General features: G+C 49.6%; 6 protein-coding genes and 1 long non-coding RNA gene across 31 annotated transcripts in view; 1 reads left to right on the top strand and 6 right to left on the bottom strand.

Annotated features, from left to right (window-relative positions):
* Positions 1 to 16,374, bottom strand: part of EFHD1 (EF-hand domain family member D1) — a 51,431-nt gene extending 35,057 nt beyond the window's left edge. Inside the window, exon 1 of one of the 2 annotated variants that reach the window (XM_065526254.2) lies at positions 16,278 to 16,374. Coding sequence is in view for 1 of the 2 variants with exons in the window: in XM_045367914.3 (XP_045223849.1) it covers positions 15,650 to 15,939 (290 nt within the window). In the remaining variant the exon portion in view is untranslated. Of the gene's footprint in view, positions 1 to 15,649; positions 16,041 to 16,277 lie in introns of those variants that run through there. The other variant, XM_045367914.3, reaches the window with a different exon arrangement.
* A 3,998-nt stretch (positions 16,375 to 20,372) lies between these two features.
* Positions 20,373 to 42,141, bottom strand: LOC123567987 (uncharacterized). The gene is made up of 4 exons (XR_006691188.3): positions 41,977 to 42,141; positions 33,759 to 33,824; positions 21,827 to 21,992; positions 20,373 to 20,995 (listed from the first exon to the last, which is right to left on the bottom strand). It is a non-coding gene; the product is annotated as an uncharacterized lncRNA (long non-coding RNA).
* A 24,460-nt stretch (positions 42,142 to 66,601) lies between these two features.
* EIF4E2 (eukaryotic translation initiation factor 4E family member 2) lies at positions 66,602 to 98,750 on the bottom strand. 9 transcript variants are annotated; one of them, XM_005574629.5, is made up of 8 exons: positions 98,680 to 98,750; positions 92,858 to 92,972; positions 91,372 to 91,506; positions 85,553 to 85,657; positions 83,275 to 83,427; positions 83,042 to 83,178; positions 75,905 to 75,983; positions 66,602 to 69,257 (listed from the first exon to the last, which is right to left on the bottom strand). In XM_005574629.5, exons 1-7 carry the CDS (start codon positions 98,697 to 98,699, stop codon positions 75,938 to 75,940), a joined length of 711 nt encoding a protein of 236 aa, XP_005574686.1. In that variant the 5' UTR covers positions 98,700 to 98,750; the 3' UTR covers positions 66,602 to 69,257; positions 75,905 to 75,937. The 9 variants fall into 9 exon arrangements, with proteins under 9 accessions (XP_005574686.1, XP_073866628.1, XP_005574687.1 ...); XM_074010527.1 differs by lacking the exon at positions 98,680 to 98,750 and adding an exon at positions 98,206 to 98,357; XM_005574630.5 differs by lacking the exon at positions 75,905 to 75,983.
* Positions 98,751 to 98,866: 116 nt separating this feature from the next.
* On the top strand, positions 98,867 to 101,345 carry TIGD1 (tigger transposable element derived 1). The gene is given in 3 exon segments (XM_045367903.2): positions 98,867 to 99,039; positions 99,443 to 100,241; positions 100,243 to 101,345. Coding segments are annotated over 2 exon segments (1,776 nt in total). The 5' UTR covers positions 98,867 to 99,039; positions 99,443 to 99,530; the 3' UTR covers positions 101,308 to 101,345.
* A 2,134-nt stretch (positions 101,346 to 103,479) lies between these two features.
* Positions 103,480 to 109,984, bottom strand: CHRNG (cholinergic receptor nicotinic gamma subunit). 5 transcript variants are annotated; one of them, XM_005574625.5, is made up of 12 exons: positions 109,876 to 109,984; positions 109,547 to 109,686; positions 109,254 to 109,298; positions 108,968 to 109,077; positions 108,167 to 108,322; positions 107,166 to 107,263; positions 106,600 to 106,800; positions 106,295 to 106,409; positions 105,988 to 106,102; positions 105,121 to 105,331; positions 104,789 to 104,919; positions 103,480 to 104,172 (listed from the first exon to the last, which is right to left on the bottom strand). In XM_005574625.5, the coding sequence occupies exons 1-12, from the start codon at positions 109,928 to 109,930 to the stop codon at positions 103,999 to 104,001; spliced, it is 1,551 nt and encodes a 516-aa protein (XP_005574682.3). In that variant the 5' UTR covers positions 109,931 to 109,984; the 3' UTR covers positions 103,480 to 103,998. The 5 variants fall into 5 exon arrangements, with proteins under 5 accessions (XP_005574682.3, XP_073866626.1, XP_073866625.1 ...); XM_074010525.1 differs by lacking the exons at positions 103,480 to 104,172; positions 104,789 to 104,919; positions 105,988 to 106,102 and having other exon boundaries at positions 105,189 to 105,331; positions 106,600 to 106,923; XM_065526253.2 differs by lacking the exons at positions 103,480 to 104,172; positions 104,789 to 104,919; positions 105,121 to 105,331 and having other exon boundaries at positions 105,743 to 106,102; positions 106,600 to 106,923.
* Positions 109,985 to 113,114: 3,130 nt separating this feature from the next.
* On the bottom strand, positions 113,115 to 123,722 carry CHRND (cholinergic receptor nicotinic delta subunit). 11 transcript variants are annotated; one of them, XM_045367899.2, is made up of 13 exons: positions 123,451 to 123,722; positions 123,042 to 123,187; positions 122,278 to 122,322; positions 121,345 to 121,454; positions 121,060 to 121,215; positions 120,745 to 120,854; positions 119,603 to 119,803; positions 118,301 to 118,412; positions 118,107 to 118,221; positions 115,639 to 115,843; positions 115,436 to 115,554; positions 114,467 to 114,650; positions 113,115 to 113,397 (listed from the first exon to the last, which is right to left on the bottom strand). In XM_045367899.2, the coding sequence occupies exons 1-12, from the start codon at positions 123,539 to 123,541 to the stop codon at positions 114,468 to 114,470; spliced, it is 1,593 nt and encodes a 530-aa protein (XP_045223834.1). In that variant the 5' UTR covers positions 123,542 to 123,722; the 3' UTR covers positions 113,115 to 113,397; position 114,467. The 11 variants fall into 11 exon arrangements, with proteins under 11 accessions (XP_045223834.1, XP_045223833.2, XP_073866624.1 ...); XM_045367898.3 differs by having other exon boundaries at positions 113,115 to 113,400; positions 123,451 to 123,513; XM_074010523.1 differs by having other exon boundaries at positions 121,377 to 121,454; positions 123,451 to 123,513.
* Positions 123,723 to 124,011: 289 nt separating this feature from the next.
* Positions 124,012 to 129,312, bottom strand: PRSS56 (serine protease 56). Of its 2 annotated transcripts, none has more exons than XM_045367896.2 (13): positions 129,005 to 129,312; positions 128,280 to 128,387; positions 127,855 to 127,905; positions 127,561 to 127,750; positions 127,108 to 127,207; positions 126,861 to 127,020; positions 126,520 to 126,662; positions 126,144 to 126,306; positions 125,777 to 125,953; positions 125,519 to 125,683; positions 125,352 to 125,414; positions 124,878 to 124,984; positions 124,012 to 124,515 (listed from the first exon to the last, which is right to left on the bottom strand). In XM_045367896.2, the coding sequence occupies exons 1-13, from the start codon at positions 129,099 to 129,101 to the stop codon at positions 124,225 to 124,227; spliced, it is 1,815 nt and encodes a 604-aa protein (XP_045223831.2). In that variant the 5' UTR covers positions 129,102 to 129,312; the 3' UTR covers positions 124,012 to 124,224. The 2 variants fall into 2 exon arrangements, with proteins under 2 accessions (XP_045223831.2, XP_005574674.2); XM_005574617.4 differs by having other exon boundaries at positions 125,777 to 125,950.
* Between the last annotated feature and the right edge of the window lie 10,110 nt (positions 129,313 to 139,422).

The raw sequence follows: 139,422 nt of genomic DNA, 5'->3' as shown, positions 1-139,422 counted from the left end.
CCCCAGACCTGCTGAATCAGAGCCTGCATTTTCACAAGCCCCCCACATCACATTCAACGTGCCACACCCTGGGCATGTTCAAGGCAGAGAAGGGCGACAGAGACTACACCCACCGGCAGGTGGTCTTCTCAGGGGCCCTCCTGGGGTTAACCTGTGGGTGTCCCCAGCTGTGCCTATCTAGATGAGCCTCAGGGACTCCCTAAGGTCACTCCTCCCTACATCCCTGCCTGCAAGGTTCTCTGAGTTTCTAGCTTTCTCTGGTTGTGTGGGTCCTCCCCAGCTGTCAAATCACCTGCTCCTCCTTCCTACCCATCCAGCTGCGGGCTGGGAAACAGTCACTCCCAATGCTCTAGCTGCATGCAGAGTGAGGGTGGGCAGGCTCTGAAAAAGGGCCAGGGGACTCAGAGATACAAAAGCTTTGACCCAAAGTTTTCATCATCCAATCAAATCACTCATAGCCACTTTTGTCCAATGAGCTCCCAGCTCACCTTGTGCCCCAAACACTCGGCTTACGCACTCACTGCAGTGAGTGTGATAATAGCTCACTGCAGCCTCCAACTCCCAGGTTCAAGCAATCCTCCCGTCTCAGCCTCCTGCCTAGCTGGGACCACAGGTACATACCTCCCATGCCCAGATAGTTTTTCACGTTTTTGTAAAGACAGAGTTTTGCCACATTGCTCAAGCTGGTCTTGAACTCCTGGACTCAAGCAATCCTCTTGCCTCGGCCTCCCAAAGTGCCGGGACTACAGGAGTGAGCCACCTTGCCAGGTCTGCATAAAAGTTCTGATAGCAAGCCAGGCGCAGTGGTTCACGCCTGTAATCCCAGCACTTTGGGAGGCCAAGGCGGGTGGATCACCTGAGGTTAGGGGTTCAAGACCAGCCTGGCCAACCTGGTGAAACCCGTTTCTACTAAAAATACAAAAATTAGCCGGCCATGGTGGTGGGTGTCTGCAATCCCAGCTACTTGGGAGGCTAAGGAAGGAGAATCACTTGAACCTGGGAGGCGGAGGTTTCAGTAAGCCGAGATCACACCATTGCACTCCAGCCTGGGCGACAAGAGCAAAACTCCGTCTCAAAAAAAAAAAAAAAAAAAAAAGTTCTGATAGGAGAGTCCTGAGGGGCCAGGAAACTGGGTTGGAAGGGCCCCTGGAAACCTAGTTCTTCTGGCATTCCCAGGAGCCCTGTGGATATCAGGGAACAGATGTTCCCAAACAACACGGGGTTTCCACACTAGACTCCATTCATGCTATGCCTGGTGCAGTTCCAGCAGTGCCAAGGTCAGGGAAGGAAACGGCCAGTGGGAGGCCCCAATGAGGGGGTGTGCAGCGGCCCAGGGGGCACAGGTCTCAGAGCAGGCCAGGGCAGCAGCCCAACACAAGCAGACTACGGGGCACTCAGCCATCACCCCAAGTGGGAGACAAGGACACCCTGGGCTGCCACCCATGCAGCTCTCAACATTTCCTCTCCACCTACTGCTGCCAGGAGGACCTTTGCCTACGTTCCCCACTCCAGGCCCACACCACCTTAAACCCAGCAGCCCTCAGTGGAAAGAACACTGGGCTGGAACATGAGTGCCCTAATTAAGCCCATGACTGCATGCCGAGTGGTCACGAGGTCTTGTGCACAACCTGAGAAGGTGGTCACTTACCTTTTTCCAGGTCTCACTTACAGGTGTGTGCCCGTGTGGGTCAGTGGCTCTGCTGGAGGGAACCGCATAACCCCACTGAAGGCTCACATTACCTCCCACAGCCACGGGGAGCTGTGCAGCTCCTCTCAACAGTCATCAGGGCCTCAGTGCAGCTGCAGCCGGCAGAGCTCAGAGGCCTCCACAGAGGTCAAGGTGCCTACTCTGCCATGGCCCTGGGCCCAGCCCTGGGCCGGGCATGGGGACTGCAGGAAGCGGTTAGCCACTTTTGGCCATGAACATTCTGTCTCTGCTTTCCCAGGGAAAATCTGGAGCGGGAGGGAGCTTCATAAGAATCAGCAATAACCAGCAGGGCACAGTGGCTCACGCCTGTAATCCCAGCACTTTGCGGGACTGAGGTGGGTAGGGATCACCTGAGGTCAGGAGTTCAAGACCAGCCTGGCCAACATGGTGAAACCCTGTCTCTACTAAAAATACAAAAATTAGCTGGGCATGGTGGCATATGCCTGTAATCTCAGCTACTAGGAAGCTGAGGCAGGAGAACAGCTTGAACCCAGGAGGCAGAGGTTGCAGTGAGCCAAGATCATGCCACTGTACTCCAGCCTGGGCGACAGAGTGAAACACTGTCTCAAAAAAAAAAAGAAGAGAAAAGAAGAGAGAGAATCAGCAATAAATAGCAATAACAGACAATGGACAGACCTAAGTGTAATCAACTAGGAACTGCAGGGTTACAGGAGACAGGCTGTGGGGGCCATTCAGCTCAGTGAGTGCAAGGCCTGGGCGGGGGGAACCAGAGAGAGAGAAGACTGTAACAGCCGACTGGAGAGGGCCTTAAGGGTCCACATGAGGAGTCTAGACTTTTTTCCTTGGGCAATAGGGAGCTACTGAATGTTGTGTATTGCCCCACCCCAACTCAAAATAACTTCTGAAGAGGGAAGCAAGGTAATGAGATCTGGGCTCTGGTGAGGTCCATCCAGCTAAAACGTGTTGCACGGATGGGGGAGGCCAGGTCTGAGGCAGCTGCTACAGGCTCAGGGCAGGTGGTCCAACAGGGCCTGGAGGTCAGGCTGCCTGCAGAGACTGTGCCAGGCAAGGCCCTGCCTGGCTATGCAGGGGATGGTGTCAAGGAAGGCCAAGATTTGGAGGCTGGAAAACTGGGAGGTGGGAATGACATTAGTGAGACGGGCATGTGACACTGGACAAGAGTACAGGCCACTTGGGTTCATTCAAATCCCAGCTCTACAGCTTACAAGGTGTGTGACTTTAGGTGAGTGTCCTGGCTTCTGTGTGCCTCAGTTTCCTCATCTGTGAAATGCGGTCTGATATCGTACCCACTTTGGAGTGTCGTGAAGCATGAGTTCCCACGTGGAAATCGCTAAGCACAGCCCTGCACACAGTCGGCTCTGTCAGTGGGGCCCCTAGGTGGCATTAGGGACACCCAATGCTCCGTGAAGTCAGCCATCACAGGGTGGAGAGCACGAGGCATTTAGAGAGGAGGCAGAGAGCCTGTCAGCACCAAAGGCAAACAGGACAGCATCAGAGGCCAGCACTTCTCCAAGGCCGCAAGAGAGTTCGCTGGGTCCCCATGGGCAAAGAGTGAGGGCTGTCAGCATCCAGATGTTTTTGATCAGGGCTGTCCCAAGGCACAGTGGGTGCTCAGTGAGGGGTGCTGGGGAAACCTGGGGGTGGAGATGTCTAACCCGAAAGCTAGGATCAGCCACAGCCCTGTGGGGTGGGGGCCTCTGCTGTTTCACCACCCGGAAGGGGCAGAGTGGCTAGCCTTGGGCACAAGGCCATTTGTAAGTCCTGAACATCCTACTTCCTGAAAACCGGATCTGTGGCATAGGGCTGAGGGTGAGTCTGCCTTGGATGTGGACGCCCAGCCCGCTTCAGGGCTCTGCCTGGCCTGGAAGGAGGCTGCCGCTGTCACTGGCAACCCAGGTCTGAGCTCCAAAACCAAAGACTTTACCCTCATTCAGCAACGCAATCGGGCAGTAGGGTGTGCTAGGCTAAGACTAAAAAATAATAAAAGCAGGCCAGCATGGTGGCTCACACCTCTAATTTCAGCATTTTGGGAGGCTGAGGCAGGAGGATCACTTGAACCCAGGAGTTCAAGACCATCCTGGGCAACAAAGACCTATCTCTTAAAAGAAAAAAAAAAAAAAATTAAGCCAGGCGCAGTGGCTCACGCCTGTAATCCCAGCACTTTGGGAGGCCAAGACAGGTGGATCACGATGGCCTGGCCAAGATGGTGAAACCCCATCTCTACTAAAAATACAAAAAATTAACCAGGCATGGCAGTGGGTGCCCATAACCCCAGCTACCTGGGAGGCTGAGGCAGAGAATTGCTTGAACCCAGGAGGCGGAGATTGCAGTGAGCCGAGATCGCGCCATTGCATTCCAGCCTGGGCAACAGAGTGAGACTGTCTCAAAAATAAAAAATAAATAAAAGAAAGAAAAGAAAACCAGCCCAGAACACCCCCTAACACATGCTCACACATGACTTGTACAAAGGCCTCCAAGCCAACAGAAGGGCCCTTAGCCACAGAAGCCCAGGAGCCACTAAAGGAATGAGGACCATCAAGGCATGGCAACTCCCGGCCAAAGGTAGCAGCTGGAGCCTCTTCTAAGAGGAGACGAAATCAGAGGCATGGCACCCCCGATGAGAAAAAGAATAAAAGAGGTTTGGGGAGGGGGTCTGGGGAGACACAGGGTAGCAGCCAACAGTTTTCCAAGACAGTGAGCAGCCAGGAGGGTGAGGCGGAATGATCAGCCCTCCAAAGCCAGGGGGCGGGTCCACCATGTCAGGCGCTTTGGAGGGTGGAAGGGCGACAAGAGATGGAAGGGGGGGGTTCACTGAAAGCTGGCCTAGGGAGTGGTCGACACAGACAGCTCACCCATCACCAGATGCACACACAGCACCCCTAGCTGTGGGTCCACCCCCACAGGCAAGAGAAAAATCACAGGGAATCCCAGGGAAAATGACAGACGTTCCGCAGGAAAGACCTCTGCATTTGGTCTTCGGGAGCCCCCAGGAATGGACTGCTCCCTGCCTGGCCTCCAGAAACCAAGCCCGACATCAAAAGACCCTCCCGTGTACACAGAAACACAGATGAGCTGGGGTGGTAGCACGCCCTATAATCCCAGCTACTCCGGAGGCTGGGGGGGGGGGGGCGGGTCACTTGAACCCAGGAGGCGGAGGTTGCATTTTTGGAGGCTGAATCTTGCCACTGCACTCCAGCCTGGGTGACAGAGCAAGACTGCTTCAAACAACAACAACAACAACAACAACAACACAGATGGACATTGGGAGGCCAAGGTGGGTAGACTGCTTGAGCCCAGGAGTTTGAGACCAGCCTCGGCAACATGGTGAAACTCCATCTCTACTAAAAAAAAGAAAAAATTAGCCAGGTGTTGGGGTGGGAGGGACTCAGGCAGAAGGATGGCTTGAGCCCAGGAGGTGGAGGCTGCAGTGAGCCATGATCGCACCACTTCACTTCAGCCTGGATGATAGAGCAAGACCCTGTCTCAAAAAACAAAACAAACAAACAAAAACAAAACACACAGATGGACAGAAAAGAGCCATGGAACACCATTCGGTAAAAACTCACCTCTCCTTCCTCACTAACAGAGCCCTGTTTTGGCTCCACCCCTCAGGGAACAGAAACCACCCTGGATGGATGGGCCCGTGACCTAGTGCTGGGGATGGGGTGCTAGAGGCCGGCTTGGGGCACACACACAGGAAGATTTCCTCATCGTTTATGTTTTTCTTTCTATCTTTTTTCTTTCACTTCTAGCTGTCTACGCTCTAATTTCCTCATTGTTTAGAAGAACCGTAGGTCTTTCCTGCCTCTGGATTTTGTTGCAGCTGATGTGACTCGGGGAACCTCGCACCTTGCTACCTTGACGCCAGCACAGAGGGTGGCAGAGGACAGAGGACGGAACCCAAGTCCTGGATGACAGCAGCAACCAACCATTGCCCCAAGGCCACCCTTGTCCTCTGGATGCCCTCATCCATGAGATGATCCATTTCTTTATTCATTAGTGAGTTTGGGGCAGAGTTTTCCATCACTTGAGCCAAAGGCCTCCCAAGTAATACGGGCAGAACAGCAGAGATCGTCTCTTACAATCTTGTGTAAGAACATGTATCCAACCAGCTGGAGGGGACCCTCGGGAACAGCTGGAGGGGACCCTCGGGAACAGCTGGAGGGGACCCTCGGGAACAGAACAGCATCGGCTTCCACTCTCTGCTTCCTAAAGATCTTTACTGTTTTAAAGGAAATTTTAAATGGGGAATATTATAATTTGATAACGAAAAATAAGTTTTCCTTAAGTCATAAGATTCTTATCTCCCATTTCCCTCCAAACCAGTAGATCTCAAATTTTCCTGGGGTGAGGAGCCGTACACCCCCTTGAGAAGCAAGGTCTCCCAGCAGGTGTGACAGTGCGATTCCACACACAGTTGGTGAGAGTTCCAAGACCGGAGGTCAAGAGCTCCTGCTCCAAACACGGGGCTCAAGTAAGCAGATACCCAAGGCTAATTAACTTTTGTTTTTCATGTGTCTTTTTTTTTTTTTTTTTTTTTGAGACAGAGTCTCACTCTGTTGCCCAGGCTGGAGTGCAGTGCTACAATCTTGGCTCACTGCAACCTCTGCTTCCCAGGGTTCAAGTGATTCTCCTGCCTTAGCCTCCCAAGTAGCTGGGATTACAGGCGCCCGCCACCACACTCTGCTAAATTTGTATTTTTAGTAGAGACGGGGTGTCACTATGTTGGCCAGGCTGGTCTCAAGCTCCTGACCTTCTGATCCACCCACCTCGGCCTCCCAAAGTGCTGGGATTACAGGCGTGAGCCACCACTCCCGGCCTCATTTGTCTTTTTCATTGGGAGTTTTTAAGCTCAAACATACCAGGGACCACCTCTCAGGGGAAGCCGTAGGAAGGCAAGCCTTCCTAGGGTGGGGAGTATTACCCCGGACTCCGGCTGCGAGCACCAGCTGCCAGGCCTCCTTAGCCCGCAGAAGAAGCAGATGCAGGTCCTGCTCCTTCTCCAGTGCTAATCTTCCAAAAGCAGCTCTGGGGTCCTGGAACTCAGGCCTCACTACGCTGCCTACCCAACTGGGGGGACACCAGGCTTCCACTGTGTCCCCTCTGAACCTGAGGCCACTGATGGGAGGAAAGGCCAAGAAGTAAGAAAGGGGACAAATGAGACCAGGCTCTGGATTCAAGATTCTAAAGTGACTGCCTAGCATGGGGACTGGCTAACATCGGCATGCAGGCCAAATCATGCTCACCAACTGTTACAGGAACACAGCCATGCCAATCCATTTGCATATTGCCTGTGGCTGCTTTCATATCACAATGGCAGGCTGCAGAGGGACAACAGAAACCTTAGGGCCCAAAGCCAAACAGATGGATTATCTGGCCCTTTACAGAACAAGTTTGCCCACCCATGGCCTAGAAAGAAACTTGAAAGTCAGACAGCCCATCTCCTACCCTCCATAAGTTTTCGGCCCTTCCTAACTGCAAGCCTCTCACACCAGGGTGTCAGAGCACCTCTCTTTCAGTGAAACTCCAGAGAGTGCAGCTCACCACCTTGCAAGACCTTTCGTTCCATTTCTCAGTAACTCCGATCGTGGCCAGGTGCAGTGGCACATGCCTGTAACCAATACTTTGGGGGGCAGAGGCGGGCGGATCACTTGAGTCCAGGACCAGCCTGGGCAACATGGCAAAACCCTGTCTCTACAAAAAAATACAAAAATTAGCCAGGCGTGGTGGTCGTGCCTGTAATCCCAGTTACTCAGGAGGCTAAGGTGGGAGGATCACTTGAGCCCGGGAGGCAGAGGTTGCTGTGGGCCAAGATTGTGCCACTGCACTCCAGCCTGGGAGACAGAGAGAGAACCTGTTTCAAAAAATAATAATAATAGTACTAACTCCCACCATGAGAAGGCTCTTGCTTCCCGACAGCTGCAGCTTCCTTTCCTTGAGCCCTCACTGCCCTCCTTCTGCCATCCAAGGTCAAGCACTCACCACCCAGATCAAGTTCTCAGCCCCCATTCTCTGTCTCCAGGAGGTTCATCCCGAAGGCCTTCGCTGCCACCTCCACCCAGGGCCTGAATCCCTTCACAGTCCTCGGTGGCTGCTCCTCCATGGCTGTGCCCAGAACGACCAGGAGCCCCTGCTTTGAACGCAGCAGCCTGAGGTCAGAGTGTCCCCAACCCCCACATCCTCTCAGGGTCTGCTCAGCTACTGGAGTGTCCTGTATGTAGGTGGTGGGTGGCTTCTCGGGGAGTGACATCCCTCCCGGCCAAACAGCATCATGTTACATCCAGCTTGCTGTCAGCATTTGTTGAGCTTCTCAAGGGCCAAGACCCTTCCAGATTATACAAGTATGTATAATCTGGCACCCAGCAGGTGCTTAGTTAAATGAATGAAAAAATGAATGCATGAATGAATAGCTCACAGCAGGCTGGAAAGGGGCATGGTGATCATCGTCATCATCATCATGATATGGTACCATAGGAGTACACACTAGCAGACGTATAGACAGTGCTGGCCAGAGGAGCCCAGAGCTGGGAACACTGGAGGAGACTTAAGTGGACTCTTAGGTCATTTGGCCCATCTTTAGAGACCCACTAGCTCAGCCACAATATGAACCCATGCATAACGTAGCCCCATGCCAATCAAAGTCCCTGTAGGTCAGTGGAAGAAGTATTCCTGTTTACCAGTTGGACTGCGGGTACCACAGAACCTCTGCAGCCTTGGAACATGGAAGGCCATGTCTCGGCAGGTCACTGACCACAGGTCAGGTTTCATCTTGCTGGGAATGGAGAATCATGGTCCATGCGCCAATAACTCAAAGTGTGTCCCCTGCCAAGAAGCGTCTAGGATTTAGGATCAATGATGCCCTTTGGCCACCAACAGTCAGGGAACACAGAAGCAGGAGGAGGCTATAGAGGTGTGTTCTGGGAGGGCTGTAAAATGTGGAGGAGGCCAAGGGCAGTGAGTCATGACAGGTGGGTCCACGACAGCCCCACCTGAAGAGTGGCTGTGGGAGTGAGCTAGTGTGTGAGCACGCAGGAAGGCATGTGTGAGTGTGTGAGGTTGCACATGATATACAGAGGTTTGTGAAGCCTAAAGCTAAAGACAAACGTGTGCCAAGCCCAGATGTCAGTGCCCTGAGGGTGTGCTGGGCTCCTAACTAAGATGAACATCAATTGTGGACAGCCTGGCACCCTCTAGCTCCCAAGACCTGATCTGTGGACTCTTAGGCCATTTGGCACATCTTTGGAGACCCACTAGCTCAGCCACACCATGAACCCATGCAGAACATAGCCCAATGCCAATCAAACACCCTGTAGGTCAATGGAAGAAGTATTCCTGTATACTAGTTGGTCCAGGGTGTACCACGGAGCTGAGGGTATAAAGTTAGTTTGGTTGGTATGCAACATTTAAGGAAGAGAGAGTGTGTGTGTGTTATGTCTGGCCAGGTGAAGTAGCCCATGCCTATGATCCCAGCACTTTGAGACAGGAGAATCACCTGAGCCTAGGAGTTCGAGACCAGCCTAGGCAACATGGCAAGACCCTGTCTTGAGAAAAGAAAAAGAAAAAAAAAAGTTAGAGTCTCCTGGACCTTACAGCTTTGAAATTAGGCACTTTTTAATAATCTTGCAAGGAAGAAGGGGGAAAGGACTTTTCTCTTTTTGTATAATGTAAGACTTTCATAACTGTTTTCATCACTCAACTTCACATTCCCATTATTTAAACTCTCATAAAATTCAATGGCTCGTAACAAGGATGGTGGAACAGACATCCCAGGGAGAGGGAGGTGGGGAGCGAGGAAGGAGGAGGAAGAGGGAACTCCCTACAAAGATGAACCCACCAGCAACTGTGGAAGCTCCTTCCAGCTCCTCCTACATGGGTTAATCATGCGTACCGGCAAGGAAAAGCAGCCAGCACTTAAACCAGTCTGAGACACAGTTCCAAGTCATGGGGTCTTTCTGCCAGAGACTAAGACCGAAAACAGAAGGCTGACCTAAAGCTCTCCTCCAGAATTCAGACAAACCCTAGGTCCTCTTACCCTACCCCCCAATTCAGAATTGTCAAATGTGCAAACTCCAGTGCAGGTGAGAAAATTTCCCATGTAAGGTGATCACTGTTGACTGAAGCTACAGCCAGGACAGGTCAGTACCTCTTGCCTTTCTCCAAGGAAAAAGAAAGCACTTAACTTCTTCCTTTTATTTCCATCCATCTTTCCCATTTCTAGAGTCAATTCACTTAAAAGATTAGGATGCCAGTATGCAGGCAGCCTCACCTCTACCTCCCCAGGAAGCCTCCCCAAGAGGCTCACTTTACCTCTTTGGAAAATTCCCAGCCTTCCAAATCTACACCCACTTCTCCCTCCTTTAGAGACAAGACTAAGGAGGAGAAAAAGAAACTGGGAGACAAGAAGGGACGAGAAATGACGGATTCCACGACAGCCTCACCTTTTTGGGATTCACTGGTGTCTTGGTAATGCGGAACTCTGGCACTGGCAGGATATCCATGACATCACCGTTTCAGATTCTTAAGAAAAAGACAGCTTTCCCATAGCCAAATGTTCCTCTTCCCACCCTCTCTTTGGGGAATTGAAACACAAGCTTTTAGTATGCTGCAAAAACCTCGCAGCTGCATTTTAAGATGTTGCATTGGGGTTCTGCCTTTAAGTGGCTGCCCTCATTGCCTCCCTTTGAAAGAGGCCTCCAGATAAGTCCAGCGTAATTAAAATTTCCTGTCTAACCTTGACTGCTCCACCAGCTCACGTTACACTGTAGAGTCAGTTTCTTCTGGGCCTTCTCATTCTTTTAAAATCAGGCCACTATTCTCTTGGCTCAGGCTATCCAGTAACAGGCTTGGAAATGGAGAGGGAACTTTCTCCGGCCGGGCTGATGATGCCTCTGGCTTCCCACACTCATTAGAAAACCCTCTTTCTTCTACAACACACCATTTAGAAGCCAGCCTCATTTGTTAGGTCCTAAGGACCCAAAGACAAAGGATACCACTCCAAGAACCCAACAAACTCAGAGGCTGGGAAGGATCCAGTTTTTTTAAGCCTTGAAAATGTAAGAAATCCCTAAGCCAAATACTTTTAAATAGGAAAATCAAATTTAAACGATCAAAGCATGTCTCCCAGTATCTGTATGAATCTTTCTAGCCCCAAACAAAAAGACTGGGTGTACTTTGTACTGGTCTAATCAGGTTACACACTGTAAGGGGCCCAATGAACTAAGGCGACATCAGAACGTGAATCTAGAAACTGCTTAAAAGTGAAATTCTTAAGCCAGGCGCAGTGGCTCACGCGTGTAATTCTAACACTTTGGGAGACTGAGGCCAGTGGATTATTTGAGGTCAGGCGTTCAAGACCAGGCTGGCCAACATGGTGAAACCCCGTTTCTACTAAAAATACAAAAATTACCCAGGCATAGTGGCGCGCACCTACAGCTACTCAGGAGGCCGAGGCAGGAGAATTGCTTGAACCCGGGAGGTGGAAGTTGCAGTGAGCCAAGGTCGTGCCACTGTACTCTAGCCTGGGTGGCAAGTGAGACTCCATCTCAAAAAAAAAAAAAAATTGAAATTCTTGCTGAAAATAGGCGTGTTTCTGGCATGAAGAGGGGTGTTGTGTGGGTTCTGTTGGTTTTGTTTTTTGTTTTGTTTTGTTTTTTTGAGACAAAGTTTCATGCTTGTTGCCCTGGCTGGAGTGCAATGGCATGATCTCGGTTCACTGTAACCTCCACCTCCTGGGTTCAAGCGATTCTCTTGCCTCAGTTTCCCATGTAGCTGGGATTACAGACGCCTGCCACCATGCCTGGCTAATTTTGTACTTTTAGTAGAGACAGGGTTTCAGTATGTTGACCAGGCTGGTCTCGAACTCCTGACCTCAGGTGATCCACCCACCTCGGCCTCCCAAAGTGCTGGGATTACAGGTGTGAGGCCCGTGCCTGGCCAGTTTTGTTTTTATAGTTAGGTAGTGAATCCACTTGAATCAGAGTTGTGCATTGGGAAGACATCCTTTTTCTGACAGGGGTGGGAGTCATACTGGCTTTGGATAAATCTGAGATTCTGACCTCCCTAAATCCAGAAGCTTCCTTGGATGAGGCTCCAGAGATGGTGCTCAAGCTCTGGGCAGCATTTCTCACTCCCTACTCTCAGCTGAGTAGTGCCCCCAACCCCACCCCATCCCCCGCCAAAATTCATGTCTACCCAGAACATCAGAATGTGACCTTATCAGGAAATAGGGTCTTTAGAGATTTAAAAGTTAAATTAAGATGAGGTCATACTGGATTGGGGGGGGTCCTAAATCCAGTGACTGGGATCCTTACAAGAAGGCCATGTGAGCCGGGCGCCATGGCTCATGCCTGTAATCCCAGCACTTTGGGAGGCCGAGGTGGGCAGATCATGAGGTGAGGAGATCGAGACCGTTCTGGCTAACACGTTGAAACACCGTCTCTACTAAAAATACAAAAAAATTAGCCGGGCGTGGTGGCGGGCACCTGTAGTCCCAGCTGCTTGGGAGGTTGAGGCAGGAGAATGGTGTGAACCTGGGAGGTGGAGCTTGCAGTGAGCCAAGATAGAGCCACTGCGCTCCAGCCTGGATGATAGAGCGAGACTGTCTCAAAAAAAAAAAAAAAAAAACAAAAAAACAAAAAAAAAACCATGTGAAGACACAGAAACACACACAGGGAGAGCACCAGGAGCTCAGGGTAGCAGAGATTAGGGTGATGCGTCCATACCACAAGGAACACCAAGGATTCTGGCAACCACCAGAAGCCAGGAGACAGGCACAGAAGGGGTCTTGGCTGGAGCCTCAAGGGCAGCACAGCCCCGCTGACAGCTTGGTTTCAGACTTGTCAGACTTCTGGTTTCCAGAACTACGAGAGGATACACTTCTGTTGTTTTATGCTACCCAGTTTGTGGCATTTCATTCAGGCAGCTCTAAGAAATGAACAACCTGATCCAGTAGCAGAGGAGCTAACAAGTTCCTTCCACAGAACGCAGAAGGGCAAAGCACACAGTCCCCCACGGGGACCCGGAAATCACCAAGAGGCCAGGTCACCACTCCACAGCTCAAACTGTGGGCTAAATCAGGTTCAAAGGATAAAGTGGACTCAGCAAAGTGAATTATTAAACAAAAAAGAACAACACAAAATGTGCACTTTTTTTATTTTTTTGAGACGGAGTCTCACTCTATTGCCTAGGTTAGAGTGCAATGATGTGATCTCAGCTCACTGCAACCTCCACCTCCTGGGTTTAAGCGATTCTTCTGCCTCAGCCTCCTGAGTAGCTGGGATTACAGGCACACGGCACCATGCCCAGTTAATTTTTGTATTTTTAGTAGAGATGGGGTTTCACCATGTTGATCAGGCTGGTCTCAAACTCCTGACCTTGTGATCTGCCCGCCTCAGCCCCCCAAAGCGCTGGGATTACAGGTGTGAGCCACCACGCCCAGCCAAATGTGCAGATTTACCCAATTTACAGATAGGTGATAATCCAAAAATTAGTGGCTAAAATCTACTGGGTCTTCACCATAGGCTAAAACATGGAGCTAAATGCATCACGTACATGAATTAATTTAATCCCCACAATAACCCCACATGGCAGGTCCTATGCTTTCCCATTTGACAGAAGGGAAAACTGATGGCACAGAGCTTTTAAATAAGAGGCCCAAGGAACCTTCCAGGTAGCAAGTGGTGGGGCTGGGGTTTGAACCCAGGAAGCCTGCCTCCAAGTGCTCGCTTTTCATAGCCTCACAAGACTGCTGCTGCAATGAGTAAAATCTGGAAGGTAATCCAATAGAAAACAAATTGGTGTGTTACATTTTCTTTAGTGTTTTTTAACATTCTTACGTTATTAATTTAAGCTGTTGTGGCCACACCGCCACCACCAAGGATGAGCCATCTGAGAATGGGGACAACGCAGAGAGGAAGGTGGCTTAACAGAAAGAGAAACTAAGCACTGATGGCAGCACCTAAGCTCCTAGATCCAGCCATACCTGAAGCTAGTGATGGCTTTTTGGTTTCCTCAGCCAAATTATTCCCCTTTCGTTTATGCCAATTTTGGTTGCAAGTGACAGAAAACTCAACCTAGAAAGAAATACCAAGTATTGGTTGAACTGTTAGCTCTGCTGGGATCCCAGGCCACACACTGCCTTCCCCTTAGCTTTTTTTTTCCCCCCTTGAGACAGAATCTCCCTCTGTCACCCTGGTTGGAGTGCAATAGTGTGATCTCCACTCACTGCAACCTCTGCCTCCCGGGTTCAAGCAATTCTCCTGCCTCAGTCTCCGAGTAGCTGGGACTACAGGCACGCGCCACCACTCCTGGCTAATTCTTGTATTTTTAGTAGAGATGGGGTTTCACCATGCTGGCCAGGCTGGTCTCGAACTCCTGACCCCAGGTGATCCGCCGGCCTTGGCCTCCCAAAGTTCTGAGATTACAGCCATAAGCCACTGTGCCCGGTTCCCCTTTGCTTGATCCTGGTCCAGTACCGTTTTGCTCACAAATGCCACCTTGCTTCATCTCCCAAGACCCTCCGAGCGTATGGGCTCTTTTTATCCCTCTTAGATAGCCAACTACAAGTTGATCTTTCCAAAGATTGTTTTGCAGGAAAAACAAAAGAAGCCTGAGTGGCCACAAGACAACTTGAAGATAAAGGTCCCTCCCCAAGATGCCCTGAATCTAGCTGGATTGGGAGGAACTGGTAAGGCCTGGGAGCAGCCCGGCCAGGGCAGTCTTCCCATGAAAGGCATTACCCCAGAGAAATCAAAGGGGCTCCAACAAGGCTTGCTTCACCCATTACTTTTCCATTTTCGCCCCGGTCGCATTCTTTAGCCCCACTCGGCCTTCCTGAATTGTCCAAACTAGACCCAGAAAACGCCACAGATCAGTGCCTGGAAGCCAGACAAAGAAACCAGGGTGTCAGGGAGGCAGAGGAGGCGGAGGCTCCCAGGTGCCGGCTCTGCAGACCTCTGTGCAGGGGCAGCGGAGGCTCAGGCGACGCAGCGCCAGCCACAGCGCCTTTAAATAGAACCTCCACGCGGAGGGCAAACACATTCCATGCGCTTTTAAAAACGCCCAAGCATGACCTGGCCGGCGGCCTCAGCTCCCCCAGGCATTTTTCCGGTCTCGGCTCAATTCTGGAAATATTAATAGCTCGGTTAAGAGCTTACCGGGTGCAAAATACTTTTCGGCCTTAAAAGGCAGGGACCGTTACTGCTCCCACTCTCCAGATGAGGAAACTGAGATCCAAGGAGGTTCCAGGCCGACGAGGTGGATTAGTGGGTCTCTATGGCCTGCCTCTGGCTCAGTGTCTCCCCAGGTGGGCGGCTCCCCGCACACTGGGGCTCACAGAGCAGGACTGAACGACCCCCTCCGGACCGGTGCCAGCGGCTAAGTTCGGTTCCCATGACCCCCCCAGGAGGCTCCCGGGCCGCGCTTGCTCCAAGAAAGTCCTGAATCTCTTACAACGAGTTTACCAAACTCCCCGTTCTCAGGCTCCCGCTGGTTCATCAAACCCCGCGCTGCAGCCAAGGATTAACTTTCCCCTTTTGTTTTAAAAGATAAAAGGCCAACATGGGCTAATTTTTCCCTTGGGGGATACGGTGAAAGCTGGCAGGTGAGGCGCAGCGACGGCTCCCTTTCCTCGAAGTTGCTTTCGGAGCAAATCTCCGGACCGGCGGGTGGAGGGGGCGGGACTAGCGGTTGGGGTTGGGGGACCTGGAACTGGGGCCCGCCGGTTGCCGAGAACTTTTGGGCTCCTTCCCGGAGAGCTCCTGCTCCCGGTGTCCCCCCGTCCAGCCCCGTCCCCCCACCCGCCGAGATAGACCCAAGCGCGCAAGATCTGGCTGCATTGGGCCAAATGCTACCTGCATCCCGAGACCCCTCCCCACCCAAACCGGGCCCGGGACTTCGGGCCAGAAAGCCTCCCGCTCCCAACCTGATCCCGGGGACGAAGGGAGCGCAGCGGGAGCTCACAGTTTGAACATGCTCTCCAGGTCCTTGATGAGGCGGCGGCTGAACTCTGGGAACTCCGTGTAGGGGTTGAAGACCCTGCAGCGCCGGGGTCGCGCGGCGCCCTCGTTAATATCCAGCCGCCGACTCAGCTGGGCGCTCAGCTCCGCGTCGGCGCTGGCCGTGGGCGCACGGGCTGGGGGCTCGGACTCCGGGGCTGGGGCGCCGAGGGGAGCCAGCTGGGGGCCGCTCTCCTCGGCCTCCTCACGCCGCAGCCGGCGCTCCAGCTTGCGCGCCAGCTCCTCGCTGGCCATGGCGGCGGATCGCAGGACGCGGGGACGCGGGGACGCGGGACGGGGCGCAGGGAGCTGGCGGGCGGCGCGCTCCTCGCAGTCTCGAGGTTCTACACCACTTCGCCAAGGCGGCGAGGACCCGGCGGTTGGGAGGGACTGAGGATGGGCAGGCGGGGCGGGCGGGGCGGAGCTGCGGCTTTAAGGAGGCGCCAGGGCTCAGGGACCGCCAGCCTGGTGGGAGGAGGCCACCGGTGTCTGCGCGTCCCGGAGACCCCGACCTGCTTCCTCTCCCCGCGGCTCAGGGCGGGAGGCTGGCCGTCCCCCCGGGACCAGGCAGGGACCCTCGGGTCAACTCCGACCTTGCTGCCCCTGTCCGCTCCGGGGAAAATCGTAGCGGGAAAAAGCGTCTCCACCGTTCAGGCGGTTCCTTTCTCGTCCCCCAGCAGTAACCCAACTGGAAGCGCTCGCGGCCTGGGACAGGCTGGGTGGGGGAGGCGAGGGCCCCCGAGCGACACCCACGCGTCCCCCGCGTCTGGGAGTGGTGCCCACCCTCCTCGGGGTCAAGGAGTGGCAGGCGCCCGCCCGGAGCTCGGGGCGGGGGAGCTGCTTTTCAAACACTCATTGAAACGAAATGTTTCCAAAACATGCTAAAAATACTAAAAACAAATAAGCAAACAAAAAAGAGGGAGAGCAAAGGAGCAGAAAAAACTCCCGTTTTCCCTGGAGGCAGGAGAGCAGCGCAGCTTCAGGGACTCGGGGTTTTTTGCGTGAAACCCACAAGAAAGAGAAGAAACCTGGCGCGGGGACTCACACCAGCAATCCCAATACTTGGGGAGGCCAGGGTGGCGGGATCTTTTGAGCCCAGGAGTTCGAGACCAGACTGGGCAACATAGTTAGACTGTCTCTACAAAAAACTTAAAGAAATCAGCCAGGCGTAGTGGCGCTTGTCTGTAGTCCCAGGTACTCAGGAGGCTGAAGTGGGAGGATAGCTTGAGTCTGGGAGGTCGAGGCTGCAGCGAGCCATGGTCAGGCCACCGCACTCCAGCCTGGGCGACAGAGTGAGACCCTGGCTCTAAAAATAAACGAAGAAGAAGGAGGGGGAAGGGAGGAAAAAAGAAAGGAGAGAGAGAAAAACAGCTTGAAAATTAAATCAGCATTTTTAACAAGAGGGTAAAAACATACAGTCGTCATTCTCCCCAAGGAAGGCTGATGCCGCTGTTACATCAGCCAAGCACTGAGAATCTTGTAAACACGGGTCTGTCCCCGCTTAAGAACGACGCTGCTTTGACCCACCGGGGGCTGATGACTGGGGCGAGTCAGCGACCTGCTGGACTGTGGTCGTCTGAGACCCAGGGACCAGCGTTTGGCATGCGAGTGCAGGGCATGCGGGGGACCTGGGTTAAAATGTTATTTTTAAAAAGTGATAAAGGAAAATACTTTTTTAAAATAAAAGTTTAAAAATCTTTATTTAACATTCATACTGAACAACTTGACTTGGTACGGAGAATACGGGTTTTACACATGCAATTGCAATGGGAGAACCCTGCAAATACATCACAGGGCGCTACACTTCCTGACCTGGTGGTGGTGACTAGGAGGTTGCCTTTGTTGTCACATCTGTTTTGATCACTTTATGTGACATATTTCAGGGAAAAAAGGTCAAAAATTTTTTGTAATTAAAATTTGTTTAATTTTATATTTTAAAAACTTTTTTTTTTTTTTGAGATGGAGTTTAACTCTTGTTTCCTAGTCTGGAGTGCAATGGCATGATCTCGGCTCACTGCAGCCCCTGCCTCCTGGATTCAAGTGATTCTCCTGCCTCAGCCTCCTGAGTAGCTGGGATTACAGGTGCCCACCACTGCACCTGGCTAATGTTTTGTATTTTTGGTAGAAACAGGGTTTTGCCATGTTGGCTAGGCTGGTCATGAACTCCTAGCCTCAGATGATCCTCCCACCTCGGCTCCCAAAGTGCTGGCATTACAGACATGAGCCACCACACCCGGTTGGTTTTGTTCTTTTTTTTTTAATTTTCGTATTCCATTGAGCTCTTCTCAAGAAAAAAAAGTTCAAAATTCTTAATAGTCTTTATCAGCAAGAAACTTTGCAGCTGGGCGCCGTGGCTCCCACCTGTAATCCCAGCACTTTGGGAGGCAGAGGCAGGTGCATCACTTGAGCCCAGGGGTTTGAGACCAGCTTGGGCAACATGGCAAAACTTTGGCAAAACTTTGTCTACAAAAAATGCAAAAAAAAAAAAAAAAAATTAGCTGCATGTGGTAGTGTGCACCTGTAGTCCCAGCTATCTGGGATCACTTGGGCCTAGGAGGTGGAGGCTGCAGTGAACCATGATCATGCCACTGCACTCTAGCCTGGGTGATAGAGTAAGACCTTGTCTGAAAGAGAGGGAGAAAGAGAGAGAAATTTTGCTTGAGTAGGTAATACAATTTTTTTTTTTTTTTTTTTGAGACGGAGTTTCACTCTTGTTGCCCAGGCTGGAGTGTATGGTGCGATCTTGGCTCACTGAAACCTCCGCCTCCCAGGTTCAAGCGATTCTCCTGCCTCAGCCTCCCAAGTAGCTGGGATTACAGGCACCCACCACCACGCCCAGCTAATTTTTTGTATTTTTAGTAGAGACAGGGTTTCACCATGTTGGCCAGGCTGATTTTGAACTCCTGGCCCCAAGCAATCCACCTGTCTCGGCTTCCCAAAGTGCTAGGATTACAGGCGTGAGCTACTGTGCCCAGCCGGTAATACAATTTTTAAACCATTTTTTACATGCTGAAATTTACAACAGTTCATGTTAAAAAATCTAACAGCTCTTCCTATTTATGAATATAATGTTGAACATTTTTTTAATTAAAAATGACTTTTTTTTCCTTTTCTTTCTTTCTTTTTTAATTTAAATAGAGATGAGATCTCTCTATGTTGTCGATCTTGTCTGCCTAGGCTCCCAAAGTGCTGGGATTACAGGGGTGAGCCACGGTGCCCTGCCTTGAAGATTCTGAAATTAATAAGAGTGGATTGTGAACAACATTTCACTTTTTCATGGAAGTGTTTCCAAATGAGGGAGCGCTTTAAGTTAATGAGCTTGCATAATGTGAGCAGTCACCTGGTGCCTCTCAAAAGGCACATCACCTGCGAGGGGCAAAGACTGAGGGCTGTGTCCACCAGGCAGCCAGCCCGGATAGAATGCCCTCTGAGCTGTGTCCCACCCCTGAGGGAAAATAGCAGAGGCCCACAGTATTCACCAGGCAACACCTGGCCACCCTTCGGAATGAAGTGTTAGTATCTCACTAGTGACCATTCCAGGTGGTCACTGTTACGGCCACATCTCAAAGCCTGTTCTCCTTCTCCTCTTCTCCAGTGTCCAGTCGGGCACCTGACAAAGACTCAAACATGCTTGGTGGGCTGGCTGTGGTGGCTCACACCTGTAATCCCAGCACTTTGGGAGGCTGAGGCAGTCAGATCACTTGAGGTCAGGAGTTCAAGACCAGCCTGGCCAATATGGTGACAACCCACCTCTACTAAAAACACAAAAATTAGCTGGGCATGGTGGCATGTGCCTGTAATCCCAGCTACCTGGGAGGCAGAGGTGGGAGAATCACTTGAACCTGGGAGGTGGAGATTGCAGTGAGCCAAGATCAAGCCATTGCACTCCAGCCTGGGCGACAGAGACCCTGTCTCAAACAAACAAACAAACAAACAAACAAAAAACATGCTTGGTGAATGATGGGCCAATATCAATCTTACTGTGCAAATATGACCCATGTTTTGTAAAACAAATGTCTATCTATGGGGGAAAAAAAACTAAAGGGGGCAAATTATTAACAGTTGTAAATGCTAAGAGTCCAGATAATTTTCATTTCCATTTTTTAAAATTCTCATTTGTGTCCAGGCACGGTGGCTCACGCCTGTAATCCCAGCACTTTAGGACGCCGAGGTGGGTGGATCACCTGAGGTCAGGAGTTCGAGACCAGCCTGGCTAACATGGTGAAACCCCATCTCTACTAAAAATACAAACGTTAGCCCGGTGTGGTGGCATGCACCTGTAGTCCCAGGTACTTGGGAGGCTGAGGCAGAAGAATTGCTTGAACCCAGGAGGCAGAGGTTGCAGTGAGCCGAGATGGCACCACTGCACTCCAGCCTGGGAGACAGAGTGAGACTCCATCTAAAAAAAAAAAAATTCATTTTTTTTGAATTTCCTACCATGAACATATCAAACTGTTATCAGAAAATGAAAGTTCTTGTCTACTGTGGAGAAGAGCGGAGGGCGGATGTTTTTGCTGTAGAGCAGCTGAAAATGTTTTGTCTGTGTCATCCCATGAGCTCATTTATTTCACTAACATTCTGGGGTGGCCACAGGAGGTTCTGCCTTTCCCAGGGAAAATAAAATCATTGTTTTCTCTCCAAGACTTCTTGTTCAGTTCTATTGCTGTGTAACAAACCATCCCTGAATGTAGCGGCTTCAAACATTTATTTTGCTCACAGATGTCCAATTTGGGCAGAGTTTTGTGGGGAAATCTCTGCTCTAATACACTTATAAAAAGCAGGGGGCTGCGCTAAGGCTGGAGGCAAGAACCACCTTCAGACTCCCTCCCTCACGTGTCCTAGGATCCGTGCTGGCTCCAGCTGGGCCCTTCACTGGAGCTGTTGGTTGGAACACCCACATGTGGCCTCTCCATGTGGCCTGGGCTTCCTCACAACGTGGTCACTGGGCTCCAAGGGTGGGCTTTCCAAGAAGAAGAGTCCGGTAGCAGCTGTATCACCTTTTGTGATGTAGCCTCAGAAGTCACATAGCTGAACTCTATCGGCCAAGCCAGTGACAAAGGGGAGGGACCGTAGTTCAAGGAGAGGGATCATAGACCCCTACCTCTCCAGGGAGAAATTGTGGCCATTTTTGGATATTATAATCTGCCTGCCCGCCCTCTGAAAATCCCTGCAGAATTGAGTCGGAATGGGGATTTGAGTCTCAAATCCCTGCAGAATTGAGTCCATTTCTGTGGCATCTGGACAAGAAAAGATTTCTCTTTCAGCCCTGATGGGTCAGTACAGGCCTCTGAGTCCTGTGGGAAAGTCTGACCTGCAAGGCACAAAGAAGTCAGAGTGAACTAAATTCCAGAAAGGGACGAGCAGAACCCCGGGCTGCTTTCATCCCCGGAGGTATTCCCTCCCACTTGTTTTTGGATTGTCAACTTATTTCTTGAACAAGTCAAAATTTCAGGATTTTGATTTGTTTTAGAGCAAAGGGTTTTGACTTTTATAAACATTGTTAAGCACTTCATGTCATGGCTGGGTGCAGTGGCTCATGTGTGTAATCCCAGCACTTTGGGAGGTCAAGGCAGGTGGATCATTTGAGGTCAGGAGTTTGAGACCAGCCTGGCCAATATGGTGAAACCTCGTCTCTCCTAAAAATACAAAACTTAGCTGGGCATGATGGCAGGTGCCTGTAATCCCAGCTACTCAGGAGCCTGAGGCAGGAGAATCACTTGAACCTGGGAGGCAGAGGTTGCAGTGAGCTGAGGTCACACCATTGCACTCCAGCCTGGGCAGCAGAGTGAGACTCCATCTCAAGTAAATAAATAAATAAATAAATGTAAATAAATAAAACATTGTTAAGCACTTCATTTTGGTGCAGAGTTTTCTTTTCATGTTTCTTCCTGCGGTGCCTCTTTAAATTGTAAATATTCTGACATTAGATAGTGATGATGGTTTTACAACTCTGGAAATACACCAAAAACCACTGAATTGTGCACTTCAAAATGATGACTTTTACAAAAACAAAACAAAACAAAAAAGGATCAGTTTTATGATAAGTGAATTATATCTCCATAAATCTTAGTTTAAAAATATAATAATAAGCCATTATATATTAACATAAATAATATTGATAAGAAGAGAGGCACTGTTTTACCTTTTTTCAAATGTCTTTTGCAAATGTCTTCTACATCTGGCTTAGTAGAAGATAGTTGGATATCGCATCTGCTTCTGCATTTGATTTGCTGCAATTTGTTTTGCTTGAAGTATGTGAAGAAAATCCAATCTTCCACAGATCGCTGGAAATACAGTTGGATATATAGCTGAAAGAAGGGAGGTGTCATTTAATAGGCTTTTCAGATAACGGTGGCTATTCTTCTTTGATATGACAGCAAAGCTCAGACAAGTGGGGGTTTCTTGAGGTTTAGTTGCAATGTGGACACTGAAAGTACATGAACAAACTTTACATACTCTGTTTCAGAAAAATCTGTTGCTCTGTCTTGCACATTTAAGATCCATAACCTATGCAAATTTTTGTACCATTGGCTGTGTTGACACATTTTACTTACACAGTATTAAAGTTTTCCAAAATTCTAGTCTATTTTTTCCTGTTTGTGTGTGTTTTTTTTTTTTTCGCTCTGCCGCCCAGGCTGGAGTGCAATGGCCAGATCTCAGCTCACTGCAAGCTCCGCCTCCCAGGTTCACGCCATTCTCCTGCCTCAGCCTCCCAAGTAGCTGGGACTACAGGCACCCGCCACTACACCCGGCTAGTTTTTTTTTTGTATTTTTTAGTAGAGACGGGGTTTCACCGTGTTAGCCAGGATGGTCTCGATCTCCTGACCTCGTGATCCGCCCGTCTCGGCCTCCCAAAGTGCTGGGATTACAGGCTTGAGCCACCGCGCCCGGCCCTGTTTGTGTTTTTTTAAGACAGGGTTTCATTCTGTCACAAAGATTAGACTACAATGGCATGATCATAGCTCACTGCAGCCTCAAACTCCAGGGGTTAAGTGATCCTCCTACCTCAGCCTCCCTAGTAGCTGGGACTACAGGTGTGTGCCACCACAACTAGCTACTTAAATATATATAGAGAGAGAGAGAGAAAGAGAGACGGGATCTCACTATGTTGCCCAGGCAGGTCTTGAACTTGGGGCTCAGGTGATCCTCCTGCCTTCACCTCCCAAAGTGCTGAGATTACAGGCAAGAGGCATCATGCTCGGCCCAAAATTCTAGTTTTTCTTTGAAGCTCACATTTTATTGTTATTAGAAAGTACTATCAATTGTTTACCTTGAAGTGACAGGCTCACTTTGTTCATTGTTCTAGAAAGTGTCTCTGAATGCCCAGCTGTGAATAGCCATGGATTGTCAGCTGTGCTTCCAGGCAAAACTGATGTTCCCTGAAAGGGAAGCTAGTTCAGCTCATAAACAACAGCACACATGCTTTTCTCAGGATGAGTAATGGACTTTGATCTGCAGCCCAAGGGCTTTCTGTTCACTTTCCATCCATTACACCAAATATTAAAAAGGTGTGTACATAAGGATCAAAATTTATAAATTAATTAACTGATTTTAGACAAGGTATGGCTCCGTCACCCAGGCTGGAGTGCAGTAGCTCAATCTCGGCTCACTGCAACCTCCAGCTCCCAGGTTCAAGCAATTCTCAGGCCTCAGCTTCCAGAGTAGCTGGGATTATAGGCATGCACTACCACGCCCAGCTATTTTTTTTTATTTTTTGTAGAGACGAGGTTTCGCCATGTTGGCCAGGCTGGTCTTGAACTCCTGATGTCAAGTGATCCGCCTGCCTTGGCCTCCCAAAGTGCTGGGATTACAAGCATGAGCCAACATACCCAGCCTCAAAATTTAATAAAATTAAAAACTATTTTCCTGCTTCATTGAGGGTATATTTTTTTTCTTTTTTTGGACACAAGGTCTTGTTCTGTCACCCAGCCTGGAGTGCAGTGTTGTGATCATGGCTCACTGCAGCCTCAACTTCCCAGGATCAAGCAGTCCTCCTACCTTAGCCTCCCAAGTAGCTGGGACTACAGACATGCCACCATGCACCTGTCTAATTTTTGTATTTTTGTAGAGACATGGTCTTGCCATGTTGCCTAGGTTGATCTGGAACCTTGAGCTCAAGCAATCCTCCCGCCTCAGCCTCCCAAAATGCTGGGATTACAGGTGTGAGTCACCACACCCAACCTCAAGGACATTCTTAAATGCAATTAATTTTTTTTAAAATGAGGAGTGTATGATGGCGAAGAACACAATAACTCCTGGTACAGTTTGATGCCACTGCCTTAATTCAGGCTGAGGCGATGTCAGGTTACCCACCATTCCTTCTGCATCATGGGTACAAATGTCAACACATTGAAAAAGGCAAATACTGTCTTAGTCTTATGAAAATAGTTCTCAGAGGTACGTGGAGCACTTTGAGGAATCACTAATCTTATTTCTTTTATTGGCAGCTGAGTATTTTGTTCTCTGTGTGTAGCATACATTAACTAACCTGTCCTTGTTGGTGGACATTCAAGGTCATTCCTATCTTTTATTACCCACAGAGTATTGCAAAGAACAGGGGGTGGACTCCCATCCTAAGCGGCTTTTGGGTTGGAAGTTGAAAAATCTCATATATTCAGGCGTGCATCCATTGCTTCAATCAACAAATAGAAAGCTGCGTACAGTGGCTTGCCATGCACTTTGGGAGGCCAATGTGGGCGGACTGCTTGAGCCTAGGAGTTCAAGACCAGCCCTGGTCAACATAGCGAGATCTCATCTCTGCCAAAAAAAAAAAAAAAAAAAAAAAAGTTTAAATTCGCCAGGCATGGTGGTACATTCCTTTAGTCCCAGCTACTCCAGAGGCTGAGGTGGGAGGATTGCTTGAGCCTAAAAGATCGAAGCCCCAGTGATGTGTGATTGCACCACTGCACTCCAGCACAGTGCAGTGGTGGAGTGACACAGTGAGTCCTTGTCTCCAAAAAACAAACAAACAAGTATGAACCCAGTACCAGCAAAATAATACAAAATCCCTGCCCACATTCTAATGGCGGAAATGGATAGTCAACAAGATAAATAAAAATCTATCTTAGTTGATAAGCACTAAGATAAAAATAAGTCAGAAAAGCGTTTAAGGGAAGTCTGTCGGGAGTGATGGGGCACGTTGTAATTTTAGGTAAAATGACCAGGAGGGGCATCATGGAGTAGCTGACATTTAAATCATGACCAGCAGAAAGTGAGGGGGTCTAACAGCGAATTGAGGGCTACAACAGAAACAATAGAGGCTGTAGGCGTGGAATTCCTCACTTTTTTTTGCCAGCCTCTTCTGACAATTGTGTCCTTTCCTCTAATTCTTTCCCTATAGATGTTTCTAGATAGCCCTCAATGACTTCACCTTTTCTCCAGGGATGTCTCCGCAAGGGCAAGTTTCAAGCCTTTGTTTACGTTTGGGAAACACTTACACAACTTTCCCCGGCTTGGCTGCTAGTGCCCAGTGGATAGCCCCAGGCACTAGCTAAATGGATTTCTCCCCATCTCTTTTATTAGCCAGATTGTGTAAATGAATCCCAGCAAGCCAGACACAAAGGTACCCCCTGGCAGAGGCCCTGGAACCCCTGTGTTGGCACAGCTGCCGGAGAAATTCCTGGCAGAGAATCAGAGAATCAGGCATCAAGAACGGGGGAGTTTTTAAACCTCAGACTCCAGGCGCCAGGCCTAGACCCACAGGCTCCAACCCCCAGGTGAGGCCTGGTTCCCAAAGCCCCCTGTGGCTCCTGTCATCCATGTCTGTGGTCTGGGGGGCAAGCTGGGGCCGGGGGACTTTAGGGACTTGCTAGGGAGCACCCCCAGGGGGCCGATTAGTTCAGACCTGAGTTCCCTGGGTAGGCTCAGCTGCCCACAGGCTCAGAGAATCAAGAGACCAACAAAGGATTCCAAAAGAAAGAAAATATCAGTCTTATTCCTCACCCGACAGGAGCGGCAAAAATCCTACAGGGCTGGAGGGAGGGAGAGCAGACCCCACCCCCACAGCCCTGGGCATGGCTATCAGAAGACAACCTGCCTGGCCCCATCTTGTCCCCACCCATGCCCTTCAGGGGCTGGCACTGCCCTAGGAAGCTCCATCCTCCCAGCCGTCTGTCCCGACATCCGGTCAGTCAACTCTTGGTTCCAGCCCCTGGGGTGATTCTGCTCTCTCCTCCCCTTCTCTGCAGAGGCCTGCACACAGCTCTCACCTGGAGGGAACACAGGAGGCAACGCTTTCCTCTGAAGGAGCTCAGCCCTCTGCCCACCTGTCCTCCCCTCACTCACACAGGCAGGAAGGACTGGTCCAAGACAGTGCTGTCCAACAGAAATAGAATGAGCTATTTCTTTTCTTTTCTTTTTTTTTTTTTTAAGACAGAGACTCACTCTGTCGCCCAGGCTGGAGTGCAATGGCATAATCTTGACTCACTCACAACCTCTGCCTCTCGAGTTCAAGCAATTCTCCTGTCTCTGCCTCCTGAGAAGCTGGGATTACAGGCACCTGCCACCACTCCTGGCTAATTTTTGCATTTTTAGTAGAGATGGGGTTTCGCTGTGTTGGCCAGGCTGGTCTCAAACTCCTGGCCTCAGGTGATCCACCCACCTTGGCCTCCCAAAGTGCTGGGATTACAGGCATGAGCCATCACACCTGGCCTTAGAATAAGCAATTTCATTTGTAATTTTGAATTGAAAATTTTCTGGGCCAGGTGCCATGGCTCACACCAGTAATCCCAGCACTTTGGGAGACTGAAGTGGGAGGATGGATTGAGTCTAGGAGTTTGAGACAAGCCTGGGCAACATAGTGAGACCCCATCTCTACAAAAAATTAAAAATTAGCCAGGTGTGGTGGCACACACCTGTAGTCCCAACTACTCGGGAGGCCAAAGTGGGAGGATTACTTGAGCCCAGGAGGTCGAGGCTGCAGTGAGCCCTGATCGTGCCTTGCACTCCAGCGTGGGCAACAGAGCAAGACCCTATCTCAAAAAAAAAAAAAAAAAAAAAAAGAAAGAAAGAAAAGAAAAAAGAAAAAAGAAAAATTTTCTAGTGGCCACATGCTTTTAAAAGTAAAGGAAGAAAAATAAAACAGGTGAAATTAATTTTAATAACATTTCATTTAATCTAATCTATGTCCAACATCCCTACATGTAATCAGTATAAAAATATTAACGAGATATTTTACATTACTTTATTTCATGCCAAGGTTTTGTAATGTAGGGTGTATTTTACACTTGCTGCTCATCTCAGTCAGACTGTCCACATTTCAAGCACCTGATAGCCACGTGCAGCTGGTGGCAACCTCGTGGAATAGCTCAGGCCCAGAAGGCAAACCGGAGCAGCTGCTGCCTCTCCTTCAACCCTCATTGGAGAGGACATCCCACCACCGAGCAGCTCTGCTCAGGCTTCATCTCTGGCCACCACTACTTCTCCTCTGAAACCTGCCCCCCTCGTTACTCCCTCCCTTCCCGCCAAGGTGTTCAGATTCACAAAAATCTGAGCCAGGCTCCAGGGATGCTAGGCCTAGGGTCTAAATAAATGAAACCCACCAGTTCCAGTTCCCAGATGTCTTCCTCCCCACCCCACCCCCGGCGAAATGGAGCCTCGCTCTCATCGCCCAGGCTGGAGTGCAGTGGTGTGATCTCGGCTCACTGCAACCTCTGCCTCCCGGGTTCAAGTGATTCTCCTGCCTCAGCCTCAAGAGTAGCTGGGACATGGTGGTGCACACCACCATGCCTGGATAATTTTTGTACTTTTAGTAGAGATGGGGTTTCACCATGTTGGCCAGGCTGGTCTGGAACTCCTGACCTCAGGTGATCTGCCCACCTCGGCCTCCCAAAGTGTTGGGATTACAGGTGTAAGCCACCGTGCCTGGCCCCAGATGTCTTTTATTGTTCAAGTCTGGGTCCTGGGCAGCAGGAATTTCATGGTAGTGGGTAGGGCTGCCTACCCTTTGTAGAGAGGGGTCACGTCCAAAGTTAAAAGGTTTGCCTCGTGCTAGGCACCTGCTGATGGGAGCATTTCTTAAGGAAGTTTGGGGAGATGATACTTCATTTAATTCCCCAAATTCTCTGACAATTTTAATATACAGCACAGGACAAATTAACCTTTTGAGTTCTGGTAATAATAAACTATCCTGGCTTTTCCCTTTAGACACAACCAGGAGCCCTCTGTCATGGGCACAGAATCATATAAATCATAGAAATCCTGGCTCTGTCACTCAGAGGCTATGTGACTTGGAGTAAGTTACTTAACTTCTTTGAACTTCAATTTCCCCGTATATGCAATAGAAATAATGCCAACCGGGCCAGGCACAGTAGCTCACGCCTGTAATCCCAGCACTTTGGGAGGCCAAGGCAGGTGGATCACCTGAGGTCAGGAGTTTGAGACCAGCCTGGCCAACATGGTGAAACCCTGTCTGTACTGAAAATACAAAATTAGCCAGGCGTGGTGGCAGGTGCCCGTAATCCCAGCTACTCGGGAGGCTGAGGCAGGGGAATCGCTTGAACCTGGGAGGTGGAGGTTGCAGTGAGCTGAGATTGTGTCACCAGACTCCAGCCTGGGTGACAGAGTGAGACTCCATCTCCAAGAGAAAAATAAAAAAAGAAAGAAAAAATGAAAGAATACCAACAACAAGACTTAGAAGGATGTTGTGACGATCGATGGCCTGTAAAGCAGTTAGCTGTTCAGTGAATGGCACTCTGCTGTGTCCCGGTTGCTACGGGCTCAGCACAGGTGGTGGCTGAGGCTGGGGATGGGGGAAATTGGTTCCAGCCACTAGGGATCCTCTGTGTACCCCTTTCATATCTGCAGGCACAGACTAAGCCAGTTTTGGAGGAAGCGCCTTGCAGCCTTCACCCACATCCCTGCTATGCAGACAGCCACTCAGCCCTTCATGATTTCAAAAGCCCACAGCAGTCAGGGTGGTTTGGAAACAGCAGGGAGCCATATTGCTGCCTGACAATGACTTCCATTTTGATTTTTGGGAAACCTTGGCCTTAGCAACTGCTTCCATTCAAAATTGGCTGTGTGGTTCAGCTCTTCCTCCCCTTCATTCCTTGCCATCCTTGCCCCTCCCTCTTAGAGAACTCTGACACTCCCTCACCCAGTCCCAAATTCCTCCTATATTCCTAAGAAAATTCCCCCCCAGAACGCGGAACCCAGGTCCTCAGCCTTTGTAAGAATTTGGCTGCTGCTTGGGAATTATGGCCTGTGACATCCTTAGACAAAGGCCCAGTGGGTGTGGAGACGAGCAGGGACGGTTTGACTTTTTCAGAATCTCCAGCAAAACATTCACCTACTTACAGTTTCAGTTAAGAGCAGTCTGTTCCAAGAAAGTGTATTTCAAGATTTAATTTAATTATGTACACTTAGAGAAGGTATCTTCAATAAACGTATCAAAGTATCCAGAATCTTAAAGGAAAGGGAAGCTCTTACAAAACAATAATAAGGCCTGGGCAACATAGCAAGACCCTGTCTCTACCAAAAAAATCAGCCAGGAGTGATGGCACACACGTGTAGTCCCAGCTACTCAGGAGGCTGAGGCAGGAGGATTGCTTAAGCCCAGGAGTCCAAGACTGTGATGAGCTATGATTGCACCACTATGCTCCAGCCTGGGAGACAGAGAGAGACCCTGTCTCTTAAAAAAAAAAAAAAAAAAAAAAAGATATCATTATGCTAATTAGCAAATCAAGTTTAGGTTATTGATAAAGCTATGGATCACAGAAAGACTTGTATTAGCCACATCTGGAGTGAGACCCTGCTGATATGATAGTGGCTGATACCCCTGGAGCCTATGCATTCTCTTGTTTTTTAATATATATTTTTTTATTTTAATTGAGTCAGGGATCTTGCTCTGTTGCCCAGGCTGGAGTGCAGTGGCCTGATCATAGGATCATAGCTCAATGCAGCCTTGAACTCCTGGGCTCAAGTGATCCTCCCACCTCAGCCTCCTGAGTCTCTGGCATTACAGTTCCAGACCACCGCACCAGGCTCCAATTCACCATTTTGATGTGTACAATTCAGTGGCATCCAGAGTTTTTCTAGTGTTGCGCAACCACCACCTCTTTCTAGTTTCAAAACTTTTTCATCATTCCAGAAAAATACCAAGTACTTCCTTAAGAAATCACTCTTGACGGTGGCTCCCGCCTGTAATCCCAGCACTTTGGGAGGCTGAGCCAGGTGGATCACCTGAGGTCAGGAGTTCCAGATCAGCCTGGCCAATATGGCAAAACCCCGTCTCTAATAAAAGTACAAAACTTATACGGGCATGGTGGCGGGCACCTGTAGTCCCAGTTACTCTTGAGGCTGAGGCAGGAGTATCCCTTGAACCCGGGAGGCAGAGGTTGCAGTGAGCCGAGATCACGCCACTGCACTCCAGCCTGGGTGACAGAGAGAGACTCCATCTCAAATAAATAAATAAATTAAATTAAATTGGTTTATTTATCTTTCTACTGTTGAGTTATAAGGGTTTTTAGAATATATTCTTTTTTTTTTTTTTTTTTTTTAGACCAAGTCTCGTTCTGCTATACAGGCTAGAGTGCAGTGGTGCAATCTCGGCTCACTGTAACCTCTGCCTCCCAGATTCAAGCAATTCTCCTGCCTCAGCCTCCAGAGTAGCTGGGATTACAGGTGCCTACCACTACATCTGGCTAAATTTTTGATTTTTTATAGAGATGGTCATGCCTGGTCTTGAACTCCTGACCTCAGGTGATCCACCTGCCTCGGCCTCCCAAAGTGCTGGGATTACAGGCATGAGTCACCATGCCCAACCCTAGCAGCATTCTTGATACATACTGAGTTAAGGGGTAAGTAACCGGCATACACATAACATTTCACTGTTGATGCTGAAGTTTGTTAAAGTACCTACATTGCAGTAAAGAAGCAATTCATAAAAGTGGTGACTTTGTCACTTCTGAGACTAGGTGATAAAAGGCCACATGGCCTTGCCTGATGGGGACACTTGTTTTGGAACTCTGAACCACCTCGAACGGAATCTGACTGCTTGGAGGCTGCCATGCTGAAAGTGCCACATGGAGGGCTCCAGTCAACAGGCCCAGAAGAGCCCGTCCTTGGGCCATCCCCGCCCAGGTGCCACACACGTGAGTAAAAGCGTGGTCTTGGAAGTAGATTATCTGTCTCCAGTCCTTCCAGCCCTAGTCACTAGGGTCACCTCCGGATGAGGCCTCAGACATCCTAGTGCAGAGAGGAGCAACCTTGCCTGTGCCCAAACTTCTGACCAGGGAACACAGAAACATCACACAGTGGTGGTGGCTGCTTTATGCCACTAAGTTTTTGGTTTTTGGTTTTTTGTTTTTTGTTTTAATTTATGGTAAATTACAGGTAAAATTTACCATCTTAACCATTTTTAGGTGTACATTTCAGCAGTGTTAAGTACATCCACATGACTGTGCAACAGATCTCCAGAGCTTTTTTATCTTGTAAAATTGAAATTCTTACCCATTAAATACCCACTCTCCATCCCCCCTTCCCAGCCCTAGGCAACCACCGTTCTACTTCTGTCTCTCTGAATTTGACTACTTTAGGGACCTCGTATAAGTGGCATCATGCGGCCAGGCATGGTGGCTCATGCCTGTAATCCCAGCACTTTGGGAGGCCAAGGTGGGTGGATCACCTGAGGTCAGGAGTTCAAGACCAGCTTGACCAATATGGTGAAACCCCATCTCTACTAAAAATACAAAAATTAGCTAGGCGTGGTGGCGTGTGCCTGTAATCCCAGATACTCGGGAGGCTGAGACAGGAGAATTGCTTGAACCTGGGAGGCAGAGGTGGCCGTGAGCCGAGATTGCACCATTGCAATCCAGCCTGGGCGACAGAGCAAGACTCTGTCTCAAAAGAAAAAAAAAGGTGATATCGTGCAGTGTTTGTCCTTTTGTGACGGGCTTACTTCACTGAGCATGTCTCAAGGTTCATCCACGTTGTCTCAGGTGTCAGAATTTCCTCCTGTCGAAGGCTGAATAACACTGCGTTTTCTCTATACTCCCTGTTTGATTTCTCCATTCATCTGTCGACAGACACTTGGATGGTTTCCACCTTTTGGCTGTGTGAGTGATTCGGCTATAAACACGGCACGCCACTAAAATTTTGATTCTAGGTGTTGTTATACCACAACAAATGGCTGGAACAATGTTGCGCCTCAATAAAAATGTATTTTAGGGGCTGGGCGCGGTGGCTCACACCTATAATCCCAGCACTTTGGGAGGCCGAGGTGGGCGGGTCACCTAAGGTCGGGAGTTCAAGACCAGCCTGACCAACATGAAGAAACCCCATCTCTACTAAAAATACAAAATTAGCCAGGCGTGATGGTGAATGCCTGTAATCCCAGCTACTCAGGAGACTGAGGCAGGAGAATCACTTGAACCCGGGAAGTGGAGGTTGTGGTGAGCTGAGAATGCACCATTATACTCCAGCCTGGGCAACAAGAGTGAAACCCCATCTCAAAAAAAAAAAAAAAAAGGAAAAGAAAATGTATTTTTAAAATGACTATACTATGTTTTAAAAAGTGTTCCTCAGCAAAGCCTTCCTTCAAAGGTCAGGCGACCTGCAGACTCTCAGGGAATGCAGCCTCATGATCTCTTGAAGAAACAAAGCCCCTCTGTGCCTGACAGTACCATCCAGAGGTCAGTCCACATAAACAAGAGCAGGCAGGGAAAAGTGCAGAAGGTCGAGGTGAGCACCAAATCTATTTAAAAGTAAAGGCAAAAGAGGAGGGAGAATTATGGTTACTCTGGTGCATATATACAGTATCAACCTTGACCTTCTAAGAAAAAATATGTAAATATATATACATACTATAGTTGACCCTTGAACAATGCAGGGGTTTAGGGGTGGCCCCAACAGTAAAAAATCCAAATATGACTTTTCATTCCCCAGCAGTTAACTACTAACAGCCTGCTATTGACAGAAGTCTTGCCTATAGTGTAAACAGTCAGTTAACACATATTTTGAGCTGTGAGTGGTGGGGGGTGCATGTAGTCCCCTCCACCTGGGAGACTAAGGTGGGAGGATTGCTTGAGCCCAGGAGGTGGAGACTGCAGTGAGCTATAGTCCTGCCACAGCAACTCCAGCCTGGCTGTCAAAGAGTAGCTGGAATTACAGGCATGCACCACCACGCCCGGCTAATTTTGTATTTTTAGTAGAGATGGGGTTTCTCCATGTTGGTCAGGCTGGTCTTGAACTCCCGACCTCAGGTGATCCGCCCACCTCGGCCTCCCAAAGTGCTGGGATTACAGGTGTGAACCACTGCGCCCGGCCCCTAAAATACATTTTTATTGAGGCGCAACATTGTTCCAGCCATTTGTTGTGGTATAACAACACCTAGAATCAAAATTTTAGTGGCGTGCCGTGTTCATAGCCGAATCACTCACACAGCCAAAAGGTGGAAACCATCCAAGTGTCTGTCGACAGATGAATGGAGAAATCAAACACGGGGTATAGAGAAAACGCAGTGTTATTCAGCCTTCGACAGGAGGAAATTCTGACACCTGAGACAACGTGGATGAACCATGAGACATGCTCAGTGAAATAAATACAAATCATTTTTTTTTTGAGACAGGGTCTCACTCTGTCACTCAGACTGGAGTGCAGTGGCACAATCCCGGCTCACTGCAGCCTTCGTCTCCTGGGCTCAAGTGATCCTCCTGCCTCAGCCTCTCAAGTAGCTGGGACTACAGGTGTGCACCACCATACCTGGCTAACTTTTGTATTTTTTGTAGAGACAGGGTTTCACCATGTTTCCCAGGCTGGTCTCGAACTCCAGGGCTCAAACAATCCACCTGGCTCAGCCACCCAAATTGCTGGGATTACAGGCATTAGCCACTGCGCCTGGCCAAATGATTTTTAAAACTAAAAATAAAAACATTTTAAAAGACCATTCAGCTCCTTTGCTGGAACCTGGGACTCCACAATTGCCAAACAATCCACTCATTCTAATTCTTGAGGGGATTAGAAAGCAGACATATTTGGTGGGTTCTGTGTATTACACACTGCTTTCCTACAATAAAGTCAGCTACAGAAGACAAAACGTTATCAAGGAAATTGTGAGGAAGAGAAGCTCTACTTACCATTCGTTATGTGGAAGTGGATCATTGCAAAAGTCGTCACCCTGGTTGTCTCCCACATTGAGTAGGCTGAGGAGGAAGGGGAGAGGTTGGTCTCACTGTCTCAGAGAAGGCAGAGGGTTAAGAGGTGGAGGAGGCGGGAGGAGAGGCAGGCACACTCAGGGTCTCTTTTATTGAAAAAAAATCTGTGTATAAGCTGAGGCATGCAGTTCAAACCCATGTTGTTCAAGGGCCAACTGTATTTAGAAATATATATGTGTGTGTGTATAGGTGTGTGTTTGTATATATGTGTGTATATGTATGTGTGTATATATGTATGTGTATATGTGTGTATGTATGTATATATGTGCATATATGTATGTGTGTGTATATTTGTGTGTGCATACGTGTATGTATGTGTGTATATTTGTGTATATATCTCTGTGTGTGTATATATCTCTGTGTGTGTATATATGTGTGTATATTTGTGTGTGTGTGCATATGTGTATGTATGTGTGTATATTTGTGTGTATGTGTGTATATATTTGTGTGTGTGTATATATGTGTGTATATGTGTGTATGTTTGTGTGTGTGCATGTATATTTGTGTGTATATTTGTGTGTGCGTGTATATGTGTGTGTATATTTGTGTGTGTGTGCATATGTGTATGTATGTGTGTATATTTGTGTGTATGTGTGTATATACTTGTGTGTGTGTATATGTGTGTATATATTTGTGTGTGTATATGTGTGTGTATATGTGTGTATATGTTTGTGTGTGTGTATATTTGTGTGTATATTTGTGTGTGTATATGTGTGTGTGTATATTTGTGTGTCTGTATATGTGTGTGTGTGGTTCCTCTTTGTCCCTGTGCAGTAGTCCATTGGATGGACAGTCCACAATTTGCTTATCTACTCATTATTCATGGTGAGCATTGCGGTTGTTTTCTGTTTTGGGGCTATTACTTGTAAAGCTGCTGTGGAAATTTTCGTCTCTGTGTTTGAGTCTTTGTGTGGACATGTGCTTTTTTCTCAAGACAGAGTCTTGCTCTGTTGCCCAGGCTGGCGTGCAGTGGTGTGATCTCGGCTCACTGCAACATTTGCCTCCCGGGTTCAAGCGATTCTCCTGCCTCACCCTCCTGGGTAGCTGGAATTTCAGGTGCACGCCGCCATGCCCAGCTAATTTTTGTATTTTTAGTAGATACGGGGTTTCACCATATTAGGCTGGTCTCAAAATCCCAGGCTCAAGTGATCCACCCACCTCGGCCTCCCAAAGTGCTGGGCTTACAGACGTGAGCCACCACACCTGGCCTGGACATATGCTTTCATACATTTTTTTGTGTGGGGGAAAGGGGGTGATTAATTACCTTAGAATGGGACAGTGTATGCTCTAAATGTTACATTTCAATTTTTTTAAGAAACTGGCTGGGTGCAGTGGCTCACACTTGTATTCCCAGCACTTTGGGAGGCCAAGGTGGGTGGATCACCTGAGGTCAGGAGTTCGAGACCAGCCTGGCTAACACAGCGAAACCCCGTCTCTACTAAAAATATAAAAATTAGCTGAACGTGGTGGTGTATCCCAGTAGTCCCACCTCCTCAGGAGGCTGAGGCAGGAGAATTGCCTGAACCCGGAAGATGGAGGTTGCAGTGAGCCTAGATCACGCCACTGCACTCCAGCCTGGGCAATAGAGCGTGACTCCATCTAAAAAAAAAAAAAAAAAAAAAAAAAAAGAAACTACCAAACTGTTTTCCAAAGTGGTTGCGCTCTTTTCTATTTCCAACAGCAGCGCATGAGAGCCTGCCTTGCTCCCTATGCTCACAAGTCTTGGTATGGTCAGCCTTTCGGACTGCAGCCACTCCAATGGGGTGGAAATGGTATCATCTCGCTGTGGTTTCAAGGGCCGTTTCCCTTATGGCTGCTGATGGGGTGCGTTTTTCATGTCTCTAGTGACTTTCCACATATCTTCTTTGATGAAATGTTGATTCAAATCTTTTGCCCATTTCGGTTGAGATGTTTGTCTTATTAATGAGTGAGTTGTAAAAGTACTTTATATATTCTGAATACAAGTCTTTTACCAGATATGTAGGTTGTGAATCTTTTCTCCCAGTCTGTGGTTTGTTTTTTAAAATGTTTTCTCCCAGCTTGTGGGTGTCTTTTGAAGCCCATGCTTGTTTTTAATGTCCATAAAATATCCAAAAGAGGGAGAAATTCAGTGTGGGGATGGTGCTCCAGGCCTAGCTGATTGGGTATTGCTCAGAAATTAGGATAAAGCAAAGTTGTGAAGCTACAAACTGACATTAAGCTGGGCACAGTGGCAGGCGCCTGTAGTCCCAGCTACTTAGGAGGCTGAGGTGGAAGGATCGCTTGGGCTCAGGAGTTGAAGATCAGCCTGGGCAACATAACAAGACCCCTTCTAAAATATCCCAAACTCTGACATCATAACCCATGTCTGCTGTTAAGGTTTCCACATTTTGGGCGGGCTAGACAGGAAAAGAGCCCAAAAGGTAAAGGCCAGGCTGGCTCATGCCGGACACCTAACCCCCTGCTACCACATGCTGTTTTCCACACTGGGTGCTGGCCTGTGGGAACCTGCACAACTCAGGGCGACATGGCCCCAGGAAGTCTTCGACAGGCTGCCCCCTGCTGGCTGCTGTGGGAACCACATGGCAGATGGCTCCTGGTGTCCCTGGCTGGTTGGTGGGAACCCTGAGGCAGGGGCCTCTCACCTGCCCTCTCTCTTGGGCATGGGCAAAGGCTTCCTGTTGGCAGCACAGGGCTGGAACAGTTCTTGCCTTAGGGGTATCAGATTTCCTTCGTTCTTGGCATCTCTGAGGTTTGGGAAGACAAACAGACCTGTTCTGCCCCGGGGAGGGAGCTGCAAATGCAAAAGAGGCTCCATCACGTGGTGCAGAGCTGGGGGCACCGCTGGCCCACCCATCCCTGTCGAGTCCTCTGACCCATTTCTTCATTTCTCAGGTGACTGGAGTCCTCCAGTTATAGAACGTCTTATTGATGATGAGAACTCCCATGGACCCCTCTCAAGATCCACTGTGGGCCAAGACGCAGAGCTGGGGTCTTCACCTGGCTTTAGCGCTTCAGAGAGACCCAGGAGGGATGCTTTCTAATTAGGATGGCCACCCCCACCCCTACTCCAGGATGCTTGTTCTGTCAAGAAGCCCCTGGAGGCCGGGCACAGGGACTCACGCTTGTAATCCCACACTTTGGGAGGCCTAGGTGGGAGGATCTTTCAAGGCCAGGAGTTCCAGACCAGCCTGGGCAACATGGTCTCACATTGTCGCCCAGGCTGGAGTGCAATAATACAATCATAGCTCACTGCAGCCTCAACCTTCTGGGCTCAAGGGACCCTCTCATCTCAGCCTCCTGAGTATCTAGGACTATGGGTGCACACCACCACGCCTGGCTAAGTAAAAATAACATTTGTAGAGATGAGGTCTCATTATGTTTCCCAGGCTGATCTTGAACTCATGGCCTCAAGTGATCTTTCCACCTCTGCCTCCCGAAGTGCTGAGATTACAGGCATGAGCCACTGTGCCCAGCTTAATGTCAGTATTTTCTTTTAGACAGGTCTTGTTCTGTTACCCAGGCTGGAGTACAGTGATGCAATCATGCCTCACAGCAGCCTCAACATCCCCAGGCTCAGATGATCCTCCCACCTCAGACTCCTGAGTAGCCGCGACTACAGGTGCATGCCACCACACCCAGATAATTTTTAAATTTTTACAGAGATGGAGTTTTGCCATGTTGCCCAGGGTGGTCTCACACTCCTGAGCACAAGCAATCCACCTGCCTCAGGTTCCCAAAGTGCTGGGATTACAGGCGTGAACCCCCACGCCCTGCCAGCCCAGTATATTTTTTCGGGCCGGGGGGACGGAGTCTTACTCTGTTGCCCAGGCTGGAGTGCAGTGGTGCCATCTCACTGTAACCTCCACCTCCCGGGTTCAAGCAATTCTCCTGCCTCAGCCTCCTGAGTAGCTGGGATTACAGGTGTGTGCCATCACACCTGGTGAACTTTGTGTTTTTAGTAGAGAACTGTGTGTTACTCCCTGTGGAATGACTGTGGCAGGGCCCTGACCAGGCCCTCTCTCCTCAGTGGCTGACGGAGCTCGCCTGCCCCCACTCCCCAGATAGGCCCAGCTTCAGGGATGGGAGGGCTTTCAGTCCCCAGAGGGGCACTCCCACACCCAACCTCCACAAGGAGCTGATGGCTGGTGGGCCTGGGGCCTCAGCCTGGCAGAACAAACCTGCTCTCACATAAACGAACAGGGACAGACAAAGGTAACCCTGTCTGAAGAGTCCCCATTTCCCCAACTCGGGCTTTGGAGAACAAACCCAGAAGGATTACCCAGCCCCTCTTGGCATGTGGTGGGATAAGCACTGTGCCCTGAGCCCTCTCCTTTCACCTTTGGGATTTAATGCATGTGTGAGGGTTGGAGAAGGAGCCAGTGTTTCGGGGACGCTGCCACTGTCATTCCACAGGGAGCAACCACAGTGACCTTGGTAAGTATCAAAAGCAAACGGTGTTTGCTCTCCTCAGAGAAAGTAGACCCGGAGGAGCCTCAGCCTCCGCTCCCCTGGCCCTGCCCCTGCAGATGCCTCAGGGCAAACCCGGAGTGTTTGTGTTGTGTGCCAAAAGGAAAAGTCGGAAAGGTGAGGATTGATTGTGTGTCGGGACTGTTTCCGTCTCATCTTGGGTGAGTCTCGCATCAAGGGAGATGCATGGGCTGGGCTGAAGGTGAAGGAGCAGGAGGCCTTTGGGAGTGGAAGAGGCTGAGCGTGGCTCAGGTGAGAAGGCCGAGACTTCCTCCTTGGCTGTCTCTGGGTTTAACTCTGGTCAAGACAGATATCCTTCCTACTGGGGAGGGGGGCACTTAGAGAAGCTTTAGTCAATTCATCTCTGAACCCCTGGTACCCAATACCATGCCTGACACACTTAGGCACTGTAACAAAATGATGGAGGAAGGAACTAATGAAAAATTGAAGTGAAAATGTATATTTCACTTAACCTTGCCTTCCCTGATCAGACTGTTTGCAAAAAAGGACGCTTCGTTTTCACTTTAAGAACTCATGCATCTTGGCCAGGCGCAGTGGCTCATGCCTGTAATCCCAGCACTCTGGGAGGCCGAGGCAGGCAGATCACCTGCGATCAGGAGTTCGAGACCATCCTGGCCAACATGGTGAAACCCCATCTCTACTAAAAATACAAAAAAATTAGCCGGGCATGGCGGTGGGCACCTATAATCCCAATAACTCGGGGGGCTGAGACAGAAGAATCACCTGAACCCAGGAGGCAGAGGTGGCAGTGAACCGAGATCACACCATTGTACTGCAGCCTGGGTGACAGAGCAATAATCCATCTAAAAAAAAAAAAAAAAGAACTTATGAGTCTCATGATTTAAACATTTTTTTGGTCTTGTAATAGAAGAGATTCATCCATTCAAATGTATTGTGATAGTGATATGTTTGAAAATGCTTTTTTATTTTATTTTATTTTTTGAGAGAGTCTTGCTCTGTTGCCAGGCTGGAGTGCAGTGGCATGATCTCGGCTCACTGCCACCTCCGCCTCCTGGGCTCAAGTGATTCTCCTGCCTCAGCCTCCTGAGTAGCTGGGACCACAGGTGTGGGTCACCACACCCAGCTAGTTTTTGTATTTTTTAGTATAGATGGGGTTTCACCATATTGGCCAGGCTGGTCTTGAACTCCTGACCTCATTTTCCGCCTGCTTCTGCCTCTCAAAGTGCTTGGATTACAGGCGTGAGCCACGGGCCAGGCTGTTTTCTGGTTTTTCTTTCCCTCTCTTTGCTATACTGATCAAGTATTTTTTTCTCTTTTTGCCAAGTACAATTGGCCCTCCATTTCCATGGGATTCAAGCAACCATAGATCAAAAATATTCAGGAAAAAATATAACAATAAAAATCACACAAATAAAAAACAATACAGCAGGACAACTATCTACATAGCATTTACATTGTATTAGGTATTATAAGTAATCTAAAGATGATTTAAGTATATGTAGGTTATATGCAAATACTACACCAATTTATTTATTTATTTTGAGAGGAAGTCTCGCTCAGGCTGGAGTGCGGTGGGGAAATCTTGATTCACTGCAAGCTCTGCCTCCCGGGTTCAAGTGATTCTCCCACCTCAGCCTCCCGAGTAGCTGGGATTACAGATGTGCACCACCATGCCCGGCTAATTTTTGTATTTTTAGTAGAGATGGGATTTCACCATGTTGGCCAGGCTAGTCTTGAACTCCTGACCTCAGGTGATCTGCCTGCCTCAGCCTCCCAGAGTGCTGGGATTCCAGACGTGAGCCACCATGCCCGGCCTACACCAATTTATATAAGGGACTTGATACCACGGATTTGGTATGGCAGTCCTAGAACCAGTGCCTCCTCAGATACTGAGGACTGTAGTTCCATATTATCTTGTTAGTGGCTATCTTAAATTCATTTTATTTGACTTTTAATTAATTAATTTAAAAAAATAGAGACAGGGTCTTGCTATATTGCTCAGGTTGGTCTTGAACTCCTGGGCTCAAGCAATAATCCTGACTTGGCCTCTCAAAGTGCTGGAATCATAGGCGTGAGCCACCATGCCTGGCCCTAACCTTAAATTAAAAAATAAATAAATAAATAGAATTTTAGCCTATATTTTCTTTCCTTTTTTTTTTTCTTGAGATAGGGTCTTGCTCTGTTGCCCAGGCTGCAGTGTAGTGGCACAATCACAGCTCACTGCAGGCTTGATGCTGGGCTTAAGCTATTCTCCCACCTCAGCCTCCTGAGTAGTTGGGACTACAGGCACATGGCAGTACGCCCAGCTAATTTATTTATTTATTTATTTTTGAGACAGGGTCTCACTCTGTTGGTGGTGCGATGTCGGCTCACTGCAGCCTCCGCCTCCCAGGTTCAAGCAATTCTCCTGCCTGAGCCTCCTGAGTAGCTGGGATTACAGTTGCCTGCTACCACGCCCGGCTATTTTTTTTTTTTTTTTTTCTTTTGAGACGGAGTCTCGCTCTGTCGCCCAGGCTGGAGTGCAGTGGCGTGATCTTGGCTCACTGCAACCTCTGCCTCCTGGGTTCACGCCATTTTCCTATCTCAGCCTCCTGAGGTAGCTGGGACTACAGCCACCTGCCGCCACACCAGGCTACTTTTTTATATTTTTATTAGAGACAGGGTTTCACTGTATTAGCCAGGATGGTCTCCATCTCCTGACCTCGTGATCCGCCCGCCTTGGCCTCCCAAAGTGCTGGGATTACAGGTGTGAGCCACCGCGCCTGGTCTTTTTTTTTTTTTTTTTTTTTTTTAGTAGAGATGGGGCTTCACCATGTTGGCCAGGCTCGTCTTGAACTCCGGACCTCAGGTGATCCCCATCTGCCTCGGTCCCCCAAAGTGCTGGGATTACAGGCGTGAGCCACCACGCCCAGCCCGCCCGTCTAATTTTTAAATCTTTTGTAGAGATAGGGTCTCACTATGTTGCCCAGGCTGGTGTCAAAATCCTGGGCTCAAGTGATCCGCCTGCCCTGGCTTCCCTAAGTGTTGGAATTATAGGCATGAGCCATTTAGAAATAAAATGGGCCAGACGTGGTGGCCTGGACCTGTAGTCCCAGCACTTCGAGAGGCTGAGGTGGGAGAATCGCTTTCGCCTGGGAAGTGGAGGTTATAGTGAGCCGTGATCGCCCCACGGCAGCATGGACGACAGAGCCAGACCGTCTCAAAAGAAAAACAAAATAAGGGGGAAAAAAAAAAGTTCTGATGTGTCCCCAGATTGGGGTGTGCCACTGAGGCCCATTCCACGCACTCCAACTTCAAAGATGTGGGTCGGTGCAGGTGAGGAACCTGCTCAGGGCCCCCCAGCGCCGGGTCTCCCCACGCCTGGGAGGGGAGGATGGCGGTGAGTAAAAAGGGAAGGCTTCCCCATTCACTGACATTCCAGGGAAGGACGATGGGGACTTCAGCACACTCTGGGATTGCCGGAGGCTGGTGTGTCTCTCAAGCGTTTTGAGTTTAGATTCTCTGGGAGACCAGCCAGAGCCCAGAGAGGCTTAAAAGCCCAGCCGATTGCAGACCGCGCGCGGGGCAGGGAAGCGAGGGCCGGGAGTGCCCTCCGGTGGCGAAAGTCAGGAATTACCACGCACCTATTCTGGACCAGAGTAAAAATCGCCTGGAAAACGTCGAAAATCGTAGACTCTCAAGGGTGAAAGGGGATTTAAAGAGTACTTACTGCAACTCTCCCATCGTATGTCTGGGGACTCTCAACGTTATAGATCTTGACCTTCACAGGGACAGTACGGAGAAAGGCAAGCAGCCGCCAAGGACGGGGTATCCCCCTGCACTTAGCGGGGCTCCCGGAAGCCGGCCTGGGGCTGAGCCAGGCGTCCTCCAGCCTGGTGCTGGCGCCTGGCGCGCCCTCTGCTGGATGCCGCAGCTTTGTCAGTGACTCGAAATTTGTTCAGAACCGAATTTTTTTTTCTTAGTCTCGCCCTGTCGCCCAGGATGGAGTGCAGTGGCGCAATCTCGGTTCACTGCAACCTTCGCCTCCCAGGTTCAAGCGATTATCCTGCCTCAGCCTCCCGAGTAGCTGGGATTACAGGCGCGCAACACCACACCCAGCTCATTTTTGTATTTTTAGTAAAAATGGGGTTTCACCATGTTGGCCAAGCTGGTCTCGAATACCTGACCTCAAGTGATCCTCCCACCTTGGCCTCCCAAAGTGTTGGGATTACAGGCGTGAGCCACCGCACCTGGCCCGGAACCGAATATCATACCCACAGCATTTTTTTCAAGTATGCATCCATTCATTCAACAAATGTTTATCGATGACACCCCGATTGTCACAGTATCAATGACACTGTGATTCCTGCTGGAGATTCAAGGACATACCTGGCCCCAGTTCTTGGACTTGAGGGAGACAGAATAAACTGTGATAAATGGCCAGGATGAAAGAACAGGGCAGAGAGAACACTTCACCCTTAAGGAGCCTGACCTACTTAGTCCAGGAGGTCCGGGAGCGCTTTCTGTAGAAGACGACGTTGCTCCTGAATTAAACAATGTCAGGCATTGGTGTGTAAAGGGTGGAGCTTCCATCCAACCAGGTGCTAAGCTCACTGCAGCCGCTGTCCGCTGACCGGCAAGCTGACCACAATGCAACATTAGATGAAATCAGTTTACCAAGAGGGAGAAGAGGCAGAATCTCAGGCTGGGCACGGTGGTTCACACCTGTAATCCCAGCGCTTCGGGAAGCCGAGGCAGGCAGATCAGATCGCTTGAACTCAAGAGTTCACAACCAGCTTGGGCAATATGGCCAAAACCCATCTCTACAAAAAATACAAAAATTAGCCGGGTGTGGCAGCATGCGCCTGTAGTCCCAGCTACCTGGGATGCTGAGGTGGGAGGATCACTGGAGCCTGGGAAGTCGAGGTTGCAGTGAGCACCACTGCACTCACTCCACCTTGGGCAACAGAGTGAGACCCTGCCAAAACAGAACAGAACAGAACAGAATCCCACTTTGAAATTTCATCAGGGACTGTTATTTGGGGGTCATTTTAAAAGACAAATTTGAGGACGGGCGCAGTGGCTCATGCCTGTAATCTCAGCACTTTGGGAGGCTGAGGCGGTTGGATCATGAGTTCAGGAGTTCGAGATCAGCCTGGCCAACATGGTGAAACTAAAGATATATAAAAAAAAAAAAGAAAAGAAAAAAATAGCCAGGCATGGTGGCACATGCCTGTAATCCCAACTACTCAGGAGGCTGAAGCAGGAGAATCTCTTGAACCTGGGAGGCGAAGGTTGCAGTGAGCTGAAATCGCACCATTGCACTCCAGCCTGGGCGACAGGGCGAGACTCCATTTCAAAAAAAAAAAGGAAAAATTCTGTGATCTTTGTCATTGCTGTATCAGTTTATACTGTCTGATTTTTCTCCAGGCTAAAGGTCGCCTTTTCCTTCTTTCTCCTATTTCATGTAATTTTTTATTGGATGTCAGACATTGTGAAATGTATGTTTTGGGTTGCTGGAGTTTGTTGTGATCCTCTCAAAGAGCACCGAAACATTTTTAGGCAGTTAATTTACATGCAGATCATTTTGATCTTTTTTAAAGAGGTGGAGTCTTGCTCTATTGCCCAGGCTGGAGTACAGTGGTATGATTATAGCTCACTGAAGTGTCAAACTCCTGGGCTCAAGTGACCCTCTTGCCTCAGTCTCCCTGGTAGCTGGGACTACAGGTGCAAGCCATCATGCCCTGGTAATTTTTAGTAGAAATGAGGTCTCACTATATTGCTCAGGTTGGTCTCGAACTCCTGGGCTCAAGCGATCCTCTTGCCTCTGCTTCCCGAAGCGCTGGGATTACAGGCGTGAGCCAATGGGCCTGGGCATATAAGCCTTGGTTTTAAGATAACTCAGGATTAGTCTGGAATAGGCTATCCTCTCTGGCTAATTTAATCCTATTTTTAAGGTGTGGCACTTCTGGGCTGTCTACCCCATGCGTTCAGTAAAATCTCTTCACTCTGGCCAGTGCACTGGAACACCAGAACTATCCAACTGTAACTTCGTGCCTGCTGACCAGTCTCCCTCCATCCCCACTGTCCTCCCCAACCTCTAGGACTAAACTTCTATGAGACCAACTTTTTTTAGATTCTACATGAGTGAGATCGTGCAGTATTTTCCTTCCTGCTCCTGGCTTATTTCACTTAACATAATGTCCTCCAGGTTCATACATTTTGCTGCAAATGACAGGATTTCTTTCTTTTTTTTTTTTTTTTGAGACGGAGTCTCGCTCTGTCACCCAGGCTGGAGTGCAGTGGCCGGATCTCAGCTCACTGCAAGCTCCGCCTCCCGGGTTCACGCCATTCTCCTGCCTCAGCCTCCCGAGTAGCTGGGACTACAGGCGCCCGCCACCTCGCCCGGCTAGTTTTTTGTATTTTTTAGTAGAGACGGGGTTTCACCGTGTTAGCCAGGATGGTCTCGATCTCCTGACCTCGTGATCCACCCGTCTCGGCCTCCCAAAGTGCTGGGATTACAGGCTTGAGCCACCACGCCCGGCGACAGGATTTCTTTCTTTCTTTCTTTCTTTTTTTTTTTTTGAGACAGTCTCACTCTGTTGTCCAGGTTGGAGTGCAGTGGTACAATCTCGGCTCACTGTAACCTCTGCCTCCTGGGTTCAAGCCATTGTCCTGCTTCAGCCTCCTGAGTAGCTGGGATTACAGGCGTGTGCCGCCACACCTGGCTAATTTTTTTTTTTTTTTTTTTTTTTTATACAGAGTCTTGCTCTGTCGCCCATGCTGGAGTGCAGTGGTGCAATCTCGGCTCATTGCAACCTCCGCCTCCTGGGTTCAAGCGATTGTCCTGCCTCAGCCTCCTGATAGCTGGGATTACAGGTGCCCGCCAACATGCCCAGCTAATTTTGGTATTTTTAGTAGAGATGGGGTTTCACCATGTTGGTCAGACTGGTCTCGAACTCCTGACTTCATGTGATCCACCTGCCTTGGCCTCCCAAAGTGTTGGGATTACAGGCGTGAGCCACTGCACCCGGCCCTAGGTTCTTATGTTATTTAATGGATTATAATTTGTTACTATCATTAATTTTTTGTTTGTTTTTTCTTTGATCTGTTACCTAGGCTGGATCTTGGTTCACTGCAACCTCTGCCTCCTGGGTTCAAGAGATCCTCCCGTCCAGCCTCCTGAGTAGCTGGGATTACAGGAGTGTGCCACCACGCCCAGCTAATTTTTGTATTTTTCGTAGAGATGGAGTTTCACTGGGTTGGCCAGGCTGGTCTCGATCTCCCAACCTCAGGTGATCCACCAGCCTCTACCTCCCAAAGTGTTGGGATTACAGGCATGAGCTGTCGCATCTGGCCTCATTAGTTATTTTGATCCTCAAATTGTCCCAGATTTGGCTACTTAATGTTGGCTTTTCTGCATTTCTTTTTTTGAATCGGTGTCTCACTCTGTCACCCGGGCTGGAGTGCAGTGGCATGATCATGGCTTACACCAGCCTTGATCGCCTGAACTCAAGCTGTCCTCCTGCCTCAGCCTTCCCAATAGCTTGGACCACAGGCATGTGCCACCATGCCCAGCTAATTACTTTTTTTTTTTTCTCTCCTAGAGATTGAGTCTCCCTATGTTGCCCAGGGTGGTCTTGAAATCCAGGGTCAAGCTCCTCCCACCTAGGTCTCCCAAAGTACTGGGATTACAGGTGTGAGCCATTGTGCTCAGTCGAGATTATTTATTTTTAACTGTTGATTAATCATTCCAGGCCCTTTATTGAATAATACTTTTTTCAGTGATTTGAGATATCGCTGTATCATATATTAATTTTAATATGTACATAAGGTCTGTTTTGGAGGTTTGCTTCTTGAAGAATCATTTAGAAGTGAAATAACGCATTGAGCAGTTGGTCAACTGATTTCTCCTCTGTTGAGGGGCAGCCTCAGACTTGGGGGAGGGGGACAGGTGTCCAGAGCAAAGTGGGGAGGGGAGATCTCTGGTTCAGACCTGCAGATTGTGGGGTGGGAGTGAGGTCTCGTGTCCAGCGGGCAGGTGGACAAGGAGACACCCCGGGTGATGACCGTGTAGCTCAAGCCCTGCCCACGCCCTCAGCAGCTCCAAGACACCGCTTGAGTCCGGCACCGCTGGTCAGGGTCCCTGGGGTCTCTGGCCCTCAACTCTCGATGCCTTCGCCTGGAGGGGCTGACACGTAGCAACGGAGGCAGCGCTCAGCAGGCGGCGCCCCCGGGCCCCGCGCCCCGGCCGCCTCCTCCACAGGGACCAAGCACCGCGCGGCCGGCAGTCCCAGCGCTCACGGATGTCCACCACGTGCCCCGCGCGGGACCGTGCTCTTCTGCGCTTTGGTTCGCTCGATGCTAACAGAGACTCACGGGTGGGGAATCCTGACTTTCCCAGACGTGGACCTGAGGCTCGGCGCAGCCCGGTGACGAGCCTGTGGGCTGGAACAAGCAGCCAGGCGAGCCTGCTCCAGAGCCTGCGCCCGCGCCACCCGCTCTGCGCTGCTGCCCGCAGGTCCCCACCTTCCCGGCTGAGGGTGTTTTTGTGGTACTGAGGAGTCACAACAGTAAAGCCACGTCCCTATGGCGAGAGGAAGCTGGGGGGCCACAGAGCAAACTGGACACTTCGTTTTGAATTATTTCTCTTTTCTTTTTCTTTCTTTCTCTCTCTCTTTCTCCCTTTTTCTTTCTTTCCTTTTCTTTTTTCTTTTCTTTTTTTTGAAGAGTCTCACTGTGTCACCCAGGCGGGAGTGCAGTGGCATAATCTCGGCTCAGTTGCAACCTCCGCCTCCCAGGTTCAAGAGATTCTCCTGCCTTAGCCTCCTGAGTAGCTGGAATTACAGGTGCATGCCACCACCCCCAGCTAATTTTTTTTGTATTTTTAGTAGAGACAGGGTTTCACTATATTGGCCAGGCTGGTCTTGAACTCCTGACCTCAGGTGATTCACCCACCTTGGTCTCCCAAAATGCTGGGATTACAGGTGTGAGCCACTGCACATGGCCTGATCCCCAAAAATGCTGGGATTACAGATGTGAGCCACCGCACGTGGCCTGGTCCCTAATTCTTTAACATCCCACCAAGACAGGGGGCTCTGGCGTAGCATCTGGGTGTCCGACTCCAACACCGCTGGGGAGAAGGTGCTGGAACCGGCCAGCCCTGGAGGCGGGGTCAGCTGGGGCACCTCCTTCCTGGCCTCTGTGCCTACTAGACGCTTAGGCTGGTAAGGTGCTTCCTTATCTGTAAAATGGGACCACAATGATCTGGCTATCAGGGTTGGGAAAGCTTGAATGAGCTTATGTACTCAGAAGAGCATGCTGGGCCCGAAGGGGAAGGACGCTGTGGGAAGTGTGGCCCCAGCACCTGGACTTAGTGAGAGAAAGAGGCCACAGGCTCCTGGTCCCAGGCTTATGTGTTTCCCTGTCTTGCTGAGCTGTGGGAAGTGGGAAGCTGGAAGAGAAGGGAAGAGGATGAGCCCTGTTTCAGACTCCGAATGTTGAGTGTGGGGTGACAGTGAAGTCTCGTGTCTACTGAGCAGGTAGGGAGAGAGATAAGAGCCTGGGCACTGCAGAGGACGCCCACCTGAGGTCTTGTTGGCATGGGATGGAGGAGCAGAGAGGGGAAGATCTGATTCATGGCCTGAGTGGGAGATCAAGAGACCCACCCTGAAATGAGAGTGAGAAGGGCGTTCTCCAGGCCAGGGAGGATGCAGAACCGGGTAGGGTGGGCTGGGGGCTCCAGGAGACAGCAGTGGCAAAAGAGTGGTGTCTGCTGGCCCAGGGCATTCATTTCAGAGGCTGGAGAGGGAAGAAAATCAAAAAGGAAGGAGGTGGCCATGAGCAGCTATTTTTAGCTGAGAAAGGAGAAACCAGTGAAGGGGAAGATGAATAAAAGATAGAAGGGTACAGGAAACCTTGGTCTTTTTAAAGGAAAAGATTGTTTGGTACCTATGAAGAAGCATTTGATGAAAGTCAACATCAACCCCTGATGGAAACGTTTGGTAACTTAGCAGTAGAATGATTCCTTGAGTGAATGTGAAGAAGAATCCTCTCTAGGGGGCCGTAGGAAATCCCAGAAGCACTCAAGTTCAATCAGAACAAGGAATAAATCCCAGTGGCACTGCAATCATTTGGTATTTTTTTCTGGATATTGTGGCCAACGCAATGACACACAAAAATAAAGTAGTATAATTATTGGGAAAGGGAGAGACAACAATTATCATGATTGAAAGCTGAAAAACCGAAAAGCCACCACCCTCTTCACAAAACAAAATAAAACAAAACCTTACCAAACCCACAACACCATCATTTGAGGACAGCGAGGGGGAGAAAACTTAGTGGTTTTTTCTCCTTTCTTCCTCCTTCTCCTCCTCCTCCTCTTCCTCCTCTTCCTTCTTTTTCTTCTTTTCTTTTCTTCTTCCTCTTCTTTCTTTCTTCCTCCTCCTCCTTCCTCCTCTTTCTTCCTCTTCTTTTTCTTCCTTCCTTCCTCCTCCTCCTCTTCCGTCTTTCGTCTTTTGATCTTTCTTCTTTCTTCTTCTTCTCTTATAGAAATGGGGTTTCACTTTGTTGCCCAGGCTGGTCTCAAGCTTCTGGGTTCAGGCGATCCTCCCACCTCAGCCTCCCAAAGTGCTGGGATTACAGGGGTGAGTTGCCACACCCAGTCAATTGATCGGTTTTTGGTGGGGAGAAATTCTCACACATTTCTTGATAACCCGAGGTCATAGAAGATTTTGTGTTGTTGAGAGTACAGTAGGAAGAAACTATTCCAGTTGCAGTGACTCAGGCCTGTAATCCCAGCATTTTGGGAGACCAACGCGGGCGGCTCACCTGAGGTCAGGAGTTCAAGACCAGCCTGGCCAACATGGTGAAACCCCATCTCTACTAAAAATACAAAAATTGGCCAGGCGCAGTGGCTCACACCTGTAATCCCAGCACTTTGGTAGGCTGAGGCGGGTGGATCACCTGAGGTAAGGAGTTTGAAACTAGCCTGACCAACATGGAGAAACTCTGTCTCTACTGAAAATACAAAATTAGCCGGGCGTGGTGGCGCATGCCTGTAATCCCAGCCGCTTGGGTGGCTGAGGCAGGAAAATTCCTTGAACTGGGAGGTAGAGGTTGCAGTGAGCCAAGATTGAACTATTGCACTCTAGCCTGGGCGACAAAAGCAAAACTCCATCTCAAATAAATAAATAAATAAAAATACAAAATTAGTAGGGCGCGGTAGCATGTGTCTGTAATCCCAGCTACTCAGGAGGCTGAGGCAGGAGAATCACTTGAACCTGGGAGGCAGAGGTTGCAGTGAGCTGAGATCGTGCCACTGCACTCCAGACTCGGTGACAGAGTGAGACTCTGTCTCAAAAAAAAAAAAAAATTTTGCTAGAGCAGCTCACAGAATTCCAGGAAATCAGTTTGCTGATTTATTCTAAAGGATGTTACAAAGGATGAAGAGATGCACAGGGCGAGGCACGTGGGAAGAAACGCGGAACCTCCACCTCCTCTCCAGGTTCGCCAGTACTGATGCTCAATCACTAAGTAAAGCCCCTAGTTTACATGAGGCTTCACTGCTTGCGTTGTACATTCTGTAAGTTTTGAGAAATGGACAATGCCATGTACCCACCCTTACAGTCGCATACAGAATAGTTTCACTGCCCTAAAAATCTGGTGCTTTACCTATTCATCTCTCTCTTTCCCTCTCCCCAATTTCCAGCAACCACTTGATCATAGTGTCTCCGTAGTTTTGCCTTTTCCAGAATGTCACAGTTGGAGTTATACAGTATGGGGCTGTTTCAGATTGGCTTTTTTTACTTAGCATTATGCATTTACATTTCCTCCCCATCCTCTTATAGCTTGATAGCTCCTTTCTTTTTAATCACTGGATAATATTCCATTGTATGAATGTATCATAGTTTGTCTAATTTTTAGTTTGTCTAATTTTTAGTTTGTCTAATTTTTGTCTTGTTTTTGAAATAGGAAAAACGTCCTTCATTTAGAAAGAAAAAAAAAGTTGGCCAGGTGCGGTGGCTCATGCCTGTAATCCTAGCACTTCGGGAGGCTGAGGTGGGCAGATCACCTGAGGTCAGGAGTTTGAGAGCAGCCTGGCCAACATGGCGAAACCCCATCTCTACTAAAAATAAAAAAAATTAGCTGGGCGTTGTGGTGCGCGCCTGTAATCACAGCTACTCAGGAGGCTGAGACAGGAGAATCACTTGAATTGGGAGGTGGAGGTTGCAGTGAGCCAAGATTGCCCCACTGCACTCCAGCCTAGGCAACAGAGCAAGACTCCATCTTAAAAAAAAAAGTTTTGCAGGGAGAGGAGGCATTGAACGCTGGCGCTGGGGCGACCTGGTGAGGTGGGAAAGTGAGTAGAGCAGGACATTCCATGGGAGGGGGCAAGGCATGGGGCAGCCTGGGGGAGGGGGCTGCAGAAGGATGGCAGCCGCAGGAGGTGCTTAGCTGGAGTCCTGGGTCCTGGGAGAGAGGGCGGGGGCGTGACAGGTGCAGGAGCTGCTGGGATCTGATGTCCCTTCATGTTGACCAGGGTCTTGAGGGATTTCCTGTCTAGCTTGTGGAGGGTCAAATCACCCCTTTCGGCCCCATCCTGGCAGCTGCGATCTGGGAAGCTAGACAGAGCTATCCTTTTATCCATAAGCTGCTCACATTTCCCAGGAGGCCAGGGGCTCAGAGCTGGGATCTTTAGCACCTTCCGGGCCAAACCGGCAGTCTGCCAGGTTGCCACTGGTGCCAGGGCCTCATTCACCAGCTGCAATAGCCCCTTTGACACCACTGCATTCCCAGGGCTGGGGTGGCTGCTGGAGAGGGGCTGTTAAGCTCCCTCCAGGCTCAGTTCTGAGACCCTCAGATCTCCTGACTGAATGGGGCCTTAAAGGTCATCTGACCTACCCTTGGGTCTACCACTGGCATCTCAGCAAACCCCCGAACAGGTGGCCTTCCGGGCTCTGCTTCTTCACCTCCAGCGGCTGAGCCAGCCACTCCATTTTTAGACAGCTCAAATGGTCAGGGAGCTTTTCTTAAACCTAAAGCCTCATCACTGTAACTTCAACCCAGAGGTGCTAGTTCCACACACAAGGCCATTTTCCATGATTGATCATTTAGATATTTGAAACTATTCCTCTGGCAGTGTTCCCTTCTCAGGGCTGGAGGGTTTCAGGGCCTCAGCCGTGCTGTGGGCGGTACTGGGGGGCGCCTCCGAGACCTCAGCTCTTCCTCTGGAGCACACTGAGCAGCAGCCCCTGGAGAGGCAGCTGATACCCCCTCCCCGCTCCTGGAGAATTGGGTGTAGCTTTTCCCACCTGGGTTAGTGCTGGGACCCATGATTTCCCAGGCATGGCTTCTCGTCTGCACCCATGCTGAGCAGCCCACCCTTTCCACACTGATGACCCATTTTCCAACAGGGAAGGCAATCTCTCTGCTTGTGGTAATCTCCCATCAATTGCCTCTTGTTCTTTTATGCTCTGATCATCAATTAAAAGATACAGTACTGCTCTTGGTGGTTTTTGCAAGCCTCAGCTCATTCTGGACTGGCATCTTAACAATACTTGTCCTAGAGAGTCAGCCTAGGCTTGGTGTGGTGCCTTTTTTCAAACTTTTTTTCCATGATTTGGTTGACCTGTCACCACCTTAGCATGTCCTTAACCTGAGAGGGGACAGTCTGACCATTAGCTGTGGCTCACCAGTGACCCACAGCTGGAGGCAGTTCCCGCCTTATTTTGGACTCTTACCACCTGTCATGTGTGGACCACCCAGAGCACACCCAAGGTGGGGGGTTGAGAGGGGTTCCCTATGGGCAAAGTAGGCCATGCCTTCCACTCGTGGGACTGCCCACCTCCTCTGTGGGGTCCCTCTCTTCACCACCTGACACTTTGGATCCCACCGCTTCTCCTCCTGCTTGGTGTGCACCCTGCCACAGATCAGGGAATGGGGGATCCTATCAGGCCTCATAGGAATGTACTTTTTTATTTTTTATTTTTTTGAGACTGAGTCTTGCTCTGTCACCCAGGCTGGAGTGCAGTGGCATGATCTCGGCTCACTGCAGCCTCTGCCTCCCAGGTTCAAGCGATTCTCCTGCCTCAGCCTCCCTAGTAGCTGGGACTACAGGTACGTGCCACCATGCCCGGCTAATTTTTTGTATTTTTAGTAGAGACAGGGTTTCACCATGTTAGCCAGGATGGTCTCAATCTTCTGACCTCATGATCCACCCACCTTGGCCTCCCAAAGTGCTGGGATTACAGGCGTGAGCCACTGCGCCTGGCTGTACTTTAATTTAATGTAATTCATTTATTTGTTTAGAGATGGGGTCTTGATCTGTTGCCTAGGCTGGAGTGCAGGGGCATGATCATAGCTCACTGCAGCCTCAAATTCCTGGGCTCAAACAACCCTCCCACCTCAGCCTCCTGAGTAGCTGGGACTAGAGCCACACACCACTATGCCTGGCTAATTTTAATAAAATTTCTAAGAGATGAGGTCTTGCTATGTTGCCCAGGGTGGTCTCAAACTCCTGGGCTCAAGTGATCCTCCTGTCTTGGCCTCCAGAGGAGCTGGGATTACAGGCAGGAGCCAAGGGGTCTAACTTGAACTTTTATTTTAAAATAATTTTAGATTTACACAAGAGTTGCTAAGACAGTACACAGAGTTCCCATGTACCCTTCACCCTGCTTCCCCTAATGTTAACACTTTGCCTAAATATGGCACATTGATCAAAACTAAGAAATTAGCTTTGGTACACTACTGCTAACTAAACTTCAGACTTTATTCCGATTTCCCTGGTTGAGCTTCTTCTGTTCCAGAATCCTATCCAAGATTCCAGATGATAGTCATCAGTTCTCCTCACTCATCTGTGACAGTTTCCAGGTCTTTCCTTGTCTTTTATGATGTTCACACTTTTGAATAGTGCTGGTCAGGTATTTTGGTGTTTTGTAGAATGTCCCTTGGTGCGGGTTTGTCTGACATTGTCTCATGAGTAGACTAAGGTGATGGATTTGGGGGAAGAAGACTTCACAGGTGACTGCCTCTCTCGGCACATCTTCCCAAGGCATGCCATGTCAACATGCCTCATTGACGCTGTTGACTTTGACCACTTGGCGAAGGTGGTGTCTGCCAGTTTCCTCCACTATTAAATTACTGCTTTTCTCTTTCTGCTCTCATTCATTAGAAGCAAGTCACTAATCCAGAAGCACATATTTAAGGGGAGGGGAACTAAGCTCCCTCTCCTGGAATGAGGAATATCAAATATTTGTAAACATACATTCAAACCATCACTGTAATTAGAAATATTTTCAGGAGAGATACTTGGGGGTTATGGGAAATATCCTGTTTCTCCTTGAAGTTTTGCTCACTATTTTTAGCATTCATTTGCAGATCTTGCCTGTAACATTAATAAGGTGTTCTGGCCGGGCACAGTGGCTCAGGCCTGTAATCCCAGTACTTTGGGAGGCCAAAGCCGGGGTATCACCTGAGATCGGGAGTTTGAGACCAGCCTGGCCAACATGGTGAAACCCAGTCTTTACTAAAAAAACACACAAATTAGCCAGGCATGATGGCGTGCATCTGTAGTCCCAACTACTCGGAAGGCTGAGGCAGGAGAATCGCTTGAGCCTGGGAGGCGAGAGTTGCAGTGAGCCAACATCACGCCACTGCACTCCAGCCTGGGCGACAGAGTGAGACTCCCTCTCATAAATAAATAAATAAAATAAGTGTTCTGAGCCAGGTGTGGTGGCATGCATCTGTAGTCCCAGCTACTCAGGAGGCTGAGGCTGGAGGATCCCATTAGACCAACAATCTGAGACTATAGTGTGCTATAATCACGCCTGGAATAGCCACTGCACTCCAGCCTGAGCAATGTAGTGAGACCCCTGTCTCTTAAAAAAAAAAAAAAAGTCCATACTTCATTCAGATTTCCTTAGTTATTACCTGATGTCCTTTTTCTGCTCCAGGGTCCCATCCAGATACCACATGACACCCAGTTGTCCTGTCTTCGGAGGCTCTTCCTGGCTGGGACAGTTTCTCAGACTTTCCTTGTTTGCAATGGCTGCTCGAGCTTTGAGGAGTACAGTCAGTGTTCTATAGAACGTCTTTCTCGCTGCTGGAATTCATCTAATGTTTTTCTCATGATTAGACTGGGGTTGGGCGTGTTTAGAAAGAAGACCATGAAAGTCAAGTGCTCCCCTCATCACACCGTGTCAAGGGTACACACCACGACATGACTTTTCCCTGTCACTGCTGACCTGGCCATCTGGCTGAGGCAGGATTGCTCGGATTTCTCCATTCTCAGCTTTAAACTGGGGATCTGCTTTCCACACTGCACTCGCTGGAAGGGAGTCACTGAATGCAGCCAACACTGAAGGAATGAAGTTACTCCACACAGTATTTAGAATTCTCCACAGACGATTTGTCTACTCTTCCTCTTTGTTTATTTATTTTATATCAGTATACATTCAAAGACATTTATTTTATGCTTTGGGCTACAATCCAATACCACCTTTTATTTTGTTGCTCAATTGTTTCAACTTTGGCCGTTCAGCACTTTCAGTTGGTTCCTGTGTCCCATTGATGTGGTTTCTTTGCTGGTTTGTTTTTGTTTTTAGCTCTTCCTCTGCCTCTGCCTCTTCCTCTTCCTCTGCCTCTTTCTCTTCCTCCTCTTCCTCCTTCTTCTTCTCCTTCTCCTTCTTCTTCTTCTTTTTGAGACACAGTCTCACTCTGTCGCCCAGGCTGGAGTGCAGCGGCGCAATCTCGGTCACTGTAACCTCTCTGCCTCCCGGGTTCAAGCGATTCTTCTGCCTCAGCCTCTGGAGTAGCTGGGATTACAGGCGCATGCCACCTACACCGAGCTCATTTTTGTATTTTTAGTAGAGACAGGGTTTCACCATGTTGACCAGGCTGGTCTCGAACTCCTCACCTCAAGTGATCTGCCCATTTTGGGCTCCCAAAGTGCTGGGATTACAGGCGTGAGCCACTGCACTGGGCCTTGTTTTTAGTACTCCTTAACTTTCCGGCTCTATAAACTGTTCCAGGCTTATCTTATATTTTTCCTGCCCAGCCCTATAATCAGCTGTTTCACCAAGGAGGCTGGTTCCTTGTTCTGGATGACTGTATTTAGAAATCAAGATCTAGGGCCAGGTGCAGTGTCTCATGCCTGTAATCCCAGCGCTTTGGGAAGCTGAGGCAGGCAGATCACCTGAGCTCAGGAGTTCAAGACCAGCCAGGGTAGCATGGCAAAACACCGTCTCTACAAAAAATACAAAAATTAGCCAGGCACGGTGGCGTGTGCTTGTAGTTTCAGCTACTTGGGAGGCTGCGGCAGGAGAATCACTTGAGTCCAGGAAGCAGAGGTTGCAGTGACGCCACTGCACTCCAGCCTGGGTGACAGAGCGAGAGAGACCCTGTCTCAAGATCTGGGTGTAAGGTGTACTCATTGCTACTGGGTGTCACTGCCTCCAGTCTGTCTCAGAGGACAAATCTAGGGAATACGTCTACCTATATTAACCCACATATACACACATATCTATATGTCTGTATCTATCTGTCTGTGTGTCTATTAAACATGATTGTAGGCTATGTCCTACTCTGATCCAGCATTACATGGTTCATTCTAGTCTCGTGTAATTTTGAAGGCTCTGTGGTGGTGGTAGTAAATGTTGTAGGTTGCTGGGAGGCTACAGTAAATGGCAATTATCCCTGATGACTTCAGAGTCTTTCATCTCCATGTACCCTTGACCTGGCAGACATTTTGCTGCTTGACATTGGACTCATCAAGATGAGCTGATGTGCTGCCAGAAGGACCCTTCTGCGCCCAAGCTCATCCTGGATCTGCCCTGAGGCTGCAAGTGATCTTAACGAAGCAGAAACAGAGCCGGGACTAGGAAATCGGGTCTGGGCTGTTAGCACCACACCTGCACTGTGCTGCCCTGTCATTATTGAGGCACCAGGAAAAGGCTAGGAAGTCCATATGGTTAGGCCTACGATGAACTGACAGGGTCTCTTGCATTTAATTCATGCTCCTTACTTCAGTGGAAAGTTTAACAGCGACATAAGTTAGGACAGCAATTTATAACTGCAGCTGACACTGGAATCATGGGGGCCGGGTCCAGACCCTGCTGATTATAAGGCACAATCAGGACTAAGATGTACTGAGCTAAGGGATGGTGAAGGCAGGCTTTAACCCTGGCTTTGGTCTTTCTTTGATCTTCAACATGTCATCATCCCGGGAGACATCCCGGACCCACACCTCCCCGCCTTCGTGGTTCCTTGGTCCAAAGCATCCGGCCTACCAGCCGCCCTCTCCCGTGTTTGCCCTCTGGCCTTTGCCATCACCTGAAATTGCTCTTTCTGGAATGACTTTCCTTCTACTTGTCTTCTTCTCTGACTCTTATGCTACCTGCTGTTTGCCTCACTAGGGCCCCCAGAACCCCTAACCCTCCCTGTTACTCTGCCATAACTCACCTCCCTTGCCTGCTGAGGCCCCTTGGTCAATCACTTCAGGTACCGTGACTGGGGCCTTCTTCAGCTTGTGCCCTCTGTCTCCAGCCCACCAGCTCTGCCAACTCCTGAACCTGGGGATCCAGACTGGATTAGTTCCTTCCTGGTTTGAGCCATGAATCCATGTCCTCGGCACTCCCCGAGCATCCTCGTGTGCAGGTGTCGTGGGTTTCCATCTCCCCACCCCCTGCCCTACGGCTCTTTCAAACCTTTAGTCTTCTCTATAAATAGATCGAGGTTTTATAGGAAAGGGGTTTCAAGTATGAGTCAATCTCCAGAAGTCATAAAAAGAAAGACTGATTCATTCAAATACACAGCAACAAGACTTTGGATGTAAAAACACGTTGGGCGAAACAAGACAAGCTTGGAAAGAACACCTGCAGTGCTGCTGGTCAGCAATTTCAAGGAGAGCAAATAAAATCACCCAACACCCCAACAGACCAGAGCAAAGGACTGTCTGTAGAAGACAATGACCATTAAACAGAGGAGAGAACTAAGCAAATCAACAATTCACGTCCAGAATCCTCATTCACCCAGTCCAGAGGGACAAGAGACAGTGGAGCTGGACAGGTCAGCAGTCCCCACCAGTAGAAGGCAGCTGGAACTCCTCCCACTAGGAGGAGAGGCAAAATGCTTGCATCACCCTCTTGGTACCTGGGCTGCTTATATCCTGGAGGCTCCAAAATAAGTTATCTAGGCAGCCACTTTAGAGTCAAGCTTGTCTGCGTAACAACAGGTTTTCCTGTTCAGATACAACTCATCTTTGACTCTCTTGCCCACCCTTAGCCACCAGCACGGTAAAGGCCTCATCCTACAATACTGGGTAAGCCATCCTGGACTCCTCATTCAATTGTGTTGGTTCCTGCTCTGGTCAAGCTAATATTACAAACAAAGGGATAATCTCCTTAATATATAAAAAACCCCTGTTAGTCAATAAGAAAAAGACCATCAACTCAATAGAAAAATGGTCAAGTTATGAACAGAAAACCCAACACAAATTCTCCTTAAATATATGAAAAGAAACTCAATCTCACTCACACAAAGAATGACATTGAAATACCATTTTTTACCTATCAGATTAGCAAAAATCTAAATTTTATAATATATTCTATCTGTGGGGCTGAGACAAAACACATGCATTGCTGGTGAGGGTGTAACCTGGGGAGCAATTTCACAATATTTATCAAATCAAATATCATGTACTCTTTGAGCCAACCTATATGTATATATATGAGGAGACTTATTATGGGAATTGGTTCAGGTGATTATGGAGGCTGAGAAATCGTACCATCTACCATCTGCAAGCTGGAGGGCCCGGGAAATGCAGTCTGAGTCTTAAAGCCTGAGAACCAGGAGCTCCAATGTTGGAGGGCAGGAGAAGATGGATGTCCCAGTTCAAGAAGAGAAAGCAAGTTTGCCCCTACTCTGCCTTTTTGTTCTGTTCAGCTCTCAATGGATGGATGATGCCCACCTACACTGGTGAGGGTGAATCTTTACTTAGTGTATCAACTCTAATCTTCATCTCCTCCAGAAACATCCTCACAGACACACCCAGAAATCATGTTTTACCAGCTATGTGGTCATCCCTTGGCCCAGTCAAGTTAACACACGAAATTAACCACCACACAGGCCAACAATTCAAGTTCTAGAACTGATCCTACAAATATGGTTCCACACATGCAAAATAATGGGTATATATACAAAGCTATTCACTTCTTTCAGCAAAATACTGGAAATAATCGAAATGTTCATGAAATCAGTAGACGGGACCAAGCACAAAGGGGAACCCATGTAATCCTAGTTACTTGGGAGACTGAGGTAGGAATATTGCTAGAGCCTGGGAGTTCAATGCTGTAGTGCACGGTGATCATGTCTGTGAATAGCCACTGTACTCCAGCCTGGGCAACATTAGAGAGACCTCAACCTCATCTCTTAAGAAAAATTAGGTTACAAAAAGATGGTACATCCATATACTCTCCCATACAACTTTTAAACCTTCTCTTCTTCTTCTTCTTCTTCTTCTTTTTTTTTTTTTTTTTTTGAGACAGAGTTTCTGTCTTGTTGCCCAGGCTGGAGTGTAATGGCGGGACCTCGGCTCACCGCAACCTCCACCTCCCGGGTTCAAGCGATTCTCCTGCCTCAGTCTCCCGAGTAGCTAGGATTACAGGCATGCGCCACCATGCCCAGCTAATTTTTGTATTTTTTTAGTAGAGATGGGGTTTCACCATGTTGGCCAGGCTGGTCTCGAACTCCTGACCTCGTGATCTGCCCACCTCAGCCTCCTAAAGTGCTGGGATTACAGGTGTGAGCCACCATGCCTGGCTCTTCTCTTCTTTAACAGGACAGAATACATTTCAGCTCCAAAACCAGCATCATATTTAATGGGATTTAATTTAATCCTAGAGGCATTCCCATCAAGTTAGGAACAAGACAGCACGACCACTGTTACCAGCGTGAATCAACAATGTACTGGAGGTGCTAACCAACACAATGAAGTAAGGCAAAGAAAACAGATAGGAAAGTTGGAAAGGAGAAAGTAAAACCTTCATAATTTGAAGATAGTAAGATTATAAAGCCAGGCATGGTGGCTCACACCCGTAATCCCAGCTCTTGGGGAGGCTGAGGTGGGAGGATTACTTGAGCGCAGGAGGTTCAAGACCAGCCTGGGCGACGTAGTGAGGCCTCATCTCTACAAAAAATACAAAATTAGCTGAGTGTGGTGGTGTGCGCTTGTAATCCCAGCTGCTCCAGAGGCTGAAGTGGGAGGATCCCTTAAACCCAAGAGGTGGAGACTGCAGTGGGCCAAGGTGGTACCACTGTACTGCAGCCTGGGGGACAGAGCAAGGCTATGTTAAAAAAAAAAAAATATATATATATATATATATAATATGTATACACACACACACACACACACACACCCCTGGCAAATGCAAGCAAATGATCTGTGAAATGCTACAAATAGCAATGATTTATTATCAGTGAACAAACCTCAATCATAGAGGTCAGCAGCTCTCACATTCCCGCTTTAGGATGATGGGGTACCAGTAAGACCAGGGACCTCCATAAACATGAGCCTGAGGGAAGAACATGTAATTTCCCTCTACCTTCATAAGTTGATAGCTGGAACAAGCCTTCTGTAACAAAAGATAGATTAACAAGAGAAAAGCCATTTTTATGTTAATGTGCACAGTTTACATCACGTGGGAGGAGCCTCAGTTGAAAGGTGTAGCTCTCAAGGCAGTGGCTTGAAGCTCTGCCTGACATAGTATTTTATCAAAAAGCCATAAATATTGTATTTTATTTTAATTTTAGTATTTTATTTTATTTTATTTTATTTTTGAGACGGAGTCTTGCTCTGTCACCCAGGCTGGAGTGCAGTGGCGTGATCTCGGCTCACTGCAAGCTCTGCCTCCGGGGTTCACGCCATTCTCTTGCCTCTGCCTGGGACTACAGAGTAGCTGGGACTACAGACGCCCGCCACCACGCCTGGCTGATTTTTTGTATTTTTAGTAGAGACGTCGCGATCTCCTGACCTCATGATCCACCCACCTCGGCCTCCCAAAGTGCTGGGATTACAGGCGTGAGCCACCGCGCCCAGCGAAAAGCCATAAATCAGCCATAAATCGTAGAGTGTTGACATGACAAAGGAGAGTCTTGCAAAAGCAGGAAAACTCTGGGAAGAGAGTAAAGTTAGCTCCCAAATTTCCCTGGTCCCATTGGCACCATCTCTGAGTTGATGAGTGAGTTGTTTGAGGAAATTTTCCATCTCTGCTTTTACACAGGAAAGCTGGAGGGGAGGTAGAAGGATCTCTTGTCTTTGTGAGTTGCTGTCCTGCCATCAGGGAAGCAGAGGGAAAGGCTGAGTGCCCCCCTGCATTTAGCCTTCTTCAGCCCAACAATCACAGCGTTTTATTATTTATTTATTTGTTATTTTATTTATTTATTTATTTATTTATTTAGAGGTGGAGTCTCACTCTGTAGCCCAGGCTGGAGTGCAGTGGCACGATCTCGGCTATTGCAACCTCCACCTCCCGGGTTCAGGTGATTCTTCTGCCTCAGCCTCCCAAGTAGCTGGGATTACAGGCGTGAGCCACCATGTCCGGCTAATTTTGGTATTTTAGTAGAGCCTGGCTATGTTGGCCAGGCTGGTTTTAAATGCCTGAGCTCAGGTGATCTGCCTGCCTCGGCCTCCCAAAGTACCAGGATTACAGGTGTGAGCCACTGCGCCCGACCGGCAGTATTTTAATTAGTATATTTATGTAGTGTTTTACGCTTATGTAATACTCAGTATTTTAGAGAGAAATATTTAGGTTTCCTTCAAGCCCACTGCTGCACTTCATTTGCTGTGAGATGAGTTATTCGGTGAGAAGCAGTGCTAGGTGGAACAGCACACGATGACTAAGGCATATTATAAATCTGTTTGGCAGGAATTTCTCAGCAGCCAGCATCCATGCCAGGCCTGTTCAGAGATGAGGAAGGTGTGCTCCCTAACTTCTTGGAATCTACCCCAGCAGCCAGAACAGACAAGGACACCTGCGGTTCCAATCTCTTGGGCCCAGTGCTGTGGGAACATAGGAGGTGCCCATGATTAGGGCGGGAGGGGACCAGGGGCTCTCTGGAAGAGGCAGTATGTGAAGGGTGGAGGAGGTGGGCAGGGTGAAGGGTGGAGCGAGGGCCTTCTACAGCAGGGAATGAATGGCATGAGAGCAGGGAACAAGGATGTATCTGCGGAACCCCGGGAACTCTGGTCGAAACTGATATGGCAGGGCTTTCAATGAAGCAGCATGTGAGGTCCTTCAACAGTGCCAGGCTCAATGGCATGAGCACGACATGGGCTGGGGCTGGCCAAGGCTGTTGCAGGGGGCAGGAGCACATCGATTAGATGTGGGGGAGATACTGGGGATGTGTGTGTGTAAAGTTGTCCAAGGAGGCCAGGGCATAGGTCCAGGGGTGGTAAGGAAGGAGGGTCCCTCCAAGGTCATAGTCCTGACCTGGGCTGCCCATCTGAGCCTCCCACAAAGCACTGCGCTAAGATGAGGAGCAGGGTCTCCTCCCAGGGCCTCTGGCCATTCTGTCACACAGGAGGGACCAGCCACCTGTCCTCTGTAAAAGGGTCTTAGAAATCACTCGGAGATAAAGTGAGAACTGGTCAGGAGACAGAGGTGTGCGTGCTGCCCATGGGTGGGGCAGGAGTGAGCTGAGGCGAACCTGTGGTGGAACTGGTGACAGCAAAGGAGCCTGGCAGTGAGTCAGCCAGGGTGGCTGCAGCCAGGGCATGGTGGGCACTGTGAGCCAGAGAGCATGGGGTTGGAGGCCGGACCCCCGAGCCCTTCCAGGAGCCTGGTGCTAGGTGGTACCCAGCCAGCCCGGCCACAGATGAGCTCAGCCTCTGCAGGGGCTCTCACCACGTTCTGGGAAACATCCTGAGGGGGGTTGGGGGGCTGGGACCCTGCGAAGAAGAACACACGAGGCCACAGGACAGGGCTCTGGCTCTTGGGGCATCAATGTTAACAGTCCTCTTGTCAGGGACAGGAGGAAGGTCACCTGGAGGGGGACGTTGGATTGACCTACCTGCCTTCTTGGGCTCACAGGGGAGAAGACCTTGATGCCCCTTTCTCTGTCCGTTCGGAGTCCTGAGAGGGTGGAGGATGGCAGGTAGAGGGTGCTCTGAGCATTCCTCCCCTGCCGCCTCACAGAGACGTCAAGACGGAGGGCAGGCCCTGGTGTGAAATACTATTGTCTATGTTTACTACAAGGAAGAGGTGGGGTGAGATGGAGAAAGGGAAGTTTTGCTCTCAGGGTGGGAATTTTACTTCCCATACAGTTCACGGAGAGGGTCTGACAGGGCCCGCTGGACAAATGTGGAGAGAATAATTTGGGCAGAGCCAGGCATGGCAGCATGTGCCTATAACCCCCGCGACTCAGGAGGCTGATGCCGGAGTATCACTCAAATACAGCCTGGGCTACATACCAAGACCTCACCTTCAATTTATTTTTTTTTTAAATAAGGCCAGGCACAGTGCCTCATGCCTGTAACCCTAGCTTTGGGAGCTTGAGGCAGGAGAATCACTTGAGGCCAGGAGTTCAAGACCAGTCTGGGGAACGATGCAAAACCCCACGAGGGACCTCCATAAACAATGCAAAAAAACAAAAAAAACAAAATAAACAAACAAACAAACAAAACCGCTGGGGGCGGGGGGAGCGGGCAGAGGGACTTTAAGGGAGTATTTATGGTCTGGTTGTGGAAATAGGGAACAGAGATGCCTGGAATCTACATGCCATGGATTTAGGGTAAGGCCAATACTCAGGTCAGGAGGAGGGTGTGGGATTAGGGGAAAGGACAGAAATGTCACCTTGCTGGCAAACTCCTGTGCCCTCTTGGCCGTTCCCAGGGCCCCAGGGGAGGCTGCCTTGCTCATGGCTCTTGATGCTCCTTGGCCAGTGGGGTGGGGCCTCTGATCTACTAGGATCACTCTGCGGCAGCAGGAGTCATTTTGGAGCTATATCCGATTCAAAGCCCTCTTTCCCAGCAATCAAAATAATGACTTGCAGACTAGGTGAGCTATAACCTATCAGTGTGACAGGCTTAAGAGCTCTGGAATTCTAAATCAAATCCCATCTCTGCCCTTACATGGAGTGACTTTTTGCGTTACTTAACCTCTGCCTGTTTCTTCATTTGTGAAATGGGGAACCCACAGGGCTCTTGTGAGATTTAAATGAAATATGCATGTAATTTTAGTGTCTAGCAGTTTTCAATAAATGGTACACTTTACAAATATACTAATCTCATCCATAGGCAACATCTCCAGCATGAAGCCCACTGGCCTCATGTCTGCACTTCTGGAGTCCAGATGAGTGATGGTCACGTGCCCACTGGACTTGGCCCACATGGAGTACACCTGAGCCACCCATCCTCTTGGAGGCTTTCTTGCCTTTATTTGCTGCATTCCTTCTTCTCCCCTTTGGACTGCGAGCTCCTCAAGGGAACAGCCTATAGCTTCCTATTCATCTCCCACTCATCCTGCCTGCCACACTGGCCAGCCCACTGGACGGGAGGTGTGCTGGACAGACATTCTGAGGGCTGCAGAGGCCTCCTGTGGACCCTGCTCTCCTGCAGCTGGCCCATCAGTGCGCTATACTTCTACAAATTGTTGGAATGGAGACAGGTTTTTGTTTTTTGTTTTTTGTTTTTTTCCCCTCCAGGATATTTGTTTGAGTCAAAATGATCTTGACGGGGAGCTCACTGTTACAGGTCTCATGGAAATAGGCCTGGGGGACAAGATTTGGCTGAGGCTTTCAAGTGACATCAGACAAGACTGCAATCAAGGGAAAGCAGACCTGGGGCCTATGGGCAATCACATGAGATGAGAAATACCAAAAATGTGGACCGTCCAGGTAGCTGGGGGACACAGCTCCAAAAAAGTGATGGTGATGCTGGATTAGCTCCATTGGAGGAACTGGAGGTTCCACTGGATGGTGCTGGATTAGTTCCATTGCCCTTTGGCAAACCATGTAAATAGATGCATATTCTAGATGTGAATTTGCGTTTCCTGCTTCTCCCAGCATGATCACCCGTGGACTAATGGAATGCCTTACTCACCAGCATAGTATTCCATACTGCTTTTAATCAAGAAACAAATTTCACAGCAAAGAAAATGAGGCAATGGGCTTGTGACCAGGTAATCAGTCATACCACATCTCAGCAGGAGGAAGCAGCTGGACAAACATTAGAGCGAAATAGCCTTGTGAAGACTGTTACAGCACCACTTGGGAGACCACCTTTGGGTGCTGCCCCAAAGGTTCTGCTTTGCATGGATTGTCTCTCCCATAACCAGGATTCGTGGGTCCGGGAATCAAGGGCTAGAAGTAGGAGTGGTTCCTCTCACCTGTCCCCTCAGCTGGAGTTCTGCTGGTTTGGAGGGCTTGGTTTTTAAAGGAGGAACGCTTCCAGGGAACAACGGCTCACTGAATCATACCCTGAGGCTCACCTGCTGTTTTGGGCCCTTCTAGGCACTGAACCAACAAGCAAACAAGGGGTTTAGTGACTCGGGTGTATTACCAAGGGAAAACAAACGCTGCTACATTCCAGGGCCAGGGAGAACTGTCTAGAACCCATAATTTTCTGGGGTCCCTCTTACAAATAGCAAAAACAAAAGACTGTAACAAAGGAAGGACAACTAATTCAGACACCTTAGGAATAAAGGTTTGGATCAATCATACCCAAAAAAGAATCCTGACCAGAGGAGATCCTGGCTGAGGGCAAAGGAAATACAGAATAGGCAGTGGAAAAGGAAGTGATACATAACCGACAGCCTCAAGATCATTATAGATGATGTACATATTCTTTTTTTTTTTTTTTTTTGAGATGGAGTCTCACTCTGTCGCCCAGGCTGGAGTATAGTGGCGCTATCTCGGCTCACTGCAACCTCTGCCTCCCAGGTTCAGGCGATTGTCCTGCTTCAGCCTCCTGAGCAGCTGGGGCTACCGGAGCACGCCACCACACCCACCTAATTTTTGTATTTTTAGTAGAGACGGGGTTTCACCATATTATCCAGGCTGGTCTCGAACTCCTGACCTCATGATCCACCCACCTCGGCCTCCCAAAGTGCTGGGATTACAGGCATGAGCCACCGAGCCCGGCTGATGTACATATTCTTGCTTGTTATGTGCACAAATTTTCTTCTCTCATCATTTCATGCAAATTTTTCTGGAAGTAAACTTTACCCTTTAGTGTTTGGGTACCATTCTCTTGTTCTGTATTCTATTCAGAAGGGATTGAAACTGAATTAGAAGAGTCAACACAGCTCTGAGATTGACAGTGACTGGTGGGCTTTACATGTCTTCATTTTTGAGAGAGGGTAACAGCTTCCAATTAATTACATCTTCTTGGGCACAAATAATTGCTTTTCTGGTGGGACAGAAGTTCAAAGGTGTAGAAGGCTGTGCGCAGATGCTGAGTAGCTAACAGGGGCTGTGCCAGTTGGGAAGCTCTTGTCTCTCAGTTCCACACCCGCTCTTTTTAGCTCTACTTTTGTGATACCAGGGATAGAACTCCACAAACATCTCTGCTTTGCCAGCTGGCATCCTGTTGGATTTTTCCAGTAGATGCCAGTAGAGGGAAGCGTCCACGCTGCAGGTGATCCCAGTTGTCATTTCTGACCTGCTCAGAACCAGCTTCATGATGGGCTCAAAGACCCAGGACCAGGTGAGCAACACCCATCCTCAGAGCACTTCTGGAAATTGCTACTTCATTCTTGTGTGGGTTTTTTGCTTTTTTGGTTAGTGTGTCAGTAATTCTTTTTATCACATTGTTGAACTGGCATGGTTTCTATCTCCTATTTGGACCATGACTGATAGACACAGAGAGGAGATTTCTATCTACAGAAACTAAGTCTCAAGACTGTATTGTTTTAAATCTTTTGTCAACAATAACTGAGGCTCAGCAAAGCCTTTTTCTCCCTCAGTGTTTCCCGTGGGCACCAGCCATTGGCATGCCCATGTGTCCCTCTTTAGGCTAAGCTACTTAATATAACAAACACATTCCAAGCTTAGGCTGAGTGATTTTTTACATCAAAATCAAATTCTTTAAACTTTCTTCTATTCCAATATTCCTTACCCCAAGTTAAGGAGAGTTACCAACTATATTTTGATAATAAAAATGTAAATTGAGTTGTGGCAATGATTAATATCAATTAGAGAATATTTCCACAATACATTTGTGTCATTGAGATTGACATTGCCTGGACTATTCCACATATTTCGTTTTGGGATGCAGTTAAGCTTGAGACTCATACAGTGAAGGGTAGAATTAGTAACAATACCCCCGGTTCCCTTGTATTAACAAGTCCACAACCTGGTTCTTGCTGATATTTTCCATTTATTACTGCAGTAGATAATTGCTCTGAAAGTGCAACACTAAATCACTCTTGTCATAGCCTCTGCTCCATTTCCACTGGCAAATACTTGGAAATTCATTCTTCGAGCATTGTGGACCACAAGCTTCTCTCTGGATGGAAAATTATTGCCACTGCCAGTATCACAGGGAAAACACACACACACACACACACACACACACACACACACACACACACACACGAACAGGAGGATTCAAAAAGCAGAGCTCTGGAGAGGAGTAGGGGCCAATTTCAAACAGAAAACCCAGCAAAGGGGTTAGAGGAGAACAGCCCCAACTGAGCAAAGTGGAGACCGACTCTCCACTCTCCTCACATTCTGGTTACGTTGGCCCTGGTAGACCTTTCTCCCTTTGTCTCTATAACAGGTGATACCATAATCATAACCATGTCACATCTCAGCATATCAGAAGCCCATGGAGTAAAAATAGATGAAAAGACCTCTCAAGCTAGTTTGGAAAAATAGAGGGTTTAGATAAACTGACTATTTAATCTCCCACTTAAACCTGTTAGGCAGAACATCTGGGAGAGCACTGGGGGTAAGATGCTGCCTAACAGACATAACCCCTTGCTCTAACCAGCCTAAGGGCAGTATGTTTTGGATGGAAAAGACAACTGTCAAATACTACAACGACAAAGAGGAAGGGGAAACATAAGCAGCTCTAGAAAACATAAGATTCAAAACTCTGAAAAAAAAAAAAAAGAAAAAAAGAAAAACTATGGACAACACACCTAACCAGTAGGCTTGACCACTCACTCACTCCTAAGCATGCCGTACACATACACACTGACTTCCCCACACACACAACAGTCAGGTAGATGCCCAAAGGAGGGCAAATCCAAATATCAGATCTCTTTGGAATTTTCATGGCAAATCTGAGTTTAGGCAAAAGTGAAGACCTCCCTGGGGTTTTCAAAGACAGCCTTTGCTCCCCATGTAGCCAATGGTGCTCTTACATTTGCCGAGCCCTTCACAACTGTCTGGACACTAGAATGCACTCTTCATATTCCTGGAGTTTAAATCACTGCTAGATCTTATCTAACTTGACCTGTAATAGAAGCACCTCCCTTTTGGCCCCTGTACTCCCCATTCTTTCAGGAAAAAAGCATCCCCAAAACAGTGGTAATTAGAGGGTGTTCAGGAAAGGAAAAGTAGGAGGAGAGTAATATAAATACAATAAGGAAATGCCTGTTATTCTCATATAATTTCTCTGAGACCAGGTGGCCAAGGATCCCCTAGTCTTCAAGGATATGTTTTAAAGAGAGGCCTTAATTTAAGGTACTGCAGTCTTTGCTCACAAGAGCCAAATAAGACAGTGCTACTTGGAGGTTGCTATAGGACTCTGACTCAATTTATTTGAATCCTAGGTGCTCTTTTGACCTCTCTGACTTCAGTCCTTCGGGAGTCAGATCACCCAGCTTCTCTGATGAGTGACTGGTCATTTTTAAAGCATACCTGCAGTAGTCTTCAAGAGGTTTCTGCCTGGGCATCACGATCAGCACACATTTGCTCATACACATACCAGGTGATAAGGACTCAACCACTGCAGACAGGCAGAGCCATGCAAATAAAGCCATCCAGCAAGGTCGCCTTTTCCTCAGATGCCCCAGTTTCAGGATGATAGAATTTGCATACTAAGTGTTAATAGGCCTGGCAAATAACCAGCTTTTGCTTCCCTTCCTCAATGAGGGACATGCCAGAAATAGGCTTGCACACAGGCTCTGCTCATACGGGAAACAGGCCTGACACACAGGCTCTACTCATATGGGAAAAGATTTCAGTCACTGTCCTCAGCTCCAAATTCTGTACTTGGAACCTAGATTATAATCTAGCTCCTAATCAAACTAGATTCTGCTCCAGTTCAGTTTACTAAGGCATTCCCTCTAAGCTGCCTCAGTGAAATCAGAAGAGTCACTGGATTACAATTCTAAGTGTAGCTGTGCCTAAGAAAGAGAGAGTCCCACAGGAGAGGAGACTGGAGGGCATAAGGCAGGGGATGATACAAAATCCTGGACAGTCATCGCATCAGTAACACAGCTTCAGAAAGTGGTGGGCTTGGAGGAGGGGAGAGAAAGAAACAAAGTGTCCCAATAATTTAATGGCATAGCTAGAAGAGAGCATTTACAGCTATTCTGGGACTCTCCAACAGAAAGCTTTTCCTGGATGCACAGACATTCATAATACTGGTAACTCTCATCAACAGCTCTGGCATCTACACGTGGCCATGGTACCCTTCGTACAGCACGGGAAGAGAACAACAGGATGCCCAAGAGGCATCTGGACAGGACACAGCAAACAGAAAGGCTGAACGCCCCCCACGGAACCCCATTAAAAAACAATGTTTGTCTATTACAAAGTCACGTTTTCCGTTTTTCCGCCTTATAAAGTCAGCGATGCTGGAGGGTGTCTAGCGGAATCCGTCCTCCAGGAATTGAGTGCAAAAGGGGAGCGCACAGCTCAGGGACGTCCCTTCAGTGAGCAATGGAAGGACTGGCTGGAGGCCTCCCATCCATTTCGGACAAACACACACATACAGAAAAGGATTATTGCCAGCTTGTGTACTTTCACAATGTGATTTTTGTATTTCGAAAGCTTGAATTGTCCCTGAAAGAAAAAAATGGGAGAAAATAGAGTGTTCAATACAAGGATCATCTATATAGAAGCACATATATACAGGGGGAAGCTGACTCATCAGCCCTTGGGGTCTCCATGACATATCCCGGGGCCTTCTTCACTTGCCAATCTAATGCCAAAACAGCAACCCACCTCCCAAGTCCCTTGTAAAACTTCCATTCAATTTTTTTGCAACAGCAAAAGATTAGAAACAATTCAAATGCAGATCAAGAGAGGACTGGTTAAATATTAATGCTAGGGCACATTCATAGAAATAAAACAGGAAGCTCTCTACTGCTGTGGAAAGGGTTCCAAGATAAACTGATAGCTTAAAGTAGAGTGTGTATACATGGTATGCTACCTTCTGTGTAAGTGGGGGTAGGGAAACAAGGTTATAGGTTCATATTTGCTCATATATGCATTATCAAACTTTGCAAGGCTACACAGGAAACCAACAACAGTGGTTACCTGGGGCAGTGGAGGTGGAAGGGGCACACTAGAAACTGGGCAGATGGAGGAAGCCTGAGAAGGAGACATTCTGTCTCTCTCCCCTTCTTCTTTTAATCTAACAACACACTTTTGAAAACACTGTGTGATTCACCTGGTCTTATGTGAACAACAACAACAACAAAAAACAACCAATCAAATAAGAATCCTCAGTTTAAAACTCAGAGCTGCTTACAGAAGGAAAGGATATTCCAGGAAGTAAAATCTGGGTACCTTTCACTTTACAAACATGGTTCTAATTATTCAATGTGTGTGTGTGTGCGTGTGTGTGTGTGTGCGTGTTATGTATGTGGGGGATCCCAATATGTGTCCTCTTAGTTGCCTTTTATTGGATATAGACAGGCTTGGACAGCCACTAGTGACCTTTCCTGTCCCACCCTAGAAATCTAATGACATCTTAGCAGGTCCATCACCATCTGAGTCTCAACATTTCAGGCTGGCAGGGACTTTAAAGGCAACCAGTTGCTGCCCTTGCCCAGTGCTTTGGACTTCAATTTGTCAGAAAATTTTACCTGGATTTTGGAGTCATTATTTCTCTTTCATTTTAAAGGGACATTCCAGAAGCTCTGGCTTTGACCTTTGTTTTGTTTTGTTTTGTTTTTTTGAGATAGTATCTCACTATGTTGCCCAGGTTGGTCTTGAACTCTTGGGCTCAAGTGACCCTCTGGCCATGGTCTCCCAAAGCGCTGAGATTACAAGCCCAGCCTGACCTATCTTAAAATTGTTATAATTAACGGGACATATGGCAATTGGTTCAGAGTAAATATGTGCTAAGGAAAGAATATGCTCAGCCCAGCCAAACAGCAGTTTCTTTCTGTTACTGGCTAACAGATCCTCCTCCATGATGGCGGTCAGCTGACAGTGACCAACAGCCCCCACTACACAAAGAGAATGACTGCAGACAAGAACTGAGAAGGGAAACTGGAGCTGGGATAGGTGAACTCAGGCTGGGAATAAACTGATGCTATCTCAAAAGTTCGCTGGTATTTTACAGCTGGCATGACAACCGTGTGGTTCATTTATCAATGGCTACTTAGCACTTCAACTATCTTCAACTAAAGAGCTGAAGGTTGAAAACCAAGTTAATAGGGTGGTCATCTTTTTAAAAGGCCAATGGTATTTTAAAAAAACTCCTTTCAAAAGGATAGACCCCTCTGAGATGCTACAAGTAGCTAGCAAAGGATAAGGAACATACCTGATCATAACACAGAGAAAAGCAAGCACAACTGCTGTGTGTGTGTGTGTTTGTGTGTTTGTGTGTGTGTGTGTTATTTCTGAGTTCTCTTAGGGACAATGTGCTGTGTTACAGAGATGCATTATAAAAGACACTTTTTTTTGTACCTACAGTTAATACTAAAGAAAGTGATTACACAGGAACAGATGGCTGTGTTCCATTTCTTCCCTTTTACTGACACCTCTATGCCCATCTAATCATTGAACACCAGAAGTCTATCAGTAGGGATTCTGCTCTTCTTATTAAAAGAGAGACTAGAAAGTCAGGGGTATGGGAAGGTAGGAGCAGAGAATTTGCTGACTTGGAGAATTATCTATCTTGGAATGAAGGAGATGGTAAGCAAGTGTCTGGCCCCAACTCTTTCAGCTGTTTAGTGATGGAAAGAGGATTTTCAGGGTAATCATTACCATAAGCAGGTCATCTTATCTTTTGGAAGAATTCCTCTATTATGCTAGGTGGGGCAGAAATAAATTCTTTCTCTGTAGCAGATAAACTGGAGAGCTTTAAAAACACTTTCTCATTCAGATTTTTTTTTTTTTTTTTTTTTTTTTTGAGATGCAGTGTCACTCTGTCACCACGCTGGAGTGCAGTGGTACAATCTCAGCTCATTGCATCCTCCGCCTCCTGGGTTCAAGCAATGCTCCTGCCTCAGCCTCCCAAGTAGCTGGAACTACAGGCGCGCACCACCACGCCTGGCTAAGTTTTGTATATTTAGTAGAGACGGGGTTTCACCATGTTGGCCAGGATGGTCTCGAGCCTCGGCCTTCCAAAGTGCTGGGATTACAGGCGTGAGCCACCGCGCCCGGCCTCATTCAGATATTTAATATTTTTGTTATTATAGACCACTTTATTGTCAGAAAACCTAAGAAATCATATTCTAAGGTCTATTTGCAAAGTGAAAAAGGGGAGAAGAAGAGTAAAGGAAAAGCCAGGAGAATCCAGCTGTGCTTTTCCAATTTGATTTAAGAGGAAAACAGAACAGCAAGTGGGGGTAGCCTGCTCCTGACAGTGACAGACTAACACAGGTTGGTGGCAGTGAGGCCCTATGGCTTTGGTCCAGCCTTCTTTAAAAAAGTGGGTTGAGAACAGCTTGATGCCAAATTTGGTCTGAGGAATGTGTTCACCTCAAGCCAGCTGGGAAGTGATACTCCATTACATCCCTCACCCTGGGCTCAGTGCACAGAGAGATTAGGAGGCAGGAAAGGGAGAAGTAGACAGGAAGGGGCAGAGGCCACAGATGACCCTTTAAAAAACAACGTGCTTCTGTTCTTTTAAAAGCAAACTAAAATTTAGCAAATCCACAGTGAGCTCCTGAAAGCTGGACCTCTAGTAATCTGGCAAAGCTGTGATAGCGCATGGGCTATGCTTAGGACACCAAAGAGGACATAGAAGCTGACAGTCCCACAATGCTGGAAGAAAAAAATAGAATTCTTTCTCTACCGGATATTCCTTTGTCCTGATGATGTCTCAGAAATATCCGAGAGCCCCATTCAGAATGGCTTCCAACTTCACATTCCCAGGTATCTTGGGGAAAATAGTTGTCCAAATACTCTGAAATAGCTTTCCAATCTGCTCTACCTTAAAATGGTCATCTTTTAGTACTTTTAGAGAAATGGACAAGTTCCAACTCTGAAAACAATGAGCTACGGCAGAGATTAACTCCTGAAAATGGATGACAGAGGGGCAAATTGGTCATTCAGAATGCCCCCGCCTCTTTGGAGTTACCTGCCACTGTGCTGGTGCCTGGCAAGGGCACCTAAGTGATTCTGGGTTCTCAAGTGAAAGCTGGGAGTCATCCAAGGAGGAAGGCTACCTATGTCTCTGCTCTGAAGAGTGGCTCTGAGGGGTGGCTCTGAGTGGTACCGTAGACCTAAGCGCACACAGTCTTCAGGAGAACATTCTTTGGCCATTAGCTGTCCACCCCAGGCCAGTTCTGGCTTCCTCTTCTCTCCCTGCATATTCAGTAAAGCTGCAAACTCTTTTCTAGTTTCAGTGAGGCAAATTCCAGTCTCTCATCTTCAACTTTATTTTATTCCAACTTCATTTCCCAACAATATAGACTCACTGTTCTGTGTATACCAGCCCAGACAGCTAAGTAATCAGAATCCTTTCCTAGCAGCTCACTGACACTTTTACTGAAGTCATAGTTAAAAGGACAATACTTATTTGAACGCAAGTCAAATGAAATTGTCCTAAAATACTAGCAGTCACATGTAATGACATAAAATAGCAGATAAATTGAGAAAAAGTATTTATGATTCATCAAGAATTATTTAAATAGCAGTTTTTCTACCAAATTTCTTTATAGATCCCGATCTGTGTGGAGGAAAAAGAAAAGGGAGAGAGGGAAAGAGGGCTAAAATGTTAAGGGGCCTCTAAAATGGCAGTCCCAACAAACATAAGCTAGGGATGCATATCTTCTCAGAACATCTCTTTCACTTACAGCGAGGTTAAATCAATAGAGATGCAACATGAAGTCCTTTTCAAGTCTATTAAGACAATGAAGTGAGGGGATTTTTTGTTGTTGCTGTGTAAATTCATTTTCTCCCCCACTTTCAGAATAATTTTTGGTTTAAATTCAAACACTCCTCACGGACTTCCAAGCCCGTGCTTTAAGGAAAATACCTGAACCATGAGTGTTCTCTTCGTCTGCCTCCCACACTGTATAAAAAAGACACAGGGGCCACAAAGAGACCACAAAATGGCAATTATGCAAATATATGACTTTTTACAGCAATTCAAAGATATTTTTCCTGGGGGATTAGTGTCTGCCAAGAGGGGTGGGAGTCATTTTGAGTTTTCTTCCATTCTGACTATTCCACTTTCATTTTAAAGACTTTTCACTGAACCTCAGATGCCATCAATTTTTAAAGGTACATCATTTTATGTACTTTAAGAAATAAACACTGCCCATTAAACAGTGACAAAACCCTTTTAAATCACATTCACTCTAAGCATCCCCAATTTTTTTTTTTTTTGAGATGGAGTCTCGCTCTGTTGCCAGGCTGGAGTACAGTGGCACGATCTCGGCTCACTGCAATCTCCGCCTCCTGAGTTCAAGTGATTCTCCTGCCTCAGCCTCCCGAGTAGCTGGGACAACAGGTGCGTGCCACCACGCCCAGCTAATTTTTGTATTTTTAGTAGAGATGGGGTTTCACCATGTTGACCAGGATAGTCTCAATCTCTTGACCTCGTGATCCACCCGCCTTGGCCTCCCAAAGTGCTGGGATTATAGGCGTGAGCCACTGCGCCCAGCCAAGCAACCCAATTTTAAGAATATTAAAAGCCTTACAGAAGAAACAGGATTGAAAAAAATATTAAAAGCCAAAAAAAACCTTAGAAATAATTAAATATGGTAGTATTTTTAAAATAGCTCCATTATAGTACCTGGCTTCTGAAAATTTAACTTAATATCTTATTTCAAATATTTACTATTTTTTACCTTACAAATCAATGATTTATCTACTATTAGAGCTGGTACCTTTTTCCTCCCTCTTTGTGTATACTAGCAGACCTCTTGGAATTCCATGTTGACTATATATACAGACACTTATATATATGCACAAATACACAGACATATATTTAGAAACAGGGTCTTACTATGTTGCCCAGGCTGGCCTTGAACTTCTGGACTCAAGTGATCCTCCCACTACAGCCTCCAAGTAGCTGAGACAATAGACATGTGCCATGATACCAGGCACGAATGTTGACTACATCTTAAAGAGAATCCTTTTAAATTTTGAACCACCAGAAGACTGAATTTATAATAAAGAAATCAAACTATCAAGACAAAAAAGGTATGGGTGGCATCACTTGTGTGTGCAGGAACTCTGCAACTAGTTTTATCTGTATATCATACCTACACCCCCGAGCTCTCAGGCCTGGCCACCTGCTGCTATCCCTCAGAGTGTCATCTTGTCTCTTCCAGCCCATGTCTCAGGCCCCTGGCCACCTGCTGCTGTCCCTCAGAGTGTCATCTTGTCTCTTCTAGTCCACGTGAGAGATGCAGGTCTCCTTTTCTGGAAAGCACTCATCTCCTTCTTGGGAAGGGGGAATTCTGAGGTAGCTATTACAATTGACATGTTCTGTTCCAATTTCAGAAATACTCTATTTCTTAGGGATGTTAGTGGCAGGGACAGTTTGATATCCAGGAAAAGGCTGTCATCTCCAGCACATGCAGATATTGGCCTTTCATCCATTCCTCTCATTCAGAATAAATTCACCCAGCTCCCTCTGCTACAGAGACAAACATGGACTTGATACTCTCTTAACTGAAATACAAATATTCCCAAAGTCAATGCTTTAGTTGCCTCAGTCTTTGTATCTCAGTGCCTCTCCCTGCTAGTACAGTTGCGTTGGTCTAGTGAAAGTACAGCTTGGAACAACTGCTACGCACACAGCCCTGAAATCCAGCCCCACTACTGACATTGCGGAAACCCTGAATTTATATTACCGTTTCCTCACAACTGACACATGACACCAGCAAACAGGAGACATACCTCTCATGTAACTCATGTTGGGGCCTGTGGAAATGCCCTTTTAGTCATAGGACATTGCCAGATGGCTTAAAAATGGCATTTGAGCAAAAAAGAAAAAGCATCTGTGGCACGTTTACCATCATGAAATGTTAGCATCAAAAGAGATCTCAGAGACTTTTTCATCCATGGAGCCTCACTTTTCAGATGAGAAAATAGGGGCATAATAAGGTGAAGTGGCCTGCTCAGGGGTTCACCAGGAGACATGGGACCCAGGGAGGATGAGAATCCAGTGGTTTAGGACTTATGTTTTTCTCTGAGGCTCAATGTTGACAGCGGCAAGTTTGGGGGTAAATGGGAAGAGGGGTCCTACGAATGAGAGGTATGTCACAGGGTTACAGAGAAGATAGACAAGGCCCTACCCTGAGTGTGAGAGACAGAGGGGGAGCGTCCGATCAGCGGCCGCTGCTGTTCACCAGGCCATGAAACTCCTCCCAGGCCCTGGCAAACCAGAGACAAAAAAACACAATAGCACATTCAGATCAAAAGCTTTTGAACACAGAGAGCAGACACAATAACCCCACATCCCCCTTCAGATGCCCTCCAAGTCGAGTGGAGCCACAGGTACCTGGGAGCAGAGCAGCGAGGTCCCACTGGACATTCCTTTCCGAGGAGCAGTGCAGCCTACCCTTTCAGGGCCAGCGGGCACTTCTGCTTGCTTCACTTGAGAAGTCTGCCCCTGTTCCCTCAAGGATTTGCACCAGTGTTCCTTCAACAAGGCTCCAGGGGAGGCCAGTAAGGTCAGAGCTGACGCTCAACTGTTACCAAAAACACTTCCAATTTACAGTGACACTCCCTGTCCTTTCTGCCTTGGGTACGTGTGCACAGGTGGCAGAAACAATTTTTCTTCATCAGGCCTCACTGAGGGTAAAGGCCAGTTCCCAACAGCGTTATGTCTAAAGATGCAAGGAGGAAAGTATACACTTTCTCTGCTTTCATATTTCCAACCTTCTACCCTTCTACACTCAGACTTTCAATGTGTCAGTTTCCACCTTTCTTAAGTGCTTATGTAACTACTATCTGAAAATTTCAAGTCACGGTAGTTCAAAATTTCCAGGGAACAACGCCCATTACAATTTTCATGCTGATTAGCTTAATTCTGAAATTAGGTTGGGGAGGGATAAGAAATGTGACAGAGGGGGTACGTGGCCTTTCAGAATGGTGCTCCACAGAGAAAAGACTCTTGGTGACTGCTGGACTAGTCACAGGAGAAAACCAGATCCCCTATGCTTCTGGAGGCTCAAACTCAAGTTTTCTCAGGGGAGCTGATTTCCTCCCTAAGCCCTAGCCACTTTTCAGCCCCAAACTGATGAGTTCCTTGGGAATTATAAATAAAATATGGTGCTTCTAAGTCTGAAGTTCCTCATTATTGTTACTCCATTCTTGGTTTAATTTGGTGACATAGTACCCAGGGTGACAATACACTACATTTATAAGTTAACCATCTACCTCTTAGAGGAGGTAGATCTGCAGTTCATGTTTTCTTCAGAGAATTATTACGAAAGCTCCTAGTGTATGTGCTAACTAAATTAAGGAAAAATGTAAGACTGCCAAACAAGTATGCCAGTCTTTGTCAATTCCCAAACTCAGTGTCCACAGCAAGACACCTGTTTCAGAGCTCTTTCTGGAAAGATGGTGATGTGATGCACTTTGTGAATCCCTGAGTGACATCAGAAGGCAATCTCACTCTTTACTCCAAATGAAGACAAGGGCAAAGCAAAATCCAATGCTTCAGCAATGACCCAGGGAAACCCCTCACTGTAATAGTGAAATTTAAATTCCTTTTAAAACCACTTAGGTGTCAACAAGAAATTACATGGCTGTGTTGAAGCTTCATGTCATTTACCCTTTTGTTTCCAGGAAGGGCCATCCTTACACTAGCCTACACTGAGCAGTTCTCTGTCAAGAACCTGAAGAAATACGGACTTCATGGCTCTGTCCTACTCCATTCCAGTATTATATTCCCCTCCCAGTTTCTTCATTAGTATCTTCACTATATGTTAAACCTCAACATGAAGAATCTGGGTTAAGAAATTTCCTCACGGCCGGGCACCACGGCTCATGCCTGTAATTCCAACACTTTGGGAGGCTGAGGCAGGCGGATCACCTGAGGTCAGGAGTTCAAGACCAGCCTGGCAAACACGGTGAAACCCCGTCTCTGATAAAAATACAAAAAAATTAGCCGAGTGTGGTGGTGGGCACCTGTAATCCCAGCTACTGGAGAGAATCCCAGCTACTGGGATTCTCCCAGCAGGAGAATCCCTTGAACCCAGGAGGCAGAGGTTGCAGTGAGCAGAGATCACGTTACTGCACTCCAGCCTGGGTGACAGAGCAAGACTCCATCTCAGAAAAAAAAAAAAAAAAAAAGAAAGAAATTTCTTCACATGGATTCAGCAGAAATAAAATACTGGGCCATAATCTTTGGTATAATCACTCTTATTCTCATAGGCCCAGAGCTCGGCCAAAAGGCAAATCTACTACCTAAAGCTAGGTGTGAATAGTCCAGCTATTTTCCATCTGGCATTCCAGGCATACTGGGTAATATTACAACTTTCTTCTTTTAAAGGTAAAGAAAGAACAAGTTAAATGTAAAAAGTGTCATATGACTGGAGTTTCTAAAAACAGAAATTACTGAGATTAATATAGCCAACAGGGAATTCTGAACAGATTCAAAAGACAGAGCAACAAAGAGTTCTTTTAAGACCACTCTTGTCCCATCTCACATACCAGAAAGCAAATCCTGTGCAATTCTACACTTTCCCCTACCTCCACCCAAAGCCTGCAAGGTTCGCAGTCTTGCACTCACTAGCTCTCTATACTTAGGGAGGGGCTCAGCCTCTTGCTAATCTGGGCTCTTTGCTTTGACTACCAGTTTGGTGGTACATATCACAGATGCAAAGCCAGGCCAGCAATTAAGCTGGGGTAACCTGGTGCTACTGGCCTATGATTTAGCCATGCCAGGAGAAGGGAATGGGCTAGTCCTTGCCTATATATTAAAGTTCAGTGTTGAAATACAATGATATTTAGACGTGGGAAAGTCCCCACAATTTGACCTGTCTCTCCTCTAAGATAAAGGAATAAAGAGAATCACCCACCCTCCACTCCTGCAGAGAAGCTGGGCCAGTCTTTTCCAGTGCTGTAGTCCACTATGGGAAGTTGGCCTGTTTTCCTTTTCCATTCCAGGCTAGATGCACAAAAGGAATCAGTGGGACTTATCCAAAGAGGAGTTTCTTCACAAAAGACATTGGTGTTTCATATGGTTCTGAGCCCAGTTTTATCCTGGTAGCCCCATGATTCTCACTGCATTATGAGATTTCTCCTCAAAGCAGAGAATATGGGGAACCCACATCTATGAAAACTCGACTACAAGTTGGCCTCATTAAAAGGAGCTACGACCTGAGCAAAAACTCAGTTTAACAAGTTGTCCGCTTCTTAGGGGTGAACTGTCAGCTATAAACAAGAGCAGGAGCCCTCTGCAGCACAGCAGCTCATCACCTGCCTGCTCTGTGTGGCAGGCAGTGCCTTGTAGCACACTGAGGGGAGCAGCAGGAAAAGGCCATAAGCAGTGTGATTAGGGAAAGGCTGGAAAAACCCAACAGTTGAAGAAGGACATTGGAAACTGGGCCAAAAATAGCAAGCAGGAATCAGGAACACCTGACTGAAAGATCTAAGCCACTCCTAAAAAAACCCCCCTCACCACCAGCAGCCCTATCTTCAGAGTACTCGCAGGAAAATGAATGTTGGCTCCTTCTTCCTTCATTTTCCCTGGAATTCTTTTTTTTTTTTTTTGAGATGGAGTTTTGCTCTTGTTGCCCAGGCTGGAGTACAGTGGCGCAATCTCGGCTCCCTGCAACCTTCGCCTCCTGGGTTCAAGCAATCCTCCTGCCTCAGCCTCCCCGAGTAGCTGAGATTATAGGCGCTGGCCACTATGCCCGGCTAATTTTATATTTTTGGGAAAGATGGGGTTTCACCATGTTGGCCAGGCTGGTCTCCTGACCTCGTGATCTGCCCGGCTCAGCCTCCCAAAGTGCTAGGATTACAGGCATGAGCCACCTCGCCCAGCCTCCTTGGAATTCTTGAGTCTCAGTAGCTGCTGTTCCTTGGCTCAAACAAAGCCATATCCATGGAAGAGCCACAAGGAATAGAAGAAAGCAGAAGTACTTCTGACTTTTGTTCATACTGACAAGGATCAGAAGGGTCTCGAGGTCAGTTTGGTGCTTTCTAATCAACATTGACTCTGGGAGGCGACATCAAGCCTCCCTCCCGGAAAAGTTACAACACAGCCGAAATTAAGGTTAATACATGTAACACTTTTTGAAGGCAAGAGAAGGTAATTCTTTGACAAATACTAAAAACGTAGAGAACGGGCCTTTCCATATTCCAGCAAATCTCTCATTTTATAGGTACTTCAACCAATTTTGGATAGGTAATAAACAAAGATGCAATGACACAAACACCCCTAGAATATTGAGCCCACAGTGCTAATCCTAATAGGTGTTATGCAGGATCTTGGGCCACATGGAGATCAGGGGTAAGTCAGGATGGTACAAGCACAGGGTATCACTGCCAAAGTGGAACAGCCACTCTGGAAAACTCAACCTTAAATCCACAGCCACTTTCACAGATCCTCTCAGGCCGACTGACCCAGTGTTTGCAAAAAAAAAGATTCTTTATTATGTTTTTGGTGGTAGCTCCTAAGAAAACCTAAAGTAGCATGAGGCTTGCTGAAACTCTACATGCAGGTTAGGGGCCTAAAGGCCAAGCTGCAGCACATACAAGCCAAAGCCACAAAGCACACAAGGGGTCCATATGTGCTACGGTCAGATATCCTACAGAGCAAACTCACACGGGATGAAGACGTTTCCCTACCCCAGATCCTGATGTGCAGTAACACCGGGCCCAGGAGAAAGGGAAGGGCTATAACCCTGAGATCTTGCAAGCAGGGCTAACTCAAAGAGGAAGATGACCTGGCTCTAAAGGAAAAGCAGAAGGGAGAAGGCTAGAAAAGAGCTGTGGCTTGGGCAGCTTTGGCACCAGCAAGAAAACCCCATTAGCACAAAGCAAGGAAGCTATATACATACAGCCACACAGACGGAAGCAGGGATTTACCTCCAAGCAAGAAATTTCTTTGAAGTAAAGGCGAATGGAAGTCAGCGAAGCAAAGGCCAAGGATCCCCCTTTCCAACCTGAACAGACTTTCAAGCTGAATTCTATATCAGAAATCACTCTGTTCTGGTCATCGGCGTGACTAGATGGGACCTCAAATTTAAGTACCAGAAAATAGGGTCTTATTTTGAAAGCTAGATGTCACCTTATTATGTCAGGCCTCAGCAGTCCTGGAACAAAATACCACATGACACTACACAATGGGCTTATGGAAATGAGGCTGCATTCCCCGGATGGCCCTCCATGGAAAAGTCTGTGCCATCCCTTAATATGGTGACAGTCAGTCCGAAAGGCCACATCTTTGATGCACCATAAAGAGCAAGAGCATGAGACAAGCTAGTTTAGCACCATTTATTAAGTGATCTCAGCTGTTGTTGTAGCTGCTGTGTGTCAGCCTGTTCTTAAAACATAAAATGCTCTTCCAATTCCTCTTGTCCAGGACAGAAGGATCTTCCAGGTAGCACGCCAACAGAACAAGAGACTCCGATGACGCCAGCTTCAATGATGGTGCCATCCAGAGAGGGAGAGGGTCATGGCACATTCAACCGCGGCTTCCAGAGGTTTTGAAAAAGGAGCCTTTGGGGGCCCAGCCTGCCTGGCATTCTAGTGGAAGTGCAAAAGGTTGGCTCATTGGGAAAGGAAAGAGAGGGGGACGCAAGGGAAAGTAGCATCTGGGTCTCAAAGAGGGCTGGTTTTCTGGTCTCTACAGCTATAGGGCTGAAGTCCCAGAGGCAGACCTCTGGATAAAGCAGGGAGCAGCAGGCCAGTCTTTCTAGCAGACTAAGGCAAAAAGCCCACAGGCTCTCCTAAACTCTGTCAGGACATGTACATATATATCTATAAAAGTCACAAAGAACTGCCTTATGGTATTAGAAAGGGAGAACAGCAGAGAAGGGGAGAACTGATGAAAAATACCTCTTTCCCTCTCTTATCCAGGTGGAAAACTTATTTTGGGGGTGAGTGGGAGTGGGGGATATTTAGAAACCTTGAAAACAAGAATCCTAGAAAAAGGTATAGATCTCTCCAGCCTGGACTGAATGAGGCTAGAGGTCAGAAACTACTTCTATCCCAGAACAGAGAATAAGAAAAATGTGCCTAGAGAAAAACAATGCTAACACAGGACTGCTAAGGCAAGCAACCAGGGCCAAGGCTGGCTAATAACTGTTGGTGACTATGATGAGTCATGCCAGCCGTTTGATCACGGACCAACTCCCATAGCAGTGTTCCCACTTAAAAACTGGTACTTAGCTGGTTTAAGCCAACTCCACTCATAACATTATCTGTGAATGCATGGGAAAGAGATTCCCAAACGGTCTGTCTGCTGAACATAATCGCTGGGCTCACTACTAGTCTTCAATAATAACAACATGATGATATTCTTACTAATGATGATGATGATGATAGCAATACTACTACGTGGCCCTGTAAGAGCATTCTCCATCTGAGGACCCTCAGTTAAAGATTAAATCAGCCTCACAATAGCCTTGTTAGATAAAGTACTGTCTCCCACTTTACAGATGGAGAAACTGAAGCAAAGTTGCAAAGACGCTTGTCAAAGGCACATATTGGTACGGGGCCATAGGACAGAACTAAACCTAAGAGTCCTAACTCTTAGCTGGCTAGCTCTCCCTCCAGCTTTGAGACAATCTGACAGCCACTCCCCACACTTTTTCACAATAGCCTGAGCTTACTTCTGACACTCAATCACTGAAGGAGCAAGCCTAACAGTGATTCTCACTGTAGACAGAAAGCTCTATTTCCCGTCCTAGGGAGACTGCAAAGCTTATTTTCCCTGTGGCCATCATGCTTCCCTTTGATTCTGCTCTCTCACACACACACTATCCCCCTTCTTCTATGAGTCAGCTCTATACACAAGGAAATGGAGTCATTCCTGATAAGTAGTCAGTATCCCAGGACAAAGAAAACAGACTGAAGCTAACAAGTTAAAAAGACATGCAGAAGTGGGGTGAGGGTGGGCAGGGTGAAATTATCTTAAAAAACAGCAAGAAAAAGAAAAGCACTTGTCTTTCATTTTAAGATAGTGGTTAGAATATGAAAGACAGGACAGCCTGTAGAAATTAAGCAAGCCCAGGCAGTGCAACTGGGTTTCTGCAGACAGGCTCTCTCTGCTACAAAGCACCTGGTAGTATAGGTGGCAGGGAGCCTCGCTGACAAAGAACTGCAGCAAGTAGCCAGAAGCCCTGGAGGGAAGGCCTGGTCTGTCCCTTCTCCACAAGTAAGTCTCCTGTCCGGTCATATTCCTCTGGGCCCAACTACAGATCTACTTCTGCTAAGCTTAGGGACACATCCTCCCATAACCCCCCAACACGTACTTGATGCTGTCGGTGTGAGTTTTGTATTCCATAATGGTGTTGGGAGGTAGGTTAAGCACTCGCCGAAGTGTGTCCCGGATTCGGGCTGTGGTTGCTTGGTCACTGGCAGTCTTATTCCATATTGAAATAATGTCCTCCTATCAGAGGAACACAAGGAATCATCAAAGCAAATCAGAGGCAGCGAGGAGAGCAAAGGCAACACAAGAAACCAGACTGGCCCATGGGTGGCTTACCTGAAAGCGGACAGACACCACAGCCCCACAGATCTCCTCCCCAACCATGAACTGTTCCCCCAGCATGGCCAAAATGAGATTCTCCCAGCAACGGGAGGCCAAGCCCTTCCGCAGCCGAATAATCCACTTGCCACCATTTTTATTTGCATCATCCTGTAAAAAGACAGAAAGCACTGAAGTTAAAATACGGTTTCACAGTGTTTTTTTTTTGTATGAAGGCAGTAAAAAGCCAATAATCTCTTAAACACTAATAAGTCATATCATTTTCCAATTATTCAACTCTATAGAAAAACTGATGGTAGGACTACGGAGAGAAGAAATGGGGAAAAAAAGAAAAACATGGCTGGGATCCTTGGCATAAGCCATATATTAAAATGGCTTAACAGACCTTTTAAAAATAATCCCCTTTACTGGAAATACTTTAGGAATCAAAATGAAATGATGTCATATTTCAAGCACGGATCATCCCTTCACTTGCTAAAAGTACTGAGTGTCTGCTGGGCGTGGTGGCTCACGCCTGTAATACCAGCACTTTGGGAGGCCTAGGCAAGCGAATCACGAGGTCAGGAGATCTAGACTAGCCAGGCTGACATGGTGAAATCGCATCTCTACTAAAAATACAGAAACAAAATTAGCCGGGCGTGGTGGCGGGTGTCTGTAGTCCCAGGTACTCAGGAGGCTGAGGCGGGAGAATGGCGTAAACTTTGGAGGCAGAGCTTGCAGTGAGCTGAGATGGCACCACTGCACTCCAGCCTGGGCAACAGAACAAGACTTTGTCTCAAAAAAAAAAAAAAAAAAAAAAAATACTGAGTGTAACTACATACCAAATACACAGTCATGAAGCCCCAATCTAGTTTTTTTTTTTTTTGAGACGGAGTCTCCCTCTGTCACCCAGTCTGGAGTGCAGCGGCATGATACCGGCTCACTGCAACTTCTGCCTCTCGGGTTCAAGTGATTCTCTAGTCTCTGTCTTCTGAGTAGCTGGGACTCCAGGCGCATGCCACCATACCCTGCTAATTGTTGTATTTTTAGTAGAGACAGGGTTTCACCATATTGGGCAGGGTAGTCTCGAACTCCTGACCTCGTGATCTGCCCGCCTCGGCCTCCCAAGGTGCTGGGATCACAGGAGTGAGCCACTGTGCCTGGCTGAAGCCCCAGTCGCTACTTAGATCCAGTCTAGTAGAACAGACAGGCAAGGATATTAATTACAGCAATGCTACTGTAATTATAAGTGCTGCTGTTAACAGATATACACACTATGTTAAGGAAGAACAAGACAGTTGGAAACAGTCAAGAAGCGGGTCTTTTTTTTTTTTGAGATGGAGTCTTGCTGTGTTACCCAGGCTGAAGTGCAGTGGTGCAATCTCGGCTCAGTGCAACCTCCACCTCCTGGGTTCAAGTGATTCTCCTGTCTCAGTCTCCCGAGTAGCTGGGATTACAGGTGCCTGCCACCACACCTGGCTAATTTTTGTATTTTTAGTAGAGACGGGGTTTCACCATGTTGGCCAGGCTGGTCTCAAACTCCTGACCTCAGGTAATCTGTCCACCTTGACCTCCCAAAGTACTGGGATTACAGGCATGAGCCACCAAGGCCTGCCAAGAAGTGGGTCTTAAGGGCAATAGGAGTGAGTCAGGAAAAGCAGGCGAAGGGCACTGCGGGCACTGGAAAGAACATGTCTGCGCAAAAACTGACAGGAGGGTCCACCTGCAAGGAAGGGAAGATTTAGAGATAATGGGAGATGAGGCTTGAAAGGTAAATGAGATGCAAGATCATGTGAGCAATGAGGAGCTGTGTAAGTTGGGCGGCGTGGATGTGACCACATGTGTCTACTCAAAAAATGCCATGGCATCAGAATAGAAGATGCATTACACCAGGGTGCAGTCGAATACTGGCTCTGCAAACAGTTCTAGGTCTTCAGTTACTGCCTTTAAGCTTATTTTCCTACCCACTTTAATCATATGTGTACTATGTAAAAATATTACACGCATACACAAACAAGTTCTATAGGGATAAAAGTAACTGAAAACAAAAATCCTTTAATGTTCTAATACCATTTTAGTCATAAAACAGTCTTTAAAAAACACCCAGCACTAACCCACACAGACAAAAAAATGGCATCAGTGCATTTCTCTAGAGGCTCAGGTTCCAAGGATATACTGGAGAGTGATGCAGTTTTGAGAGAAGACTTTAAAATACTTTTAACCTTGGTAGGCTAAGAGACAAAACAAAAAAACCCAAACTTGCTCAAAAAAGCAGTCAGAGACCATTAGTCCTTACCTCCCACATGGGTTTAATTCCTTCTTTAAAGAGATGGAAGTCACTGTGGCCTGTCAGGTCCCCGGGACGTACCATGTGGCTATAAAACCTCCAGAACTGCTCCACCTGCAGAGAGAAGACCCCACAGTAAAAAAGATGTGTCTTGTATTTTTCTTTGAATGCATCCCGAAGTTGAAATTTAGTTAAGAACATAAGCATGGAAGACACTATACTACAGGCTGTCCTTTTCAGAGGACTCATTTTCATGTGTGGCACTGTGAGGGAAGACATATTAGAAGAAAAGTGTATCATCTAGTTTCACGAAAGAAAAAATGTAACATTAGCAATACAAGAATAAAATCTTTGATGAGAAATGCAAGCCTGAGCCAGGAGCTTTAGTTGGTGAAACCATGTTAATACGCACTCTCCCACTCAAGCCGCAGGACAGTCATCACATGCAATAAGAGGACCAGGTTTTTGCACAATGGAAACTCTTTAGCCTTGAGGTATATTAAGTGCCACACAGCCTCAGCCTGAATCCATTTTTTAGAACCAAATCACTTACTGATCAAAGATTGTTTCACTGGCAAATATAGCATTTGCTGAATGAAATACTTCTTAGACCTGTTTAGTTACTAAGCATAAGTGATAGAATCAACCACTTGTACCACACATACTACTCTACACCATGGTGCTGTTGCTAAAGTCCAGGCCCATCCAAAATCGTACAGGACTTAGCTTCTCATAGCTAGGGTTTAAGGCCTTCTTCTTAGCTAGAAAAATTATGTTTCTCCTTGCTGCTCCTTCACAATCCCATGAGAAAACTAGATTTATATTTTTCTATCAAGTATATGCTTATTTGTATTCATCACAGTAGTCCCATTTTTCTCATTAGTGTCACCTCCCCCCTTAAAAAAAAAAGAAAAAGAAAAAAAAAAGAGACAGGATCTGTGCAGCAGTATGATCATAGCTCATTATAGCTTCTAACTCCTGGTGTCAAGGGATCCTCCTATCTCAGCCTCCCAAGTAGCTGGGACTACAGGCTCATTAGTGTCTTGATAGGACAGATTATTTCCTTATTCACAGAGGATACCTAGTAAGTACTGGCCAGTGAAGAGGCACACTTTAGGAGGAAAGAAAAAACATGAACACTCTGATGAGAAATAGCTGGTATTTGCCAACTTGCTGAGCAGGCTCTAAATCAACATACAGCAAGATACCACAACTATGGAGCTGACAATGGGTACTGAGTAGACAAAGATTCAGGTCATACTTCTAGATTTCAGGAGCACCTAAGGAGAAATCAATCTTACACTGGGTGAAATGGCTGCCCCTTTAGTTCCTCTCTGGCACAAGAACATGTGATGCATCTTACATGTTAAAAAGAAGTCAGGAACTAACGCCATCTATAGGGCTTCAAGGCAGTGCTTCATATTCAGCAACTGCTAAGCTTAGCTGCATATAGTGACTTGGAATAGTAAATGGTCATATGAATACAATCGGCAATAATCTAAACCTTTATCCACCCTAACATAGTTGAAGAGAACTAAGTACACCCCCAAATGGCTCATTGTGAATAAGGAACTGAAAGAGGCTTGGTGAGGAGAAAGTATGGCAACCATCTCCACTTCCCCAGTCAATAATCACTTTAATAGTTTGGTCTCCTCCAATCTTACAACTACACTGCACAATCTTCTTTTTTTTGTTTTTGTTTTGTTTTTTTGAGACGGAGTTTCACTCTTTTTGCCCAGGCTGGAGTGCAATGGTGCAGCCTTGCCTCAGCTCACTGCAACCTCCATCTTCTGGGTTCAAGTAATTCTCCTGCCTCAGCCTCCCAAGTAGCTGGGACTACAGGCACATGCTGCCACGCCTGGCTAATTTTTGTATTTTTAGTAGACGGGGTTTCACCATGTTGGCCAGGCTGGTCTCGAACTCCTGACCTCAGGTGATCCACCTGCCTTGGCTTCCCAAAGTGCTGAGATTACAGGCGTTAGCCAACACGCCTAGCTCCACTACACAATCTTATATGCAAAGAGGTGAAGTTAAACAGCTCGAGACCATCATTCATTCATTCATTCATTCATCATTTGAGATGGGGTCTTGCTCTGTTACCCAGGCTGGAGTGCAGCAGTGTGATCACGGCTCACTGCAGCCTCGACCTCCCAGGCTCAAGCAATACTCCTGGCTCAGCCTCCTGAGTAGCTGGGACCACAAGTGGGCATCACCATGCCCAGCTATTTTTTTATTTTTATTTTTTGTAGAGATGAAGTCTAACCCTGTTGCCCAGGCTAGTCTTGAAGTCCTAGATTGATCCTCCCTCCTTGGCCTCCCAGAGTGCTGGACTACAGGCATTAGCTACTGTGCCTGGCCTGAGAAATATTATTAAACTTTAAAAGATTTGACAGTTCTAATTGAAACCAAAAAAATAAGCGTTCACAGACTCAGAATATGAGGTGCAGAAAGGACTTCAGAAATCATCTCAACAACTTGTTTTATAGTTGAGAAAAGTTTCAGGACTGAGTTGCTCTAGCTGAGAGTCAAGCATCAGAATAGGTGAGCTCTGATTACCGAGTCCAGTGCTCTTTCCATTTCAAGATGATGCCTTCCTAGTCACCCTGACTTTAAGAACTTTTGAATGTTGTTAATGATTAGGCTAAGAATCACTGGGAAACACTGCTTTGAATTCGATAAAAGGATTAATAATGTAATTATTTATCTGTGATGAATTTAATATTGTGAGCCATTTCCTAATGACCTGAATTACATAATAGACTTTATTTCTATTTTTCAGGTTCAGACCTACGAAGTCAAAATGACAGACTTTAAATACTATCACACATCCAGTGAGCACTGAAGAAGCCTTAACCCGAGATAGTCCTGATGATAAATCATTCCTTAACATATACGCTGAAAGAAAAGAAAAACTCTCCTTGTACAATTTGGGTAAATTTTTGTATGTTTTTTTTTTCCCACAAGAGGGAAATAAAAATGCAAGAAGTATGCATAATTACTCCAATTTTTTTTTTTTTTTTCAGGTAAGATCTCACTATGTTGCCCAGGCTGATTTTGAACTCCTGGCTTCAAGCAATCCTCCCACCTTGGCCTCCCAAAGTACTAGGATTACAGGAATGAGCCACCAGGTCTGGCCAAGTTCTTTAAAATCGATCTTAAACCCATCTCTTCAATGGCAGTATTCCCCAAACTGGAATCAATTCCTTCTTTCCTCCAAACTCCAAGAGCACTCTACATGCCTTTCCCATAGTACCACTTATTGTCTATCCTGTATTAGAAATTCCTGGGCACATCTTATTTCCCCAAGGACAGGATCTGTGCCTTCATTCCTTTTAGAAGCCTACTAGGGCCTTGAATTCATTCAACAAGCATTTCTTGAATCAAATATGAACCAGTACACAAGCTAGTTATATTATTTCAAAAACCTCTTCTAAGTTAGCCGATTCTAAGATAGCACTGGCGAACTAAACAAGATCTTTGCTTTAGGCTGAAATTTTATCAGCTCGGCATAGTAATGATATTGATTTCATATTAAGCAGATTATAATTGAGTTGTAAGAGTATTCTAGATACAAGTATTAGATATGATTTGCAATATTTTCTCCCATTTTGTAGGCTATCTTTTCACTTTCTTGATAGTCTCCTTTGAGGCAGAAAAGTTTTGAATTCTGACGAAATCCTATACAGATAGGGTCTCACTATGTTGCCCAGGCTGGTCTCAAACTCCCGAGCTCAAGTGATCCTCCTGCCTCAGCCTCCCAAAGTACTAGGATTACAGGTGTGAGCCACCACGCCCAGCCAAGTATTTAATCTTTTGCTGCTTATGCATTTAGTGTGTTATTTAAGAAGGCTTTGCCTAACCTAAGTTCATTAAGATGTACTAACATTTTTCTTCTAAGAATTTTATAATTTTAGCTCTTACATTTAGGTCTATGATCCATTTTTTGTTACTTTTTGTACATGGTATCAGGAAGGAATGCAAATTCATTCTTCTGCACCTGGAAATCCAGTTGTCTCAGCACTGTTTGTTGAAAAGAAGATTCTTTCCCCAGTTACTGTCTTGGTACCTTACGTTACCGGTTTATTATAAACAAAGGACACAGATGAAGAGATGTGTAGGGCAAGGTATGAGGGAAGGTATGGAGGAAGGTTCAGGGAGCTTCTATGTCCCCTCTAGGTGCACCACCCTCCAGGTACCTCCATGTGTTCAGCTATCCGGAAACTTCTGTACCTGAGCTTCAATTACACTGGCTCCCCCATTTAATCCAGTGAATTATGACTGACTTGAGAATTTAAAAAAATTTTTAAGACAGGGTCTATCTCTGTTGCCCAGGCTAGAGTGCAGTGGCATAAACATGGCTCACTGTAGTCTTAACCTCCTGGGTTCAAGTGATCTTCCTGCCTCAGCCTCCTGAGTAGTTGGGGCCACAGGTACACGCCAACATGGCCAGGATTTTTTTTTTTTTTTTTTTTTTTAGTGTTCCCCTTTTCTCCAAATCAGCTAATTTTACGTTACCTAGGCTGGTCTCAAACTCCTGGGCTCAAACAATCTTCCTACCTCAGCCTCCCAAAGTGGTGGAATTATAGGCATGAGCTACCATGCCCCACCGTAACTTGAGACTTTAGATCAGATACTTAACCCAAGTTTTCCTTTCCTCATTTGTAAAATATGGATAATATCACTGACCTCATAGGGCTATCGAAATGATGGAAGGAAATGACACAAATAAAGTATGTGTTATACGTCCTTCCTCCTTAGCAGTTTGTTGTAGTATTTCCTACTGGAGTATTCTTTTCCAGTTTCTGCATTTTAAACGGACTAATACTTTACCAATCTCAAGAAAATGACAAACCCCACATTTGACTCTGCCCAGAGATTGAATGTACAGCACACACTGGGTACATAATAACCTTTGTTCAACTAGAGTGGTGTTAGTTGCAGATGGATTCTTGGGGTACACAAACCAAGTCACCTGGGAGAGAGATGAGACGGTCTGGGCTCTCTGACTGACAGTACCCACAAAAGCAATTATTAGACATTTCATTTTCTTTCTGAACACAGGAAAAAGATATTTTATGCATAATCGTTAACACAGCCAGAACCCTAATGGGAGCTTCTTAAATACAAAACTTTCAAAATTTTTCAGTTTACTGTTAAACTTCATGAGGATAGACAACATGTATTATAAACCTTTGTATTTATGACACTTTGAACTTAGTAAGGACTCCATAAATATCTACTTAAACAAACAAAACAAAACAAAACAAAAAATAGGGCCAGGTACAGCGGGTCACTCCTGTAATCCAGCACTTTGGGAGGCCAAGGCGGGTAGATCACCTAAGGTCAGGAGTTCGAGACCAGCCTGGCCAACATGGTGGAATCCCGTCTCTACTAAAAATACAAAAATTAGCTGGTTGTGGTGGCACATGCCTATAATCTCAGCTACTCAGGAGGCTGAGGCAAGCGAATTGCTTGAACCCAGGAAGTGGAGGTTGCAATGAGCCGGGATTACACCACTGCACTCCAGCCTGGGCGACAGAGCAAGAGACTCTGTCTCAATTAAAAAAAAAAAAAACCCCAAACCTGTTCTTTTGTATTATGCCCTTCTGATCAACTCTACAATTCTCCTATATGTTGATACCTACATGCTAACCATGGATATCTAGTGAGAAACCTAAAAATGAACAAATCTGACTCCGGAGGCTCAGGTCAGTCAATTAAGAAAACCAGAATCTTAAATAGGTTACTAGGAAGGTAAATAAACATCATATCGATACAGGCATGAATGAACTATCAAGGCACACTCCATTAAATCACCAAGAACTCACAGAGGCAAAGGTGCCAATCTGTTTGATATTCTGTTCATAGCTCTGTGAGCTGGTGGGACGGCCGGGGGTTCTCCTGGAGTACCAAAAAGTGTAGTTGTACTGCAGGGGATGCTCTGCTGGTCCAGGAACAACAGCCTGGGAAGTAAAGAACGTGTGTTAGTCCTGGGCATTTGTCATATGGTCTGAGACTGAGAGAACATTTTACAGTGTCAATCTTTACCACCTCCACAATTAAAAAAGGATATACAACCTCAACTACCCGCAATGTGCCCAAGATTCTGCTTACACAGTACATTTCCTCAGTGGTTAACCGATTCCAAATTCCTCTAACACTTTACCTGTGTTCTTATGGCCTTTGTAACTTTCTGCCTCATATAATAACAGGTATTCACGTTTGTATCTTATCTCAGCCTATGCCCAGTCCAAGCACTGCTTTCTCTATGAGATTCATCACTGTCAAGTTACTTAACCTGTTTCTGCCTCATCTTCTTACCTGCAAAATGAGGAAAATAATAACAACTATCTCATAATACTGCCGAGAGGATCAAATGAATTAGTGGATATACAATGCTGAGCAACTGGCAACGTGCACAACAGATGTCAGTATTGTTATTATTGGTACTATTAAATGTAAGCCCCTTCCACAGTCTCATTCCCCTTTGTGTCCTCTTAGCATCTAGCATAAAGTGGCTTGCCCTTGGAGTGCTACTCAATATTGCAGAATAAATGAATTAGTGATTGCTTTGATATTTCTTCTTTTGTTTGTTTTTTTTTTTGAAATGGAGTCTGTTGCCAGGCTGGAGTGCAGTGGTATGATCTTGGCTCACCGCAGCCTCCGCCTCCCGGGTTCAAGCGATTCTCTTGCCTCAGCCTCCCCAGTAGCTGGGACTACAGGCATACGCCACAGCACCCAGCTAATTTTTGTATTTTTAGTAGAGATGGGATTTCACCATGTTGGCCAGGATGGTCCTGATCTCTTGATCTAGGGATCTGCCCACCTTGGCCTTTCAAAGTGCTGGAATTACAGGCATGAGCCACTGCACCCAGCCTGTTTTGACATTTCAAGGAAAAAACTGATCTCTCTCTCTCTCTCATTCCCTAAGTTTTCCCTTTTCCAAGTCACTTTCACCTTAGACTATTGTTGACTAAACTGTCTAAAATTTAAAAGGGTGTGTAGCATTTGAAACACTCAACAGTGGCCTAAGAAGTAGCTAACAGCCTTGTTAAGCTCCAGGGCTAATCTCCTCCATCTCAGGCTAGGAGAATGCTGAAAGCAAGGCAGCATCTCAAGATTTTGCGGCAAGAGAAAAGTTCTAGGTCCCCAAATGAACGTCAATGATTGCACAATGTTTTTCTGAGAACAAAGTCAGATATTCCAACACAGGATGCCATCAAGTTAATCTGGTATCTTCTAGATAAACAGATTCCACAAGACAATAAAGTCTCAAGTTCAAAGGCAACTACAACTGTGCAGCGCAAAACTCACCTTTCTCTTGCTACTGCTCTGATTCTTGTCTCGTTCCGTTTTTTCCTTCTCACCATCTTTCTGTGTGCTGTTTTCTTCATTCTGATCATGGTCCCCACTGTCATCATCTTTCAAACTGAATGGAAAGGCAACATAATACTATTCTGTGATGAAGTCAATTCTTGCTCACCTAACAAAGCCACCAAGTCATATGAACTACATGTAACCAACCCAAAGTCACTCAAATTCAGGCCCTGAGATGTGAGAAGGGCAAAATAATACAGACAGGCAAATTAGGAGGATTAAACAAAAACGAAATGCCCATCAGCTAACTTGTGAACTCCAGAAAGCACTGTCTTTCAGTTTTCTAAAAAGGCACAAAAAGAACCAGTTAAAGGGACTGTTTAAGGTATACAGTTTAAGGGATTGTTTTCCCTGCCAAAAATGGAGTAAAAAATGAGAAGAGTCTCTAATGCTTTGGCATTTCAAATGAAGGTTAAAAACGTACTATCTGCTTTGCCACTTCTCCTTACCACCTCTTCTACACTTCCCCACTGTCACTACTTTAGTTTAGGCCCTCTTCACCTGACATCTCAATCATACAATAAATTCCTCAGTGGTCTTCCTGACACAAATCTCTCACTCTCTATCCACCCTTTCACCAGCATTATCTTTTTAAGTGCAAATCTGACATTTAACTTTCATGTTTAAACTTTCAACGGTCCCTCGCTTTTTGATGCCTACCCTCTAAGATAAAGTACAGCAAAATGTAAAATCCTCTAGAATCTGACTCCTGCCAGCCAGGATCCTCCACCTCTAGCAATCTATATTCCCGTATCGGTGCCATTTGCAAACACCACCCCTTCAGTCTGCCACACCATTCCTCCCATGTCTGTTTTTCCTACTAGAGAGAGAGTTCCCTTAGAGCAGTGTCTTATTTCATCTTGGTATCTCCTGCACCCACGGCAAGATGTTGCCTTAACATGCAGCACTAGAAGATGCTGCATAAATGGTAAACCAAAAGGAAAAATAAATGACTGAAAGAATAAATGTGTTCTTGCTTCATAAGCACAAACGTACTTTAGGGATTACCCTCCCTTTCACGAGCAGCGAAACTACCCCAAGGTTTTCAGGTACACCTAAAAATCAATGGATCCAGACAAAAAGATAAATGGAAGGTGAGTTTGCAAAGACAATAAGAAAACCATTTATTCTAGGGTTGGACCATTAACTCATCAGAGATCTCTCCAATCATCTTTCTTGCCCCAATAACTATATATGTGGTCAAATGAAATTAGGCAGTTCTCAAGAATGGTACAAGAAATGCTCCAATTATAATTCAGATACTATCCTATTCAGATACATAAACATGTTGCAGGGTACTTTGTGTTTTTTTTTTTTTTTTTTGCCCATGAATCCCCAGTGCCTGATACATTAAAAGCACACAATAAATATTAGAATGAATGCACTAGTCACATGTTGGGGTCCCTGCTCTCCCCATTTCACAGGCCTAGCTGTAGGATAATCTCAGGAGGTTATGCCCTGTGCCATGAACCTTCCCATCCCTACCCTGGTCAAGACACAACTAGGAAGGGCACCTGACCAAAGGGCAGTCCAGCCCGGGCAATAACCTATGCCCCAGGGCCTTGCTCAAATATATAAGCAGATTCCTCCCCTCAGCATTCATCTAGGAGGAGAAAGATCATAGACTTAGGAGTTGCGGCAGCCATATGCGCCCCATGCAAGAAAAGCCCTGAAAGAATTAAGACAATGAGCAAAAGCAGAGAAAGCCAGGAGATAAGAGATAAGAAAGCCAGGAGATAAGAGAATGGGGCAGATGAGCAGAGAAAATGCAGGGGACTTTCATTTTGTTGCTGGTGCTACCATCTCTCTGGCTTTTATTCAGCCTCCCTGGACTTTCAGGAGACCATCATCTGCGCTTATGATATTCCCTTCCCCTTTATTAAACATTTGGTTTCCTTTTCAAAAGGAGTCTGTCTAGCACACAAGATCTATGGATTAAAAATTACCAACATCTACCAAGCATCTATGGTGTGTATGAGCTACCAGAGTGCTTGTCCCCAAGGACCCAGCTGAGGAGAAAAGGTTCACAGATATATCCATGCCTCAGCACGGTGCAAAGGCCCCTGCTCTGCTCACATGTCCCAATATCATCTCCTTCCTGGTCCCAACGAACTCTTTTCACTCCAGTTGTATCATCGTAATTTTGATGCCCCAATTTTATCCTTCTGCTGTGCTCATCATGTGGTCTCTCCTCAAGAAGTCCTTCTTTGCCTAGTTAACTTGTCCTACAGGACTCAGATCGAGGGCCACTTTCTCTTGGAAACATTTCCTAACCTCTCCCGACCTAGGCTAAGTTGGGCTCTCCTCTTCTGAACTTCCCCATATAAATGTTTGCACTTGTTCCAGCTATACTCTCATGGCCAGTTCTGTCTCCTGATCAAGAACATCTCAAGGGTTCTTCTGCTTAGGCCCAGGACAGCTCTCAACTCTCTTCTTTAGGGCACACCCCTAGGATGCAAACCCTATTCCTCTCTTCTTAGCTTCCAACTCCCACTATAGCCTCTGGGGTCCCTTGCATTTAGATCTTGGTTGAAGAGGGGTATAGTCATCCCAGCATCTTGTTTTTGCTAGTCCCAAGAAAAGCATATACCTTCCTTTCTTTTTAGTGGTTTTGCTGCTTATCACTACCAGGAAACAGAGAAAAAACTAACAAAAATAATTGTCAGAGAAGAAACAATGTTCCTGTGATCCCTGGACCACTTCGGATTCCTTTCTAAGACAGTAAATGGGAACCCTAATGGACCTACACCTAGTGCTTTTATTACCTGAGGGTGGAACTAACCAACTACTCTGCCCTCTAAGCCTATATTTAAGGCAAATCTTATAAGCTACTCTTCCCAGCTTCAAGCTGGATTTGAGTCAAGATACCACTCAGCCTGAAAAATCAGTGCTCTGTAAACTCAGGCAGTCAGGTAGCAACTCTGAGGCTGTCCAGACTGAGAGGAACTTTAGTTAGCTTGCTAAGCTTCTGCCCAGGTATTTCCTCACCCTCTGAACTAGACCAATTCCTTGTGGGCAAGACCTTGGTTCAATTCATCTTTATACCCCCACCATCAGACAGTGGCATAAAACAAATTTCCATTTAATGAATGGGTCTATAGAATCAAAGCAATGAGTGCCAAATACGTGGTTTAGACAATAGTTAGGAATGGGCCCAAAGTTAACGATACAGAATAAAAAGCAAATGATGTAGAATACGGACAAAATCAAGTACAGTGGTCTAGATCTGAAAACCATGTTTAACTACGTCAGGACTGCAGTTTTTGTGAAAGCATCTTAGGGTTTTACATATCAATAGGATCACTGGCAATGCAATCTAAGGACTTGATAGGTCTACCCCCTCTCCACAAAAGCAATTATAATCAAAGGTTTCATTCAGAGAAGTTGAGTCCATACAGTAACGGAGATTAGAGCTAATCTTTAATATGAGCCCATTAGATTATATACTACTGTACTCAGCTCCAGCCACTGGACTTCTGGAAGAATTCTGGCAAACTGGAACATGTCCTTAAGAGCAATGTGGTAAAGAGTGCAGATTAGTAAAGAGAGCAATGTGATAAAGACTCCAAATATGCAGCAATGGCCTAAAAACTGCAGAATTTCTGAATGAAAAACAACATAAAAAAATAAAACTAGGGGCAGGAGTGCTGTTTTCAATTGCTAATTTCAAATGAAAGAAAGCTTGTTTTTCTTCTTCCTGCAATGCTAGAGGGTAGATGTTAAAAGATTCTGGCTCAATATAATAGTTAATAATTCAAAGTGATTAAAATGACCCAGGTTCTTCAATCATAGAAGAGCTAAGATAAAAAAGTGGACAAGTTTAATTTTTCTCACAAGGTGCTTGAACCAAGGTTACACAACAAACCTGGGATAGCCCTTCCTTTCCTGTTGTCTTGGGCATTACTTAATCTCAGAGTCTCCTTTTCCTTATCTGTAAAAGGAGATAACAAGATCCCCTTCACAGAGTTGTTAGAGTAGAAATAACATATGAGGCTGGGGGTGGTGGCTCCCGCCTGTAATCTCAGCACTTTGGGAGGCCAAGGTGGGTGGATCTCTTGAGTCCAGGAATTGGACATCAGCCTGGGCAACATGGTGAAACCCTGTCTCTACAAAAAATACAAAAAAATTAGCCAGGCAGGGTGGCACATGCTTGTAGTCCCAGCTACTCTGGAGGCTGAGATGGTAGGATTGCTGGTGCCCGGGAGGTTGAGTGGGCAGTGAGCTGTGATCACACCACTGCACTCCAGCCAGGGTGACACAGTGAGACCCTGGCTCAAAAAACATATATATATGAAAAGTACCTAGCAAGATCCCTGTGGAAGTCCATTATTACCATTCTTACTGCAGACCCCCAAATGATTTAGGTAGGCCTGAGCTAGATGACCCATAAGATGTCTTCTTAGGATGAAATTTGGTTTGTGCAAATCAGTGGAGGAAGGGGTATAAAGGTTCCAGAAAGCTCCACTGAGGCAGGATGTGGATCTGGAACTAGGTGTTGCAGGGTTTACGATAGAGATGAAATGGGACGGCAGTGTGGGAGAGGTTCGTAGAGGGATAGGCTCAGTTAAACCTAAGGATAGAGAAGAGGTCGGGCAAAGACTTTCTCAAGTAGCAGAGACCTCTCAGCAACCAGCAAACATGCCTGAGGACCTACCTGCCTGGAGTGTTGGAAATCCAGTACTCTTTGAATTTGCACAGTACTCTCTGCATTGGAAAAACCCTAATTTCCCATCAAAAGCACAAGATCACAACCTAAACTAATAGTAGTTCCACTTTACGTTTATATCTCAGTAGTTAGCAATGTTTCACAAATATCTTTAAGCATTGCTGAGTGTGATTTGACCCTTATCACACCCCGCTGTGGCAGCAGGGTACTAACCACTAACGTGGTTTGAGAAACAATGGCTCAGAGACTGGGTAACTTTTCCACAGTCAAACAGCTGGTAAGTGGTGAATCTGGGACTACAAATCCAGGCTTTCAGATGAAGAGGCAGATTTACTAGACTACTGGAACAGAGGTAGGAACATATTCTACCTCAAGATACAATCCTTGGAGGGGAATAAGTAAAAATACTTCTGCATTTTCCCTCTGTACCTCCAAACTGTTTGATGCTGAAACTAGAAACCGGAGCGGGCAAGAGAGGGCGACAAGTATACCCAAGTCTTGGCGAGTGTGTTGGAAGACGGGAACGGGAGTGGGAGGAGAAAGAAAGTAGGAAGAGTCTCAGGAAGATGCTAATTCCTAAGCCAGCCTTCCACCGCGTCGAGGGCAGCCGCCACATTACCTCATTGCATCCTCCAAACTCTACGACAAAGGGTGTTACCGTCCCCACTCTGCAGATGAGAAAACTGAGGCTCAGAGGGGAGAGGGAGTGTGTGGGGAAAGCTGGATTCAGAGACAGCGCGGCCAGACTGCGGAAACACCCAAACCGCCGAGGTCCCCACCCCTCCACGTCGTCGGCAATCCGCATCCACCGGGGCGGGGCGTCCGAAAATCTCCCCCTACCGGGCGGCACAGCCACCCCTCCCCCGGGCTCAGCTCTTCGCCCTCGGTTCGGACGGCCCTGGGGTCTCCGGGACCCCGGGATCCATCGCTCCCCAGCCCCCTCCTCCCCGCCAGCCCAGGCCAGGTCCGGCCGCAGCCTGATCCCGGCAGGGAAGCCGGGGCCGCCGGGTTTGCGCCGCCCTAGCCCCAGTGGGGGCGGGCGCGGGGGAACTGTTGGGGGAAGGGGCCCCGGGGGCGGCCACGAGCCACTCACGCGTCGAACTTGTTGTTCATCCTCTCGCCGCGGCTGTCGCCACTGCCTCAGGGAGTGACTTCCGCTCCACCGGGTCCCTCAGCCTTAGGCCCGGGTACTTCCGGTTTTGCGCGGGGCACAGCGGAACGTCCACGCGCAGGCCCGGTTTGGGGGCGTCTATCTCGGGACGCCAGCCCAGGGCGGCTGCGCAGAGGGTTGGCCTCAGCGGCGGAGCTGGCTTCAGGTCTCAGCTTTGTCGCCGTCCAGGTCCTGTGACCTGCCCGCTCTCCTAAGGGAGCGTGTCCAGGCGCCCTCCTGCAGCGCCTCCGAAAAAAGGCAGCACCGCGTCGTTGACAGCGCGGGCTCTGGACTCGCTGCCTGGTAAAAACCCTCCTCCTCCTCCAGTGCCGGACGCACTCTCCGGTATCTCTCTTAACCTTCCCGAGGCTTTCCTTTGGCGGCAGCGCCACTATACTATGGCATACCTCGTTTTATTGCGCTTCGCAGATAGGACTTTCTAAAAACAAATTGAGGGTTTGTGGCAGCCCTGAGTCCAGCAATTGTATTAGCGCCATTTTTCCAACAGCATGTGTTCACTTCGTGTCTCTGTGTTACATTTTGGTAATTCTCAAAATATTTCAAACTTTTCATGATTTCTGTGTCTGTTATGGTGATCTATGATCAGTGATCTTTGATGTTGCTATTGTTTTGGGGTGCCACATACAGCGTCTTTTATAAGACCGCGAACTTAATGTTGTGTGTGTTCTGACTGCTCCACCCACAGATTGTTCCCCATCTTTCTCCCTCTTCTTGGGCCTCTCTATTCCCTGAGACACAACAATATTGAGATTAGGCGAATTAATAACTCTGCAATGGCCTCTAAGTGCTCAAGTGAAAGGAAGAGTCGCACGTCTCTCACTTTAAATCAAAAACTAGAAATGATTAAACTCAGTGAGGAAGGTATGTCAAAAGCCGATATAGGCCGAAGGCTAGGCCTCCTGCGGCAAACAGTTAGCCAAGTTGTAAATGCAAAGGAAAAGTTCTTGAAGGAAGTTAAAAGTGCTACTCCAATGAACACACGAATGATAAGAAAGCGAAACAGCCTTATTGCTGATATGGAGAAAGTTTTAGTGGTCTGGATAGAAGATCAGACCAGCCACAACATTCCCTTAAGCCAAAGCCTAATCCAGAACAAGGCCCTAACTCTCTTCAACTCTATGAAAGCTGAGAGAGGTGTGGAAGCCGCAGAAGAAAAGTTTGAAGCTAGCAGAGGTTGGTTCATGAGGTTTAAGGAAAGAAGCCGTTTCCACAACATAAAAGCACAGGGTGAAGCAGCTAGTGCTGATGTAGAAGCTGCAGCAAGTTATCCAGAAGCTTTGGCTAAGATCATTGATGAAGGTGGCTACACTAAACAACAGATTTTCAATGTAGATGAAACAGCCTTCTGTTGGAAGAAGATGCCATCTAGGACTTTCATAGCTAGAGAGGAGAAGTCAGTGCCTGGCTTCAAAGCTTCAAAGGACAGGCTGACTCTCTTGTTGGGGGCTAATGCAGCTGGTGACTTTAAGTTGAAGCCAATGCTTTGTTTACCATTCTGAAAATCCTAGGGCCCTTAAGAATTATACTAAATCTACTCTACCTGTGCTATATAAATGGAACAGCAAAGCCCGGATGACAGCACATCTGTTTACAGTGTGGTTTACTGAATACTTTAAACCCACTGTTGAGACCTACTGCTCAGAAAAGAAGATTCCTTTCAAAATATTACTGCTCATTGACAATGCCCCTAGTCATCCAAGAGCTCTGATGGAGATATACAAGGAGATTAATGTTGTTTTCATGCCCGCTAACACAACATCCATTCTGCAGCCCATGGATCAAGGAGTAATTTCGACCTTCAAGTCTTATTATTTGAGAAATACGTTTCATAAGGCTCTAGCTGCCATGGATAGAGATGTCTCTGATGGATCTGGGCAAAGCAAATTGAAAACCTTCTGGAAAGGATTCACCATTTTAGATGCCATTAAAAACATTCGTGATTCATGGGAGGAGGTCAAAATGTCAACATTAACAGGAGTTTGGAAGAAGTTGATTCCCACCCTCATTGATGACTATGATGGGTTCAAGACTTCAGTGGAGGAAGTAAGTGCAGATGTGGTGGAAATAGCAAGAGAACTAGAATTAGAAGTAGAGCCTAGAGATGTAACTGAATTGCTGCAGTCTCATGATAAAACTGTAACGGATAAGGAGCTGTTTCTTATGGATGCACAAAGAAAGTGGTTTCTTGAGATGGAATCTACACCTGGTGAAGATGCTGTGAACATTGTTGAAATGACAACAAAGGATTTAGAATATTACATAAACTTAGTTGACAAAGCAGCAGCAGGGTTTGAGAGGATTGACTCCAATTTTGAAAGAAGTTCTACTGTGGGCAAAATGCTATCAAACAGCATCGCATGCTACAGAGAAATCTTTCATGAAAGGAAGAGTCAATTGATGAGACAAACTGCACTGATGTCTTATTTTAAGAAATTGCCACAGCCACCCCAACCTTCAGCAGCCACCACCCTGACCAGTCAGCAGCCATCAACCTCGAGGCAAGACCCTCCACCAGCAAAAAGAGTACGACTCACTGAAGGCTCAGATTGATCATTAGCATTTTTAGCAATAAAGTATTTTAAAATTTAGGTATGTATATTGTTTTATTAGAAAATGCTATTGCACTCTTGCTAGTCTACAGTATAGTGTAAACATAACTTTTATGTGCATTGGGAAACCAAAAACATTCATGTGACTTGCTTTCTTGTGTTGGTCTGGAACTGAACCTGGTATATCTTTGAGGTATACGTCTTCCTACCTCCTCAGGTTACTATATGGATCCCATGAGACAGTAACCTATAGTAATGGCAGCCAATTTGAGTGCTTACTGTGTACAAGGAGCTAATCCTCTGCCTTCTGAGGCTTTCAGAGAGGTTGAGAGACTTGTGCCAGATACACAGCTAGTAAGGGGCTTATGGGAAGCTGAAATGACCCCACTGTCACCAGATTCCCTCCCTGATCAAAGTTCTCCGCCACTCTCCCTAACTCCTCTAGGACTCTAGGGCTCTGACTCTGCTCTTGCTTCAAACACACTACGCATGCACAAGCACAGACACACACTGGAGTAAATAAAATGAACTTGCTGGTGATTGAACCCCAAAGACAGCAATCCTGTGCTTGGAGGGAGGGCATATTTCCAAGGTCCCCTCCTGCCATCATATCCTGTTGTCAGGCCTTTATGTGGCACTTTCACTTTTTTTTTTAGTTTTGTAATTTTTTTTTTTTTTTTTTTTGAGACAGGCTCTTACTGTGTCATCAGGCTGGAGTGCAGTCACATGATCACAGCTCACTGCAGCCTAGACCTCCTGGGCTCAAGCGATCCCCCCACCTCAGCCTCCCGAGTAACTGGGACTACAGGTATGCATCACCACGCCCAGCTAAGTTTTTATTTTTTGGTAGAGACCGGGTGTCCCCATGTTGCCCAGGCTGGGTTCCTGGGTTCCTGGGCTCCTGAGCTCAAGCAGTCCACCACCTTGTCCTCTCAAGGTGCTGGGATTACAGGTGTGAGCCACCACACCTGGTCGGGAATGGATTATTTTTTGCACCTTATTTACCGATGAGGGAACAGGCTCAGGGAGCATAGGTGACTTGCCCAAGGGTGTCCCCTGGTTACCAGCCGAACTCTTGTGCCAGCTGTAATCTTAGAGCAGGACCTCGCCTCTCCCACAGGAAGACCCCAGCTTATTGCCTTACTACCTGATTAGTGGGGTCAAGGGAGGCCAAAGTCTCCTGGAATGAAGAGCTCAGTGGCTTTCTGTTAATTCCACACTCTTCTTGCCTGGCTCTTCCTTGTCTCAACTATCCTTTGGGAAGAAGGGCCTGTTTTTCAGGCCATAGAATCTTAGAATGTCAGATTGGGTCAGAGTCAGGAATTCTGGACTTCAAACCTTGTTTAGCCACCAGTGTTGTGTGGAGTCCCTCTTACTCTAGGCTCAATTTGCCAGTATAACACGGGGAATAATGATTCTTGCTTGTCCATACTGCTGTGAGGAGCTCTTAATTAAAATGGAGGCCAGGTGACCTGGCGCGGTGGCTCACGCCTGTAATCCCAGCACTTTTTGGGAGGCTGAGGTGGGCGGATCACAAGGTCAGGAGTTCGAGACCAGCCTGGCCAACATGGTGAAACCCCATTTCTACTAAAAATACAAAACAAAAAAAAATCAGCTGGGCGTGGTGATGTGCACCTGTAATTCCAGCTACTCAGGAGGCTGAGGCAGGAGAATCACTTGAACCCAGGAGGCGGAAGTTGCAGTGAGCCGAGATTGTGCCACTGCACTCCAGCCTGGAGGACAGAGCAAGACTCCATCTCAAAAAAAAAAAAAAAAAGAAGGAGGCCAGGTACAGTGGCTTATGCCTGTAATCCCAAGGCTCAAGTGGGAGGATCACTTGAGCTCAGGAGTTCAAGACCAACCTAGGCAACATAGCAAAACCTCATCTGTACTAAAAATTTAAAAGTAGTTGGGTGTAGTGGTGCATGCCTGTGGTGCCAGCGACTTGGGAGACTGAGGCAGGAGGATCGCTTGAGCCCCGGAAGTTGAGGCTGCAGTGAGCTTTGATCATGCCACTCCACTCTAGCTTGCATGACAAGAGTGAGGCTCTGTCTCAAAACTAAACAAAACAACAACAACACATCAAAAACTAAAAAAAAAAAGGATTACAAAACTCAGGAAATTGTCTTGTGGTCAGTGGTAGAAAAATGCACATGAATGGAAAGGCCACTGGGGCTTTTGAGAATTGTGTGCTTATTGTACCCAGAAGGCACAGTGGGGAGATGCCAGCTGGCATGGGCTGCTGCCCTGCTTTGGAGAGATCATTGGCTGCTACTCTTCACACCTCTCTTGACTGCCCTCTTTCAGGGAGAACTTGTAAAAAGGGAGCCAGTCCCAAGCCCAAAGGTATTACACAAAACAGTCCTTTGGACTTCAGATTGATGGGAATGAATAATGCTTGGCCTAAGTGAGGGGAGTGCGCTGAGTGGAGGAGCAGCTATTGCCAGGACAAGCTAGCCAGTCCTGCATGCATGCTGACCGCAGCAGCACACTAACCACAGCCCACCCCCAACCACTCCCGGACTCCAGCTCAGACTCTTTCCCCAGCTTTTCTTAGGGCTGTTTGGCTCACACAGCCCTGAAGGGCACTTCCCAAAGAGTACACTTAGGACCTCGGTAGGAGAACGTGGCTGATAAGACTCAGTGTGACCCACGTGTGTGACTCCCACATGCCCCGCGGTGGTTGGTTGGCTCAGTCTGGTGAGGGCAGGTAGGAGCGTGGATCTCCAGGGAATGGCAGGGCTGGCACCCGGTTGTAGTGGGCCATGAGGAAGATGCCAGCCGTGCCACAGACGAAGAGCGAGAGCATGGCCAGGAAGCAGACGCGGTCCAGCACTCGGCCCACCAGGAACCACTCCTCATTCCCCTGAGGATGGGAGTCAGGTGTCGGATGGCCTGCGGCGGCACCAGGTCTTCCCTGGGTCCCGTTCTCATCCTTGGGCTTCCAGCAGGCCCATGTCTCCATTTCCTGGGGCCCTTCTTACCTATGTCCAGGTCCCAACTGGTGGCTAATTCCATGGTCCCCTGGCCCTGAGATGTCCCCGCTGCCCCTGTTCCTTTTTCTTTCTTTTTTTTTTTTTTTTTGAGACAGAATCTCACGTCTCACTCTTTCACCCAGGACAGAGTGCAGTGGTGCGATCTCGGCTCTGCTCACTGCAACCTCCACCTCCCAGGTTGAAGCGATTCTCCTGCCTCAGCCTCCTGAGTAGCTGGGAATACAGGTGCCCACCACCACGCCCAGCTAATTTTTGGTAGAGATAGGATTTTGCCATGTTGGCAGGCTGGTCTCAAACTCCTGACATCAGGTGAATCCACCTGCCTCGGCCTCCCAAAGTGCTGGGATTACAGATGTGAGCCACTGCTCCCAAACGCCTCTTTTTCCATCCCACTGCCCTATCTTGGCCACCCCACTCATCCTGTCTCCATCACAGGTCCAAGCCCAGGTACTCACTCCACCTCCACCCCACCCTGACTCAGCTTACATTGTCAAAGTGACTCTGCTGGTGCCGGGCACGGGCAATGAGGTTGCAGGCTTCCACGCAGGCCTGGATGGCTGGCGCAGCCTGCTTCAGGCTGCCACAGAACTGGCTCGGCTCTAACTCCGGGCCTTTCTCTGATAAAGAGAAAGGATAAGGTTTGGGAGTAGAATGGAGGAGAATGGAGTAGAATGGAGTAGAGAAGATGGCCTCTCCTTAGGGACCCCAGCTGCTCTCTCCCTGACCTGGACACTTCTCCAGCACTCATCTGCTGTGTCTGGCTCCCCAGCTGGAGTCCCAGGGGAGGAGTGTCCCCAGGCACACTTGCAATGTCTCACCTAGCTTCTCCAGCGCTGCTGCCACCAGCCCTTGCTGCTGCCACTGCTGGAAGAGGAGTTCACTGCGAGGCAGGCAGAGGGCCACCTCCCCAGTTGTGATCGACCATCCCGAGGAGCCATTCTGTAGCCGGGGCTGGGTGTCCTGCACAGCTGCCGGGGCCAGCGGGCGAACGTGCATCCTCAGCAGCTGGGGCAAGAGCCTCAGGAACATCTAGAGAGGGGGTGGCTTCACTAGGGCAGCCAGGCCGAGCTTCAGAGCAGAAGCAGGAAGTTGGCGTTAAGGGCTTGTGCTGCTAGGCACATACCAGGGCAGTGATGTGGCCTTGGTAAAGCTCTGTACTGGACATGAGCCTGGGTCCCCAAACTTCAGTGCACATCAGAATCACCAGGGCACTTTTTACAAACACAGATTCCTGCCCCCAACCCTCATGCTATTCTGGCCTAGAATGCCTGGGGCAGGCCTGGGAATCTGCATGTGCAACAAGGGCCCAAGCTGAAGGCTGCAGGTGGGCTATAGATCACAGACTAGAATCAGACTACCCTGGGAGACTCTTGCTTTTTTGACTTCGTAGTGCACTTTCTTGGGCAAGTTACTTAACCTCTCTGCGCCTCAATGTCCTCATCTGTAATTGGAGATGATACGGATTTTATGAAGATGAAATACATTAACATTTGTAATATCCCTGGCACCTAGGAAGCAATTTCATTACTGTATTACTGTAATCGATTTTGGCCCATGCTTCAAGATACACCCAGGATAGGTGTGCTGTGGAATGTCGCAGGTGAGGAATATGGCCAGGGGCGTGCGAGAGGGAGGTGTAGGGGAGTGGGCAGCAGGATGTTGAAGTGGGCAGGGAAGGTCCTTGCCTTGCGGACCCCTTGGGCCATGGAGTGTGTGTGTGGGGACCGCAAGGACACGTTGAGCACGACCACAGCATTCACGACAATGAGGATGGTCACCACCAGGAGGAAGGTCAGGTACCTGTCAGGGTGGGGTGGGCAGGAGCTGGCAGCCCATACCATGATGCTACCCCCACCCTTGTGGCTGCCCCCCTCAGGCCTCCTGAATTGAGGATGCTGGGGTGGATGGAGGGCAAAAGGGCAATGCAGGAGGCCATTGTGCTCCCAAGAAAGGAGAGAGGGGTAGGCGGGTGGGCATGAAGACCAGCCTTACTTGCTAATGAGTGGCACCGCCTGGGAGGTTTCAGGCACCTTCTTGGCCACAAGGAAAAGGAAGACAGTCTGGGCCAGGAGCACGTTGATAGCGACGGTACACTTCTGGCCCCCAGCTGCCAGTGACCGAGAGGCTCTCAGAGCAGGTCCCTACCTTCCCCACCCACAGAGGAAACCCTTACCCCAGAAGTAGCCTGCTGCCTCTGTCCTGGGTCGTAATGCCACTCTGTGCCCCAGGCAGGGCCCGCCCCGGCCTCCCAGGTATCCCCTGTGCTACTGGACGGCTCTCCCATAGGCTCCAGGTACCCTTGGCAGGAAGGAAGTAGATGAGGATGGCGACGGAGGAGATGAGCACGCAGGGGGCGATGATGTTGATGACGTAGAAGAGGGGCTTGCGCTGGATGAGCAGGTAGAACACCACCTTCTGGTGGCCTGCCTCCTGGGCTGGTGCCGCTGGGTCCAGGAGCATCTTGGCTGGTCGGTGCTGGATGGCCCACTCCCCATTCTCTGCGGGCAGGCAGGCAGGCAGGAGTAGGCACAGGAAGTGTGGGCTAGGCAGATCCCTGCAGCCTGAGTGACCCAGCTGCAAGGGCAGCATGTGCCCTAAGGAGCACCAGCAGGGGAGGCACCCTTGCAGGACAGAAGTGGGGTGGGAGATTGGATACTTGAGCCTCTCCTTCTAAAATTGGAGTCATTATCATGAGGAAAGTCAGAGCTTTGTTGGACGTTTTAAAAAGCGTATTTTATGGTTTGCTGTAGTTTTCATTTTGAGTTAGATGGGAGGGATTTGACCTTGGTACAGCCTTGACCACAGTTTGGTCCAGCAGGAGCCCTGGATGAGGCTGCCTGGGGAGCCGTTGGGTGGGGGTTACCTGTGAAGGCCTCAGGGTCAATGAAAATCCACTCGATGGTCTGGCCATCTTCCTGACTCAGCTGCAGATCAATCTCATTGGTGCTGTAAGTCTGGGACCTGGGAGTCACCGAGGAAAGAGGCTAAATGTGAGTGGGTAGACCTGCCATGACTGCATGGGGATGACCATCTGGGGACAAGTGTGGGCAGCTTTGCTTCAGCAAGATGCAGCCCCATGCTTCTGAGTTCTCCATAAAACCCCAGTGGTGAGATATGGAGAGCAGGGGACCTAGGGCTCTTTGGGGTCAGGAAGATTGAGTTGACGGCCCAGGAGGCTGCAGGGCCCTCACCTGGCTGATGGGCCCAGGGCCACTCTGCATGTGTCCCTCCCACTGCTGTCTGGCAGGAGGGGCTGATGATGGCAATGTAGAATATACATGCCTAGCTAAGGAGGACCCTTGTGTCTGTGGAGGGGAGTGTCCCTGCCAGGTTTTGCTTGTGGAAAGACTGCTCCTCTAAGATACAGGAGAACCCTCCCTCAGGCCCTCCTCCCCACACTTAGGTTTGAGGAAACAGACCCAGAGACGCCCAGGGGTGGCTTGGTTGCACACATGCTTCCGCTGGGTTCCCTGCCAGGGCCCCTCTCTCACAGAACAGCCCCGCCTCCCCGTGGGCCTGGAGTGTGCAGTGGTTTCGTGTGTGCGCAGACATGCATGTTGTGTGCATGTGTGCCTTCTCACCCATGCACCCCAGGTGTGAATGTCTCCCCTTGGGGCACTGGCGAGGAAACTGAGGCAGTGAAGGAGGATGAGTGAGGGGACTCGGGCTTAGCAGGGAGAGCTCGGGCACCTTCAGGCGTCTTAGCCTGAGATGGGCACAGAGGCCCAGGGGAGATGGAGCCAGGCCCTTGGCCTCTAGGTGCTGCCGGAGCCAAGGCCAGAAGTCTTGCCCAGGCCTTGCCCCACCCCTGCCCAGGGCCCTCTGAGAGCAGCTCTCTTAATCCTCCCCCATAAATGGCCTCACTGGAAGATAAGGGAGCAGTTCTGCCAGTCGAAGGGGAAGTAGGTGACTGAGATAGAGCAGGCGGAACGGAAGATGGCAGGCGGCAGCCAGTAGATACAGCCGTCAGGGGACACGAGCACATTGCAGTAGAGGGCCACCTCGAAGACACCGTCCACGCTGTGTGCACAGAACAGGCCAGGCCACGAGGCTGTGGGCTCAGCCCCCGACACCCCAGCCCCAGACCAGCCCCTCTGCCCCATGTGGATAGGGACCTGGGGACACAAGTCCCTACCAGCCTGTCACCCCCTGAGTGGTTCCCACCCGGACCACTAGGTCCCCCCAGCAATCCTCCTGCCACCCCTGCCCCAGACAGACTTCCTCAGGCACCACCTCCTAATTTCTGCTTCTCTTTCTCTCTCTTGTTTTAATAATAATAATAATATAATAACGATTAACGTGTTAAGCCCACACCATGTGCCAGCCCCCAAGTGATGCACTTTTCATGCCTGTCTTGTTGACTCCCACCAGCTTCTGTAGGACCCGTCTGTGGCCCCATGTTACAGGGAAGGGAGCAGCCCACCAGGTGGCCCAGCCCAGAGGGGATAGAGCCTGGCGTAGGGTCTGGTCTGCTGGCCCTGGGGTCAGAGGCCATACCCAGGGCCCTGACCTTGGCACCTGCTCCTTCCAGTTCTTCCCTAGCCACACAGGTGCCCAATTTGCACCCCCTGCTCATCTTTCTCTTTTCCCAGAGCCCCCTTGTTCTGCTGGGCCCAGACCCTGTGTTCTTTGTCCCCCACACCCCTGCCTGCGCCCCCTCCTCACTTGTTCTCCAGCACGATATCCGGCCGCCACACCATGGTGGACGGCACCCTCAGCACCCACAGGCCTTCGTAGTCTCGCGGATCCCAGCGCAGGCGATAGTCGCACCACTGCTGCAGGGGGAGGGGCAGTTGCTAGGCCTCTGCCCTCTGCTGCACCACACCCCTAGGAGTGGGCATCCAGCCCAAGAGGACAGAAGAGGCAGGAAGGGGGCAGGCAACTCTCAGGAGGCCTTGGGGTGGTGAGGTGGGGCCCCTGATGGAAGGAGGGTAGCAGGGTGGCCTCTTACCATCTCTATCCAGACGTTGGTGGTGAGGGCTTCCTCTCGCTCGTTCTGGGGGTGCAAGGGTGCAGTATGGAGGGCTCAGGCCCCAACTTCAGTGCCAGTCCCACAGGCCACCGATGGGGCCAAGCATCCCCCAGCCTCTTGACAGTACACCCCCCACAATCATGGGGGTTTTCCAGACCCCAGCCTGTCCCCTGTGGGGCCCTCCAACCTCTTGGTGGCTGGAGTCACCCCATGCTATCCCCAGCGGGTCCCAGGGCCTGGTGCACTGACCCCTCCTCCATCCTGCGGCTTACCAGGGAGATGAGGTTGGTGAGGGTTAGCTTCAGGCTGACGTTGACCACATCCGAGTCTCGTTCCGCAGGTCGCAGGTTGGGGTCGTAGTTTTGCATCAGGTCTGCGAGCAGGCGCTCCTCCTGATTCCGGCCCTGGACCCCTGCAATAGACAGGCGTGAGCCTAGCAGGAGCTTGGAAGCGGAAAGATTGGGGAGGCCCTGGGGGTGTGAAGTGGAGACTCAGGGAACTGGATCCAGGGCAGGCCCCAATAGCCCTCAGGCTCTCCATCCCCTGAGGCCGTGGACCCCAGCTCTGGGACTCCTTAGGCTGAGATTCCTTTGTGTCCTACCCAGGCAGACAGCCAGCAGCGGCAGGAGGAGCAGCAGCCCCTGGCCCCCATGCATGGCGCCTCAGCTCTCTGCAGTGATGGGTGGGACAACAGCTCCAAGGTCTGGGGCAGAGAGAGACGGGCTCTGGGTGTCATATAACAGCCTACACTCCCACCCCAGTCAGCCCAGCCAACCCGGCCCAGCCCCACCAGCTGTCTGACCACAGCCTTGTCAGCTGTTCTAGGATGGACACAATGCTGGGCTCAGATTACCTGGGCTGGAGAGGGAAGACAGGGGCCCCGTCTGCCCCAAAAGAGACATCCACCTTCCAGCCCCAACTCGGGCTCAGTTGTCCCAGCCCCACCTCTGTGTTCCACATGGGGGCCAAGGACACAGCCAGGGCCAGCTGGGTGTGGTAGGGAAGGCAGGTTGCCAAGGAACCTGATGGCAGCTCCAGAGAGGGCTGAGGTGGACTCCCTCCTGCTCCCTCTAGGGAGTCAGGATTTGGGTGTGTGTGAAGGCTGTTGGGTAGGCATGTGAGGATTTTGTTTGTTTTTTGCTGGAGTGCAGTGGTGCGATCTTGGCTCACTACAACCTCCACCTCGATTCTCCTACTTCAGCCTTCTGAGTAGCTGGGACTACTGGCACATGCCAACATGCCTGGCTATTATTATTTTTTTTTTTTTGTATTTTTAGTAGAGACGGGGTTTCACCATGTTGGCCAGGCCAGTCTTGAATTCCTGAACTCAAGTGATCCGCCCATCTTGGCCTGCCACTGGGCATCTCCCTCACTGCGCATCCCCCTCACTCGGCATCCCCCTCACTCGGCATCCCCCTCACTCGGCATCGCCCTCACTCGGCATCCCCCTCACTCGGCATCGCCCTCACTCGGCATCGCCCTCACTCGGCATCCCCCTCACTCGGCATCCCCCTCACTCGGCATCGCCCTCACTCGGCATCCCCCTCACTCGGCATCGCCCTCACTCGGCATCCCCCTCACTCGGCATCGCCCTCACTCGGCATCCCCCTCACTCGGCATCGCCCTCACTCGGTATCACCCTCACTCAGCATCCCTCTCCCTGAACTTCCCCCTCCCTAAGCTTCCCCCTCACTGGGTTTCCCTTACCCCGAGCTTCCTCCTCCCTGAGCTTCCCCCTCCCTGAGCTTCCCCTCAGTCGGGGGGGGGGGGGAAGCTCACCCCTCCCCCGCCACTGAGCTTCTCTCTGTGTGGCCCACTTTTCCTGGAATTTACAAAGCCCTTGTGTCCTCACTTCTGAGACCCTTGCCTTTCCATTTTGCCCTCTGGTCCCCCTAGATGCAGTTTTCTTATCCTCTTTTGCAGACCATTTTCTCTCCACCTCTTTACTCTCCTTTATGCCCACACTTTACCAAATTCATCAATGGCCTCCAAGATCAGGAAGCACTGCCAAACAGTGGACCACCTGTCCCTGCATTCCCTGCCCCCGACCCTCCTGTTTTCTCCCTCTCCCTGCTCTGGGAGAGATGGCCTAGAAGCCTTCTTGGTGTTCTCCGAAGGGTAAATCATCAATGAGGAATGGCAGTTTCTTGGAGGGGTTACGTGTGCAGGGACAGGACCATTCAGAGAAATATCTAACACTACTCCTTTGCCACCCTCTGTTATAATGGCTGGTAGAGCAAAATACTCATTTTCTAGTCTCCCTTCAGATAGGCTAGCCATGTGATGTTTTGACCTGTGGGATGTCTGCAGGGACTTTATGTAAAAGTTATTTTTTGTTTGTTTGTTTGTTTTTTGAGATGGAGTTTCACTCTTGTTGCCAAGGCTGTAGTACGATGGCTTGATCTCGGCTCACTGCAACCTCTGCCTCCTGGGTTCAAGCGATTCTCTTGCCTCAGCCTCCTGAGTAGCTGGGATTACAGGCAGGCACCACCACGCCCATCTAATTTTTGTGTTTTTAGTAGAGAGGGGATTTCATCATGTTGGCCAGCCTGGTCTTGAACTCTTTACCTCAGGTGATCCAGCCGCCTTGGCCTCCCAAAGTGCTGTGATTACAGGCGTGAGCCACTATGTCCGGCCTCTGGAAAAGTTTTGCTTCTTGATGAAAGGGGTCAGAAATGGCTGGCCCTTTTCTGCCTGAACATAGGTTCTAATTGTGCAGCTGTTGCTGTCAGCTCGCAACCTGGGGCCAATAGGTCTGAGGACAGAAGCCAGCTTGCCATGGAGGCAGGGCTGGGCAGATGGCAAAGTGCCTGGGTCCCTGATAGCTTTGTTAGACAGCTGAGGCGATGTGATCACCTCCGCCTCCCTATTATTATGTGAGAAAAAGGAAACCTTTTGTGTTTAAACTACAATTCCTTGAGCTTTCTGTTCCTTGCATCCCAGTGTATTACTGATTCACTGTCCATTGAAAGAGAGCAGGTATAGCCCTGTTGGTCTGGAGAGAGTAAGGAACACCCTCTGGCTTCCCGGAAAGCTGTGCCCATGAGCATGACTTCCTGGGGACAGAATATGGAGTTCCATGTCAGTCAGAGTGGACCAGTCCTGAGAGCACCACGGTGCTGGGGGAGCGGGTGCTGCTGGTGGAAACCGTGGTTTCCCTGGGAGCCTGTGCAAGAGGCACCCCCCCAGTTTTGTGTGACATTTTGGGGTTGTCTTCTCTGGAAGTCCACAGCCACTTGAGCAGGGCCTAATAGAACTGAGGACTCAGCTGGTGGTTGAACCAAGACCTGTTGCCAGCAGCGCCACCATGAGGCAGAGAGAAGCAAAGACTGTGGCTGAGAGCCCTAGACTCACTCTCATCCCTGTACTTAAGACGGACCCTCCCTGAGTTGATGGACTATTCCTGGCGAAGTCTCAGACTTCCTGCTCACCTGACGGGTGTGAGAACAAACTGGCTTTCCTATTTAGACAGGAAAATAAAAGATTTGTACCTTGAATTTTGTGAATATAGTTCATGCTGGAAGGCAGAAGTTACTGGGGTCAGTTTTGGTTTTAAATGGTTTTTCTTTTTCCTTGGTTACATCTAAACATTAAAAATCTCACCTTCTATATATCTGAGTTAATGAAGTCACCAATTCCCCACTGAGGGAAATGGGTTAAATCACCACCCATTAAATGTGCAGGTCACATGAAAATACTACTACTAGAAATTCAATTTTCACAACACCCCATGACTAGGACTCACTAGACACACATTTTGCAGATTAGAAAATGGAAGGTAAGAGATGAAGAGCAGCTCACTCAAGGTCACATTGCTGGTATAACAAATGACACCAAAACTTTGTTACTTAAAACAACACACATTTATTATCTCACACAGTTTCTGGGGGATCAGGAATCCAGGAGCCACTTAGCTGGTGGTTCTGGCTTAGGGACTTTCATGGTGCTGCACGTAAGATGTCTACTGGGCTGTGATCTCATCCAAAGGCCCTACTGGGGCAGAGGATCCACTTCCACCTTTGCTCACGGGGCTGATGGCAGGAGGCCTTATTTCCTTGCCGTGTGGGCCTCTCCATAGGGCTCCTCAACGTGCCAGCTGGCTTCCCCAAAGTGAGAGATCCAACTGCTGTGAGAATGAGGGTGAATGAGCCAGAAAGAGGCCCTAGTGTCTTTCCTAACTGAATCTGGGAAGTGAGGTACCATCACTTCTGCCTCATTCTGTTGGTTACCCAGACCCACCCTGGTACAGAGTGAGGGGACTGCACAAGAGTGTGAATACTGGCTATCACCGGGGCCATCTTGGAGGTGGGCTGCCATACAAACAGACCCTTGTCTCCCAATTCCTGCAGTATTGGCCTTTGGCCCTCAGGATAGGATTGAATGGAGGCTGTCTTTGGGATAGGGTTGCTAGATTTAGCAAATAAAAATACAGGACAAATTTCAGAGAAACAACGAATGATTTTTTTAGACTATGCCCCAAATAATGCATGACAACCCTACTTTGGGGAGGAGTAGATGCTGGGGGGCAGGGGCCCTTTGGGGAGAGGTGCTGCATTCCGGTCCTCTAGGATTGTGTGTGCAACCTCAGGTTGACCCCAAGTCTTTGTGGATGTCAATCCTGACCTTTCCACTCCAGTCCTCAACTTCCCAAAGGGACCTAGGCAGAGTGGTCAAGGCAGAAAGAGCTAGGAAAGGAGACTCTGGGGTCTGGAGGGAGGGAGGTGTCCTCAACCTCAGTCCCAGGTGAGGCCTCAGAAGCCTAAGGTTGAAGGGTAGGTGGGAAGAGGGAGGCTGGAGGAGCCAGGGAGTGAAGGCGCAGATTCCTGCCTGCTCTACCCCACACCTTGCAAGAGGAGGAGCAGAGAAGGGGCCCTATCTGTCTCACCCCTATCAGAGTTCTCCCTGTGAGGCCACCCTGAGTGGCCTCTTCCCTGGCCCCTGAGCCAGCCTCCTACTTCCCCACGGATCGTCCTGCCCACCTGCTGTAGCCGGTGTCCACCCTCAGACCATCTCAGGTGGCCCTGTCTTGATTTCAGGGGAGCCATTGAGCATTGAGGAGTAGCTGTTCCCTTCCTTCCTTGGACTCTTCCCCAGTCTGAGGGGCGTGAGCCTCAGGGCTATGAGTGGGTCTCATTAGGGACCATGGCTCCTCTCTCAGACCCTGCTGTCTCCTGGCTCCCCCACAGGCCCACCCTAGATGAAGCGCTTGTCCTGCACGTCGTAGGAGTAGGGGTCCCCGGGAAAAGGCTGGGGCGGTGGCTGGTTGTAAACGCCCTGCAGGAAGATCCAGGCTGTGCCCACCACCATAACAGGCGTCACCACAAACAGGCAGAGGCGGTCCACTGTGCGGGCCACTCGGTTCCAGCTGTCTTTCTCCTGTGGGTAGGGGCAGAGAGAGTGGGGTGAGAAGGGCCTCAGGCCACAGAGCCCCACCCCCAAGCTGAGGCCCAGCCATGGAGGCAGAGGCCTGGCTCAGTGTGCCTGCAGAGGCTGCCTCTGGCTTGCAGGATACTGCCGGCTTGTCCCCAGCAAGGTCCCAGGCACCTCTGGCCACAGGCAGGGCTGATCACTCTGTTGAGGAGGCAGAGAACAGACCATAGCCTCCCTCTCTGCTGTAGCACAGGGTTCTGGGGCTAGAGGAACTGAGGCCCAGGGGTCTCTCCTAGGGGCTAAGGAAGGTGGATAGACCCCTCTCCTCTTTCTCCCCAATCCAGCAAGTCAGGGCTGCTGCCAGCCCATATGTGAACTGGGAAAAGATGCCTTTTCTCAAGAGAGAATTTTTAGAAGTTGTACAATGTTGAATAACCGTATATGGCTACCTTTAAAACATCTGGTTCTGTCTGGAGTATCAGGCTTGAAACTGAGTAGGGACAGAAAATGATTGGCAGCTGGGAGAAAGAAGGGACCCTAAGGGGTGCTCAGAGTGTGGCCTGGACAGGGTGGAGCTGTATGCCTCTGTGTGTGTGCCTGGCCCCAGTGCTGCTATAGGGTGCCAGGCAGGAGTTCCCTCTCCCTGGGAGGGGCCTGGAATCTGTATCACCTTAACTCCCTCATCTAAGTTGGTGTGTGTCTCTAAGGGGAACCCTGCCCTCTTAAGATAGAATACACTTAATCAGTGCCCTACTTGAACACCTGTACATGGCAGTCCTGTGGTCCCTTACCTCATTGTAATTGTTCTGGTCCCTCATGTGGTTAACAATGAAGTTTGCCCCATCCACAGCTGGCTTCAGCTCATTGAAGAGTTCCTGCTGGGCCTGCTCAGAGCTTGCTGGGGGCCGGCCTATGGACAAGGGGCCAGAGTGGGTGTGAGGCCTGCCCCCACCTCCCACAGATGGGCTGAAAACCAAGACCAGCGGGAACCCACGTGCAGTGGTGAGGCGCCTGGCCAGCCCGTGCCGCTCTGACTGCTTCTCAAACATGAGGTCGCTGCGGGACTTGAGCAAGAAGTACTCCTCAGCCTTGGAGATGTATCCCAGGGAGCTGCTCCTCCGCACCAGGGCCCCAGGGCTGGGTCCATCCTCTGCTGGGCGGGACATGTGCAGGAGCTCTGGCAGGGTCTCCAGGAAGAGCTGGGGCCGTGTCAAGGGGCCACAAGAAAGGCGTTTTGTTGTTGTTGTTTTGTTTTGTTTTGTTTTGAGATGGAGTCTCACTGTCGCCAGGCTGGAGTGCAGTGGCGTGATCTCGGCTCACTGCAACTTCCACCTCCCGGGTTCAAGTGATTCCCCTGTCTCAGCCTCCCAAGTAGTTGGGACTACAGGCACATGCCACCATGCCTAGCTAATTTTTGTATTTTTAGCAGAGATGGGGTTTCACCATGTTGGCCAGGATGGTCTTGCTCTCTTGACCTCGTGATCCGCCCAACTCGGCCTCCCAAAGTGCTGGAATTACAGGCGTGAGGCACTGCGCCTAGCCAAGAAAGGCCATTTTACAAGCATGGGGTGACCTTTATATGTCCTAACATACGTGACTTCATTCCTGGCTGCCACAAAGTGCTCGCCCATCTGACTCTGTCATTGATTCCCTGATCTCCTACTGATGCATATGTAGGTTGCTTCCGGCTCTCGAGACCACATCACCCATGGTGCGGAGGAGAACCCATTCACTAAAAATGATTAATTAAAGACCAAAAACTAAGGTAAATGCTCCAAATGCTACAGTCTCCCCCATCAAATGCTGAAAAGAAAAGAGTTGCTAAGGCCGGTCATGGTGGCTCACGCCTATACTCCCAACTGTTTGGAAAGCCAAGGCAGGTGGATCACTTGAGGTCAGGAGTTCGAGACCAGCCTGGCCAACATGGCAAAACCCCATCTCTACTAAAAATGCAAAAATTAGCTGGGCATGGTGGCAGGTGCCTATAATCCCAGCTACTCAGGAGGGTGAGGCATGAGAATCATTTGAACCTGGGAGGCAGAGGTTGCAGTGAGCTGAGATCGAACCATGGTACTCCAGCCTGGGCGACAGAGGGAGACTCCATCTCAAAAAAAAAAAAAAAAAAAGAGTTGCTAAACTGACTTCAGCTGTCCCAGAACAGCCAGCCAGCCCTGCAGTAGCCGAGAGGCAAGGGCATCCCTCTCCCGGCACCCTGCCCACTCAGTCCTCCCCTTCTTCCTTCTGAGTTGCAGCATACAGTGGAATGAACACATTAAGTATACAGCTAGATGAATTTTTACAGATGCATTCCACTGGGTAAATCCCCAGTGATGAGATAGTGAGCATGATCCCCAAAAATCTACCTCATACCTGCCCCCGCTCAGTTCCCTCCCAGCCCCAGAGATAGCCACCATTCTGACTTCTATCACCAAACATTGATTTGGCCTGTTCTTGAACTTCTTACAAAGTGAGGCCTGCAGCATGTGCCGCTGCGTCTGGTTTCTTTCACGGATCAATCTGCCAGGAGGTTCACGCATGCAGGGGTGCAGTAGCCGCGGTGCTTCTGCACTGCTGAGCAGCACTCCTGTGGGAGTATGTGTCCAGTGTCTTTATCCATTCTACAGATGGCCTTTGGACAACTTCCAGATTTTTTTTTTTTTTGGAGACAGAGTTTCGCTCTTGTCGCCCAGGCTGGAGTGCAGTGGTGGGATCTTGGCTCACTGCAACCTCCACCTCCCAGGTTCAAGCAATTCTCGTACCTCAGCCCCCCGAGTAGCTGGGATTACAAACACATGCTATCATGCCTGGCTAATTTTTGTATTTTTAGTAGAGATGGGGTTTCACCATGTTGGCCAGGGTGGTCTCAAACTCCTGACCTCAGGTGATCCACCCGCCTCAGCCTCCCAAAGTGCTGGGATTACAGGCGTGAGCTACCACGGCCGGCCCCTGCTTTTTTTTTTTTTTTTTTTTTAGAGATGGGGTCTCAATCTGTTGCCCAGACTGGGGTGCAGTGATGTGATCATAGCACATTGCAACCTCCAACTCCTGGGTTCCAGGGATCCTCCCACTTCAGCCTCCTGAGTAGCTGAGACTCTAGGTGTGAACTACTGTACCTGGCTCAATCTCCAGCTTTTGGCTATTGAGAGTGCTCATTTCTTTTTTTTTTTTGAGACAAGGTCTCACTCTGTTGCCCAGGCTGGAGTGCCCTGGGGCGATTACAGCTCACTGCAACTTTGACCTCCCAGGCTCAAGTGATCCACCTCAGCCTCTTGAGTAGCTAGGACTACAAGCATGCGCCACCACACCTGGCTAATTTTTTGTTTGATTTTTTTGTAGAGATGGGAGTGTCACTATGTTGCCCAGGCTAGTCTCCAACTCCTGGGCTCAAGAGATTCTCCCGCCTCAGCCTCCCAAAATACTGGGATTACAGTGGTGAGCCATGGCGCCGGGCCAAGTACTCACCTTCTTGACCCCCTCAGACAGCACATGGGTGCTGGGTGTTCGGAAGTGGATGTTGAGCACGATGACACAGATCACCACAACCATGGTGACCAGCACCATGCCGAAGAGCAGGAACCTGTGGGCACACACTCAGCTTGGAGCCCCCAGGGCTGGGCTGGGCAAGCAGGGTGGGGCCGGGCTTGGGCATCACTCACTTGCCGATAAGGGGGATGGCCATGGATGTGGCGGGCAGCCGCTTGGAGATGAGCAGCAGGAAGACGGACTGAGCCAGGAGCACAGAAATGGCCACTGATGTCTTCTCACCACCTGGGGAAGCCAGACTTAGCTTCTTTGGGGAAACTAGGACCTTGGGGCCCTAGTCCTAGAGGGTCCTGCTGTGGCCCCTGGCACCTCTGTAGTACCATGGTGCCCTGATGAAAATCATGGGTTATGGAGCTACAGGCCCTGGGTGCAAATCTCAGCTCTGCCACTTACTAGCTGGGTGACCTTGGGCAAGTAGCCCAACCTCTCTGTGCATCAGTTTTCTCAACTGTTGAATATGGTGAGAGTGTGTTTAACACACATCACTCTGCCTGGCACTGGGTAAGTGCTCATGAAAATCAGCTGTCACAACCCACCCATGCCACTGAACCCTCCTGGAGCGCAGATCTGTGTGCATTACTCCCTGCTCAGAAAGCACCAGAGTGTCCTCATAGCACCAGGATAACACCCCAACTCCCAGCCCCTCACTCAGACACCCCAGCCCAGTGCTGTCTTGCTCTTCCCACCTGAGCTCCTGCAAGGGCAGGATGGGGGGCTCCCCTGCTGAGGCCCCCTCAGCCCCTGCCTGGCCCGCCTCCTCATCAGCATTGCTCCTCCTGCTGAGGGTAGCCCCACCCAATCCTGCTCAAGTCCATTCCAACTCCACCTCCTCTCCACCTCCTCTAGGAGCTCTCCCAACCCCACTGCAGATGGAAGGTGCCCCCCTTCTCCCTCCTGAAGTCCCGCCAGGGGCAGGGGCTGGGTGGCCTTTGACGCTGGGACTCACTATGCCCTGCTCATAGTAAATATTCTGAACTTGTAAACCACTGCCTCCTAGAGTCAGGTGAGCATAGACAGGTTTTCTGCCTCACACCCTACTGTCCCAGAGACCCTGTTATTCACCCACTGGTTCAGTAGTTGAGGGCCTCCTGTGTGCCAGGCTCAAGGCCACATACTGGTGACCGTGAGGGACTTAGTCTCTGCTCTGACAGAGGGACAGTTTAGCAGTTCTTCTGCGAGTCCATGGGAAGTAGCATCTTGGAGATGCCCTGCCCTGTCCATTTGGGGATGTCGCCCAGAATCATACAGCCCTCCCTCTGGGTGTCCACCTGGCCCTCACACCTGGCCCAGGCAGGGAGCTCCAGGAATGGAAATCTCAGGTGGCTCCCAGGAGGAAGTGAGGGGGCAGGGCTGGGGCTGGCCCTGTTCAGGTGGGCATGGGGAGGGGGAGCAGGGAACAGGGCCTGGAGGCTCACTGTCGGCCGGTAGGTAGAAGACCAGGTTGACCATGAAGGAGATGAGCACACAGGGCACCAAGATGTTGATGATGTAGAAGAGGGGCTTGCGGCGGATGATGAGGTAGAAGGTGACGTCCTGGCGGCTGGGGCTGTCCAGAGGGGCTCTGGGGTCCACGTTGACCCTGGCCGGCCGGTGCACTATCTCCCACTCCCCGTTCTCTGAGGGCGGTACATGGACACCTTAGGGTCAGGCCAGGCCAAAGGGGCTAGGCAGGGCCTGGGGACAGAATGAGGGGCTGGGCGGGGCAAGCCAGTCCAGAGACTCGGCCGGCTGGGTGTCGTTCCCTGGGGCGTCGGGATGGAAGTTTCCGTCTTCCTCTGTGACTGATTTCTTTTTTATCTTTTCGGAAAAAGTAGAAGCTGAGGCCATACAGGGCTCAAATAAGGAGTATCTTTTGGCTGAAAAGATACACGAGCCAAAAATAGGTATTGCAGATTAAAGAGACCAAGTCAAACAAATGCTCTCAGATATTGAGCCTGTCTTCCTGAGTAACAAAAAAAAAAAAACTCCTGGACATTAATTGAGCCACTCCTCCTCGGCCTGGGCCTGGGGGATAACGAGCCAGTGACAGTAAAACTATCCCTGCCATGATGTGCCAGCCTGAGACAGTGAGACAGGGTCCCTTCTGATGGACGGGGTGAGCGGTAGGCCCCATGGAGAATCCGAGCCTGGGTACAGATCAGGGATGAGGATGTCAGGAGGGGTGGCAGACACCCCCCATCAGGATGACACAGCCCTCATGCCAACCACACCCCTGGGTTCACCAGGCACAGGAAACACTAAACCCCTGTCAGCCACAGGCATCTCATGTGTGAGAAGCATGACTTCCGGGCCTCGGCAGGGGCGGGGGAGGGCACTGGCACCGTCTGTCTCTGCCTTTGGGATAGCTTTGCATTCAGGAAGTGTGAGTGTCTGTGTGCTTCTCTGTGGGCGGGCATGTGTCTGCCCCTCTGTGTCTAGCTGCGTGTGTGAGTAGCTGTGTATCGGTGTTCTAGGTATGTGTGTGTGCACGTGTGTATCTCTTGGGTGGGCAGTGCCAGTGTGTCTGTGTGTGTGTGTCTGAGGGACCTGCCCACCCACTGGTGGCTGCTCCCAGCACCTGTGAAGCCTTCAGGGTCAATGATGATCCACTCCACGGGGTAGGTGCGGTTCTCTTCAGCATCCTGCTTCAGGCTCAGGGTGATCTCTTTGGCCGTGTACTTGAGGGAACTGGGGAAGGCAATGGGCAGAGAGTGACACTCAGTCACTGGCTGGGGCCACAGAGCAGGGAAAGGTTAGTAAGGGAGGACCATTGTGGGGAGGGCAGCACTAATCCGGACAGGGCAGGGGCCTCTGTCTGGGGGTGCTTCAGTCACCTCCTTCAGCCCCTGGTAGGGTGCTTTGGGGTGAGGGATGGCTGGATAAATGGGAGCACCTGAACTTGAGGGAGCAGTTCTGCCAGTCGAAGGGGAAATAGGTGACAGAGATGGGGCAGGAGGAGCGGAAGATGGCAGGTGGCAGCCAGTACACAAAGCCGTAGTTGTAGACAAGCACGTTGCAGGAGTAGGAGATCTGGAAGGAGCCATCATTGCTGGGGAACAGGGACAAGAACCACAGTGAGCTCTGGCGACTCAGGACTGGCAGAGTTGGGGGATGCAGAGGAGGCTTAAGGAAAGGAGGCAGGGTGACAGAGAGGAGGTCAGGGAGGGCTTGGCTCAACTTGTTCTCCAGCACAATCTCTGGGAGCCACACCATGTCTGGGGGGAGGCGCAGGACACTGATGTTTCCAAATTCTTCAGCATTCCACTTCAGCCGGTTGTCTGTCCAGCCCTGGAATCCCAAAGGCATGTCAGCAGTGCACTCTGCAGCTGTCCAGGCTCCTGGCTCCCCCTACTTCCCTGAGAGAAGACTGAACAGGGTCTGAGAGCTGTGACAAAAGAGGTTTGGGGAAGGCAGGTACAGAGTGTGGATTCAGGTCTGTCATGGACAGCTGTGCAGGATGCTCACTGCACAACTAAGGGAGCATTATTTCCACTGTGAGCATAGGAGATTTGTGTTTGTATTGTGGACTTTTGACAGACAGGAGGAGAATGTTTTCTAATAAAAACCAAGATAAAGTGGCAGTTTTCCAACATGTGAATCCTAATCCACTTGAAGGTGGCACTAGGGGCTGGTGAGGGCACTAGGTGGGGGAAGGACAGTTGGGCCTGGGGCTTCTCTGTAGGGAGGCACCAACCCCTCCTGGGGGACAGTGTCCAAGGCAGATGGGATCTCCAAGTGGAAGCAGCCTGGAACCCTGCATTCCCGCTATCCCACCAGCTCTGGGAGGGGCATTATTTTTTGTTTTTGAGATGGAGTCTTGCTCTGTCACCCAGGCTGGAGTGCAGTGGCACCATCTCAACTCACTGCAAGCTCCGCCTCCTGGGTTCACACCATTCTCCATTCTCCTGCCTCAGCCTCCCGAGTAGCTGGAACTACCAGCGCCCACCACCACGTACGGCTAATTTTTTGTATTTTTAGTAGAGACGGGGTTTCACCGTGTTAGCCAGGATGGTCTTGATCTCCTGACCTCGTGATCTGCCCGCCTCGACCTCCCAAAGTGCTGGGATTACAGGCATGAGCCACCGCGCCCAGCTGGGAGGGGCATTCTTACGTGCTCTATCCACACATTGGTAGTGAGGGTCTCCTCAACTTCTTTCTGTAATTAGACGGTAGGGCCATCCTTCAGGGCCATATCATTCTTTTATCCACACACATTCACCCACTGTCTCTGTATTTTTTTTTTTTTTTTTGAATCTTGTTCAATTGCCCAGGCTGGAGTGCAGTGGCACGATCTTGGCTCACTGCAACCTGCAACCTCTGCCTCTTTGGTTCAAGGAATTCTCCTGCCTCAGCCTCCCTAGTAGCTGGGATTACAGGTGCATGCCATCACACCCAGCTAATTTTTATATTTTTAGTAGAGACAGGGTTTCACTATGTTGGCCAGGCTGGTCTCGAACTCCTGACCTCAGGTAATCCGCCCACCTTGGCCTCCCAAAGTGCTGAGATTACAGGCGTAATCCACCACGCCCAGCCTACATTCACCCACTCTCAACTGGCACCCAGGGACACCATGGCATCTGGGCCCTGATCACTCGCAGTCAGGAGTGGGCGGGCAGCTAGGGAGCAGAGAGGACCGGTGGCCTCTGAAGTGTGTCACAGATGGGTCGTGCTATGGGTGTGGATGGAGGACACCCCAGAGCTTACACTGGAGGGGCAGGACAGCAGCCTGTCAGGGCACAGAGCGGCTCCAGCACATTTCCCAGAAAGGGAGCCGCCATAGTCCAGGCCGGGGCTTCTGTTTTCCTCCATGGCTATCCTGGTCCTGGGAAGCTGTCCCTGCTCTCCCTCCCAACCCAGCAGCAGAGGGCCTCTCACCAGGGAGATGAGGTTGGAGAGCGTGAGGGCCAGGGTGACGTCCACACTCTCCTCTTTGTGTGCCACGGGCCGGAGCTCCTTGTTGTAGCCCTTCTCTTGAAACAGGTGCCGGATCAGCCGCTCCTCCTCGTTCAGCCCCCAGATGCCTGGGGAGGGTCAGGGACAAGGACTGAATGGGGCCCTGGGCAGGGGACTCAGGAGGGAAGCTGCCCTGAGGTCCTGCTGGACCATGAGGTTGGGATGAGCAGGGAGGAATCCAACCACTCCCTGGGAGTGGGGACCCCAGAAGGCAGCCCCCCAGCAGGGAGAGATGGCAGAGTGGGAGTGGGGAGTGAGAGGAGGCCATACCGTGTGGGGCCTGGGTGGGCATCACGGGGGACCCCAGGGTGGGGAGGATGTCTACCCTTACCACACACCGCCAGGGTGGCCAGCAGCCCCAGTGTCAGCACTGGCCCCTCCATCCCATCCCTCTGACTGGGACCTGCATCTGCCCCTCCCATCTACAGGGCTGTGGAATGAGGGTGGGCGGGAGAGGGGACAGGTGTTGGGGGAGGAGGGAGTCAAAGGGAAGAGGCAGCCGGAAACACAATCTGACACCTCATGGTGGTGGGGGATGGGCCAGCCAGGCCAGGAGCCCAAGGACGTGAGGCAAAGATCCCAGGCTGGGACTCCCTGCAGCTCAGCGGCAGGGGGCAGAGCTAGGAGGACGGTGGGGGGGAGGGGGAGGGCGCTGAGCGGAGACGCTGGGCACTGGGGCCAGCGCTGGGCAGCCATGCAAGGGGGTGGGGCGACAGGCAGGCCAGCTGCTGCCACTTCTCAGGAGGCAGGAGATAGTCTCAGATGGGGACCTCACAGCCTCTCTCCAGCCTCTGTGACCCTTGCCAACTGCTTCCAGAGGCAGCCCTGCCTGGATCCCACCCCTGAGACTGAATGTCCACCCACCAGGTCCCGTCCCAAGAAAGCTCCAGAGTTGTTTCCATGTATTATAAATAACATTTATTAAAGCAGCTGTGATTCTCTGATTGTAAACCTGGGAAGACACGGAGGGCCCAGGACCCCCACCCCATCCCTCCCGCGCACACCCAGCCACTATGGCAGCAACAGTTTGTGATTATGCTCCCGAGCCGCTCTCAGCTCCTGGGAGCAGTAGGTCCTCCCCAGGGGCTGGGGGCCCAGACATGGCTCAGGGTTGCCTGGCGGGGGGTACCTGAGGGTTGAGTGGGTGGTGCCCCTTCCTCTCCAGTCCAGGCCCCTGCCCTACATCCATCCAGTGTCCCTCGGGCTCCCCTTCTGCCAGGGCAGCCACGCGGAAGGCCTGCAGGGCCTGCACCAGCAGTCGGGGGAGGCTGCGAGCCAGTGTGGCCGGCTCCAGGCCCACCAGGCCACTGAAGGCCACATGCCGACCCCCCAAGCCTGCCCGCACCCAGGCTCTGAAGAGCCCGGTCAGTGTCTTGGAGCCCAGATCTGCCAGGACCTACAGAGGGAGGAGTGGGGATCAGGGGCCCTGAGTTGGAATCCCAGAGGTCACCCCCTCTGCCCCGGGCCCCAGAAACTCTCACCTAGACCCATGCTCCTTCCTTTCTCCCCGAAACCCTGCTCATTTCCCGCTCCTGTGGACACCCCCACCCACCGCTCTACTCACTCTCCCCACCACCATCCCCAGTGGCCTGGCTTACACTCCGCGGGCCCTACTCCCTCTACCTACCCCCAGAGCAGGGGCAGAGGCGACCCCAGGCTGCTGGGAGGGCATCGGGGCTGAGCTCTCTGCACCTTCCCTGGGCTAGGTCTCAGCCTTCCCAGGCCACCGTGAAGGAGTCTGGAAGCCTGGGGGCCTACCTCATGAAAGTTCATGGCCAGGTGCTCCGAGGGGACCTGCAGGATCCAGGCATGGGCCCCCTGCAGGGCAGCCAACTTCTGTCGCAGGGGCTCCAGCCCAGGGCAGCCTGGAGGAAGAGGAGAGGCCCGGGGAATGATGAACGGATGCGGTATGGAACTGGAGGTGGCACTCCCACCAGCACTTCAGGACGGCCTCCCAGGGGACACACTTAGCCTCTTATGATATAGATGGGGAAACTGAGGCTCGGGGAAGTTAAGCAGTAACACCAGGCAAAGCATCCCTGTTTGACACTGATGAGAGCTAAAACCACAAGTCCTCCAAAAGAGTCTTACCCTCTGTGGCGGGGAGGGGAGAGTGAGTTCACTCTGTTGCCCCACCGGGTAAGTGCTTCCCGGAGCTGCCTAAAAGCGCTTCCGACCTCATCCAGGCCCTCGACCTATCCCCTCCCGAAGGTCGGCAGAGGGCGTCATTACCATTGGCTTCTCTGCGCGGCTCCGGCCTCCACTTCGGGAATCGAGTGCCTGCAGCCCGCGATCCTGGGGAGGCACAGGGTTAGGGGACCTCCTCGGCCGGAGAAAGTGGCTCCGCCGCGCGGGTGGGGCCGGGCCAGGGCTGGGCTGGGCTGGAGGGCGCGGGGTACCTGAGTGCAGCCGCAGCTCGCGGGCAGGGTGCCGGGGAGACTCCTGGAGCGCTGGAGCGGGGCGAGCCAGGGCGGGGGCCAGGCGCCGCAGCCCCGGGCGCGGGCCGAGCAGCTCCTGGGCGTTCCGCAGCAGGCCCAGCAGCGTGTGCGCCAGCGAGCGCAGCTCTGCAGACCGTACAGGAGTCGCAGCGGCGGTCAGAGGCTGGCCAGGCCCCTTTCCCTCCGCCCCCCGTCCCGGTCCCGGTGAACAGAACTGACCGCATCGCCGCCGGCGCTGCAGGCACTGCTGGTGCGCCAAGCGCGCACAGGCGCCCTGGGACCCCGGGCACAGGCGGGCATAGAAGGCGCAGAGCCGGGCGGTGTCTGCCTGCAGTTCCTGGGGGGGTTCCCAGGCCAGAAGCTCCCTGCAGCTGGGCTCGCGGCTGGAGGAGGCTGCTGCGGGCGGGACAGTGGTCAGCTCACCCTCCGTTTGGGGCCCTAGCTCCCACACTCCTTCCCCGGAGGGAGACAGGCTTTGCCGAGGCAGAAGGGAGCTGGGAATGGGCACGGGCCGGGTGGAAACGGGCTTGTCCCACGGTTGTCCGTTGGGACACTGGGGACGGGGCATTGGAAAGAGAGTGCTCACAGCTCATCTGCTCCTGGAGCCAGTCCTTGAACACGGCCACGCGGGTGTAGACTCCGGGCTTCCCTGGCTCCCCGCAGCCGTCCCCCCAGGAGGTGACTCCGAACAGGACTTCTCTAGGGCGGGGGCCAGGCTCAGAACAGGTCAGGGGGCCTCCCGAGTCACCCTGCGGGGCCAAGAGAGAGGACGCTGCCTTCACCTGCCCCCTGTGACGCCCGCCTTACGCCTGGCAGGCGTGAGCTTGCCACTTGTATCCATTTTAGCGATGAGGACAGAGAGGCTCAGAGAAGTCGAGTGACAGCCAGTTGTGGAAGGAAAGGAGGCCGTCGTGGCCCTGGGGAGGCTCAGCCGGCCTTTTCTCATCAGACTAGGTTCATACCTGGCACGAGTCAACGCCCCCCGCCAGGTACCCGGCGCAGAGCATGGTGCTGGGGCGCAGCCCGGGCCCCAGGGCCCTTCGGCAGGTGTCGGCGCTGAGCAGGGGAACACGGGCCTCTCTCACTGCCTCAGCCTCAGGCCCGTCTGCAGGGAAGGGGTGGAAGGCTCAGGTTTGGAGGGCAAGAGCTCTGCCTTGAGTGTCCCCTTCCCACCACCCCCCTTGATTCCTCCCCCTTTGAAAGAGCAGGCAGCATTTTTCCAAGGCAACCCGGCCTCCCCACACTCTATTACCTCGGACCTCCAATTCTTCCCACCACGCGCCGGCTCACCCACGCCCAGTACCTTCGAAGAGGGCCCCCCAGCCCGCGATGGCGCAGGCGGTGCCGGCAGGGGGCTCCTGGGGCTCCTGGGGCAGGCACACGGGGCGCGCCGGCCCCCCCGGGCTCACCGGCGTCCACAGCTGCACCAGGGCCAGGTCGTTGTGGAAGGTCTGCGGGTCAAACTGAGGAGGGGGAGGCGGCGCAGGGTCAAGGAGGCGCGAGTGGGGGTGCGGTTCCCAGCCTTGGGGGCCTGGAGACTGCCTTCTTACCTTGGGGTGGGGCAGGATGCGGTTCACTGGCACCTCCTCCGCTTGCTCCCCCCGGGGCCCCTCGGCCAGCGTCACAGTCCACAGAAGCTCATTCGGGGCGCTGCGGGACGAGCGGTGGCTGAGACGCAGTAAGGACAGGGGCACACGCAGCAGGCCCCTCGGAGACCCTACCCCTCCGCCCGCACGCAGGGCTTTCTCTACTTGGGGGCAGGGAGGGCGGGCCGGGGAGGGGTCCTGTCCCAGAGGGGCGAACGCGCCCGGCAGTGCCACCCCCTCCGGGCTGGCATCCTGGCGGGGCGCGCTCTGCCCCTTGAGACAGGGCAGCCTGGGGCCGGCAGCCGCCAGGGGGCAGCAGAGACCACCTTTCCCGCGCGTCGCCCGCCGGACAACCCGGCAGGTGCGGGGCCCAGCGCTGGGGACCCCGGCTGGGCAGGGCCTGGGGGCCCTACTTACCCCACAAAGCAGTGCGCTGCCGTGAGCACCCAGGACGCCGCTACCAGGACGCCGCCGCACAGAGGCTGCCCGCCGAGCTGCAGCCTCACCAGCCAGGGCCAGGCCCCGGGCGGCGCCGCGCTGCCCCCGACGATGCGGCCGTGGGCCCGCGTCACGTTGGCAGTGCTCGGGCGCCTCTCGCCGCACCGCCCTAGAAAGGGGCAAGGGGTGTTACGAGAGACATGTTCTGGCCATCCTCGCCTTCGAGGCCCACCGGGCTCTCAGGCCTGCCCTCTCCAGCCTTTCCAGCCTCACCTGGCTCAGGTGGGTCCTGGAGGGGAGCTTGAAGCCTGGGGCGCCCAGATCCTGCGGAGAAACAGCGCTGAGTCTTACTGCCGCCCTCTCGCCCGTCCTCACCCCAGGCTGGGCCGAGCCTCTTTCTCCCCGTCTCTCAGCCCTCCAGCCCACACAGGTTCTATTTCAACAACCATGAACTTCTCCTGGTCACCACAGGAGCACAGAGTGTTTCTGCCTCCCTGCCTTTGCACAGGCCATGCCCCAAGCCTAGCAAGTCCCTTCCACTTGGAGAGACGGACCTTCACAAATATCGTCTTGGTTGCGGCCCAACTCAGTCTCTGCCCCCAAGAGGGGAGTTAAGGCTGAAGGGAAGGGACAGGGGCAGCAGAATGGGCCCAGGGTAGGCAGCAAGTTCAGTGGGGCATGGGGGGCAGGGTGGGCACCTCGGCACTCGTGCGATCTGTGCTGGATCTCCATCGCCACTCGGTTTATTGCCCACTGGGCACTCCTCTGGGCTGCCTGCAACGCCTGAGTCCCCTGGGCTGACAGAACTGCTAGGACAGGGGGCACACAATCATGCGTTGTTGGGGAAGAGCCTCAGCCTTATCCTCCTGGTCCCAGCCCTGAGCCCTGCCTCAGGAGACCCACAAGCCTGGGACAAAATGAGGTGAGTGAGGCCCTGGGAAGCTGGGCCCAGCACTCAGAGCCCATGGTCCCAGGTTCTCAGCCCAAGATATCTCCCTAATTCAACTGAGTTGGACTGGAATCTTTGAAAGGTGCTTTTCCTTAACAATTTTTTTAAAGACACCACCCCAAAGATACATCACAGAACTCAGTCTTATTGACTGAAAGAAGCTGTGTTTGAGTGGCCTACCTTCGGCCAGGACAGCCAAGGGTGTGATACTGCCCCGGGCTGTTTCTCTCTGCTCCACGGGGCCTTCTCTCCATTCCTTTCGGCATGCTTGACAGCTCCCCTTCCCTCTCTCGCCACACCCCTCCTCTCCCACCTATATCTCCGTTCTTGGCCCCTTCTCGCAGCAGGGTGGGCAGAAGGGGCCAAAGGTCCTTATGAGTAGGGGTGACAAGCTCTTCTGTCCCCGTCCGCCCAGGGTCCCACTTCCTCTACGTTCTTCCCGATTCCGCGGCTCTCAGACCAGCCTGGGCTTACCTTGCAGGGTGCTGGGGGGCAGGCGCGTGTACAGTGGGTGCCCGTGAGCAAACCATGAACTTGGGAGAGGTAGCAGTAGCAGCACAGCCAGCAGCATGGTGACCAGGAGCTGAGGTGAGAGACCCCCGTCCTCTCTCCTCCTCGGAGTCTACCTTCCGGGTGCCTATCCTTTGGTGCCCGCCTTCTGCTGCCTTTCGGCCCCCAGGCACTGAATTCTTGTCCCTCAAATCATCTGACCCTGTTCTCTTACATCAAAATTACCCGCCTCCCTGGTCAGCCCTCACCTGGCCCTTAACTCCTAGGAGCCCACAGGGGAACGGGGCTGCGGGGTCTTTATAGAGGACAGCCTGGGGGAGGGGTGCATGGGAGGGTGGCCAAGACTGGGGGAGGAGTGGAGTAGTGGGCTTGACCTTCACCTTTCAAGTCTCATCATCCCAGCTCTGAGCCCCCCTTCTGTCAAAGGAGCCCTTGTTTCTGCGGCTCCATCAAAGGGGCCAAGACAGGGAAGAAGAGCTGACGGTTGGGCTGCAGGCCAGGCAGAGGGGGGCTGCTGGGTGGGGGCGGGCCCTGGCTTCAGGGCTGAGATGGGGGGGGATCCCCATCTGCCTCTACCCCCTGAGGAGCTTACAGCTATGACGGGGGCAGATGCTCCTGGAGGGAGGAGGGCAGGGGGTGTCTGGGGTTTCTCAGCAGCCCCACCCCCTGAGGAAGCCCTGGAGCTCCCCACCCCTCTGCCCCTAATTGCTTGGCAGAGTCCCTCCCCAATGTGGCCATTTCTAAAGATGATCAAAGCAGCCTAATTAGCGCCGTAATTGCCGCACTGGGGGTGGTGGGGTGGGAAGGGGCAGAGGCAGGCAGCCGCAGGAGTGGTGCAGAAAGGGAGGCGGGAGATGAAAGGCCCACAGTGGCCCAGTTCCGGGAGGACAGGCCCTAGCAGCTTCTGACGCTCTCCCAGACCTGGCCCTGCACGGTGCCCGCTCCGCCTGTCCGACATTGTTCCGTGACCCTGATCTGGCAGTGGAGATTCTTCTGGAGTCCTCTGGAGTCTCATGGGCAGGATCACGCAGCTCTTCTGGGATCGAGTTACCACCTGGGGTAGGGTAGTGCCCGTCTGCGCTGCCCAGGCACCCCAATTCATGTGAGGTGAACTGGTGAGAATATTCATCAGCAAATGCTATGACCCAGGGCTCTTTCCGCCTGGAGAGCCAGCTGTTCCACAGTCACCAGCACACCATGCTAAGGACCCCTTTCCCCAGTTACCACCGCACCTCACCATGACAATACCTCTGCTTTGGGAATGCCCTGAAAATACTGTCTGCGGATGATTCTGGTGAGTGAATTTGGTGACGTTGGAAAGGACTCTGTTCACCAGAGTATCTATCCATCTATCCATCTTTTTATCAATGACCTCCAAAATCTTGGCAGACAGGGCATCAGCTCAACACAGCTTGAATTTTAGCATACACAGAGAAAGAGTCCAAAGGAAGATCGCCTATGGTTCCCAGTAAGAGCCATCAAGGCAGGGGACCCAGGAACAGAGAGGGTGGTTGGGAAATCCTCACAGGCCTCTGGATGGAGAGGCCACAGCTTTGACAGAGCTTCTGCCCTGCAGGTTACCGCATCCAAGCTGAGGGGATAAGCAGATGGAGCCAGCCCCGCAGGCAGCTCTATGGACACTTCCCCTGGGGAATCCCTCCAGGAAGGTATGTCCTGCCCATTCTTGCCGAGTCATGCAGGCCAGGCCACAGCAAGCCCACACAGAGTCCCTGGGCCTCCCTCCTGCCTCTGGTCTTCAGGTGAGAGGCAGGGTGAGAATCCAGCCACTGCCAAAGAAAACGGAGGGACATTTCGGCGTGGACCGTACTGCTCAACCCCGTTCTGCTGTTCTCTGGTTCCTGTGCCCACAGCTGGGTCCCGAGCCCTCTCCTCTCTTCTGTATGGATCCACCCCCAAGTCTGGCTCAATTTTGTCCACTCCCACAGGTCACCTCTTAGAAAGCACATCAAAATCCCACCTCATAAAATTACTTTGTTTATTATTAAGTGTGCACTCACTCCCTGTCTGCTTCCTCCATTGGAATGTGATGGAGAGACTTCCAGGCCTCTATCACGCAGTCTTGTTCTCTGTAACACAACCCTCTTCTATTTTCTTTATTTTTTTGTCTTTACATTTGAGGCAAGGTCTCACTCTGTCACCCAGGCTGGAGTGCAGTGGCACAAATCACGGCTCACTGCAGCCTCGACTTCCTGGGCTCAAGTGATCCTCCTGCCTCAGCCGCCTGAGTAGCTGGGACCATAGGCATACACCACTACGCCGGCTAATTTTTAAATTTTTTGTAGAGGCAGCATCTCCCTGTATTCCCCGGGCTGGTCTGGAACTCCAGGGCTCAAGTGATCTGCCCACCTCAGCCTCCCACGGTGCTGGGATTACAGGCATGAGCCACTGCACCTGGCCCCGGACTTCGTATTTTCTTTATTTATTCCTGTGTTGCAGGATGTTGAAGGGGGTTCTTGGCTGTTATAAGGGGCTCAGTCTCCCATAGTCTAGTTAAGAGGGTACCAGCAGTTGGCCCCAGACCTCCTGCCAGTGAGCAGCTCGATGCCAGGGACCTGCCGAAATGTATGCCATCCTCTATGGCTCCTTCCCCGAGTGAATAGGAAAACAGGACAGGGGCGAGGGGCCTTGGTGGAGCACAGCAGCCTCCCTTGCTTCCCCAGCCAAGCTGGAAAGGACAGGTGAGGTCTCAGGAGGAATCATGGAATTTGAATTCCTTGATCAGGAATCAAGGAAGCTGGTAAGAGGGAGAGGCTCGCATTTCAGTTACCAGTTGGAGGGCAGGGCTTGTTTGTCGGGCTCCGTGCTGGCCCAGCATCTCATGCATGTGCTAAATGAATGAAAGATCAGCCCTGAAGACCAGATGTGGTGGCTCATGCTTGTAATCGCAGCACTCTGGGAGGCCGAAGCAGGCGGATCACTTGACGTCAGGAGTTTGAGACCAGCCCGGCCAACATGGTGAAACCCCATCTCTACTAAAAATATAAAAATTAACTGATGTGGTGGTGGGCGCCTATAACCCCAGCTACTTGGGAGGCTGAGGCATGACAATTGCTTGAACCCAGGAGGCAGAGGTTGCAGTGAGCCGAGATTGCACCACGGCACTCCAGCCTGGGCAACAGGGGAAGACTCCATATCAAAAAAAAAAAAAAAAAAAAATCAGTGTTGGCCCCTCCCCTGCTCCAGGGCTGCATCTCTTGCCTCCTGGCACTTCTATCTTAACCTGCCCAAAGCAGTGCTGGGATCTCCCCTCCCCTGCCAGCTCCCTGTCCATGCTCTGCTGCCCTTGCTCTCACGGCCGCACCTGGCCTGTCCAGTCCCGGTTGCCCTCCTCTGGTAGGCCCAGCAGTTCCTCTTCCTTCAAGTTTGGGTCAGGCAAAGAGAAGCAACATTTTCTGAGGGGAACTTAAGGCAGCTATTTCCAGATACAGGGAGAGAATGTGGCTCAGAGAGGTGCAGAGCTCGCCCCCACCCCTGCTGTCCCAGGCTCTCCCTCTTTCTTCTCCTTTTGGGCGGAGCCTGGTGACTGTCCAGGTTGCAGGAAGGATGCAAAGGTGACCAGGAAAGCCCCTAGTTCTCCTCTTCCTCCCTCACTGCCTCCACTCCAGGCTTCCATATCTCTTCCCTGGGAGGAGAGAGGTCCTGTCTGTCACTTGCAGGCCCTCTCTCTACCCCTGGGTGTCCTCCGAGGTCATAGCTGCTCCATCTCCATCCTTCCCACAGGCAGAGGCAAGCCTTGGTCTCAACCTTCCCATTTCAAGAAGAGACAGGGAAAGAACTTTGGACCTTGTCACTGTTATCTCTGGAAAACCCCAGCAGGCTCCTGTCAGGAGGTTCCAGTGGACTCAGGTGATACAAGTCAGTCCCACAGCCTCCTCAGAGGAGGAATGAAGGTGGGAAGGGCTGGGCCTCTGGAAATGGAAAGGAGAGAGCCGGCACCTGGAAGGGCACCTGCCTGTGATGCAGCATCTCTGCAGTTGTCCTTTGGGGAAGGGCCTTCCTCTTCCAAGCCCCTGAAGACCCCCCATGTCATGGAGGTGCTTGTCCTTCCCTCCTTCCCAAACTCCCCTGACCTCCTAGTCCTCTCCAATGAAGTGGACAAAAGCATAGTAGGAGCCTGGGCCACATGGTGAAACCCCATCTCTACAAAAAAAAAAAAAAAAAGAAAGAAAAAAATACAAACATTAGCTGGGCATGTTCACATGCACCTGTGGTCCCAGCTACTTCGGAGGCTGAGGTGGGAGGATCACTTGAGCCTGGGAGGTAGAGGTTGCAGTGAGCCAAGAATGTGCCACTGCACTGCAACATGGGAGACAGAGCAAGACATTGTCTCAAGAAAAAAAATAAATAAATAAAAAAGGCAGAGTGGGAGCAGCAGCTGAGCAGGCTGCCTTTGGGGCTCTATCCCTAGATGGGAGGGTGGGACCTGCAGCTAGGCCAGCTCTGCTGACCACAGTGCGGCTGCCCTATGAAGGTGCGAGGGGAGGTTGAGTTAGGCTCTTCTTGGCATGAGACCACAATTCAGAGCTTGGCATGGAGATTCAATTGCACCTCCATGTGACTTTGGGTGAATCTCTTCCTGTTATGGGCGGAATCATGTCCCTAAAAAGATATGTGGAAGTTCAACCAGTACTTCAGACTATGACCTTATTCAGAAATAGGGTTGCTGCTGTAGTAGTCAGTTAATAATGAGGTCACAATGGAGTTGGGTGGGCCCTTCATCCAATATGGCTGGTGTCCTTACAAGAAGACACAGAGACAGAGACACACAAGTGAATGTCATGTGACAAGAGAGGCGGAGGCTGGAGAGATGCAATTCAAGCTGGGGAATGCCAAGGACAGCTAGCAATAACTGGAGCTATGACAAGGGCATGGGACAGGTTCTCCTGGAGAGCCTTCAAGAGAGCAGGGCCCCACTGACCCCTTGTTTAGACTTCTAGCCTCCAAAACTGTGAAAGAATAAATTTCTGTCGTCTGAAGCCACCTGGTTTGTGGTAACCTGTAACAGCAGCCCTCGGAAACTAATATACTTCTCCTCTGTCAACCTCATGTCCTCATCTGGGAAATGGGCCAGTAATCCCCGTCTTGTTGGCGGGGATTTAAGGAGCTGACACAGTTAGGCCTCCTGCAAAGGGCTGCCAGGGATTGTGGTCATTGCTGTAGATCAGCTCTTTGTAAATGTGACGGAATAGATAAATGCTGTTTCCCTGCATGAATAGAGGGCAGGGAGGGCCTGAACTTGGGAGACAGCAAGGGAGCTGTGGGAGCCCAGAGAATGATGCGAAACTGCAGAAGGGGGAGGGGCTTCCCAGGTTGTGTGTGGCCTGGGCCCCAGCTTGTCTGAGTAGGGGCTCACTTCACCCCATGGGGCCTTCCTCATGGATTGCCTGTCTCTTTTAGCTTTTCAGCTTTGCTTTCTGTTCTGACCTTCCCTATCCCTCATGGGCTGAACTTGACTTTCTTTTTTTTTGAGACGAGTTGTTGCTATATTGCCCATGCTGGTCTTGAACTCCTGGGTTCAAGCAATCCTCCTGCTTCAGCCTCCCAAAGTGTTGGAATTACAGGCACGAGCCACCATGCTTGGCCTGTATTTGACTTTAAGAGGGCTCTGAAGAGGCAGAGGTGCTGTCTAGCCCAGGAGGGAGCTCTGCTGAAGCTGGGACGCCTGCAGGCTCTGTGGGTCTCTGACAATGGAGTGACCCTGGAATCTGTATCCAGGGCTTTCTGCAGTAGGTGAGACCCGTGGCCTCCCCGGTCTCTTCTCACCCAATATTTTGGGCATGGACACATCCAGACCACCACCGATGCCACTGAAGACCACTGTTCAATCCTGTGATGAAAGAATGCAAACCATTTCACAATTTTATTTGTTTCCTCTCTCGTTCTTTTTTTTTTTTTTTTTTTTTTCTTTTTTCTTGTGATCTCCTTAAGTTTTCTTTCCTTTCTTTCAATCTGGCTGATGGCTGTGTTTCTTTGAAATCTGCTAATTTAACACCTTCAATTTCTATGCTACTATTAACATTCTCCCCTCCTCCTACATAGTAGAGTCTCCCTGATCAATATTTCCCATTGCTGTTGCTTTCAAATCTTTTTGTTAACTTAGATGATTTTTATTTGAGATGGAGTTTCACCCTTGTCACCCAGGCTGGAGTGCATTGGTATGATCTGAGCTCACTGCAAACTCTGCCTCCCAGTTTCAAGGGATTCTCGTGCCTCAGCCTCCCGAGTAGCTGGGACTCCTGTGTAGCCACCATGCCTGGCTAATTTTGTATTTTTAGTAGAGACGGGGTTTCACCATGTTGGCCAGACTGGTCTCAAATTCCTGACCTCAAGTGATCCGCCTGCCTCAGCCACCCAAAGTGCTGGGATTACAGGCATGAGCCACTGCGCCCGGCCTTAGATGATCTTTTTAGAAAACACCATCTCTCTGATGCAAAGACGTTTCCTGGAGTCATGGGGTTCTCCTCATGGTTACTTCCAGTCATTTACTGCTGCCAACATAAACTCAAATTAGATTTAATAAGTCATATTAAAATTTTCAATAGGATCCCTCCTTACAGCAAATTTCTAGCAATCTATCTCTCCAAGCTTTTATCTGCATCAATGCAAAAATAAATTTTGGGAAATGGTGGTTATTTATTAATGATGGCTTAATTTCTGAAATGGAGATTTATTTTATTGTGTTTTGCTTTTTACTTTCTTCTGTGTGCTTTCCTGTGTTATTTGAATTCTTTAAAATCAGCAGGTAGCATTTATACAAATACGAAACATCAAGAGTAAAAAAAAAAAAAGGACAGGCATCAAGTAGAAATCTTATCAATGAGACAGAGTTTATTGATATAATATTTCACCGAGTAAATATTCATTAATGTCAAAAGCTGGTTGAGTAAAGGGAATTTCATGTAGTTCGATGTATTACAATGTATCAAACCTTCACAATAACTGTTTGAGGCAGGCGTTGTCAGACCCATTTTACAGATGAGGCCACTGAGGCTCAGAGAAGTTGATTGACGTAGCTGAGACCACACTGGTAGGAACTGGAGAAGAGAACTGGAGTAGGCTGTTCTGCCTACTGCCAGAGGTCACACCCTCAACCTCTGCCCAGCCCTGCCTCGGAAGTCCACAGGTGCCTTCTGACTGCTAACCCTGCAGGTGTTTGCTAAGGTATCCACATAAAGGTTGAAGGTTCTTGAAATGGATGAAAGGGTTGGGGCCGAGGCCTTGTCTCCTCTTGCGGGGGAGTCAGCTGTGTGAGGCAGGAGTGGGTGAGGCAGAACAGCTGAGAAGACACCTAGGAGTGGGGTTGGGGCCTGCAGATGATGGGAGACCAGGGACCTAAAGGGGAGAGGAGGAGGAGAAACCAGAGACACGGGTGCCACCAAAGTTCCTCCAGTGTCCCTTCTGCATCTATCTGGCAACCTCCTCAGAGCCCCTGAGGTTGGGGAGGCCTCATGGGGGTGCTCCAGCTACTCTCTCCTGTGTCCAGCCAGCAGGCAGGGAGCAGGAAGGGGTGGGTGCCTAGGTCAGGGGGCCCTCTGTAAGGCCTCACTTACCCTCCTGCTGGGCATGTCCGGCCCCCTGCCCAGAGCTCCAAGCCTCATCACTCAGGGCCAGGTGGAGGCCATGTAGGGTGCAGGGAGAGCTTACAAAGCCAATAAATCCCCCGAGGCAATTACAGCGGTGAGCGAGGCATAAACAAGGCGCTTTGCCTGCCGCAGCCACCCCTCCCCTGTACACACGTGCGCATGCACACACACAGGAGCACACACACACACATACACACACACACATGCTGGAGCCAGCCTATTTGCAGGGTAATGGCTTTGCGACAGCAGAAATTATCTGCAGCATTAGAGGCAGCCTGGCCAGGCAGGGCAAGCTGGGGGCAGGGCCTCAGGATGGACCCGGGGGATACTAAGGGAGGAAGCAGGTGCTTCCAGACTCGCAGGCTAGGGTCTGGGCCCCTGGAAACACTGCAGGGCTTGGGGGAGTGGGTGCCGGCTGCAAAGGGCTTGGTGAGGGCCAGGACAAGTGGTGAGTCCCTGCCCACCCCTGCCCACAGCTCTTTCCCTTTCTACTTCCAAGGCCTGTAAGTGGGCAGATAACTGGGAGCAGCAGTGACTCAGGACCTGAAATCACAGCTGAGCAGCCACTGGCTCCTGTCCTGGCCTGAAAGCCATGTCCTTTTCCCTAGCCCCAGGGAGCCACACTTGGTAGCCTAGGGAGAGGGGCATGGGGTGATTAAGGAATGAAAGGGAGCCCCAGAAAGGAGAATGCGTGTTGTGGGTGTGGTGATGGGGATGGCAGGGTTTGCATTAGCTGATTGTTTCCCTCCGTGACTGTCATGGGAATTAGGGCTGGGCTGCCCGGCAGTGCTGGGGAGGAGGGGGCTCTGGAGGGAGCACCTCCTCCTTCCCCAGGTCAGGAAACTGAAAAGAGCCACCACCTGGATCTTCAGAAAAGACTTCTGGCTGCCCGTTTTAGGCCAAGGACAGAGAGGGCTAATCTCCCCCTATACCCCTTTAGCAAGCTAGCATTGGTAGGGGCAGCAAAACCCAAGTAAAGAGAGTGGGGCAAGCTGGACTCCCAGGCCTATGGGGCTTTGAGGTTTTCAGTGATGTCGGGGTGGGAACAGTCCCAGGGGTCCTTAGCATCCTGCCCCAGGGCTTGGCTAGACCTGGCATCTGCGGTGGGGGTGCTCGCTGGTGAATCATGCCTGTCAGCCTGACAATAAAGCTGGGCTCTGTGACTCTGGCAGCAACGGAGCATCCTGCCCACCTGCGGGCACACCCAGATTGCATTTGCTGAAATAAATTGCTGGAGAAAATAAATCCTGCACACATGATTAATGGGAGGCAGGGAGGCAGGCAGCCAGCATGAGGAGCCACTGGGGACAGAGTGACAGTTGGGCACAAAGCCAGCACAGCCACGGGGCCTCCGGGAAATGGCTGTAGCAACTGTATGGCTACCAGGGTCACTGTGGTCCCTGCCACTGCCACTGCACAGGGAACCTGACCATGCAGGCTGACAAGGCCCCTAGGGACTCAGGCCAGCTCCCAGCTTGACTCTGCGTCACTGCAGGTGGTGTGGAGGGGCCGATCCTGGGCTTGCTACTGTGACCTGGGCCAGACCATGCCTCCTGGGGATTGGAGACCCCACGGACCAGAGCAGGGAAGAAATCAAGCCAGTATGTTGGGAGGAGGGGTGAGGGTGAGGGGTAAGGACTTCCCAGCTGGCCAGCTGTGAGTTCTTGAGCAAATTACCTCCTGTCTCCTCATCTGCTCAGTGGAGCTAATACCAGGGCCTTCCTCAGAAGGTTGTTGAGGGGCTCAGCTTAGGCCACCCAGTCAAAGCATCTGCTAGGGTGCTGGGCACACAGGGGGCTGTCCCAGATGACAAAGGTGTGCTTAGCATCTATGACATGCCCATGCTGCGCTGAGGACTGGGGCACAGTCTCCGCCCTCATGGAGCTTATAGCCTGGTGGTAGGCAAATGGTAAAGAGGTAATAATAGTAAGGACTGGCTCGCACCTGTAATCCCAGCACTTTGGGAGGCCAAGGCGGGCGGATCATGAGGTCAGGAGATAAAGACCATCCTGGCTAACATGGTGAAACCCCTTCTCTACTAAAAACACAAAAAAATTAGCCGGGTGTGGTGGTGGGTGCCTGTAGCCCCAGCTACTCAGGAAGCTGAGGCAGGAGAATGGCAGGAAGCTGAGGCAGGAGAATGGTGTGAACCTGGGAGGTGGAGCTTGCAGTGAACCGAGTTCACGCCACTGCACTCCAGCCGGGGCGACAGAGTGAGACTCCGTCTCAAAAAAAAAAAAAAAAAAAAAAAGCAAAACAAAAAAACCACCCGAAAAAAAAATTAGCGAGGACTATGTAAGTCATCTCAAATGCACATGGCGCTGTACTGGAGAAGCCTTGAGTGCTGGGGATGGGGTGAAGAGGCCTGCTTACACTCTGGAGGTCAAGGCAGGCTTCCTGGAGGAGAGGGCACTGAACACAAGTGAATTTATGGCAAAAATCTAACAGTTTGATTTTGGTGAGTCTGTTGAGAAACAGTCTCATTCACTGCTTTTGGGAGAGTCATAATGAGAATTGACAATGCCTACACAAATACCTACCCACAGTACACACACTCTTATTCTCCTTTGAATTTTTACTTTCTCTTAAATGAGACAGGGTCTCATTCTGCCACCTAGGCTGGAGTGCAATAGTGTGGCCACGGCTCACTGTAACCTGGACTCCTGGGCTCAAGTGATCCTCCTGCCTCAGCCTCCTGAGTATCTGGGACCACAGGCGTTTGCTGCCATACCCAGCTAATTTTTTAAGTTTTTTTTTTTTTTTTTTTTTTTTTTTTTT

Source organism: Macaca fascicularis, chromosome 12 (assembly GCF_037993035.2).
Source record: "Macaca fascicularis isolate 582-1 chromosome 12, T2T-MFA8v1.1".
In the NCBI taxonomy this organism is placed as follows: Eukaryota; Metazoa; Chordata; class Mammalia; order Primates; family Cercopithecidae; genus Macaca; species Macaca fascicularis.
Note: the sequence above shows the minus strand (reverse complement) of the source record. Positions and strands in the feature narration are given on the sequence as shown.

What these genes read in the sequence shown, in the direction of transcription:
- EIF4E2 (XM_005574628.4), bottom strand. Translation starts at nt 98,699, where the DNA reads ATGAACAACAAGTTCGACGC. An exon ending in GAATTAAACCCATGTGGGAG is followed by an intron (nt 83,428 to 85,552) that starts GTAAGGACTAAT and finishes GTCTTTTTACAG; the next exon opens with GATGATGCAAATAAAAATGG. An exon ending in TGGTGTCTGTCCGCTTTCAG is followed by an intron (nt 83,179 to 83,274) that starts GTAAGCCACCCA and finishes TTCCTCTGATAG; the next exon opens with GAGGACATTATTTCAATATG.
- CHRNG (XM_005574625.5), bottom strand. Translation starts at nt 109,930, where the DNA reads ATGCATGGGGGCCAGGGGCTGCTGCTCCTCCTGCCGCTGCTGGCTGTC. An exon ending in GCTGCTGGCTGTCTGCCTGG is followed by an intron (nt 109,687 to 109,875) that starts GTAGGACACAAA and finishes TGTCTATTGCAG; the next exon opens with GGGTCCAGGGCCGGAATCAG. An exon ending in AGCAGCGCTGGAGAAGCTAG is followed by an intron (nt 104,920 to 105,120) that starts GTGAGACATTGC and finishes TCTCTTTATCAG; the next exon opens with AGAAAGGCCCGGAGTTAGAG.
- CHRND (XM_045367899.2), bottom strand. Translation starts at nt 123,541, where the DNA reads ATGGGAGGGGCAGATGCAGGTCCCAGTCAGAGGGATGGGATGGAGGGG. An exon ending in GGCCACCCTGGCGGTGTGTG is followed by an intron (nt 123,188 to 123,450) that starts GTAAGGGTAGAC and finishes GACCCTCCCCAG; the next exon opens with GCATCTGGGGGCTGAACGAG. An exon ending in TGTCTGAGGGGGTCAAGAAG is followed by an intron (nt 115,844 to 118,106) that starts GTGAGTACTTGG and finishes ACACGGCCCCAG; the next exon opens with CTCTTCCTGGAGACCCTGCC.
- PRSS56 (XM_045367896.2), bottom strand. Translation starts at nt 129,101, where the DNA reads ATGCTGCTGGCTGTGCTGCTACTGCTACCTCTCCCAAGTTCATGGTTT. An exon ending in CCAGGACCCACCTGAGCCAG is followed by an intron (nt 127,751 to 127,854) that starts GTGAGGCTGGAA and finishes GCCCCTTTCTAG; the next exon opens with GGCGGTGCGGCGAGAGGCGC. An exon ending in CTGGGGGGCCCTCTTCGAAG is followed by an intron (nt 126,663 to 126,860) that starts GTACTGGGCGTG and finishes CCTTCCCTGCAG; the next exon opens with ACGGGCCTGAGGCTGAGGCA.